General features: G+C 45.6%; 1 protein-coding gene across 1 annotated transcript; it reads right to left on the reverse strand.

The window, feature by feature from the left end:
• Positions 1-27,669: 27,669 nt before the first annotated feature.
• On the reverse strand, positions 27,670-120,859 carry VIPR1 (vasoactive intestinal peptide receptor 1; the record flags this gene model as incomplete). Its single annotated transcript, XM_082295513.1, has 13 exons — positions 120,794-120,859; positions 84,587-84,683; positions 70,462-70,569; positions 62,703-62,806; positions 57,143-57,240; positions 55,019-55,151; positions 42,337-42,490; positions 39,906-39,966; positions 37,514-37,583; positions 34,551-34,642; positions 29,675-29,804; positions 28,981-29,022; positions 27,670-27,861 (listed from the first exon to the last, which is right to left on the reverse strand). Exons 1-13 carry the CDS (start codon positions 120,848-120,850, stop codon positions 27,670-27,672), a joined length of 1,338 nt encoding a protein of 445 aa, XP_082151639.1. The 5' UTR covers positions 120,851-120,859.
• Positions 120,860-144,179: the final 23,320 nt, after the last annotated feature.

Below are 144,179 nucleotides of genomic sequence, written 5' to 3' on the forward strand. Positions count from 1 at the left end.
TGGGGCTTGGAGCACCCTGGGATAGTGGAAGGTGTCCCTGCCCATGGCAGGAGGTGGGAATGAGGTGATTTTTAAGGTCTCTTCCCACCCAAACCATTCTGGGATTCTGTGATTAATCCAGGATTTCTGTCCAGCTTGGGTGACCCACAGTGGAGGAGCTGGAAGTTCTGCATTTGCAGGGGCTGTGGTAGTTACTAGTGGCCTCCCTGGAGAGATCAAAAAAGACAAGCACAGAGCACAGAGCATAGACCAGCAGAAATTCTTCCTCTCAGAGCAGACACCACTACACATCTTTGATTTCTAACAGCCATTGCCACCAAAAAGCCACTTCTCAGAAGGAAAATGAGCATTTAACTGAGTTCTCCCTCAAAAAAAATTACACTAAGGACCATGAGAGCCTTGACACAGACTGCTGGCTGCTGCAACATTTGCTGCAGTTTGGAAATTCTCACTGCTAAATAGAGATAATATTGAAAACACTTGTTCGTGGAAATGTCAAGATTTTGGTGATTTATTTCTGTGGAGTGCATTTGTGCTCCGTTTCCAGTTCTGAATCATCCAGTTTGCTCAGAAAAACTCTTCTCCTGCAGCTCTAGATGCTGGGTGCTTAGCAAAATGTGTCTTTGCAAATATTCCTAGGCAGTGAAGAGTGTAATGAAAAACTGGGCAACATTTTACAGCTAAAACTTCTTTTCTCCATGGGAGACATTCAGATTTAGAGGCCAGAAGGTTTATTCTTCTGGTTTAGTAAAAAAACAGAATGTTTATTACTGGTATTGTCAATTCATTTGTGTAGAAATGAGACAAACAAGCAATTTTGAAAAGCGCTTGTATTGCCCCTTTTCCTGCTTTTCAGAATTAAATCTTTCACCTCATGGATTTGAATGGAATTTTGAATTTCAATGGTGCCATTTGAGCAAAAAGCCCTCTACTAAAGAATCCCTTAAAGAAAACATTTGAAGCCGAGACTGAGAGTATTATTTACCTCCAAATGATGCTTTGCACCATCTATTACTTTGTGGTTTGTTTTTTTTTTAAAAGAATGGGATTTGTTTTATCCTGAAATTATTTTTTTCTGTCTGAATTATGCACAAGCTGAGAAAGCAAAACTCTTGGAGCTCTATTAATAAGTGTTGTGAGAGGCCGTGGGCTGCAGCTGATGAAAAGCTACTGCATAAGTAGAACTCCAGATTATTCTATATATTTATTAAATGAAAGGGGTGTTTCTTCCCCTCCTTTCACATGTGCTGCTGCGTTTCTATGGGAAAGTGGCGTATCTTTCTTTAGGTGCTAGAAACTTCTATTTGAAGATGCAACTATAAACTTGCTTTTCCTTATTGAAAACTGAATTTCCTCCTGCTGAAATTAGGAGGAAAAACAAGTCTGGCAGGGGTTTTGCCTGCCAGAGATAGATGCAAACCTTTTTTAAGGCTCTGCATTCCCTGGAGTTTCCAGGGTGAAGGGACTTTAGACCTTAAAATGGAATTTTGCTGGTATCAGTGTGTTTTTAATCGGGTCTGGAATGTTGTTTTTTTTTTTTAGCCATGATGCCAACATGGAGATAACCCTAATTTGGGCAGCTGGGGGGTCTTAATTTTCCAGATGGGCAAAAGTGACATCCTTTAAGGGAACAGGAAATGGTCCCTGACCCATGGTGGCTTCTAAAGACACCTGGACAAGGACTGGGAAGATGCTGGTGGCAGATTGCTCTGGGCCAAAGCTGTAACAAAAGCCCTTCTGAGGGTTTAAAGAGTTTGGGTGAGCCTGTGACAATGTTTGGTTGCTGCTGAAGATGTTTCTGGAGAGTTTACCCTGTTTTTTCTCAGGTCAGACTTCTCCAGTGCACCAACCTGCTCTGGAGGGCTTTGTAGCTTGGAAGAGAAAGATTTGCTTCTAGTGACAGCACAGAACCCGTTTTGGAGACATCTGGTGTTGACCCCTTTTTCAGGGTGTACAGTTATTGTAATTACCAAATTAAATAAGTAATCATTTCTTCTGTAAATTAAATATAATCAAACAAGAAGTTTTGTTTTCCCATCTTCTTTGAGACCTTCAGAACAATTATTTGGAGGCATCCAAAACACCCAAGAGAGGATGGAAGTTATGATGAAGATTCAGTGAGAGCCTGTAGGCTTCTGGAGCAATATTTGGAGCCTGGTGAGGTACCTGGGAGCCTCTCAAAGGACAACAGACACCTTCTGTGTGGTCACCTGAAATCAGTTGTTCCTCAAAAGTCTCTCCTTGTGGGGAACAAGGGACAGGGTAAGACAAAATGGCCTCAAGGTGTGCCTGGGAAGGTTTAGATTGGATATTAAAGAAAAGTTCCTCACTGAAAGGGTTGCCAGGCTTTAGAAGAGGTTGCCCAGGGAACTCGTGGAGTCACCATCCCTGGAGGGATTTTGAAGATTCATAAATGTGGAAGTTGAGGATGTGATTTAGGGGTGAACACGGTGATGGTTCTGGGTTGATTGTTGGACTTGATAAGGTCTTTTCCAGCCTTAAGGATTCCATGATTCCCAAGTGGTGGCCATGCCCATGAGGATGCTGCCTGCAGGCGAGAATCAGGTGTGAATTAAAACACTTCCAGGTTCTCCAAGGCTTGGAAGGCTGGGCTGTCAAACCATCAGTGGATTAGCTCAGAGGATTATTTCCAATTGGGCTGATTCCCTGAATCCAAGGAGCAAGAGTTTGCTCTACACCCTTTTCCCTAACAAAAAATCACTTGCAAAATTCAGCTCAATTCCAGAGCAGCTGGATTGGTTATTTCATCACAAAAGAGTCATGACAATGCATAATCATGGGCAGCAGGATATTTACAAAGGCAAAGAAGATGAGACCTTTTCCAGGGAATAATAGAGGGCAGGGATACATTGGAAATTATTCTGCCTTTCTTTAGACATGTACTTAAAAGAATCAGCTTTGTCCCAGCTCCTTCAGCATTCTTTTTTTTTTTTTTCCCTGGGGATAATCAGGGTTTTGCTCGGGTTTCTTGAATACAGAACCGTTCCTAGCACTTGCATATTGGTGCCTGCAGCATTGCAAATGTAATAGATGCACCTCATTTGCATAAATCATTTAAGAGCACAGCTCCACAGGGGAACAGAGGGGAATTAGCCTCTATATTTGATCCAAATCCTAATGAGGCAAATGGAGAGACTTATCAGGTCCTTCCCAGACCATTCCTGCCTTACAGCTGGGAAGCCCAGTGGCTGCTGTGGTTGGACCAGGGTGGCAAAGGTGCAGATTTTATCTCCACCTTTGACATCTGCATAACCTTTAACTACTTGTGCTGTTTCTTTATGGCTCCAATTCCTCTGTCTGACAAAAAACTGCTAAGAGATTCTTGAGAAATGATTTGGGGTTGGTCCCCAACACAGCAGATTTGTTAATTTATCCTGAAACAGGGGTCTTCAAAATTAATGCTTAACCCCTGCTGGCTACAGTCAGGTGCTGATCAAACCCCAGACTGTTCCAGGCAGAGGTGGTTTAGCTGCCTCATTCCAAATTTACTTTGATGCCTGCAGGGCTCAGTAATTTGCCATAGAAACTTGCTCCAAATTGCATGGAGAAGGTCTTTGTAAAGTATTTTGTTCTGCTGATGGCAACGTGTTCAACCTACAAGACAAACACGGATCTTCTGGATTTGATCCTTGAGGTCTTTTCCGAAACTTTGTGATTCTATGAAGATTTCCAATTTGCTCCCATCCTTGCCCAGCCTGGTAAGTTTGCCATGCTGGGAAACTGTCTGCAGGCTTGGGGTTCATGTGAAAATACAGCCAGGAAGGAATCTGGAAAGTGTTTCTGTGGGAAAAGCCCTCATGAGGTTAAAATCTTGATCCCAGTCTAAAGCCTTGATCCCAGTTTAAAACATGCAGGCAGCAACCTGAAAGCCCTGGTGTGACTTAACTACCAGGCTTGGAGCTTGACAGTCTGATGGGAGTTGATTAATTATTATAAATATTGGAGAAAAAAAAAATCAGGGGAGGTTTTAGACTTTGTTTTTTTTTTTTGAGCGAGCACTTTTCTGGGGTATCTCCTGCTGAGAACTCACTCAAAGAAAAATGAATGTCCTTAATTCAATGAATGAAACCATGAATAGAGCAAGAAATGTCACTGCTAAATTTGATATCTGTATTATCTTCCAGAGAATGACAGCAAAAAGGAGAAAATTTTCTCCAGTGACTTTGGACTAGATCCTCACACCTGAGAAGGAAAAGCTTCTTGTGCCTTAGAAATCATCCCCTTGGGACAGGCTGAAGGTCACTGTTAGAGAAGAGTCCAGAGCTGTGACTAGCACTGGTTTAGTGGGTTTTGGTTAAATCCATGGATTTCTGAGGTGCTCTGTCAGAGTAACAGAGGATTTTCCCGCACAGAAGGAACAGAGAGAGAGTTCATGAAGACCCTTCTCATTTCCTGTGCCACTGGTGTGAGTGTTGTCTCCATTTGTGCCAGACTTCACCTCATCCAGCTTTCCCCACCTCCTCCTGAGCTCAAAACGAGTCTTTCCATTTATTTCCCTGACTCTGGATGAAGCCCTTGCTGTGCTGACACAACTTTTAGGGTGTATACAAGAGGGAAGTGTGGTTTCATGAAAACCCCTTGCTGGAGTTACAAGTAACTGGATGAGGCTTCGTTATGGATTAATTCTCCTTCATTATTGATTAGCACCTAATCCACCTGAAAAATCTCATTTATAGATCCATTCACAGAACACAGAGGATTTATCTGGAGTAAAGACACTCAACTGACTGGTTTTAAAGCACAGGAGAAAATAAACCTTCCCAGTCTCTTTCTCCAAGCACCCAGTATTCCACTTTCACCATCACAGTGAAAATCCCATTTCTTCCCCTCTGCCAAAAATTGTTTCGGCCATGAAAGGCTGAGAACAGAAAAGGGGCAGTACCAGGAAACGCTGTGGAAATCCCAAGTTATTCCTGTTCTGAACCACTGCCTGGGCATGGATCACTTTTTCTCCCCTGAGTGGAGGTAAGAAACTGGCCCTACAAAGCTGCCTTAAATGTAAGCCTACAATATGCCCCAAATATTTTAATAAATATAAAAAAATATTGCTACTTACACTAGGCTCACCTCATTTTCCTGTTTTCCACACAAACTGAACAATTTGGGCTAGACATGCTTTTCCATCCTATTTTTCCTCTTGGGACTGTTTTTATAGGGAATGTGTTTCTGGAATGGTTGAACAAATTCCAATGGCAGGGGCAGTTTTCCTTTCCTTAATCCTGCAATCTGTTTCTCTGAGGGATTCCAGCCCTGCTGCAGAAGAAGGATAAGAGCCTGAGGGGTGATTGATGCCACGGGATGGTGTTTCTGCTTTTTCCATCCCCTCTTTACGAGATATTACCTACGGAAGCTGCATTTCAAAAGCACGTTTGAAAAACCACGAAGCCAAACCTGCAAAAGTTGGGCAGCACCAATGGGACTTGGGCAATCTTAAAGAGAAGGATAAGGGAAAAATACTCTCACATCTGCCTGCTCACGCTGCCCCCGAGGTGAAATCCCAATAAACAAGTTACAAACCAGACCAATTCATTTATGTGCCTTGCCTGCCTTGAGGAGAGGCTCACAGAAAAGAGGAATTACAGAGGACTGGAATGAGTCACTGCACTGCCTGCAAGGCTGAATGGAGCTGGGATCACTGGGCCTGTGAAATATTTGCTGCTAAAAGTAGATAATAGGAATATAAATATCTAAGCATCCATTTAAATATAAATATAAAATAAGCATAAATATAGATATATTTCTTATAAATAAAACATAGAAATAGAAATATCCTATAAATTTAAAGCTGTACCAGGAGGAGAACATCCATGGTCACCTCATCAATCCTACATGGAACAATGAATGCATTTTAATGCCCATTTCTGAAAAGTTTGGGGAGAGGAAAAAGAATCATAATCCGTGGAGAGCAGGGGTTGCCCTGAGGTCAGGTTTCTTCCTCACGACTGATTTTGGTGGCACTGCAGGCACCCTAAAGCCAGCTCAGGGATGCTGTTCGTGCCATCCCACTGCCCAAGCAATGTCCTTATGACCTGTAAGATCTGACACTGCAAAGGGACCCAGAAAAAATTTGGATTAAACACTAAGGATACAGCTATTGCAGTAGGTGAAAGAGGTTTGGGATCCTTCTCTGGTATTGAGGCCTGCTGGAAAGGTCCACTGCTATTTGATTAAACTCTGAGTTTCAAAATATGATGTTCCATCCAAAATGTTCATCAGGAATGACCCACACTAAGTTGCCCCGGAGTCACTCCCAGAAATTCTTTGGGAAGGTGCTATTTATCCCTGGCACAAGACACACCAAGGGGTATTGGAGCAATATCACTACAGGGATTATCAATTTGAGTGTCTGGAATTGTTCCTGGCATTTGTGGACATAATTTTAATTGTTAACAGGACTGTCTAGGGGGTTAAATCCAATCTGCAAACCTGAGTTTATGGTAGCAGGGTCATAGGGCAATGCACCAACGTCATTGGGGTCTTTCATGGAGTCACAGAATGGTTTGGGTTGGAAAAGATCTTAAAGATCATCCAGTGCCACCCCTGCCATGGGCAGAGACACCTTCCACTATCCCAGGTGGATCCAAGCCCCATCCAACCTGGCCTTGGACACTTTCAGGGATCCAGGGACAGCCACAGCTGCTCTGGGCACCCTGTGCCAGGGCCTCCCCACCCTCACAGGGAGGAATTTCTTCCAAATATCTCATCTAAACCTGACCCCCTCAAATTAAAGCCATTTCCCCTTGTAAATGTGACAAAAGTCCAGAAAATTATCCTTGAACAAAAAGAGAATCTTTGCCAGAATAGCAGAAGTTTTGGAGAATGAGCTGCAGGACTTGGGTGAAAACCCTTGTTTTTCTATTTATTTCTTCTCTAGCAATGCTCAGCTGCTCCTCAGGTTTAGTGCAGGGGTGCAGCAGAGCTTCCAGACCAGAAATCACACAGGGAGGGCAGGAATGCAGCCCCTCCTCTTACACAGAGGGAAACAGGCTGGTGCAGAGACATGGAAAAAGTCATCTGAGCCACATCCAAACCTGCTCCTCGTACTGTGTGTCCATCATGGCAAAGCACAGAGAGAAAGAGCAACTCAGAATCACAGAGTGGTTTGTCTTGGAAGGATCATTCCTGCAGTGAGGAACAGCTGCTTGAGGTGTAGTTCACAGGCAAGAAAAAGAAAGTCTTTTCTTCGTGCTGTGGAAATAGGGAATGGGAGAAGGACAATGAGTTAATGTGCTTTGATCTCTTTTTCAAGGGCCTCCAACAGCTGCCAGGCCCTCCTCCCTCCTCCTCTTGGGCTCCCTGCCAGTGCACTGCACCTCTTGAGCAGGGAGAGAGCAGCTCCTCTGCATATTAATGTCTTACAGCTCCTACACGGCCAGGCTGGGCAAGGAGACACCTCTCACAGTGTGGTTTTAACTCCTAGGATGCAGAAAGGGCAACGTGCTGTGCAACCCCCAGGACATCCCCGTGGTGCATCCCCCGAGCACAAAGGCTCCAACACAGCCTGCAGGAGGGTGCAAAGCTGCAGCACACACAGCACACACCAGAGGATGTGTTTGCTGCTTTTCCCTGGCAAGAAAATCCTCCAGGTGCCACGTCTGCAGTGGAAAAATGGTCCATGAGGGGAATGAAAGCAGCTGGTTCTTACCTCTGTCTCACCAGTCATGGCTTCATCACAGATGTGGCACCTGAGCTGTCACTGCAGGAGTTCAGCTCATGCTATTTGGTAAACAAGTACTTTTGGTAAAAGGCAAAAGTTGTCTGAGGTTATATACTAAATCAGAGGGAGATCTAGGGACTCCTGGCTTGATCCCACCACTTGGGATTTTGCTCCTTCTCTGATTCCGACTGAGGAGCTCACTCTGGAAAAGCCATGGACAATTTGGCTGTGCAGCCTGTCCTTGTGCTAAGCAGGATTAAGATGAGCTTAACCAAGAAGCAAATAATCTTCTGTACCAGAGAATTTCATTTAGGAGAGGACAGAGTTCTTCAGTCCCAAGGCACACACACAGAAGGATTGTGTGCAGTTACTCCAGCATCCCAAAATCCCACCTGACCATCCTAGAATCATAGATTCCTAGAATGGTTTGGGTTGGAAAGGACCTTAAGGGTCATTTAGTTCCAACCTCGTGCCCATGGAGGGGTTGGAATTAGTTGATCTTTATGGTCTTTTCCAAACTGAAACCATTCTGTGACTCTATGAAAAACCACAATGACTTTGGTGCACTGCCCTGTGACCCTGCTACCATATAATCAGGTTTGCAGATTGGATTTAACCCCGTACACAGCCCTGTGAACGACTGAAATTATGTCCACAAAGTACGAGGGAACATTTTCAGACACTCAGCTGATCACCTGTGTAGTGAAATTGTTGTAACTGGTGTTTCTTGGGTTTGTTTTTCTGTTGCTGCTGCTGCCTGTATAAAAATGTGGTTACTAAAGTAAGATAAATGAGCCACAGACCTATCATCAGTTTAATGAATTTCTCTCACAGCTATGCCAAGTAAAACAAAGCTGTTTTAGGACAAGAAAAGTTCAGAAGGAGCAAGTTTGAGAGTCCTCACTCCTGAGGCCTTGCAAATTCAGGGCAAAACTTAAGGCCTTTTAGTAGCAGTGGCAGTACTGTCTTGCATGATATGGACCAAGTATCTTTTTTCTTTAATTTCCCTGCTGGAAGCCTTCCAAATGGCTTATCATTGATGATTTTTAATCAAAACAGACAGTTCACTGAGGTCAGCTGCAGGGGTGGCACTAACTGGAGCTCTGGCTGAACTTGGCAGTGATGGCACTGGCAGCTCAAAAGAATATTTTGGCCAAGTGGAAGCTTGAAAGCTCTCAGCAGGCTCCTCATGCTTGGTTTTGATCCAAGAATGGTCACGACACGGAAGCTTGTCACAAAGTATTAACCACAGACCTGTCTGGATGGAGAGGTGACAGCAGGCAGAGAGGTCTCCCTGGTGTGACCCACACAAGGAAATGTGGAGCTCTCAATCCAAGGCCGAATTCCTCCTCTCGAACATGCTGTTTTAACAGAGAACTCCCCATCCCTGGAAGTGTTCAAGGCCAGGCAGGGTTTGGAACAACCTGGGATAGTGGAAGGTGTCCTGCCCATGGGAGGGGGTGGAATGGATGATTTTTAAGGTCCCTTCCAACCCAAACCATTCTGGGATTCTCGGAACGAGTCTGTGTGGCCAACAGTGTAATTCAGCATATTTTGGTCAGTCTTTGTGGTGCTGCAAAGTCCTCCTTGGGCATTTTGTCTTGGATGCACCCCTAATTTCAATTCTCATCTTGCTCAATTAGCACAAGTCATTCTCTGGAGGATAATTCTGTGATTCTATGGCAGGATTTCTTCAATACAGATCCTCCTCTGCTTGTCAAGCTCTTCTTTCTCCACCTTAATTCGCCTTCTAGGCAAAGTTCACTATTGAATGCTTTTATTTCAACAAAACGTGTCAATTAAGCTCATTTCAGTGAACTGAAAAAGTGTGGCTTTGCCTGTTTCCACATGCTGAGATCATCCCAGTGTCCATGGATCAGAAGGCTTCATTATTAATAGATGTAAATTAATTAATAAAGAAGCCTTCAAATGCACCTTTGCAGCTGTTCCAGGGCTAAGAGCGCTGTGTTTCTCAGAGTAAGCCAGCTATTCCCCAGACCTCAGAAAAACTAAAAAAAAAAACATTCACAAAATCAAAACCTGCCCAATAAAAAGCTGTCTGATATGTTTGCACATGAGATCATATTAAGCAAGCTGCCATGACTTAGACAAATGGTCTCATTTGTTCAGATTTTACACAGAAAACTGGTCTGGCCAGCTAGCAGAAATGTTCCTCTATGATGGTGTCTGGAACAGGACAAATAAAAATAGCTTTTTGCCTCAAACACAGACCCACTCATGGTTATTTCAGGGGTGAATGGAGATCTGTGAATGCCTCTTCAACATCCTTGTTTTTCTGTGGTTTTTGCTTGGTAGGCAAATATCAAACATTCCCAAAAGGTGTTGTGAGAGGGTGCCCTGGGATAAAGGAGATAATTGCAGCAAGAGCCCAGAACAAGGTCAGGGAGATGAGTGAGAACAGGGACAAAAAGAGGTGAAACATGTTTGTCCTTTTTTAACTTTGATTGCAAATTTGCTCTGTACTTGGAATGTCCTGTAATTATTTTTTACACTGGATTTCTGGCTTAGCTGTACCAGCAGCCGTGAGTCAGCCACTGCTTCCTACCACTGGGTCAAGCCTTTGCCAACTCTCCTCGAATTTCCATGTGATCTAGAAGTTGCTCTAAATCCCACCAGTGACTGGGAAACTAAATCTCAGTTGTCTGACTTCCAGTTGGTTTTTTGGGAGGAAGTGTTTGTGGAAACGCTTTTGGAAGCCAATATGGAAAATTAACTTTTTCCTCCAGAATCAGAAAGTTTATCTGTAAGGACACAAGCTGTCCTAGGCCATTCCTCTTAGGGGCAGAGAGAATGAGTCTTTCACCCTTCTATTTAGGGCACTGGTGAGGTTGCACAGTCAGCTTCTTCCACAGCAAGACCACCTTTCTGTGGTGGCCAGTTAGCCTGTGGTACAAGGGACAAAGAGTTCTCTGGTAAGACAGTCCTTGGTACCAGACATTTATGCCTCGGTCACGGTGAGAAAAGAAGCCTCTCCCAGAATGCTTTGTTCTGTTATGGTAATTACCCCAGGTCTGTGTTCGTGGCTGGCTGTTGGCCGTTCAGCCCCCTTGCTACCTTACATGTTTCATGTACTAGAAACTTCTCCACTCCAGGTTGCCCCCATTGGCCTTTGCCCCTCGCCGCTCCCCCAGAGCTTCCCATTGGCTCCCATCCCCTGGTCCCGCCTGTGCACCGCCCCCGTGCCCTCAGATCGTTGGTCTCTGGCGCTCCTTCTGCTCCTGTACTTAAACCTGAGCTCTCCATTGTTCTTGGTCTTCGCCCCAGTCTCCTTCATGGGGTAGCTGCATTAAAGAGCTCCTGTGGAACTCCACGATGTCAGAGACTGAAATATTGTAATTTATGACAAACATTTTCTTGAAGGACTTTTAAAACTGCATTACAAAAGCTGAAATAAAAGACTATCGAACCCTGAATGGGGACCTGAGTGAGGCCTTACACTGATCGCTGATGAAGATAAGATAAAGTAACAACTCAGGGCTGGGGACATTCACAAAGCACAGGCTTAACATCTCCAAGGTGGAGACCACATCCCCAGGGCTATCAGCTGCCAGGCTCGAACAGACCCTGGAACCAAAGGGCGGGGGGAGGAGAGGCTTTGGGTATCTTGGAAAGCCTCTGGTCAGAGGCGCAGTGAGCGCCCATCCTCCACTGTGCAGAGGAGCCCAGCTGAGGGATCCTCACCAGGAGAGGGAAGCTTATCCACAGCAGGAGGGGGTGACATGGCCCATCACAGGGGCTCCCCTCAAAAGGGTCCCCAGACCCTGCACAGAGCACCAGAGATGATGCAACAGACCCTCAGTGTTGCAAGGGACAGTGTCAAGCCAGCCCCTGCAAGGGAGGCACGTGGGCATTCCCACCTGGCCCACACCATATATTAATCCACGGGATTCTGCACTCTGGCGTGTGGCAGCGTGTGGTGGCGTGTGACAGCACAGCCACGGCGGTGATGGGGGACCCTCACCACGAGCAGACCAGATGGAGGGGAGCAACGAGACATCGTTGGGTCATCGGATGGGTGATGTGCTTCCACCTAACCCCTGTCACCTCTCCCTGTTCCCCACACCCCCCACGCACACTTCTTTTTCTATTTCTTTCTTTCTTTTCTCTTTTCTTCTCTTTGCCTCTCTACTATTAAATAAAATACATCCATTTTTTGGCAGCAATATTTAATCTCGTTTGGTTTTAATCTCGTTTCTGGGAATATTTAGAACCTTCTAAGTTCTTTCCGGTTTATGCTAAGACACTTAGCTTGATTTGCTTTTCTGAGTTTAAACCGGATCGTAACACACGCGGGGACCCTTCCTGCCTCTTTGCCGTCGACCCCAATTACTGAAGCCATCCGTGCGCTTGTGCGAGCACACGCGTGTGACTGTGTGTGGCTGATCCTGCTGAGCGGCTTCGCTTTGGAGACGCTCTTGGAAGATCATAGCACCTCACACTCTGGCAGTGAGCACGGGTTAGCGATACCTCCCCCCATTTTTGCTTCCTTCTTTGACACCCTACAACTCTGTGGACAACTTGCAGTTACTGTGATGTATTTTTGGAGCCAATTTGGAGAAGCATCATCAGCACCAACACAGGCCGCTGTGAGGAGGAGGAGGAGCAGGGAAAGGCAAAGGAGGATTCTGGCCATTTTTTTTAATCTAAAGGCATTGGGGTGGATGACCTTTTTGCATACCATATTCCTAGACTGTGTGAGGAACTGAGCCAGGAGAAAAACTCCCAGCAACAAACCCTTCTTCTTGCATGAAGTTCTTGGTGGTTTATGACTCGTGTTTGCAAGGTCACCCTGTCTGGGACCAGTCTCTTCCATCCCCCTCGCACCGTCTCTCGCAGTCATAGGCAGTGACATAACTGCACAAGTGTTTACATCCTCCTGGAGAGCAAGGAACTGGAAATAAAACATGGGAAAAATGTAATTCCTGCTCAGTCACTGAAGTGCTTTGATAAAAATAAGCAAAGATATCAAATAAATACATTCCTAAGTTACCAGGGAGGGATGAGGCGCTCTGAAAACCACATTGAAAATGCAATAACTTTAATAAACTTTCCCTGTGACAGTGGTTATCCATTCCATTGCTGGCAGTTGACTTTTCTGGACATTTAGAAAGGACAGGAAAACGGTTTTGAACCTTCTTGAAGAAGATGATAGCAGAACCTTCATTTCCAGGAAGATGGAGGCAGTGAAGGTAGAGGAAAGCAGAAGCTGTGTGAACATCCTGAAAGCCACAGATCTTGGCTCTGTCTTCAGCTACATCCCTGTTTCTCTCACTTTATCCAGAGTTTGATGTAAGTTTTTTTCTGTTTGGGATCTTGGAAACCATAGTGTTGCCCTTGGACTGTACTGGTTTGTCCAAAACTGTCCCAAACAATAAATTAAAATTCAGATCAATCTATTTTGTACCCTAAGAAAGAAACACTCCTTGTTTTGTAGCACTTACAGTCAAAATAAATCACAATATGCAACAGTGGGTGAATTGTCCTGGCTAGGCATCAGACACTGCCACTGCTGACATATCCAGCTGAGACGGTCCCAGGGAGTCCTTTATGCAAGGAAAGAAATGGGTATTTTGGGTGAGGTTTTCAACTGCCTAAACTTAGGATTTAAGAGTCAAAGCAGATGCTGTGGGGCTTGAAAAGCCAGTAGGTTTAGATTGGATATCATGAAGAAATTCTTCCCTGTGAGGGTGGGCAGGCCCTGGCACAGGGTGCCCAGAGAAGCTGTGGCTGCCCCTGGATCCCTGGAAGTGTCCAAGGCCAGGCTGGACGGGACTTGGAGCAACCTGGGACAGTGGGAGGTGTCCCTGCCCACGGCAGGGGGTGGAATGGGATGAGCTTTGAGGTCCCTTCCAACTCAGACCATTCTGTGATTCCATGGTATTGACAAAGTCTTCTGTGATTATAACGAGATTCACTATGAAAGTGCAACCCAGGAAATGAAAACATTATTTCAGCTTCAATAGACTCATGGCAAAGCTGAAAATTTGGCCTGACAAGTTTGTCTGAGCCGGTTTCATGGACGCTGAGCTGCGTTTTTCCTGGCCACAAAATGAATCTGTGAAAAAATGCCCCGATATAATCGCGCATTTGAGAACAGCCAGAGTCAGCAGAGAGCAACACACACATCTCTTGTCACACGTGCAGCAGAATAAATGGAACAAGCAAAGGTCTGATTTGTTATTGCTCCCATCTGGAGGGTAAACCTGACATTTCTATCTGCCAATAGCAATTTATTGTGAAACAGAGCTGCAGGGAAGGTTTCCTCATGCTAAATCAACCAGCAGAAGAAATGAACCTTGTGGTACAACCAAATAAGAAGCTTAATCACAGCCTACATGTCTGGCTGCATAAATAATTCAAATACATGCAGCTGCAATTTCAATATATTAAACGCAAACCTCCCAAACAGCCCCGTGAAAAACAAAAATTAATATTCCATTAGTAAAGAAATGGAATAAATTGAAGTTCAGGTTTGTTCTCATTTTGTCTTTGGGGAAAAAAGAACTTTTTATGACCCACAAGGAAAATACCTGTATTAATGATCATCTGGGGGTTATTCTATCCCAGTTAATCTCTCTTTGCTGGAGCCATGGCCAAATTCACTCTCTGCTGAACCCACACTTCCCCAAAAAATTATTACTGTCACTAAGCCAAGGTCATGAGTTTTAGGTGTATTACTGGAGGTAGAAAATGTTTTCTCTATTTTTCTTAAAAGCTCTGAATTTATATTTTTCTTACAAATGGGGACATTCACTAAGTGCTAATGTAGTAAAGATAATTATGTTCTTAACAACAGCAGTGTCCTTTTTGGTGACAAGTATTTTTTAATACTGTAATATTCAAGGTTTCCACGTGCGTTGCTCACAAAAAAACTCTTATGATAAGAATTTGTATTTAATATTAACATAGGGAAGAAGCAAAACTCAATTAATTGTATAAGGAGAGAGTACTGGATGTCCTGTGAGGTGTGCAGATGTGTATTTCAAGCAAAACTATAATTGTTGTCACTTTCCTCCCCCAGCTTTGAATTGAAATGGGTTTGTGTAACATCTTCTTCATCACACCTTTTTAACTGGTTGTGTTTCCCATGATACACATCTTTCTTCACAAGAACTTGTCAATTTTTGTATTCACTAATCTGACAGCAGCCAGAGTAGCTGTGTCTCAGAAGGCTGAGGACAGCTGTCGATGCTGGTGATCCATCCATATCCAGGTTCTCCTTGGCAGAACCTCTGTAGTCACCACCTTAGACCTTTGCAGAGGAGTTCACATCCATCAGAAATCTCTAAATCCCTCCTTTACAGTTTCCACATAATACATTCAGTGAGAGGAGGTCTTTGTGTGGTGCACATTTTGCCCCTTTCAAAGGGGAAAAATTGGGAATTTCAGTGTCTTCTCTGTCTTTTAGTTTCCAAAGTCCTAAGTCAGACAACCCGGGGTTGAGTACATTTGAATTGAGCCTCAGTTAATCTGCTGCTCCTGGACAGATGAATTTCCCCCTAAACTGAATTAACTACGTTGACAAGAACTCTCTAGAAGGGAGTTCCAACGAGTGGCTCTGGCATTAACAGCTGCTTAACAGACACCTCAAACCAGGTGAGAGGATTTTCCCCCAGAAAGTCAATACTACATTAACAATTCTCTTTGCTGTGTGTTTACAAAGCTGACAATAGTTTTTCACACCCTGTCCCACTTAGCAGAGGGAAACCAGCATTGCTCTAAGTGCAATGAAATGAAATGTAGTTTCTCAGCTTCTCTCTGTAGAGACACATTGTTTTTCTGGAGAGAAACATTGGGTGGAAGGTTTGCTCATGTTCTGTGTCTGAATTCAGCCTGAGGTTGAATGGGATCTATCCGCAATGTGAGGAATTTGTACTCACCCTGTTAAGATTGTGTGAGGAAAGCAAACCTATTTAACTGAAGTGCTCACACCTGAGAAGATCAGAACAGCTTTAAATCGGGGTTCAGAATTAACAGGAATTCAGAAAAAAAGTAAATTTTCATTGTCCGCCTCACCAAGCTACACTGTTTGAATTTGTTTTTCTTTTGGTTCCTGAAAAGTAAAAACTTTCTTAATGAGCTTCGGCAGCCAGAAGACAACAGTGAGGGCTCGCATTTATCTTCATCGCTGAAGTGCTTCAAACCCGTGTGTCAGCCTGCACTTCTCCAACACTTTACCAGCCCTTGGCTTCTCAAGGACTTGTTTACCTCCTGACAAGAGATGTGTTGTAGCTGTGTGTGTGGGATCCCATCTCAAAAGCTCCCTGGAAGTTTCTCCCTTGTTGCTTTACACTTTGCCTTAATAACACCTAAAATGCTTTTTCCCTGTGAATAGACCACAGCACTCGATGTTGAATCTGAAGAATTTCACTCTTGTTCAAGGCTTGGGCAACTTCCAGAGCTGGAATATTACTATGGATATGAGCAGCTCTCCAAAGAATGTTGAGTTAATTTACATTTTGCACTGTAATTAGATTGGATTTGAGTGATGCGAGTTGCTGAACTCTATATATCTTTTGTTGATGTTAGAAAAGGTGCTCATTGACTCTTGCCACTCCTTAGCTCCACAGGTGCAACCCTTGGGTTTCCAATCTGCCACGAGAATGATGTGTATTATAACTACAGACAAACAAATCATCATGGACATAGAAGTTGGTACATGATGCAGTTGGATATTAAATCCCAGAATCTCAGAATGGTTTAGGTTGAAAGGGGCCTTAAAGCCCACCTTGTTCCACCCTCCTGTCATGGGCAGGGACACCTTCCACTAGAGCAGGTTGTCCAAAGCAAGGACTCAGTCTTGAAGATCTGAATTGTCACTCTCACTTTATTTAGTTATTCTGACTAAGATGAGTCAGTGGAAGGGAGGCAGTGCCGTCCTTTTTTGCAAGTCCTTTTGAGTTTACATTGACTTTTTCTCTTTTATTTTATTTCCTTTTATTTTTAAGTATTTTCAAATGGCTGAAGCTAAATGTTCCATTTCATAGCACAGCAAAATTCCTTTTCAAATGGTAATTTTACGTTTCTCTTTTCAGGGGAAAAAAACCCCCCATATTTTAACATTTTGTTCAAAATAAAGCACAGTTGGTTTTGTTTAGTTTTTTCCTTCCTTTTCCTTCCCTTTTTCCTTTTTTCTCCATTTTCTCCTTTTTTCTCCTTTTTTCTCCTTTTTTCTCCTTTTTTCTCCTTTTTTCTCCTTTTTTCTCCTTTTTTCTCCTTTTTCCCTTTCCCCTTCCTTTTCCCCTTCCCCTTCTCCTTCCCAGCAGCCAAACAAATGCATTCAGTTGTTCACACAAACCCTAATCACTGATCCAGCTGACGAATTCCAAAGCTTTCCTCAGAGATGGGGGAGCTGGTGAGAGCCCAGAATTGAGTTGTACTCTGTAATTTTGATTTCAAGCTTTATCCTTGCCCAGTTCTGGCCAAAATTACAGTAATTGTCTCAGAAACTGCTGGTTCCTGGCCAGTAATGGAAGCAGGGGTGGATAAAACCATCCAGTCTTCTTTTCCAGGTCAGGTAATTTGCAAAGAAATCCATGGAAATGTGACCATCAGAAACTGGGAAAGGGCTGAGTTCAGACTCAGCCAAGAGCGACCCTCTCCCATTGTGGACCAACATGTTTGGAATTTTCTCAAAAGCCAGAGACTTCCTGGAACCCTCTGTTTAGACTCATATCTGTGAACTAAGCAGGGCTCAAAGAGGGCTGGAATTTAGTGGCAAACTAGATTCCACTTGATGGGAAATACTTGATGGGATGGAGTGAAAACCTGCACGCATTCCGACCCAAAAATCACATTACATGCATAAGTTTATGACATGTAATGAATTCATTCATCACTGCCAACTGAGGTCATATTTCTATCACATCCCCATATTTTTTTAGCTGGGAGCAGATAGGACATAATGAAATATTATGGATTCTAACGGCTTTATGCCAAAGAGCTCAGAGTTGAGTGGCTGATAAGAAACAGACATTGATTAGGTACCCCAGAGCAGTAAATCTGTAAGAGCTGGGGGAGGCAGATTCTTGGCAGCAGTGCCCAACTCAGTATTGGGGTGTTACTGCTGGTAATTTACTTCCTTTGTGAAATAAGTTTCACAAGTGGATTCAGGGAAAAAGTGGCGATAGGGTGCAGCCATTTTTCACAAGAGAAAAATATGTGGGTGCTGGTTCAACCCTGGTTTATTCCACATCAAATATTGGCACCCCTGTGCTTTAAAAGCCACTTCCTTGATTTGGTGCTGATATTAAGGGACAGGACTCCTGTTTGTCACCCAGGACACTTAATTGTCAGTGTATTGAAGTTCTGAGTTGAATTAATTGTCCCATCCCTGTAAATGTTCAAGACCGGGTTGGATGGGGCTTGGAGCAACTTGGTCTATGGAAGGTGTCCCTGCCCATTGTAGGGGGTGGAACAAAATGAACTTTGGGGTTCTTCCAACCCAAACCATTCTGTGATTTTATGATTCCTCTTAGTGCTTGGACAACAAAATGTGCTTTAGAGTGTCCTGTCTTCCCCAACAAGCACATCAAATCACAGGCTTACAAGTCAGGTGTTTTCCTTTCTTTTCCTCCCTCTGTCCCAGTCACAGTCCAATAATTGTGTAGATTTGCTCTGAAAACCAAGGGCAGGGGTGATGTTGGCTGGTTTCAGCATTCCAGGTTACCTCTGGTACCCTCAGGCTGTGTGTGGGAAGGATTCGAGGTATTGATCTAGACTGGGAGGAGTGGAGAGGTTTCCAAGGAGAGAGGTTTGATCAGCAGTGATGGGTGGGGATGGGCTCTCGGAGAAAGTTCCTCACTGAGCACCATGAAAAGGGCTCTACTGCCATGTACATGAAACTTTTGTACCTCTGGTCTTTGGATGCAAGGCCAGTTTAGTTCTGAGCTTTCCACACCTGTACCAGTGCCTGACAGGAATATTACTGTGGAGGTGGTGGAGTCCACACCCCTGGAGGTGTCCAAGGGAGGGCTGGGTGTGGCACTCAGTGCTCTGGGCTGGTGACAAGGTGGGGATCAATCACAGGTTGGGCTCGATGGTCTTGGAGGGCTTTCCCAGCCTCAGGGATTCTGTGACTCTGTCAGCTGGGAAATGGCTACTTTGAGATGATGTTGCCGCTCACCTGCCTTTGTTCTTATGATCCAACAAAGGAGTAAATGCATAAGGAGTTCTACAGTAGGAATGATTTCTCTGTGAGCACTGTCAGTGTCAGAAGAGGTTTTTAGGCTTTCAGAAAGTATGGTGTTACAGCTGTGACACTGTGCCTAGGCTCTTTGTGCCACACTTCCTTGGGATCCTTGGACAATCCAGCATCTTTCTGAGCTGAGGACAGCCACATTCCCTCTGTGGATTGTACTGAGTCACAGACTTGATATCCCCAGTGTGAGGGTGTAGATGCAAATGGTTTCTTGTGGAGTGAAGATGATTTAACCACTGGGATTGATTCATTACATGGGAAATTGCTTTAATGTCATGGAGATCACAAAATTCCTCATCCTGGAATTTTGCCATGGAAACCACAGGGGACCAAAGGAAGGGGATGTTATTTGCCACCTTTGAGCATGACTTTTTCTAATAGAGGAAGATGCTTCTGCAGTCATGAAAACTGCACTTATACAGAGAAGTCCTAAAAGCCAAGCTCAAAACCTTCCAGAGATATGTGATGGCATGTTCCATCAAATTCAGAATAGTGGTGTGTGCCTAAGGAAAGCCATGCTCTGTTCTTTGCCAGTCAGGAAGGACACACAGCTGGGATCAAAGAGGGTTGGGCTGATTTTTCTTCCAGACTTCTCAGGCGATCCTCATCAAACCCACTTACATTCATTTCTGGGCAGTGATTGGAGTTCCTCATGTGGAAGGTGTTTTTTGGCAGGATGGGATTATCCTTGCCTCTACAGACACAGAACAAATGTAATTGGCTGCTTCTCCCTTTCCCCAGCCCTCACAACCTGTTTTTCTGATTTCTGGTTTAACCCACAGAGAGATCCAGTGAAGTCAGTACAAACAGCTTTGCTTCTCAGAGCGGACCAGAGCATCAGACCCTTTGCTTTTAAATGAAAATGGATAATCCATGCAGAAAGAGGAACAAATATAGCCAAAACTCATCATTTCAAGTTGTAGATGTGGCCTTTATCAGCAGTGTGAACACTGGGTGTAAATCAGTTTAAGGAGGGGGTGAGTGGCCAAACTGGCCCTATGGACATGGAAGAGCTCACTGTCTGTGGTGGCTGACTGACCAGTGGAACAAGAGACAGAGAGGGCTCTTGGTAAGACAGTCTGTGGTGCCAAAGGCCTATTGGTTATGGTGAGGGAAAGGAGCCTCTCCCAGGCTGCTGTGCTCGGTTATGGCAACGTTCCCCAGTTCTGATTCCCCAGTTGGCTCCTGGTGTTGGCCACACTGCTGTACTTAAGCCTGAGCTGTCACTGTTTGGGGTCCTTTGCCTCTGGAAACCTTCACAAGTTGTAGCAATAAACTGCTTTCTGTGGAACTCTATGCAAGGACCCTTCTCAGCTCCTTGCCATTGGCTAGATATTACTGGAGCCATCCTGTGTCTGTGTGCTCAGGCACGAGAGCCACGGAGCCACTGAGGACTCAGTAATAACTGAACTCTTGTCAAGATCTATTTTCACTGCCCGATATTCGTGTGCATCAAATAATGTGTCTTTTATATGAACAATTCTTGTTCACTTGTGGTTGCCTGCCAGGCTTTTCTCCAGCACAGAGGAAGGCTCGTGCTTTGTTCTGAGCAATAAAGACCTCTGTTGGAGGATATTCCAGCACCCAATCCTCCACTTGCACCACATCTGTATTTGTGTGGGGAGTTGTACCTTCCTATAAATGCAGGAATCATTTCAGACCTGTTGATTGTGCCAAGACAATGGAAATTTTTGTAATTTGGAATTGTTTGTAATTTCATGGCTATCACCTCCATGCACAGTCCTGCCCCCAAAGGACCGTCCATGCGCCCAGCTCATGCAGTGGTGGAGGTTTTTGGGGTCATTCATGTTGGACTTGGTACTGGTTCTTCAGCTGGCACAGATATTCTGAAAGAAGGTCTCCTCAGAACCCCCATCTGCTTGAAGATGTCCCTGCTCACTGCAAGGATTAAATGGCCTTTAAAGGTCACTTCCAAGCCAAATATTTCTATGATTCTCTGACTTTAAGAGTGATTTGGTCTATCTGGTTAACCTTTCAAAGTATGAGGTAATTATGTTGTACTCTAAGCAAGAGCCTCCCCAGCTCACAACTTCCTTCTTAGTTTTCCTTCTCTGTGTCTCCTCCAGGACTGTGAGGAATAAATTTAAATATCAGGTGGAACACCTCAGACACAATGTCTTCACGATGGTTTTATTGCTTGTTTTCAGCAGTGTCAACCACAGAGAAGAACCCCCTCTGAAGCAAGGAGGTGAACCAAATACAAAGGAAAAAAAAAGAAAAATAGCCATTTCATTGCATATGTACAGAGTCAGACCAAAAATAAATAACATCAGGCAAAAGGCCATGGAACAAGGCAGAGATTTCACCTGTGCTGAGCAAGCAGGCCCGTTCTCGCTGGCATGAAGGAGACATCACAAGCACCTGGTGCAGAAAAGTCCACAGAGACAGAGATTCTCTGCTCACAGCCAGTGTCCATCACCCTCTGCTGTCAAAGCCTATTTACAGGAGGGCAGAGCAGAGGTGTTTACAGCTTGAGTGCAAAGGGTCAGTTGGCACCAGCTGGAGGTGTTTGAAACACGCTCTGAAAAATGCACTTTTGAGTTCAAAAATGCAATTTCGAACTTGATTTATCATCATCATCATCTGAGTATCAAAAATGTGGGGGGGTATAGTGGTTTTTTGTAATTTTTATTTTTAATGTGCTCTTCAGATTTCCTCTGTGTACAAATGTACAATATCCACAAAACTTGGGTATAAAACACTGGTGCTCTGGTGCTGCCGACGTGTGTGTCCTCAGGGTGTGGCCCTCAGAACACAAGTGGGCATTACTTTCCTTACAGACCCGTCGTCTCCAGTCCCAATGTTTGTTTTCTCCCCTGGGATTTCACAGTATTCTAGAAATAACCAGAGTTTCGAACCCAGCGCTCTTCAGGATGTAGCACAACATCATGCAAGTTAGGACACTCAGGAAGAGGTGGAAAAGATTGTCTGTGGTCCCAAAAAAACTCCTGATTAAAAGCCATGGTTTACGGCTGCACAAGTCTCCAGGGGCAATAAGAAGGTCAGTCACTGCAACGCTACCTCATCAGACTGCTCTGCAAATACTGGCTTTGGAGAGAGGGTGAAAAGTTGACTGACTGAAAGGAAATGAGTTGAAATCCACGTTTTGGGACATCTGACTCCATGTGCCGATCTGGGACTTGAATCTTTCCCTTATTACAGCAGTTTAGTGCCTGAGTGATGCCAGCAGAGTCATTCTGGATGGATGTGGGTGTGTGTGACCCTCTGCTCTTTGAGGTTCATCTCCAATGAAGCAGCTTTATGGTGCTGGCTCCTTCAGCATTGGGGTGGGAAAAGTGCAAAGTTGCATTGTGAGCCAAGGAATTCAGGATTGCAATCCCTGTCCCCAGGAGTTTGGCACATTCATGGGTGCAGAGATGCTGTGGAGGGAAGAAAAAGGCTGGGAGGGAACCTGGGCTGTGCCAACACCCCAGACAAATACCCAACCTGAAAGCAGGAGCTGGGACACAAATGTCACACAGGAATGTTTTATGTTTTCCTGTTACAGCTGGATTCACCTTCCAGGGAAGGGACATTGCTTCTGCTCCACCTGTATTTCCACGGGCTGTTTACCAAATCAAGGTGTACCAGTGTGGTCAGAATAAAATAAGCTTCATGAAGACACACATTGGCATTTCCCAGTTTGAGAGATTCCCTTTTAGTCTGAAAAGATTTCATATTTCCTTTCCCCATATTTCCTTTCCCCTTGTTTAAACCCTGGGGTGAAGCTGGAAGGGACGGAGACAATCCCACCAAGCCCCTTTAATCCCTGCCGTGGAGCCAAGTGATGCTCATTCACTCCTGAGCTTTCTTTGGAACTTCATTTTGCTTTTGAAAAATTACTGACAATCCTTCATTAATCAGCAGGTGCATCTCTCTCTGAAAGCGTTTCCATCAGATTGGAGCAGAGAACTGGGTTTAATCCCTCAGCCCTGTGGCACAGACATGACCCTCACTGCTTTTGAGATGAGTGGGAACCCAGCGGGATATTGAGAAAGAAGGAAATCTGATGATTAGTTCATGTACAAAGCATCTTTTCTCCAGTAATACCTTCCTTGAGAAAAATATAACTTGTTTCCTAGCAAAAAACCCCAAACAAACCAAAAATAAAACAAAATGCTCAGGTGTTTCATCTCCTGGGCTTTTCCCTTTTTCATTCCACAACTGCAGCAATGCTGCTGCTGCTGCACACACAACTCTGATTTTAAAAACTTGGTACATTTTAGTGCCCCTAAAATTCTGCAACTGAATTTCTATTCTAAACCCTAAACCATGTCATATTCTCATTTCTTGCTTCTTGTGAGAGGGTCACTAAGCAACACAGGTCCCAGCTGAACAGAAATATCTACAGTCTAATGTTAGCATTGAACCTTGTGTCTTAGACCTTGAGACAATAATTTGCTGTTTATAATGTAGTTGTTCCATATTTATTAATAATTTTTAATAATAAAATTACTGAAGCATAAAACAGGAGGGGCTTGCTCTCTCACTGATAGAAAAAGGGAGTAAACAGCTCCAGAATGAAGGAAAAGGAATTATTTTGAAGGCATATCCCAAATGAATGCTGGTGTAATTCAGGAGTCACTGCAGCGAACTGATTGGTGCAAGCAGGATCAGAATTTGGCTCTATTTCTATGCAGAGTCCAAATTCATGATCCTCAAACACATCTGTGCCTTTTAATAGAGGCAGAAGAAGTTTTAATACCTCCTAAGAGGTACACCTCGTATCTTATTTGCAGCAAATGGATGCAGTTGCCCTACTGGAGTCAGTCTTGTGTTATGCTGGGGTCAGGGGGGTCAGGCTGGTGCTGGGGGAGCAGCAAAAGTGCTGAGCTCTGTTGTGTGCTCTGTGTGGGGCCAGGACATGGGGCCAGGCCACGGGGCCAGGACAGCTTGCTCCACGTTGTCATCTGCAGTGAAGTCATTGAACTCCATTTCATTGATGAGTTGGATGAAAAACAGAGTAGACAAGGCCAAGTTATGGAGCCAAGTTCCTGCACTAAGCCAGTTAAACAGGGCCTGATCCCAGGGTCATCATTCACTCAGTTGCTCACGTCCCCAGAGTGAAAAGCTCTGATTTCACCCCCCAGCTCCTCTGTTTTCCTGGAACATGAGGCCAAGGCAGCTGGGCTGGCAGCTCTGCATCACTGACATTGCCATGCCTGTCACAGCAGGTATATCCAGCACACTCATTTAATCTCTCAACCACCCCTGACAGCAGAAAGGGGACGTGGCTGGATGTTCAGTAATGAAATAATTGTGAGGGGGATGCCTGGGGGCACAGTTCTGGCATGCTGATGTACTCCACACTTCTTGAAGGATCCCCTCAGCTTAGGAAACATCCCATCTTCAGGCTCCCATGCAGAATAGCCTGGTGGTGAATCTGCCAGGCTGCAGAGGAGCCTGTGGTGAGGGTAAATAACCAGCTGGGGTTTTCCCTGTCACGTCTCCAAAAAGCAAACCTTTCCTGGCTGTCCTCGGCATATGGCTGGTGCTGGCACGGGTTAGCACAGGGCTGGAACACGAGAGAAGCTGCAAACACACAGCAGAGAGTCCTGCACGTGGGGAGGAAAAGGGAGTGCAGGGAGAGGGGAAGGAAGGTGAGGACCAGAGGGAAAATGCACAATGTGACTCAGTGCTGATGGCTCGTGGGCCTTCCCCCAGCAAGGCTGCCCGGAACAGATGGGAAGGGATTCCCTCACATCCCACAAAGGAGGCTGCTGGCAGTGGTGCTTCACTTCTGCTCTACAGCTCTGTGCTCCAGCTTCTCTGCTGCTTGTCTGGGACCTGAAATTCCAGTTCACACCTGAGGCACCTCAGTGGATGCATTCCCAAGACTGGGCAGGTCTCCTCTGCAGCCCATCAGTTTTGCTGGGCATAAATAGTTACCCGATGAAGAGAGGGAGTGGTTTTGCAGCCTGATGAATCCAATCTTTCCCAGACTGACACTGCTTCAAACTCTGAACCAGTGAGACAAAGCATTTTACACCAAGTGGAACAACTTAGAAGCTGAGACAGAGTTTTCCCTTGCTGCTTCTGGGCTTCCTTGAAGTCAGCCATTCAGCTGGAAAAATCCGGGTCAAATCCTTGCTTTGAACCAGGCACAGGAGAAGAACTGGTGGTACTGGTGGGATTTCTCCAGTATTTCCTGGGTGAATCCCAATCCAGGTCTGAAAATTCTCAGCAGAGCAACACAAGCACCAAAGACAAAGAGAATCACAGAATATCTGGAGTTAGAAGGGACCCACAAAGACCATCGAGTCCAACTCCTGGCCCAGCACAGGACAACCCCAAAAATCACACCAAGTGCCTGAGAGCATTGTCCAAACTCTTCTTGGAACTCTGGCCATGACCACTTGAAAAAAAAAGGTTCTTGCCTCTGAGAACCTCACGGATTTCAGTGGGATATTGTTTCAGGGGTGCCAAGGCATAACGGATTCAATGCAAGAAAAGTAGGGAAATTTCAAATGCCCTCTTGCTTTCTCTGCATTTTGGGAATCAGGGGGACGCATTTTGATGATCGTAGGGAATGTCAGAGTTGGATCCTCACTGCTGTTATGGGCTCAGTGTAAAATAGCCATAACAAAGCTGGCTCACACCTGGCCAGCCTGGAGTCACCAGCACTGTAATTCCAAGAATTTTCACATCTTCCTATCCTCTTAGGACCTACAGGCTGGGTAGCCACAGCTACACTGTGACAGGACCTGAGCAAGCTCCCTAAAAACTCACAACTGCAAGTTTGCCCTTGGTGCATCACAGTTTCTCATGCCCCTTTCTGACTCCAGCCCCTGGCGCTGTTCTCAGTCCCACACCCAGAGAAATCCTTTGGAAGCATCCAGCTCAACTGCTAACAGGCTCTGGGAATGGCTATGGCATGGAATACTGCCCTGTCAGGACTCAAAGGAACTGGACGTCCTGATCTGCACGTCTCCTCCTGGGCTCAACGTGGTTTGTTGGCATCACAGGTGCTTAAGGCAAGCAAAGAAGTGAGAAGAACAACCCCCAGAATCCCCCCAGGCTGCAGATGCTCCCCTCCAATGAGATGCATTTCATTGTGGAGAAATAAAGGTGGGTAAGCTGAGACCTCTGAACTCTAAAAGTGGAGCCCACCTTCCTCTCCAGGTGCTGGTGCTGGTGACCCAGGCCTCCTCCACAAGGACATGTTTTAGTAGGATGGCAGCAGCCCAGTTACTGAGGGTACATGTGAGCTGGGCTGGGATTTCCCACCCTCAGCATTAAATGTTTTCAACCCCGCTTGATGCAGTTGGGTGGGACACAAACGTGAGCGTCTGTATCTGTGTGTTTTCTGTCTTCTGACTGAGTTTGGGACTGTGGGGTTGCCTCTAATGAGCAGGACTGGACTTAACATCTCTCCTTTGCCTCTCCACCATGAAAACAAGAATTAAAAAACCCCTACTTCCTTGTTTTTAATGGGATCCATGTGCGTTCTTCAAGTAGGCTCCTAGAAGGAAACTAGCAGGCCTTCAGAAAAGAGGTAAAATGCACACACGTCCTAAAGATCTAACAATGCCTTCATGTAGGATGAAAGCTCCCCACAAAACCTGAAGGAGAAACCAATTTAATAGCTCCTTCACTCCTTCCTCCCTCCTGGAGTTCCAGTTGTGTGCTGAGACAACCTTGTTCTGATGAAAGCAATTTTACCCGCTGCTGTGACGCTAATTTTTTCATCTGGAGAGTGGCTCCTTATGGCAGCTCTGATTCAATTAGGGATTACAGGGCCCTCTATCTCCCTTTCCTGGCAGTGTGCGCTAAGCAAGTGCAAATGAATTACAGCCCAATTATTTCCCCCTGGTCCCTGACGATCCTGGGTGCATCCATGCACCGAGATCTAAGGGAGAACTTAGGGAGAGAATAAAAAAACACAGCCGTGCTCCGCTTTTGGCATCTGGTCCTGGTTTTTATACATGCAAATCGAGTTTCCTGTTCATGGAACACAACCAAGCAAAACACCATGTCACGAACACAGTGCAGAGAGGGGCGTCCTCACGCCGGTCCTTCTCAGGGATCTGCTCTTCCTGAGGGCCCCCAAGGGTGTCTGGAAAGCTTCTGCTCCCCCAGGGATGGAGGGGAATTAGCAGAACACACCGGGGCATCCTCTGAGGGGCTTTCCTGGTCCTGCAGCTTCATCTCCACCTGTGTAAAATGCAGGGGCCATGTGCTGGCCTCTCCCTTTGTGCTCACGTTCCTCCTGTCCCTTCTCCCCGTGTCCCCAACACCATCTTTGGTGCTGTATCATCACCTCTTATCCACAGGAATTTTGGCACATCCATACATTTGGCTTTTTTTTCCCCCTGCTTCCTGTCTCTCCTTTACTGGCTCATTTTTGTTTTTTTTAAAAGTGCAATTTATCTTTTTCAGAGATGCCAGTTCTGATAAAGCCACTGAGGACTGAGGCTCTCCCTCCCTTACCCCCTGTACTTCATTATTTATGACACGTCAGCATCTCCCAGGCTGTCCTCAAGGAACTGGGACCATTCCTCAGAGTTATCAACCCCCAAGGGCTTGAAACTGAAGAGTGAAAGGCCTGAAAAGAGGCAGAGCAAAAGTGTTCCTCTGCCTCTTGGCTTGTCCGATCTCGTTCTGGATGCCAGCGGCTTTTCCAGTTGTGTGTCCTCTGTTGGCTCATGTGGAGCAGGTCATTTCACAGGGATTTGTCATGGGATCACTGATTCCCGGGGATCCTTGTGTCTCAGTTTTGGATGCTCAGTGCCTGGGGAGCCTCTCCCCATCACACCAGAGAGAACTCGGCCTGGAACCCGGAGCAGCGGCGCGTCTTTGGCGAGCACTTGGTCAGCATGGAGATCTGAGTGCTGAAGTTGGTGCCGTTGCTGCCCAGGGAAGGGTGGTGGTACTTCATGTCCGAGCCCAGGAACCGCTCCAGGTGCCACCTCCGCCACTTCCTCTTGAGCTCAGCCTGGACCTGGGCACGGGAAAGACACAAAAGGCAGCACAGAACATCACTTGGTGGTGTTCTGACCTGATGATGCGAGCAGCTGTGGGCAACCCACCCACCACGGGGCCAAGAATTACTTTATAAAGGCCACTAAACTCAGCCTGGCCAGAACTTTTAACCACATAGGACAAAAGGGGACACTTCAGTCAGTAAATTATTAGAGCAGAAATCCCTGAGCTTCATCAGAAAGGAATTTCGTATTGATACAGTCAAGGTGCCAGACTACTTAACTTCAATGACAACACTTTGTGAGTATAATTAAGACGCTTTCTTCTCCACTGCCCTGTTTTTGGTCCAAATAGAAATGATTTACCTACAGCTTGTTTGTGAAGCTGTCAATACAGCTGTGCTTTTTTTGTTGTTTTTTTCGGACAGAAACTGCTTGTTCCTGCTGAAAGAGTTTACAGAAATAACCTGGTTTACGCTGTCCCAGTTCAAATCCTGAACAAACTTGGCCACTGTCCTTGTCCCCTCCTGCAGCCCTCTGGTCCAAATTTTTAGATAACAGCATGAATTAGATAAAACAGCTGTGTCTGAGGGGCTCTGGGATGAGGAAGGGCACAATCCCAGGATGAGAATCCCAGGACTAGAAATGTGGGGAAGGCAAGATTAATGCCTTCCAGAAACACGTTCACCTGCTGCTCTGTGCCTAACAAGTCACACCAATGCCTGTGCTGGTTTTGGCAGTGGGTGTGATCCTGGGGAGGATTCCTGGAGGCACTAAGTGTGAAACTAAGGGATTTATCCTGCCCTGCTGAAGGTGGTCCTTTGGGATCAGGGTTTGTGCACGTTCCCACAGGAGTTCTGCTGATGGTGTCTCGTGAGGAAAGGATGGGATTGGCAGCAATGCTACAGTGCACACACGAGTCCTGACGTGTTTAATAATTGTTTTTATTAACTGTGCTGAAAAGTGTCAGGTAAACAGTTGAATTGTTTTCCTGGAGTGAGAGATTTGATTTGGACACTTCCCCCCAGTATTGTAACAACAGGATCAGGATCAGAACACTTCTCAATCCACTCTCCACACACACTCATTTTGTCCTAGCTGCAAACAGAACCCAAACAATACTGGTGGGCTGGTCTTACCTCTCCGTTGAGAAAGCAGTACAGAACAGCCACCACAAATCCCTGGGGAAAGGAGAGAACAGGCTTTTAGCACTACAGAGAAGGAGAGAGTGTAGATCCAGTCAGCTCTCAATGGAGAGATCACACAGTCACAGAATTGTTCAGGTTGGAAAGGACCTCTAAGGTCATCAAGCCCAACTGTTCCCCCAGCACAGCCAGGCCCACCCCTAACCCATGTCCCCAAGTGCCACATCTGCACATTTTTTGAACACTTCCAGATGCCAGATGTGCAGTGATGATGATGGAGGCAGGGATGTTAATCATTCACCACTGAATGAAACTTGCTGCTCAAAACCCCATCCACCCTAGCCTTGGACATGCCAATAATATATAAACTGAACTGAGGTGCTCATTTTTCTCTCTTAAGTATGAAAAAACCAGAGAGACCAATGTACAGAGGAACATTTTCTTTTCATTTCCTAGAATGAGGAGAGAGAATCTCCTTCTGGGACTCCAGAGGGCAAAATATAAATTTATCTTCCATCCTGGCCAGGCTGGAGTGAGTGGCTTTTCCACAAAGGTACAGGAGCAGTATGAGGCATGTCCAGGAAAAACCAGCTCATTCCCATGTTTGCTGATTGCCATGTCAAACTCATTGTGCTTCTCCCTCCTGACAGACCTGGTGACAGACCTGGTGGCCCAAAGGGTGGCTTACCTGGAACGACCCAACCACAAGCTCAAAGACCAGCTTCACTTCTGCTTTGAAATTGTCAGGGAAGAAAGCAAACATGATGTAGTGAATGCCAAAGAGAGGGATCAGCAGCAGAGTGGACTTGGCCAGCCTCCTGTAGGAAAGACAAACATGAGCCAAGAGGGGAGAGGGAAGAGGGTAAGATGCTGAGGAATCTTGCAGCTGAGCCCTGTGCAACCCCAAACATTTATTATTTCTCCTTGTCCCACAGACTGCAGATAGCTGGTGATTTCAGATGTGGTGGCACCATAAAATGTGACGTCTTTATTCCCAGTAGCTCCACTGGAGGTATTTCTCTCTCCCTCCTCTCTTCTTCCCCTCCCACCAGCGATCTTTTTTTCATCTCCACAAGCTAAATCATCATCTAGCAATGTCTTTGTTTGCCTGGGATTTCTGAAAATTACAGCTTCTGGGAGAGAGATGGTATGTTTAGCTCAGAATAATGACAGGCTACTGTACAATGAATGTCTCCAAAGGAGGGGGATGAACGGTATTAGTGCTTAATGGCATCACGCTGGGTAATCAGGGGTCTAATTAGGCAGAGATGATAATGTATTAAATATAATCATTATTAAAAAATAGCTGGCAGAAAGAAAATGAAATCAAGGGTCTAAGGATGCTTGTGGGGGTTTTGTCTCCCTTGGTCACTCACATCCTGTGGCATCTCCCCCTCTCTCAGAGGCTTCTGAAGAAAATTAAGCTAAGGCTGGGATATTGGAAATATTCATTCTTCCACCTGCAATCCCTTCACCTCCAAAGCCTCATCAGGCTCAGTCCTCTCAGACCATCTTCATTTGTTTGCCACCTGCACAAGCCCACGGGGGAGGCTGATGTTGCAGCTTTGTGCAGAGGCACATCCCTGTGTCTCCCAGCAGAGCTCTTCCAGCTTTTCCTGGGCCTGGCCCAAAGGCAGCTCGACATTAAAGCTGTGATTGGAGGCTGTGGCTCATCCTGGGCAAAATGAGAGCCTGCAAGAAGCTGAGGGACTTTACAGGAGTTTGCCTTTCCCACATGCTTCACTAGCAGGCACATCCCTGCTCATGGGGAACCAAAATCTGAGTTCTCTTAGATGCCTTGCTCTGCCACGGGACTGTCACCATCTCTGGTGATCATCCATGTTCCCTGTTCTTCACTCTCAGGAGCAGCTCTGGCCAGTGGGAGCCACACTGGTGTGACCAAGCCCTAATTCCCCCAGCTCCTGACATATGAGAAAGTCGCTCATTTTCCAAGCAGTTCAGTGAATATCAACAATGGCTTTACTGAGATCCCTCCTCTCTCCCCAGTCTCAGAGGAACATCAGCCTAGAGGAGAAGATGTGATGCCACCTTTGTGTACCACGTTCACAGAAATGTTGTTTGCAACCTCTAATGGATTAGAAAATTTTTATCTTATCATTGCAGACAGCATTGGGGCCTTAATTACAATATTTTCCCTCCTGTGGTAATGAAAAGGACAAAAATGACAAACCTTGAGCCCTGTTCTCTGATTTGCACAGCTCCTCACACCAGTCCTTGGCTCCCAACACTGAGCTTAACCAGGTGTTGAGTTTTAGATTTTATTTTGGCATCAAGGCAAGGGCTCTGTGATATTTAAAGGACTCCACCCCACTGCAATCCTGTTAAAGGAAAATCATTTTCCCCAGTCACAGCGTAATTTCTTCCAGGAAGCTCAACCCTGGCTATGCAGGAGGCAGAACTGCCTGGGAGATTGTCTAAAGCTGGTTAAATCTGCTGGAAGCCATGGATTCTCAAAAACCCTCGTTACTCTCATTCCCAGCACATCCTAGACCTCCCCTCTCTGACAGGTAACTTAGGGAACACATGTCCAGTAACCTGCATGGGACCTGCTCCTGTCCTTGGGAGGGGGCAAGAGTGAACCAACATTTCCATCACTTTCCTTGAAATCATAGTGGGAAAATTACTCAGAGAACTTTGATGACAACACTGATCCACAGACAGGAACAGAATGGAGAGAGATGAATTTTTCTCAAGTTTTCTGTTGCAGAAGACAAATTCTATTTGCCTGGAATATTGGTGTCCTATTCTTGCACATGTCCCCGTCATTTCCAGAAAACTGTTTTGGGAGACTCATTTTTGCAGTTTCCAGTACTTGAAAGGCCAGTTCCCTGTGTGCAGCATTAATGAGGGAGTCAGCAGCACACCTGAACTTCCAGCCTGCAGCTAAGCTCAAACCTTTTGGAACTGAACAACGCTGTCAGCATGTCAGCAGGCCATGTTTGTGGAAGATAAACAGTACAAAATACACATGAGAAGCAGAGAGAAATGCAAGTGAGATATCCAGGATGCTGTTAGTTTAAAACAGCTTTGACTAAGATTTGGCAGGTGGAACCCACACAGAATCACAGAGTCGTTTGGGTTGGGAAAGACCTCCAAGACCATCGAGTCCAAGCTGTGCCTGATCCCCACCTTGTCACCAGCCCAGAGCACCAAGTGCCACCTTCAGGCCTTCCTTGGACACCTCCATGGATGGAGGCTCCAAACCCCCGTGGACAGCCCATTCCAATGCTTCACAATCCTTTTAGTAAAGAAATTCCTCCTGATGTCCAACCAGAACCTCTCCCATCACAACTTGAGGCCATTTCCTCTCATCCTGTCACTCGTTGCCTGGGAGCAGAGCCTGACCCCCACCTGGTTCCAACCTCCTTTCAGGGAGTTGTGGAGAGCAATAGAGTCACCCTGAGCCTCCTCTTCTCCAGGCTAAACACCCCCAGCTCCCTCAACATTTCATAAGCAGCAGTTTTTTGCTGAGAACGGTTGGGTCCTGCTGGCAAACCCCATGCTCTGGACCCCAGAAGTCTCCACAGATTGCTGTCTAAAAGTAAAAATCTTAGGACCACACTGAGAACTCACCTTGGTGGGATTCAGCCTTCAGTTTCAGGCAATTGATATGTGTTTCCATAGGAAAGTGTGGTGTCTTGTACCTACTACAGTCAACACAGCCAACAGAGATTTCCAGCCGCCCCAGGGAATATGGCTGGTGGCCAGGTGCCACTGTACAAGGGGACAAATCCCCCACAGGTCCTGGGTCCTCTGTGCCAGGTCCAAGCAAGTATTGGAGGTGTCCTAAAGCACCTCGTATGGCTTGGAAACCTAAAACTTTGTCAGTTTGGAAGGAGCTCTGAGCAACCTGGGATAGTGGAAGATGTGCCTGCCCATGGCAGGGGGTTGGAACCGGATGAGCTTTAAGGTCCCTCCCAACCCAAAACCTTGTGGGACTCCATGATTTCTGTGCAGTGAGCAACTGATTCATTCCCTAATGGAACTGAGCTGCCTTTCCAGGTGGTGAAGGAAGGTGAGGAGCTGTAGATGTGAGGATCAGTTGTCCTTCAGCACAACCCCCTGTTGGGCAGGTCAGTGAGGGGAACTGTGTTTTACCAACTGCTGCACTACATTTGTTTACAAGGCAAAAAGAGCTTTCCTGGCAGCTCCCACCTCACAGGAAAATGTGTCCTGAACCCAAAGCCCAGCATGACCTCCAAGATAATCTGGGCATAACTCTTCTGATGCACGTTGGCAGCACTTTTGCTGAGGTGAACAGGAGCCAGCAGTGCCAGGACACTGCCCAATACTAGAACATATCTAAATATGCTGATTTAATCTATGCACCTGCTGCAAACCTGGGGTCCAAAGATAAAATTCCCAGCTGGAAATCCAGAAGGGGAGGTGACAGAAAGCACAGGGTCTGGTAATGTCGGTGTGTTGTAATGACAGAAAAAGAGGTAAATTGGCTTTGGCTGCTGCCAGGAAAATTAAGGTCAAAAACCTGGCATTTCCTTTCATAAATCTGAGAATCTCTTGAGGCAGATGAAATGAATAATTCACCATCACTAGAGAGAAAGGCTCAGTGCTGTGGCTGGGCAGGACTTAAGGAACATATTGTTACTGTTTTCCATCCTGCAGGAAGATGAACTGAGCTCAGATTTTTCAGGATACCCAAAAGCGCAACTCCCTCCGAAGACAAAGATTTGTGAACAGTGACCATGCAGACACTGGACTTTTGCACTTAATTCTTTTCTAGGAAACATTTAATAACTATCCAGGATAGCTGAAAAGCGGAGCCAGAACAGTGGGAAGAGTCAAAAATAATCTGGTCTGGACTTTTATTTCATTTGCATTGGAGCCAGAATAAATCCTTTCAGACAGACATTTCTTTCACTCTTAAAATACTGCAGCGGAGACCAGCCTTGGCCACTGAGAGATGTTGATCTCTCTTGCCTGTTGTTCATTATATAAAGCCTCATTAAGGTCAACCTCATATCCCTGGAATAAAAGCATTAAGTCAAGCAAAACTTCTGAGACAGTGATCCTTCTCAACAAGGAAAAGAAATGTATTGAATTAATCCAATCTAGTTTAGAGATCTGCTTTAGGATAAGGAAAACTTGTCATAGATTCTATTGAGTGTGCTAATTTTCTAGATCTCTTCTTCTTTAAAACTGAGGGTCATGAAAGAAAAAGCCCATACACTGTGGACAGCAACTTTTTGTTTTCTATCAGGGTCCCTCTGCCTTCAGAACCCAATAAATATTAAATATTCAAAGAAAAAAGTATATTTTGCTTCATGATCATTATCGTTAGTCTTATTTCTTCATCGTTAATCCCAGGAGAAATCCTTCTCACCTGCCACAAATTGACGTAAAACCTGCTCAGCTGTTCTAGCAAATGCTCCATTTCCTAAATTCTAATCTGTTTTAAGCAATTAAAATTAACTGATCCTGATCAGTGCAGACAGACATGAACTAAGAAGCAATAACGAACTATCAAGCAGCCAAGCAGGTTTCTCAAAAACCACAGGATAGGGCTGCAAAAGTCTGGGACTTACGAATATTGGCTGGTTTCATTGTGCCCAACATCTGGGGAATGCAGCTTCTGGACCAAGATACGGATGATGCAGATGAAGAGGATGAAGTTCACCTGTGGGGATGGGAAGAGAGGAGTAAACCATCAGCATGTTTCCCCAGGAAGAAGAGCCCGTTACTAGAGGGCAATTCCTTTCACTGGAATGTTTTGGCCATGGAACGAGCTGCAGTTTAACAAGCCATGAGCAGAGAGCCCCGCTCGGGGGGAGCACATAGAAAACCGACACAGGATGGCATCTTGGGCCTGACATCAGCCTGCTTGGGACTTCGTGTCATACATCCCAAGTATGATGATGTCAAGCCCATAGAGCACAGCTCCGCACGACGTCCTGCTGCGCGCGGGAGTGCCGACGGCGGGGCGGGGAAAGAGCCTTGGGACGCGGCAGGGCGGCGGAGGCAAAGTTGTAGGATATCCCAGGCCATGGGACCGGCTGCTGAGCGTGGCAAACGCTGAGGTGCTGAGCCAGGGAAAGCAAACCAAAACACGAAGCAGAATCCACTCCAGCAGGCCTCTACTCAATCCTACTGGCCATGTCCTGTCTGGAGACCTTGTGCAGCAAGGGATAGACCTCACCAAGGTAGCGGGAAACATTCCCTCCTGGAGCAGTCTGGCTGATACCCAGATTTTAGGTGGTTCTTTTCAACCCTGAAATCTCACAGTGCTCCGCCAAAGTACTCAAGCAATTTAATAGCAAAGGTGTAGAGCTAGGAATGGGAATGTCCTGGTGGCATGAATTGAATGCAAATCTACTTCTTTCAAGGTCCTATCCATTGAGTCACCCTGTTACTCATGCAACACAGACAGCAGAAAAGCAATGACATTTCTGGGGACTTAGTTCAGTTTTAGTTTGGCACACAGCCCCTTTCTTATCCTTTCATGGTCAGTGGATGTGCAAATGATTCTGATTTTTAGAGGCTCAGTGGATGGAAGAGATTGTGTTAAACCAGCCAATCTGATTCCCTGAAAAAATAGATTTAAGATTTCTTCCAGCAATTCCTACATTTATCTCAACAAAAGGTGAATAAAACAGACTGAAGCCCATCTCTCAAATAGACACTCTTTTTTCAAAGCCTATGAGTGATTGGATATTAATTGCATTTCTTGATTGTGATGCATTGCTTAATCACTTTTTACCTATCCTGAGCCATTTATCATAGTTTCTGTTTGTACTTATTTCCTCATAAAAATGGTTTGTGTGTCTGATTTGGTGGCAAGTGAAATTTATTAGTTCAAACCAGTATTATCTAGATCAATTACACTAATGAGCGTTGATAACACACAAGCTGCTGCAATGAAGGCAAGAATGGAGCAATTAAATACTGACTGTGTTGGCTTGGAGTGGTCAAGAGCAAACATGGAGTGGAATGTGACATATGGGCTTAGTATAACCTTGGCATTCCATGGTAGAAGATACAGCAACCAGGATATTGGAGAAGTTGTTTAGATTATTTTTTCAACCCAGAGTATAATCAAAGGTACTCGATGTGTCCCAGTGCTTAACACCTTGTATGTACAATATATCTTGTGTATCTTAAAGATCTTATAGATCTTGTAGATGTATTTCTTCCTTACACTGAGATATCAGCTGTATCTCCACAGATTTGGAGGAAATGCTGCATTACCCCCCAGAGAAACCTGCTGTTCATCAGCTGGTGGTTATCATGCCCTTCCTTTAGGACAGATTTATAGGGTATCTGCTGAAGGAAAATCAGGAACTGCTGGGTAAATTCTGCTGGGCAATGAGGAAAAGATTTACTGGCCAAAAGAAAATACAGACTCATTGATCCAAGGAGAATAATGGGGTGTATTTTTTGACTGAAAGCTTATCTCAGGAAAGGGAAAGTACTATCTACAGCTTTCTAGGATGACATAAATATTTGGAGATATGCCATCTAAGTACTGTATTTCTTTTCAGTGAAGTAAACAGAGCAAGATGTCATTATTAAAACTTTCAGTTTGGAATCCCTGCATGACAAATGCTACAGAAAAAAAAAAAAAAAGGTCTTCTTTTAAAGGTCACAGTGTACAAGGAATAAGAAGAATGTCTAAGGAAAGATTTCTTTTAAAAATAGATATATTTGATTTGATTTCTGTTGCATTTTTTTTTGCTTCCCTTCCCACATCCTTTCCTTCATTTAAGAAAAGTCAAAGCTAAGTTTAACTCCAGTTCATTTGGTTTTAAGGTTTGAATCCATGCCCAACAGAGCAATGTTCAACAAGGATGGAAGGACCCAGAGTTCCTCAGAAGTGTCCTGGTTTCTATGGTCAGGACTGATCATATCCAGAGAATTAAAATCAAACACTTATGTTGATTTTTCTGGAAATTGGCCAAGCTCCTCTAGAATTTACACTAAAAATACACAGCTGGAATGCAGCTCTGTACTGGATGCAAGAGGCAGATTCCTGAGGGAATTCATCCACTTCCTTTTTATCTAAGCAGAAATTGGTGGTAGACTCATCTCATGTTACTTTGTAGTATTGACATCTACAACAGGACAAGTCTTCCTAGTCAGCTCAGAGAAACAAAACCACTCCTGGCACTGGTCACTGGATGGAATTCAGACATCCACTGATTCCTTAGGCAAAACAAGCCTTTCCTGGATCTCTCAGGAACATTCCTCAGCCTCATCTGGCTGCACACTCCCATGGCCACTCCACCAAAGAGATGGAGGTGGCCAAAGCTACCTCAAAGGGAGCTCCACCTTGGTGGCCTGGTCACTCAAACTCCCGTGGTGCTACAGGTGAAGGTGTTTTTCTGGAGGAAGAACTTCCTCATCCTAAGGCAAGTGTTCAGTGTACAGTGGGATTTTACCTGGCAGTGCATTTTCCATGGACATTTACAGGACACTTCTCAACACCCCTTCACCCCTCCCCACTTAGGACTAAAGGTGGCTTTGCAGCCAGCAGAATGTGCTGATACTTTACCAAAATAGACACCAAAATAGGAGTTTTAATGATCCACCAGAATGGGGATTCCACTACTTCCTCCCAGCACCTGAAAAGAAACAAAGCCAGACTTAAAACATCAAGCACAGCAAGCAAGCAGGTCTGTAACCTTCTCAGCTCTCCCTAAAAGCTAAGTTTTGCTAGGCTGGGTTGTGCAAAGAGGACTAAACCTCATGTGTATGGACTGGGAATGGCCAAAACTTGCTTTGCAGTGGCTGTGAGCGCTGGTAGGTACCAGATATCCCAGACGTAATGCCAAGATTATCCCCTTGGCCATGGAATGGGCTGGAGGATGTTAGGCAGCATGAATGTGGGCGAGGTGGTGATTTTCTTAATTTCTCCTACACTGAGCTCTGCTGCAGGGAAATTCTGTCAAAACCATGAAAATCAATCAAAATCTATGAACAGATTCATCAGGGCTCCAGCACTCTCCACCATCCTGGGTGGAGGAGGTTTGGTAAGCACAGAGAAATTGGCACCATCAGAAAAAAAACAACCCATCGTGTCCTTCTGAAAAAGATAACAGCCTGTGGTGGGATTGGCCTCACTAAATCCAGAGAGCTGCACCTGAGCTATGGATTGAATTAGAAAAGTCCACAGGGTCCAGGGTGGGATTTATTTCCTCCTGAAGCCAGAACTGTCTGCACACACCACCACTCACCTGGGACTGCATTTTAAAGCCAACGAGGAAATGAGAGGAAAGGACTGATGTGGAAATGACTGATACTGCTCGGGACATGTTTATCTGCAGAGTCAGGTGAGAGAAGGTGCATTTTTAGGAAAACATTCATGGAAATTGGGCAGCTTTCATGTTAGGAATAGATTAGGGGAGCCTGCTGTAGACAATTTCACACGGATTCAGCTCCTCTAATTCCAAGTGTTGGCAGTGCAGGCAGCAGGAGATGAAGAGAGGCACTTTTAGGGCACAGTTCCTGAGACCTATTTTAAGCACCAACTTTAGGGTGATAAAAATTGCACTCCGTGGACTACACTGACTAAATCTCCACTAACTCTAAAGGGAGATGGAGCAAATTGCTCACATCCAGATGCTTCCAGTTAGGTGTATGCAGCCCTCTCATTTAGAATTAAAGTGGCCCTCATTATGTCTAGTGCACTTCATTTTTGAAATAAATTGAGACAATCTGAATGAAGGTCACTTTCATTTGGAGTTAGAATGTTTAAATAGAGGCTTAGTGTTGTTTAACCAATCTTCCATAATTAGGGTTTATTTAATCTGGATTAATTTCCTGCTATTTTTTTCTCTGCAGGTAATGAAAAAAAAAATCTATGTTAAGTATTAATATATTCTGTAAATTCAGGCTCTGTTTTACTCAGCACAAAAATGTAGGGCTTTAAAGCCCCCAGAAAATGCAAAGAAGTCTGTATTTTTATTAAGAACTGTTGGAGCTGAGTGGGAATATATAGTAAGGAATACTGGTGTCCAGAATGGTTAAATCCTCCTGTCTCTGTCTCATTGTAGAGGCTATTTATTAACAGAGTAAATAAGGTCAGTTTTATGCAGATAGAGTGAAACCATAAAGGAAGTGAGTAGCCCTCAGGAAATGTGCAGGCGTGTCTATAAATCAAAAATGCAATGAGAAATCTGAGCTGCTTCTTGTACTGAAAAAAGGGCAACTCAGGACACATTTGGGGGGGAAGAGCACACGGGAGAAAATGGAGTTAACTCCAGGATGCAAATGCAAGAAGTAAGGGAATGCACACTGAGGAGAGAATAAACACTTGATTCTGCATCTCTTTGGGGTGTTTTCTTTTAAACCCATTCCAATTACTGCAGTCTGACTGCTTGAATAAAAGCAAGAATGAGGATTTCAGGATCAAATCCTCTTTACTTGCACATATCCTTGGATAACTGGTATCTGCCTGATTTCTTAGCTGCATTCTGTCTGCTTCTCATACAAAATATCAAAGGCTGCTGCTAGGTTAAAGAGGATGAAGAATAGAGACTATAATCTGCCTGAGGAAAAAAAAAACCCACAGAATTTTTAGCCTTTTTCTGTGAGAGAGAATTGGGTGTGTTTATCAATTCCTTGCTGCATGAGCATGTTTAGTGTCAATTCTGCAGGGTGCAAAGTTCTGCTCTGAGCAGGGGGTCAAATGCAACCATCAAGGTCTGCTCACAAATTCCCTGCAAATATCCTGACCAAGGCATTGGGAAGAAAACAGGGAGAGTGTCGCTGGCCTAAAGTGACATTTCAGGGAGATCTTGGAGCATTTCCTGGTTCCTGGTTACAGGGGAGAGGGGAGAGGTTCCACTGCTGCTGGGTTGTGGGTTCCTAAGGCTGCAGGGCTTTCCTTGACCATAAAGGTGAGCAGAATTATAAAGGAAAGATAATTGAGGGCACAGGCTTACCCAACATCGAAAAAGTAAATCCTGACAATAGTCCAGGCAGTGATGAAAACGGAGGGGGCACCTGAGCAGAGAAGAGATGGTGTTGCTGTCAGAAATCATGATCAAATGGTTATCTGATTTCACTACCAGATTATTTAAATTCTGCCTAATTTCTCAGGGCTGCTCTCCCTCGCTCTCCATCTCTCCTGAGTGACTGAGGGGATGCCTTCCCTCAGGAGTGGGAAAACGCTTCACGTTGTCAGCCCAAACAGGTAACATTGCCTTTCCCTCCCTCTGGCCATGCAAGATCAGCTCCCTGTAACTGATCCCAGCACGTTGATATTCCTGTTGCAGTGCCTAGAAAAAACTTCCAGTGGTGAAATTCAGGGAATAGGGATCACCTGAGAGTCCTACCGTGCGGACACCCGTACCTGAGGAGGTCACCACAGGCTCTCTTTAGCATCAAGGGGCAGAATTATGTGCTTCTCACACACAGGTCATCCAGCTACGTTAAATGTTTGATTTAATACAATAAATGTGAAATATCCCTGGACTCTTTTGCCCTGTAAGGGAGCCTGGAGTGCCAAGTTCACATGCAGCTGTCTGTAGTTGGCCAGGTGAAGCTGCTTCTGCTCCTCACTCCATGATCTGCCAGACTAAGGTGGTCTTGTTCCATCCTTGCGCTGGCTCTTTTCTCTGTCTCTTGTCTTTGACTGGATTTAGGTTGGAAATACTCCAGGAAGGACACGTCTCTTTGCTCTGTGTTACTCACAGACTGTCTATAGTTTATTACCAGTCATTTCCAAGTGCAACCCTACTAAAGTCAGTAGGAACTGTAATTAGCACATCCAAATTATTAATTCATGCATAATCCATTCCAGATCCATCCCTGATGCCCTTGCAAATGATGGATGACTGGAAGGCCAAAAATTCCCTCAACCACCTGCCGTGTTCTGGAATTGCCCTTCTGCTCCCAAGCAACCTCAGGACACGTTAGGAGTGCAAGAAATTTCCTGTGATTTAAATTGTTACCTTCGTGCATTTTTCTTTAAAACCTTCCAGCTCCCCAGTGCTGAAATAAAGAATATCTAGAGCACAAGGTGAGTTTAACGAAGGTCTGACCTGATTAACTGAACAAGACCTGCTCCCATCATCCCTCCTTCTGCTCAGAGCACGGAGAATCATCTCTCTTTTGCGGTGTGAACCTGAGTGTAGCTCCTGTCAGTTTTGATGGAAGTTACTCCATGGGTAACTGATCAAATCCCGAGCCCAGGTGGATCCCTGGACAAGGCACAATTTTATTTTATCTTTTCTTCTCAAGATTCTTCCCCACTCTAATTATTTCTCAGTTTCTGCTATCAGGAGCAGGCAGTAGAAAATTATCTTCTTAGTTAAATATAAATCTTCAACTAAATGGCATAAAAGGGAAAAAGATCTCGGTTCCCTTTTTGAAGAAATAAAAGAAGTTGATCTGGTAGGATTAATTTGCATAAGTCAGCAATTCAGTTGTGAGTTACTTTGTGAAGAGCTTAATTCTTTCTTCCTTGCCATTTTTCTTATTTTATTTTGTTCTGCACATTTTATATTATTTTATTTTATTTTAATTTATTTATGATTTTGTTTCTATTTTATTTGATGTGTTTGAGACCAGATTTGTGTTAAAGCTGGAAAAATCATCAATGCAGTGAGCAGAAGGTTATCAGCATTAGCACACAGGTGATGGGATCTCAAGGCAGCTTGCTGGCCTGAATTCAGTGTCTGGTTCAGTCCAGGAGTTCTGCCTTGCTGGGATCCATCCTTACAATTTAAGGCCAATGCATGATATCAACTTCGGGATCCCAGTCAGGATCGAAGAATTCCTCCCCAATATCTAATCTAAATCTACTCGCTTTCAGTTCAAAGCCATTCCCTGTGTCCTGTCCCTCCATCCCTCGTCCTAAGTCCCTCTCCAGCTCTCCTGGAGCCCCTTTAGGCCCTGCAAGGGTCTCTGAGGCCCCCTGGAGCCTTCTCTTCTCCAGGTGAACACCCCCAGTTCTCCCAGCCTGGCTCCAGAGCAGAGGGGCTCCAGCCCTTGGAGCAGCTCTGTGACCTCCTCTGGAGTTGCTCCAACAGCTCCACATCCTTCCGATTTTGGTGACCCCAGAGCTGGATGCATCTCTCCAGGTGGGGTCTCAGATGAGGAGAGTAGAGGGACAGAATCACCTCCCTCAACCTGCTGGTCACGTTTCTTTTGATGCAGCCCAGGACACAGCTGGTTTTCTGGGTATGTTTTGGCATCATGCCCAACCTCTCATCCAGCAGCAACCCTCAAATCCTTCTCAGGATTTAGGGGGGCTGGGTGCTGTATTCTACATCTCTGCCCCACCTGAGTGTTCAGGTATCTGTGCTAAATTCCTGCTAAAAATGCCACTCAGGATCCCCTCCTGGCATCCCTCGGGGAGGAGATGCATACCCCAGCCGATTAAGATGTACCACCAGAAGTACTTCCTCTCCGAGAAGAAAGAGATGACCAGCAGGGTGTGAAGGTACAACCCCTCCACCAGCAGCCAGAAGAAGTTGGCCATGACACAGTACTGGAAGAAAACCATCATGGCCTTGCAGCCTACCTGGAAGAGAAGAAATGAACAGTGGTGAAGTGCAGGAAAGACACCAAATTACCAGGAAACCTTGCTCTGGGTGTATCTTTGGGATTGCTTTGTGCAGCACCTGAACTCCTTATGGAATCAACTCTATGGTGAAAAGCCAAGTCTAAAAAAAAGTTGCTCCTCTTTAGGAAAAGAAGGACTGGGATACGTATTTTTAAAATAAAGTACAGGCAGGAGAAGCAGGGTAAGCACACAAAAGCATGCACAGCTTTTATTGCACTGGAAGAGCAGAGATTTGAAAAGGGAAGGTGAATTGTTTACCTTCAGGGAATGAGTAATTAAACACAGTGACTTGCTGTGTGGAGATTTCACTGCAGCACAGGTAATGGCAACAGTTCCCTTAGCAAAGAAATAAATAAAAAATGGAAATTTCTGACACTTTGCACCCAGTGCGTCATTGCACATCCTTGAGATGTTGACTCAGAAACTGCCCTGTTGCCTTCAGTGAGTTTGCCTGGCTGATACCCTGCACGTTCTGGGGCAAGTGTTTGCTCTCACTCCCTGGTTAGTGGCCCTTCCCTGGTGTCCTGCACATGTAGAATGCTGAATTTAGAGCCATAATTTGCACCAGTGACAAGACCCCATTTCCCTCCGTGCTCCTGCTGAAAACAGTTGCTATGAAACACTGGTTAAAAGAAGAAGTGTGGAAAGTGTTTTTTCAATGCCACATGTTTTGGGAGTGTCTTTCCCCACCCTCAGCCCTCCCCTAAACCCATCAGTGTGTGACACTGGGGATGCTCATGGACTCCTGACAAACAACTTCCGTGCACCTCAGCTCCCTCCTGTGAGGCAGAGCATAAACACAGACTTGCTGGGGGGTGGTGATGGGGGAAGGTGGAGGCAGAGCAGGCAGTGAACTCCCTTCCAACTCGGAATATTCTGAAGTGTGTGACTTCAGGGACCGCTGGGGAGGGAAGGTGGCACAGGGCTGAGCTGGCAAAGGCTGGGGATGCAGCAGCCTCATCCCGATGGCATCATCACACATTTGGTCTCTCCCTGATTTTGTGTGCACATGGCTCTGTGACATTGCCACCGCTCCTTCCTTTCCCCCAAAGCCTGAGTGCCTGCTTGGTGTGTCTGCAGCCAGCTGGGATCTGTGTGTGTCCCCTCAGCCCTACTGGGGCTACTGAATTCTTTCATGGTTTCACTCTTGGCCCTAATTCAGCAGCTCCCAGGTGAGACACGAGGTTTAAGGGGGAAGATTTGATGCATCTCAACCACCTGCCTGTAAAACAAGGATTTCCTTTGGAGATTGCACATCACTTCTGGGTGGCTGCACTGAACTTAGGGCAGAGGCAGGAGGCTGGAGCACAGCACAAGGGACTGCAAGGCTTCACAGGACAAGGGAAGGCTGCTCACAAACAGGGCACGTGCTTTCTGCCCAGCAGAGACTCTCAGGAAGGGACTTGCAGCCTGACTTTGCAGACTATTGCTGTACAGAGAGAAAGCTGTGCTGAACCCAGGCTGTGGCAGCAGAAACTGCAGATGCAAATCCATCCCTTCTTCTCCCAGTGCTGGCAAACATTGCTTTTGTGGCAGCCTCTGGCCCTAATTCCTCCCTTAAGGTGGTGGTGGCTTGTCACAAAGCTGAGGTGGATCAGGTTAGCAGTTGGATCCGATCATTTCTGAGGTCTTTCCAACCTTAATGATTCTATGGTTTTATTACTCCATGCACATGGGCAGCAGCTGGGATTTGGCAACTTCTTCTCTGAGGGACCTGTAACAGATCAATTCTTTTCTCCCTGCTGAGGGATATTTGCTTATTTGAGCAGTTCCCCACCCCTGGAATTTCCGGTTTTACCTGGAGAAAGGACATTTTTGTGCACCATTTTGAGCACACGGCAGTAACATCTTGCTGCCAGGGATCTCCTGTGGCACGGGGATGTTCTGCACTGGAACAGAGTTGGATGCACCGTCCTGTCCTTAAAATTAAATAATGGCATTTTCCCACTGCCTGGGCTTGCTGCTATTGCCTAAGTGGGTAAGTTTAAAGCAGATATTTCTATGAGAGGTGCAGTTTGATTGTTGAGGATTCCACTGAATCCTCTTCAAAGACCAACTCAGCGGCACATTTGGAAAACAGCCCTTCCTGCCTTTTGGGATACCTTATTCCGTGCAGGACTTGGTAATGGGTCTCCACCTTCCTGATTGATTAAATTCAGCCTCAGAGTGGCTGTTACAATGCTGGGAAACAAAATCCTCATGTATGTAAGATATCTTATCCTTTAGATGACAGACACGGGGCAGAGATGAGCCATTGCATCTCTAGAATTTATTTTTTTCATAAAGAGCAGATCTCATGGTGTGTCACTGTTGAAAGACTAACACAGGCTATTTTTAGGACAGACATTTTAACCAGGAGAAGCTGAATTACATCACTGCTTTTTCGACTCTTCTTCCACAGGCTCATTTACAGCTTATTTCCCTGTCTTTCCTCAGTGATCTTGCCCTGCTCATGTCCACATGAGATGTGGCATGAGATGGTTTTTCCCTTGGCTTTGTGGATGGCACATCTACCCGAGGGGCTCCTCTCTTTGGAGCTGCATCAGACATTGGCCTTTTGCTTTTCCCACAAGGATCCCCTCTCTTTCCACATGTGCTTCCAATGGCTGAACACTGGGAAGGACTCTGCCTCCAGCCAACGAGGCATTGAACTCTTGACCCCTCTTGAGAAACTCTTTGACCCAAGACATTTGTGCTTCTCTTCGAATTCCTCGTAGTCAATAAGAAAATTTAATCTTGATTATTGGAGAAGTTTGCTTGAGGATGGGGCATTCCTTAGACCTGCTCGAGGGCTTTCAAGAGAAAGAGGCAAAGACAAGGGACACAAGGGTGGGAACAAGAAGACTGAGAAACAACCCTGCCAGGCTTTTTCCTTGTGCCCAGTAGCAGTTTGTACTTTCAAGTAATGTTAGCCCTGAGAAAAACACCTTCCTCTTCATTTTTTAGGTGGATCAGCTGGTTACTACATCAATTTTTTGACCCACCTAGAAAAACACAGTTCAGATGCTGGAGGCAGTAATTAGCTCAGAGCTGAACTGCACTAAATATACATTTATCATTCTCCTCCGTGGCAAGAACTCTGCTCATTCATAACTCCTAAAGTTTGGCAGTCTGGACCAGCTGATTAATTTCTTGAGCTCAGTATGAGCGGCTTAGTTGGACAGGAATTGGTCTGAGTTTTTGAGGTTTGTACACACCCAACCATGATTTATTCCTGTGAATGGAATAAAACTCTACAAAAAAAGTCAGTCAGCTCCACAGAAATGCCAACACAAGTCTCCCTTGCCTTCTTTAGTAGGGATATGGTGTGTTACAGGTTTAGGACTTGGGTTCAGGAAGGATTTAGACAAAAGAAGTACAAAGGGGCCTTTGAGTGATTGACATCTCACCTGTCACAGCTGGACTGGGAATACTGGAGTCACAACAATCCCCACCACAAGACTTGGCCTATCCCTCCCCCTGTATAGAATCATGGAATAGTTTGAGCTGGACCTTTTAAAGGTCCTACCCCTGTATCACCTGTCCTGTGCATGGACACAACCCCTGTGCAGACCCCGTGTTCCTCCCTCGTACCCGTGAGTTCTGCAGCTTCCTGTGGGGTGGAAGGTTTGGGGCAGGGCACCAAGACATACTTAAGTCAGCTTAAAGATATATTTAAGACATCCCATGCAATCCAGGGCAGTGATGCAGCTCCTGGCTTTATTTATGAAGTTGGGACCGTGCCTCCAGCAAAAATGTGGGCTCAGATTTACCTCAATCAACCAGTCAGGAAACCTGGAGACCTCAAAATCCCCTTTAAGGTGGGGTTGTTACCTGGCCTACAACCAGCACTGCAGGAGGAAGAGATTTACACCGAGATTCCTGCAGAAGACTGATGGAAACTCATTTTCCCAGTGACAGATTTATCTGGCACTTTTGTTTTATGTTGCCCAGAAGACACGAGCTGTGGGAAGGGCTGCTGGCTGACTCGTGCTGCATTTGCCCACAGCAAGAGCTGATCTTCACCCAGGCCTGGTCAAAGAGGCTTCCTTGATCTTATTTAAAAGCTTTTTGTAGATCCCACTCAGGACCTGGAGAATGGGATAGCACAGGGCAGGCATCGCCTACTGTGGAGATGCTGAAATTAAGGACTTCCAGCACAGGGACTGCCCCAACCCTACATCTCCATAACTATAGTTCCACTTTAGACACTCATAATCATAATTAAATTCAGGAATCCATCAATTTTGAGCTGTTCCCACCTCAGCCCTTCTGTTGAGACATCCACTTTAACCAAAGTATAATGAAATCTGTACTGATGATCCAATAACCTAATAATTTCTCTGCTTGTAAGGTTACACAACATAATTAATTCCCCATCTCGCTATCATGGCACTGGAATTCAGGTAAGTGTCAAATTCCCAATAATTTTGTAATCTAACTGCTCTGGCCATGGCTAAACAAGGCCCATTAATTTCTGTGCATGTGGCATGGAGATGTCAGCATGGACTCGGTTTCTAAACAGGTGTTTTGAGTTTTCACTGGGTATTTCTCTCTGCCTTTAACTTTTATTTCACAGAATCACAGAATCATTTGGTTTGGAAAAGACTTTTATTGTCATTGAGCCCAACTGTAAATCCAGCACTGTCGAGGCCACCACTAAACCACATCCCCAAATGCCACATCTGCATCTCTTTTAAATCCCTCCAGGGATGGGGACTCCACCATCTCTCTGGGCAGCCTGTTCCAATTCTTGAGAACCCTTTTGGAGAAGAGCTTTTTAACTTATATCCAATCTAAACCTCTTCTGGTGCAACTTGAGGCCATTCCCTCTCCTCCTGTCCCTGTTCCCTGGGAGCAGAGCCCGACCCCCCCGGCTGCCCCCTCCTGTCAGGGACTTGTGCAGAGCCACAAGGTCCCCCCTGAGCCTCCTTTGCTCCAGCCTGAGCCCCTTCCCCAGCTCCCTCAGCTGCTCCTGGGGCTCCAGACCCATCCCCAGCTCCGTTCCCTTCTCTGGCCACGCTCCAGCCCCTCAACGTCCTTCTTGTCCTGTCAAGTAGGGATTTTTATTGTCCTGAGCAAACTTTCACCCTACACAAGCCGAGGACAAAGCCCCTGCTGACTTCAAGTTTCATGCTGGAGGCTAAATTTGTAGTAATTTGCCATGATGGCAAAGGAAATTGTTGGCAGAAATAGAAGAGTTCCCTAGTGGGTGACTCTGTTCCTCCCAAAATGAGCTCTTGGGTCAAACCAATTTGCTGAGCCAGGAAAAAAAAGAAAGGAGAAAAGACAGTAGGAAGGGAAAGAATAAAAAAATAATTTAAAAAAGGGAAAAAAAAAGAAAAAAGAAGGGAAAAAAAGAAGAAAAAGAAGAAAAGACAGAGAGGGAAAAGGGAAAAAAAGGAAAAAAAAGAAAAAAGAAAAAGAAAAAGGGAAAAAGAGAGAAAGAGAAAGAGAAAGAGAAAGAGAAAGAGAAAGAGAAAGAGAAAGAGAGAGAGAAAGAGAAAAAGAAAAAGAAAGAGAAAGAGAAAAAAGAAAAAGCAAAAAGAAAAAGAAAAGGAAAAAGAAAAGAAAAAGTGCTACCTTAGGCTTAGCACACTCAACCTTTTCTGTAACAACAGCAAAAAAGCAAATTAAAAACAAACAAGCCAGACTGCCTGGCAAAAAGCCATGGCTTTCCTTTCTTCTCTCAGTTTAATTGCAGTTGCACAGATTCAAACAGGTGGGCAATAAAAAAGCCCCACAAAGTTTATGTGCTGTCATGAAAATGAATTGTCTTCAAATACTCAAACGAGACAACTCCTCCTAAATCACTTGGGTGCCTTTGACTCCTTTCCTCCCTCCCTCCCTATTGTGGAGTGTGAGAAGCAGGAAATTTCAAACAATAAATTGCTGCACTAGTGGGTGGCTCTGCTGGTTTTCCTGGAAGATGCGCAGAAATTTAGGATGTTAAGGACTTAACAATATTTATGAATATTCAAGAAATTCTTAAAAGGCCATCCTGACAGAAGCGAAGTGGCTCATGATGGAAGCACGTAGACTTCAGTTTGAAAGTCTCTGTTAAAGCAATTTCTCATCTATCAGGACTTATGACAAATAAAAGCTTCATGGGAATAATAATTTTATGTCTTGATGATGGACCCTTCAGAAGCTTCAGCTCTAAGTATAAGAATATACTTTTAAAAGTACAGACAGATCAGTTTAACTGGATTTATGGCCATTGTCTGTCTCAGGCACAGGGAGAAGAGGTCCCAAACCCACATTTTCCCTGTTAACTTCCTGCTCTGCACTAATAGCACCCCAGAAACATTATGCAAGTGAACTCTAAAGCCTTGGCAGTGGCAAATTAATTCAATTTATCTTAACCTGCTTTCCTCCAGGTCCCAATCCATTACATTTTCATGCACCCCTCATTGCCCCAAGAGCATGCCCTGGAATACTTGCTCCATGTCAGCTGTCACGGGGCAGTTTATGAAGCCATTATAACCTGGATTTGTGTCTGGGCTCGTGGGTTTGTTACCACTTCATAAAACAGAAATGCCATTCCCAGATGGATGAGCTGGGCTGTGCAGCCTGACCCAGGTACACACACTGTGCCTCAGACAGGTAAGGTTTTCCTGCTGCCATCAATACTGTGGAACAATGGACACATCAGGAAGAAGCTTTTGGATCAATTTCTATCTCTTTCCTGTGCCTCTTCCACCTGCAACAAGGCTGGGCCATTAACAAACCTGGATGGAATATTATTTCCCTGGTTAGAGAATTATTTCTGCAGAAACAGCTCAATACATATGAAATCCAAAGTCCCAAGAGATAAACTTGGCTTTTCTCTGTGCTTTCACCTCCTCAGTGCCAGCTGAAAGCCAGCTGAAAATGACAAGGCACTTATTGAAACAGAATCCCAGAATGGTTTGGGTTGGAAAGGACCTTAGAGCTCACCCAGTTCCACCCCCTGCCATGGGCAGGGACACCTTCCACTATCCCAGGCTTCTCCAAGCCCCATCCAACCTGGCCTTGGACACTTCCAGGGATGAGGTGAGGATTTGCAAGGAGGTTATATGAGACAGCCTCTATTTCATGTGCAAAGCACGGCAGGGGCAGATCCTGCACTGATTAAAATAAATGGAGTTGCAGCAGTGAATTTTGTATGAAAATAAATGGAGCTGCACCATTAAATTCTGCATTAAAATAAATGGAGCTGCACCAATTTACACCAACAAAAAATGTGGTGCATATAACTGCACTTCATGCCTTGCCCACTTCCCATGCAGGCTTCCTCAAATCCAGCACTGTTCTGTTGGATTCAGGAAGAAACTCTTAGGTCTGCTTTCCCTCACATGAGAAGCAACTTTAAGCCCCATGACTGTGATCCTCAAGGCTATTTAAGAATTTCTCTTTGCTGCTTTTAACAGGGGTTATGTACCTGTCAGTCTTTGAAGGACTCAGCCTTTCTATTTTGTCTCTTAGGAATTCTTGTTTGACTTTTGGGACCCATCCTGTGAGTATTTCTGAGATGCTGATTAGCTCTGGCTGGTCTAACCTGGTTGTCAGATGACTCAGAGTTGAGTTTAGACTTAAAAATAGAATTATCTTGGTAAATGGGTTAAACTGTGCCTATTTTGTGCTCATCAATCACAGGATAATGGCACTTCTGAGCACATCTTCAGTGATAAGCCAAGCCAACCACAAGGCAGAAACTAAAAAGAGAAGGTGATTGGAGTTTTAATAAAGCCCATCCTCACACTTTTCCCATTTTCCCTCTTTTTTGGCAACTGCTGTGTGTTAAGGTGCCAGCCCATGATGGTGGCACTGCTGTGTCCAGGATTCTAGAGTCACTCAAGTAAAGAAAATTCCTGCTCCAGAGCTCTGCCAGAGTCTGACTTTCTGCCTTCATTCCTGGGTTATTTCCAGGATGCCTCCATTCCTTCCCCCTGCTTTCTTCCTGTTGTTTTGTGTGATTTACAGGAGCTTTCTCTAGGGCTTGTTTTGTGTTTTTTTTTCCTTTTTTTCTTCCTTTGCTTTTTTCCCTTTCCTTCTGTTTTGCTGTAAACTTTAGATTGTAGCAGTGATCATCAGATATCACCCAAGGAAACAACTGACTCCCTAATATTTGTTTTGCTTTAACACAAGTGCATAAAAAGGCTTCTACTCTTTCATTTCTCCATCATCCTGCGTATCGTGGTGCTCCCACACAGATCTGAGCAGCCTCACTGCTGGAAATGAAAATGTATCTGTCATTAACTTCCATAAATAAAGTTCATTTAGGGGCCTGTCGCCTGTTATCAGTTTGTCCTGAGGGAATTAACGTGAAATAAACCATAATTTTCCACTCTGAAAATATGAGATATGTGTGTAAATTCTCAACTGCTGAACTCCCACTCTCCTTTGCAAAGAATAAATTTTTTGTTGGAATTTTTTGTCTTACTGGAATAATACTAAAGGAAAAAGATAAATGTGATCTCCCTTGGCTGAATCTTCAGCAAGGGCAAATTTGAAGAGCTCAGAAAAAAAGCCAGCCTGAATTTAATCTGATCTTTGTTTACAGCAAACTGTTGGCTTTGTCTTCAGCGAGGCTGGAAATGTAAGTGGTTCATCATTATTATGCCATCCAGATATGGCAGTAATGAAACTATATCAAAACCTATCCATAAACCCACAAAAAAATTAAATGAAATGACAACTGAAGTGTTCAGTTCGATCCTTCTACCACATTTGTTGTTTTGACTGTTGTTTTTTACAGGGTGTTCCCCAGGGAGAGAAGAAAGGGGAAGAAAAAATTGTGGGAATGCCAAGAGGGAAGGGCACTAAATCTATGGAAACCAGTGTGAAAAACTAAAACTCCTAAGGAGGCCTCTTGAGTCTGGAAGTGAAAAAAAACCAAAAACAAACCAGAAAAAATGAAAGCAAATCCAGGCTGGAAAATGGTGCGATTTTTCACACACCACGAACAATTTGCAGAGGTAACAAAGGCACGTGCAGAGAGTTTTCTGTCAGAAGTGATCGATTAGTGAGGCAGAACACAACCTGAATGAGCCAAACCCAACAGATATTGAAGGAGTCTGAGTGGGTGGTTCCACAGAGCCCTCTGAGCCTGATCATCTCGACACCCAAGTGCTTAAAGCCCCGACTGACAAACACACTCGAGCAGGTGCCTGTTTTTAATCAATATAAGCCAATAGGATGATTCAGTTACACATAATTACAATAAAAAAGCTACATAAATACTTTATGAGAGAGAGGGAGAAAGTGGATTTGGTCTACTCATGGTAGCTCGAGCAATAGGCTGCTTCTGTGCGTGGCCATCCCACCCTCTGCTGTTTGTATCCCTCTAGAAAATTCAAGGTCCCTGCGGTGTTTTCTTTCTTACTGGAAAATCCCACAAAAAATCCACTTTTGGAAGAGGTCAGTCTAATGATTGTCCATGAGCCAAGTGACCCACATTGTGCCCAGAAACCAGTCTGATAGATTTGGACACCTGGGAAGAGGAGAGGGAGTGAGGGACATTTGCAAAGCCACCGGTGCTGAGTTTCCTTGGTGTGGGACAAGGGGCCTTGTGCAGGTCCTGGGTTTAAAGATCATTTAAACCTGGTGCATTTAGCCATAAAAACAAGCCCTGCTTGTCAGCTCAGGGTTTCTGCCCAGTGAAAACAGGCTGATTTTTTCCCCCAAGCAACAAGATTTTTCTTTTCCCCCAGGAATGAGTTTATCTATAAAGTAGGACGAAGGAACTCAAGGAGGCTATGGATGTCTGTCACACATCACTCTGCAAACATCCCCAGTGCTGGCTCACACCATGACTCAGTGATGCTCATCACATATATTTTAGCTGCACTGGCCCTGAAATGCTTACTGCCACATTCTCAGGCACGGTGGCCCATAGAAATAATCAATAAATTAATTTTTCTGGGTGTTTGTTCGAGTTGAACTCAATGGCAATCCAAAACTATAAAATGCTGCAGAGCTAACACCATACCTGAAGTGTCCCAAACCAGGTAAAATGAAGTAAAAATGCAGTAAAGCGTATTAAAAAGTGTTTTTGTTTTTGTTTTTTTTTTTTAATAACATATACATTTTCATGTCTTGGAGTTCCTACTTGATTGAAGCATTGACACATTTGTTGGTGGAGAGCTTAACGTATTTTTGTGTGGCTGGAGCACAAAACATAACTTAAAGTCTTCTTACTGCAGCAGGTAATATCAAATTGGGGAGTTTGGTGCCTTCATCAGAAATGCTGGGAGAGGTTTCTATTCATTTGGATTTTATAGCCCTAAATGTGTTCTGGAAGGTGGGTGTCTTTATCCTTTCATTCCCTAAAGGAACCAAGTGTGGTACTTTTTCTTCTAATGAAACACTTTTATTGCTTTGGGTTTGCCGTGATCTAAACCAGCCCAGCAGTGAGAGCATTGAACAAATTGTTTGTTCAAATCTCTCCTCAGACCGAATGAGCTCAAGGCCACATCCAGCCATTACACACAGAACCCTCAGTGAATTGTGTATAAAATCCTCAGTATATGAATTAGTACCAGGTCTCCCAAGTCAAGCTTTATCCTGCAAGTTCAAAGCACAATCTTAACTTAAGCCAAGCTCACCCAACCCAATCAATGCCACAGGAACACAACGGATTTTACAACAATTTCTCCTAATGGATGAATGTTAGCAGAGGCATTTCTGTCATTATTTATAGACTGTGACCTGAAAGGTTGTCCAAAATGCTGGCTCAAAACTGGTGCAGATTTTGCAAAGGGTATGCTCAGCGTAATGTGCTGGAGACAGATTTGTTCCACACAATTTTGTAGCCATTATGTATCATCCAGCCATTCACCCTCAGCTGGCAATTAACTCAAAAATCTTCTGATGGGGAGAAACTGTTTTAAATGTTTTAGCCATGTAGCGTGATGGCTTCTGGGAGCTGTGGCTTCTGCAGGAAAACTCCTGTATTTACACCCAGAAGTGTTTCTGGATGGATGAGAAGCAAACACTTCTCACTCAGCTCTCTGCAACCGTGCCTCAGTCCTGACCCACTGCAAACTCCCACAGGGATGAGAGGCTGGTTCAAACTCCACAGCCTGTCCTGTCTTGGCTCATCTGCCAACTGGCATTGACAATTGTCGCTGGCAATTTTTCATTCCAGTTTCCATGGCTTTTTACCCATTCATGGACCTTCACAAGAAAATCCCATTCCAAGAATACCGATCCTGGTAAATCAGGGAGAGGAAGAAGCAGGCAGGGACATTCCAAAGGGAACGGATCATGCTGCACACAGTTCTTGGGAAAAGCTGAGAGTAGGCTGCTCTGTGTTTCAACCGGGAAATGCTCAAGCAGAAAGGTCCTTTGAACAGCAGGGACAGAACTCAGGATACAAGAAAGCCAGCAAGCAAGGAAGAAATTGGGTGGATGGAAAAGGGAATCTTTTTTCTGGTGCTGTATGACATAAAAAACAGGTCCAGAGGGATCTGCTGGAGTGCCGTGCCCAGTCCCCTGCTATTATCAACAAGCAGCTCATCTGATGTTCTGAATTTACTATGGAGGGTTCCTGTTTTTCTTTTTTTTTTCCTGGATAACTTCTGATCACATCTCTTCATTTTGGTGATTTCAATTTCCTGCCTAAATTTATTAATGACTGGTGTCTTCTTACGTCAATGTGGCCTTTAGATAAACAGCCCTTCTCCCTCCTTAATGTTTGCTCCAGCTGATAACACTGAGTTTGAAAGGGAAAAAAATAACCCAACTCCTTTATTCCCTTTATTTATCATCCCAGTAGGGAAATCTCACAGTTGCAGACAGCGAGCGTGGGATACTGATTCAGATGAAAAATGGATGACGATGTCTGCACACGGCTTTGCTGCCTGAACTCCTGCAGGGATCTGGTCACTGGAGCCCAGAGAGTCACCCACATGCAGGTGCCTTCTCCCAAAGGATTGAACAGCCCTCCAGACTCCAGGGAACAGATTAATTAGAGCCCCACTGACTATGGACACACTTTACACACATAACTCTTGGGGGTATTTACCCCATAGATAATGAAAATTAGTTATGTGAATTTGGGTCTAACTCCCGTCCTCACTGAAGGAAAAGGTTTTACTGAATCCCTAAACACAAGTCTCCTTTGACCAGGATATCCAAGAAACTAGCACATGGCTGGGAGATGGACACGGGACTGAGAGGAACCCCAAAATCATGTAGAATTGTGAGTTTCACCTGATAAAACCCTTAAGGTTTAAAAAGACCTGTACGACCATCAAGTCCAACCCCAGAAGGGACCAGATATAAAATATAACTATAACTATAAATATAAATATACACATTTTGGACTCTGATAATCAAATTATTCCTTCTCCATATAAATCAAATGGCAGCAATCATGGATTTTTTTTCCTTCCAAACTAGAAAAGGATTTGAAATCCTCCCAAAGTACTGCCTCACACGCACTTGCAAGATAATTTTTGGTGCATTGCTTAAGAGGTGCCACAAAGTGAGGTGGAAATTTCAGTGTGCAAGGCTACTTACTGAACTCACAAAGCAGTGCTCGGACTCCCCACTTTCAAACAGGATGACATCCTTTATGAAGACTGCGATGGCTCTCATGATGAAGGACATGAAGAGATGCATGTGAATGTAATTTCGAGTACAGTGTAGTTTTCTGTTGGGAAGAAATGAAACACTTCTGAATAGAAAATCTTCTCAAAAGCATTTTTATATTTACGCGTTTCTTCTGCCATGATATAGAGTCACAATTAAACATTAGAACTCCTGAGACAGGCTCTGGTCTGGTGAACATCGCCACAAATCCACTTAAGCCTCTTTAAATCCACATAACGTGGCAATCCACATATCTGCAGCAGTGCTGCTGCTTTTTCAATCCTCAGAAAAACAGGGCAAAATACAGAATGACAGAAAACAAGTCCATCCTGCTGCTCTCCACTGGAAAAGAAATGTTTTTGACTGAGCAGACTGTGCTCGTGATAAAGGGCTGTTTTCTACAGAATGTTTCTGCTGCAATAATTCTTTTCAAAGTGAAACGTCTCTTCAAGGAGGCAAAAAAATTCTTAGCATCTGTTGCCAGGATTAACACATATTACAGGATTTCTGGAGCAATATGAACTATATTTTCACTTAAAAATTACTGGTTGTTAATGATACTGAGAACTACACCAGGGTTTTTCTATCCCTTGCCTGCTCATATTTTAAAGACGAGTTCTCATCAAGTAGGAGCTTTTTTTTTCCAAGTGAAACTTTACATCAGCTAAAGTGAAAGGCTTAATAGTCTGGAAATGGGTACTTTGTACAGACACCAGAACCACGCCAGACCTCACTCAGACACGTAATCAAATTACCACCTCTTAACGAGTCAGGGTGCACTGGCAGAGGTTGTGCTCCTAATCTCTGATGATGGCAAGATAATGGGGCTGAGCCGAGTCCTCTGTGCTTGCAGGAAAAGGCAAGTCAAGTTAAGCTGCTTCCCATGAAGGAAGAGCAGGATTCCCAAGGGTTTCACCAGCTTGGCTGGCACCTTGCACCTTGTGGACGTCATTTGCACGTGTGTCTGATTGCCTCCTCCCTTGTGAGAGGAGCGGAGAGAGCACGTGGGAGGAGAAGTGCAAAGTTCCTGAAGGGTGAGGCCAGAATTGGTGTGAGAGTTATCCTAGAAAATGTTCTCTGTCCTACATGAGGAGATGGAACCACATCCAAAGGATTTTTCCATCTCACAGAGGTCTGCTTTTTGCTGTTCTCCCTTTACATATATGAATTTATAATACGAGATTGCACATATGCAGACTTCTTCATGGGAGGCACCCAAATTTAGATGCCTGAATCTATTACAAACAATAGAGAGCAAAAATTAATCCATTTGCTGCAATCTGGGATTCTAAGGCCATTTGATGAGCTGTAGAGCATCTGCCCACCCATCCATGAGGGCCTAGGTCTCCTGAAGGCTCTGCATCATATCTGCCACCCTTGTGCTCATCTCAAGGACACCAGCAAGTCTCAAATGGCTCTGGGTGTCTCTGTCTTGCCATAGAGCAGCAGCAGGAAGTGTTTTTGGAAAAGACTTTGGGAGGAAACAGGTTGCCCAGAGAAACTGTGATGTCCCATCCCTGGAAGTGTCCAAATCCAGGCTGGATGGGATTTGGAGCCACCTGGGATAGCAGAAGTTGTCCCTGCCCATGGCAAGGGGTGGAACTGGATGGACTTTAAGGTCCCTTCCAAACCAAACCATTCTGGGATTTTGTGATCCTGGATATTTTTGGATGCAATTTTGGGTACCATTTTGAATGCCTACTTTAAGTAGAAGTTCCATGGTATCCATACACACCATTCTGACTAGGACTGACTGGACTGTAGCAGATTTATGGGGTAAATGGCCTTTAACAGAGATCCATCATGCAACAATCTACCTTTAGTGAGATGAATCCACCTAAATAATTGCATTTGGGTTACAATTCTCACACAAAGGCCACAAATCACACACCAAAGCACAGTGACACTGAAAGATGGAGGAACTTTCCTATCCAACGCAGACTGACAGAAATCTTGGGCATTTTCCTGTAACACTCACGGCCTGTACAGGCTGTAAGTTACCAGCCTTTGAGCCACCCTCTTCCCTGTGCCTTTTTCTGCTTGTGGTCTTACCTGAAGAGACACAGAATGATCATGGCAGCCGTGAGGGCAATGAGGGATAAGGTGTGTCCGATGGTGTAGCCGGTCTTGACTGTTCCGTAGAACGTTTGCTGGTGTGAAAGAAAGAAAACAGGACTTTCAAAAAGGTCTAAAATGCACTCCTAAACACAGCATCACTGACTGCTGGGACAAGGAAATCTCTTCTCTGTTCTCTTAAAACACCTCCAACTCCTTCACCCTTTAAAATCCCATCCAGTAGCACACGTGACTCAGACACCGCCGGTGTGAGTGAGGAGAACGCGTCTGGATGCAGCAGAGCTTGGACCACTCCAGACCCAGGTTACAGCTACTCAGGGGAAAGACTCCTGCTGGAAGGAGGCTGATTTGACACCTGCAGAGACAGCTACAGCCCAAAGCCTCGTGGAACAGGAGTGATTGGTGTTCAGCTTAAGAGGGCACGACACTGCGTCTGACGTGGCGAATACTGTGAGACTCATTTTATTGAGGAGGTGTGAGGGCAGAACTGTCTGGGAAATTGTTTTGCTTTTGTGGAATTTACACTGTGTTTAGGCAAGTAAAAACTTGAGACGTTCTCACTGTTAACTCAGAAATATGTGTTGAGTTGGATATTGGTTCATGGTTTTTCTCTTTGACAGCACACAGAGGGAATCTGAGCGTGGGGCACCACAGGGCTTGGATTCAACTTGGAATCCTAGTCTAAATAAAACAGGCAAAGAAGCTCTCCAAGGCTCTCTAGCAACACTCTAAATCTATAGATTTTGATTTTCAGCTTTAAAAAAAAGGACAAAAAACCCAAAAGGTAAAAAAAGTATTTAGACATTTATCTAATCAATTAAAAAAACCCTAAGTTTTTATGAGAATCTAAACTCAGTTTATGGAATTTTTTTTCCCCAGCTCTTGATTGGCCCTCCTCTGCCTTCCTTGTCACCATCTTCTATAAACAACCCAAACAACCAAAACCACAAAGAGCAGGCTAGACAGAAAATCTAAACCAAACCTTGTTTGGAGAAATACTTTTCCATAACATTGAGAGTTGACATTTTAATGTGCTATTTTCACAGGCTTTGACAAGTATTTGGTTCTTTACAAAACCAGTGAGGCTGGGATGAGCTGCAATCCTTTAGCATTTGCACAAGCCAGGTTGGAGGGGTGTTAAAACAAGAGAGTTTTCAGAGATAACACTGATCATATCTTCAACCACACATCTCAGAGGTGTTTAAAGCACCATATCTTTAAAGCCCCACTCAGTGAACCCACATGACTGAGAGCTTTGGGTCACTCTGAATAGATAATTCAAGGGTTTCAGGACATTTCATCTGCCTGGTCTTGCCCAGATAAAGCCAGGAGGCTGCTGTGGTGATGAACTCACCCTGTTTGGTGTGGTCACAGCTGAGCCTTGCTCACCTGCACGGCAGGGAGGGACTTGCACTGCAGTAGGGAATAGGAGAGGTTGCTCCTTTCCGCCCCACCGGCTTGCAGATTCCACCCAAAACTACCAAATATAGAATCCTAGAATCCTAGAACAGTTTGGGTTGGAAGGGACCCTCTGCCATGGACAGGGACACCTTCCACTATCCCAGGCTGCTCCAAGCCCCATCCAACCTGGTCTTGGACATTTCCAGGCATCCAGGGGCAGCCACAGCTTCTCTGGGTGCTCTGTGCCAGGGCCTCCCCATCCTCACAGCAAAAAACTTCCTCCTAATATCCCATCTAAATCTGCTCTCTGTCAGTTTGAAGCTATTTCCCCTTGTCCTGTCAACTCCAGACCCTTGTAAAAAGCCCCTCCCTGTCTCCCTTGTCAGCTCCCTTCAGGTCCTGCAAGGCCACAATGAGGTCACCCCTAAGCCTTCTCTTCTTCAAGCTGAACATTCCCAGCTCTCCCAGCCTTTCCTCCCAGCAGAGTTGCTCCATCTCTCGGATCATCCTGATGCCTCCTCTGGGCTCTCTCCAGCAGCTCCAGGTCCTCCCATGCTGGGCCCCAGGGCTGGGCAGCTCTGCAGGTGGGGCCTCACCTGAGGGGTGCAGAGGGGCAGAATCCCCCCTTTCCCTGCTGCTCAGGCCATGGGATCAGCCCAAGATACAATTGGATTTCTGGGCTGCACGTGAACATGGTCAGTGCACGTCCAGCCTCTAATCCACCAGCACCCCCAAGATGAAGTCTTCTTTCCGACTTTCCTGGAGTTTGGGATCCCAAAGGCAGCTCTGGCTTTTCTAACAAGAGCAGTCAACCTCCCTCATGTTGATTTCATCTTTCTCTATTATCTCTATTTTTGATGGCACCAGAGCAGGAATGTTCCAGGAAAGACCTGGCCAGCAGAAGGAGGGAGCTCGTGATAGGGGACTGTGGGAGGAAGAGGTTGTCCCACACTTTATTTAGGAGAGCAGAGAAAAGCAGGTCTTATACTTCTTTGAGTTATTCCCAGGAGCAAGTTATGCACAGAAAGTTCCTGGTGTTATTCAACAACCAATTCCCTGTGTTTTTCCCCCATATTTTGTGGTGACTAATCCTTGTGTAGACAGAGAGAGGGTTCTGCATTCAGCTTTAATGCAGGATGTGGGGTCACCTCTGTTCTGGAAACAGCACATAATGACTTCTCACTCTTCATTGCACTTGCTAATGACAGTTGGTTCCTATTTTAGAGATATCAAAGCAGAGAATTTGACCCAAGATCATAAATGGAATTGAAATTTCACTCAGGGTCCAGATTATAAAATATTCTTATTAGAAAAGAGAGGGGTGTAGATAAGTGAAGGCAATGCATGCCAGCATGCCTGGATTCTAACTGCAGACCCTGACTGATTTACAGGATGAAATCAGGCAACTTCATCATTGTCTCTCTGACTTCTTAAAGCTTCTGCTTAATTTCACAGGAGTGTGATAATAACAATTATTTGAGGTAGGTGCTAAACCAAGATTAACTGAGTTTTATTTTCCCTGGTTTCTCTTCAGTAGCCTCAGCATTTGTCCCTTGGTGTCTTGGTTGACAGTGGGAAACATTTACACTTTTGAGAGAAAAAGAAGAGAAATACTGATATAAAGTCTTTCAGAAACCAAATGTGTTTGGGGTTCATGTCATCCAGCCCAAAGTCATTGGGGTTCGCTCAAGAGTAAATGAAAAGAGATCCCTTTGGAGAGAAGACTGGGCTGAACTGACCTCTGGAGGTGTCTCTTTATTTCACCATTTCAGGCAGAACCTACAGAGACACTGGGGTGGCTCCTCTGAGCAGGTGGAAGCACACCAGGGAGAAGAGCATCACATCTGATGGGGGATCAGCAAAATAACCCCACTCCCCATTTGCTGATGCACCACTTGTAAAGGTCAGCTTGGAGAAGGGCTCATCATCACTGCATGGATCCCAAGAGCAGCACTTTGGTGCCTGCATCATCAGCTGCTTAGGGACCGCCAGAATTCACAGCTAAAACCTTACACACTGCCTTTATATATTTTTCATATTTTTCTTCTTGTTCCTGACTTGAGACCAAAAGTTCATGAAGTGTTTTGCTCCTGGAAGCTTATCAGTCTTTCCTGGACCTTGTGTCCTGTACAGCCTGCTGGTTTTTTTTACTTCTTGCTCCCCACACTCACAGCCAATTCAACAACAAAAAAACAAAAATCTTTTCTTTTTCACGGGCTACTACTGCATGTTCCCCCCCCTCAGCCACCTTTCCCGCAAATTGGACTTTAACAGCAGGACAAAACTGTGGAAATCAGGGGAAAATAATTAAGAAAGAATTAAAAGAACACAATACAGGTTCTCCTGGTAACGCGGCACTCTGGCAACGCTGCAATCCATTGGGTGGCCGGAACAAGTCCCAGGAATTCCCAAATCCCCTGTGCAGCAGGTACACAAACCAGAGCTCTGGATGGGGGTCCTTCCAGAGCAGAGCTGGAACAATGGCTTTTGCAACCCCACAGCTCAGCCTGAGGAATGGACACTTGAGGATGTGAAGTGCTGGCTGACCTTGAAGGCAGACTAGGGCTCTCTTCAGCAGAGCCCTGAAATTCTTTGTGCACCTCTCCCTTTGCTATTTTCTGTTTTCTTTCACACTTAGAGCTGGCTCAGTTCTGCTCTGATCCCGTTAACTCTTTGAGTGCCTTGGCAGTGCGTGACCATGCACAGAGACCTCTCAGCATATCAAGTCACAGAGTCCCAGAATGGATTGAGTTGGAAGGGACCCAAAAGATCACTTCATTCCAACCCCTGCCATGGGCAGGGACACCTTCCACTGTCCCAGGTTGCTCCAAGCCCCATCCAGCCTGGCCTGGACACTGTCAGGGATCCAGGGGCAGCCACAGCTTCTCTGGGCACCCTGTGCCAGGGTTTCCCCATCCTCACAGGAGGAATTTCTTTCCAATATCCTATCTAACCCTGCCCTTCTTCAGCTTAATACCATTCCCTTGTCCCATTACTCCATGCCCTTGTGAAAAATCCCTCTCCAGCCTTTTTGTAAGTCCCCTCTAAATACTGGAAATAAATATTGATTCATTATTTAGATTCCAATGTCCAACTTTCAGTAACACTGATGTATGTCTTAAACAACAGTAACAACAAAAAGGACGGGCAGAGGTTTAATATAAACACAGTGACCTATTATATAAAAATATGAGCACTGCAACATGTGACTGTAGTGAAATAAAATTCTTTTCTAGCATAAGCTTTTTCTTGTTGACTGTGGGACTGCTGCAGGTGATTAGTTTAGATTAGATGCTGAACTTTGAGTTAGGTGAGGTGAATCTTGCTTCTAACATTTGTCATCCTTTTTAGACTTTACCCTTCATATCTCAGCATGCAGCAAACCAGTAACAGATTCCTTCCTGTGTAATGACAACACTCTGTAAAGCTAATTAGCTAATTATACGTTGCTCAGCGATTGCTAATTTATACACAAACAAAATCCCAGAGAGCTTGCGGATTTCCTTCCAAAATTCAGCAAAATTTCACGAAAATGTGTGTTCCCTACAGTGGTCTAGATATTTAGCTGGTTGGGATCTGCAGAGCAGCACTGATGGCAAGTAGGTCATATAATCTTTATGCCTTTAGAGCTTTTGATGCTTATGTTGCCATAGAAAGACTGGAATCACCATATCTACTTAAGGACAAATATAAATGTGGAGGGCTTGTTTCAAAGTGTACCGTGGAAAATCAAACACCTGAAGTTATGTGTGGGCATCACACAGGCAATGGTCTGATCTTCTCAGTTCCTGACATCCTGGAAATTTTGCATGTCCCATCCCTGGAAGTGTTCAAGGCCAGTTTTGGAACAACCTGGGATAGTGGAAGGTGTCCCTGCCCATGGCAGAGGTGGAATGAGATGATCCTTAAGGTCCCCTCCATCCCAAGTCATTCCATAATTCTATGATCTGTGACACCAAAGGGAAGATTGTTTCCTTGACCAAACATTTGAACTCTGCTTCCAAGGATCCTCAGGAGGACTTTTCCCTCTTGAGGAATCAGAGTGGAAATGGAAAAAATTGGGCATGGGGAGATGCTATGATTCTGGTGTTGATCCCTGTTAAATCTTGATGTTCACCCATGCAGGTTTACAAACCTCCTCCCCTGGAGTGCTGTTGGAATCGTATCCACAAGCTACGGCATAGGGTGCAGGGTACACATCCGACCAGCCCTGGCTTGTACAATTCCTGGTCACATTCCCTGCAGGAAAAGAGGAAACAATGACTTAAAAAGAAACCTGCAGCTTGCTGTTAAACCAACTTCTGCTTTTTGGGGTACAAATGCCAGAGCACAATTCTTGTAACATTTAGAGTAAAACTCTCAGACTTTTCCCCTGTCATTAATTTTTCGTATTACACACAACTCATAAATGGGAGGCACCCATTGTGTTCTAAAGTCCAGGCTTCAATAAAAAAGTACATTTTAATACAGAGGTGCACACAAAACATCTCTTCTAGTGGTACCATAACACCAGTTGCATGCAGACTTTTGGTTGCTAGCACTGCACCAATATAGTTTGAGTGTTTTGTTGCCACATTGCCTTTGGCTCTGGAAAATTTTTGCCTGACCAGAGCAGTGAAGTATTTATGCTTTTCACTCTGCCTGTGAGCAGCCAGGACAGGAATAGATAAAATGCTCCTTTCACAGTATACAGATAAGGTTGGAGGTCTGGGAACTAAATCCAGTTCTCCACACCCAGACCTTGCTTACAACTGAGCCCTGATCAGATGTGATTCCTGGGAAATGTACTGCTCTTGTTTGAGAATAAAGCACTTCAACATTTGGCTGTAAAGGGAGAAAAACCACACACTGACAACCTGTATTGCCTGTTTTGACTTGTATACTCCAGGGCAAGAAGATTTCCTGGACTGTCCAGCTCACTGAGTGCCTGGGGCCTCTGACCAGCTAAAAAGAGCTTTAATTAACCCAAGGACATCTCCCTCCTTCAGCCAAAGCTGTCAAAACTGAAGTGCATGTGGCTCTTTGGTCCTCAGAACTGCCTGATCCATCCAGGACTGTAAGTGCAAAGCACTTCTCACTTGGTAAAATACCTCTGCTTCCTGTCCCAGCTGGACCTCAAACCCACATTGGCTTAATCCAACAAAAGGAGGAGACACCGGCACTCAGGATAGGCCTTACCCCAAGAGGTTTGTGGCCTAAAAGACCAAGATATGGGTTTGTCAAGGCATAACAAAGCAGAAATACACCCAACAGCACACTGTGAATTCCCCCAGCACCTTCTGTGACCACAAATCCCTGCCATGCCCACCTCACACAGATCCCATTATTGGGGCATTCCACTGGTGCCATTCATTGCACAAAACTGGAAAACTGCTCAATACACCTGAATGAACAAACAGCAGCCAAACCTCGCTTCTAATGGTGAAAAATGACACCAGTGAAACTCAAAGAGCTTTGCAAACCGTTCCAACAATGGAGTTCTTTGCACACAAGAGCACGAAAACTCTGGCAAACCAGAGCAAATCAGTTATGCAGCGGTGAGTCACGAAAATATTCGAGTATCACCTCCAGCAATTTCTGACACCTGAGTCACCTGAACACCTTCCCAGCCATGGGCCTGCTCTGCACTGGAATCAGCAGCACACAATCCCCTGCCTGAAGTCACTTCTTGAATCCCTGTGACAGATGGCTTTCGACCCTAAAGCTTGCTCCTTTAATCTGTCTTTGCAACAGATCTGAATCCAGGAGGGGTCTCGAAGGTGCCTTTGTTCAGCACGGCTCCGTGGGCTGCTGCTCCCAGGCTTTCCCTGCATGGCCACTGTTTGCAGTTCTGTTCACCAGGGATCATATTGGGATCATAAGGGATCTTGTGCAAACAAATCAAGGACACGACTGCTCAGCGCTTTCAGGTTTTTGGAGGTGTTATGCAATTTCTGTTAGTTCTTCTTCGTTACAATGGATCCCATTATCTGGACTTCATTGCTTCCCATTTCCTGCTCAAAACTCCTCCTCTCTGTTTGGGCCTGGCTTTAGATTTCACTGCGGTTTTGATTCTTTGTTTCTTATTCTCAGTGAGCTAAGGTGTGCTTCTTGCAGCTTAATTTTCTCCTATTTCTTCTTTTTAATTGCACTTTCTTCCAATTTTATGATTATTTTATAATTCTCACCACTCTCAATACTTTCAAAAATTTTCCCAATGCTTTAGCAGATGTGGAGACCAAGGTAGAGGGAAAAACAATGACAAAGCATCAATGGGATTAAAAAATAATAATGAAAATGATTCTGATTTTAGGGAAACTCTCTTCCCAAAGAAGTTTTTCTACCGTTCTTTGCTCCTTGTGTCCAAATTCACACACATGGTGTGATACAAGACACTTTTCTAACAACTCACATATTCACCTGATGTCTGAGAGGTACAAAAAGTACAAGGTTAGACAACAAAGATTTTATCACACCACAATTTTGACTCGAATGATGGATGATGTCTGTCCTGAGACCACACAACATTTCTATTTTCTACTATTTAAAATATTAATTTCTATACTGAAAATGAGCATAAAATTTGGGAAAGTACCCCACAAGCTTAGTTCTTCCTCTGAGGTTTACGGGCTCAGGTTAGACCGAAGCATTACACAGATTTTTATGTTCCAAGGTCAAATCCCAGCTCTGCCACAAATCCCTATGAAAATGAGCCAGTTCTCGTGGTCTTCCTGGCTCTCAGTTTTTCCACAGACTGGTAATAAAGTCTGATCATTTGTCAATGGAAAGGCAAATTTTTCAAAGCACCAGAAGTTGCATTTGCCATTTCCCAGAGCTGTTTCTCACTTTTTTGTGTAACACAAGTTCTCCCTAAAATGAGCACCAATGGAGTACATTGAAAATCTAAGTGACAGTATCAGAAAACACAAAATTTCTGCACTTGGAAATTGTCTCCAGCCTTTCAAAGTTCACTAGGTTTCCCAAACTTTCCCATTTCCTATCAGACTGGAGCTAAAACTTTTCAAGTTGTACTCCTGGAGATTTAATGAGAAAGGAGACCAGGGGTTTATTACTCAGTTACATGTAATTAGCAATGTAGAGTGAAGGAGATTCACTGAGAGGTGGAAGCATCCCAGTGCCAGTAGGTTTGTGCTCCAGGCTCTCCTCTATGTTGTGGAAGAAGCTGAGGTGAGGACAGAGTGCCCTCCTTCACATGGTATTAGTTAGAGCCAGGAATTAATCTAGGTTTTTTTTGTGGGGTTTGTATTTAATTTTGATCGATGTTACCACTGTCAAACTGGTGTGCCTGTTCCTAAAAGCAACGAGATGAGGTTTCCCTTAAAAAAAACCCCAAATATTTTCACTTGAAAAAGCCACAACTAACTCTCAATTACTATAACAATAACCTCATAATGTCTTGCAAGAGCTCAGTGTTCTGCTTTCACAATGTCCCAGAATGGTTCAGGTTGGAAGGGACCTCTGAAGGTCATCTGGACCAAAACCCCTGCTCAGGTAGGGTCACCTAAAATGGAAGCATGACCAGATGCCTTTTGGGTATTCTTGGAATCGTTCAAGGATGGAGACTGAGCAAGCAAAACTTGTCTCAGAATTTAGAATCACAGAATCATCATAGAATGGTTTGGGTTGGAAGGGACTTTAAATTCCAGTTCTAACCTCCCTGCCATGGGCAGGGAACTTTCCACGAGACCTCCTTGTTGTCACTGAGAGGAATTTCCTTCCCTTTGACATGATTTATTCATGACACAGCAGAAGAGGAGGGAGGAGTTTGTGGAACAAAGATAAAACCAGAACATTTTCTTTGTCAGAGGTGTTTCATCTGGGTAGGAGTTAAACACTGAACAGATGAACTGAATAAATGCACAGAGCTGTTGTCTATGCCTCGTTCTTCAGGCTTTTTCTCTTAATTTCTTTCTGCCTCTCATCTGTTTCAAAAACGCCCTTCAAACTCAGAGACATGTCTGAAAGTTCCTGTTACAGGTAGGGTTTTACATCTTTGATCTTCTTGGAAAAAAACCCTCTTCCTGGCTTTTAATGGGAGTTTGAATTCATACAAAGAGATTTGGGGTCAATCACGGCTCGGGGGTGTTGGCTTTTGCCCCCTCTTGCTTCCCTTGCCCTTTTCTGCAATAGCTTCTAAAGCAATCAGTCCTGCTTCTCTAGCATCATATTCCACAGACATAAATCGATTTTTTCAAACAGAAGTTATTAAAACAGTAGCACTTCTATTATTTACCCTTCTTGAGATGCTGCTGAGCCCACTGGCACCTCTCTACTTTCATTTTTATTATTGATCTGCCCCACTGTTCCTGGGAAACACTTGAAACTTGCAGAGAGCTTGCACTAGGCTGGGTGCTGAAGTGCTTAGGCCTGGGAAAAACTTGTGGGCAAGATATTTTCCCAATTTGCTTTCTCTGCCTCAGTCATGATCTCACAAGAGTGCAACTTCTGCTCAGAGTTTCATGTTGTTTCACAGTTTTGTATCCCATAACTTCGTGTCATAGTAGAACCTGTGGCATGGGGTCAGCACCTCAAACGAGACACACTTAATTTTCCTCCTTTCTTGTTTTTCACATCACTTGGCCTGCAGTTATTACTGCCACGTGTCCAGTGCCCTGAAACTTCCTGCGCCCCATTTGTGGGGCAATACTCAATTTTCCCTTATTTTCCTTTTCCCTTCCTGCACATTTCATTTCTAAGTGTGAAGATCCTGATCCTTAATAAATACAGATAATTCCCCCCTTCTTAACAACTACAATGTTCCCCTTGATTAAGCACCTTTTGTAAACCATTTGTTTTCTCATCCTAAAAGCAGAGCTGTCAAACTTTAGGATAAATTTCTCACTAGATCTTCTGATCCTGCAATCATAGGATTCCAGGCAACATTTACAAGAAAAAGATGCACATTTCTGGGTAGAGGTGGAGGTGTAGCTCCAGTCCTTCAGAGGAGTGGGGCACAAGCATTGTGACACCTCAGGTGCAAATAAATCACAGAATCATAGAACGGTTTAGGCTGGAAAAACCCTCTAAGATCATCGAGTTCAACCATTAACCCTGCACTGCCAAGGCCACCATCAAACCATGACCCCAAGTGCCACATCCACATGTTTTTGAGCACTTCCAGGGATGGTGATGCCCTCTATGAGCCTCCTTTTTTCCAGGTAATTCTGCCTTTTTGATGTGAAAGTACACTTGGACAGCAGAGCACCTGAGCAGGTCCAGGGCTCTCAGTGAAGAGACCTCCATAAAAAACACACCCAACTTCTTGGGATTTTTTAATGACCATTGTAGAAAAAACCAATGGGTATGGTTCATTTTGGGGTTCTTTAGAGAAGTGGTGATACCTTCTCCTTATCTGCTGCTGTCTGCTCATCCCTATCCTCATTTTATTCAATTTTTGTTCCAGTTTCAGAAGCAATGCAGAATAAAAAGTGTTCATCAAGGAGGGGAAAGGAGAGGGGAAATAAATTTAGAGCAGCTGAGGAAAAAAATGAGTTTGGCAAGCCCAAAACTCAGATGGATCTCAAATCACTGAGTGGGATTCCAGAGCTTGGTTATGCCCACCCCCTTAGGTCAATTAATCTCACAGCTGAAGTTTAAAAACTGTCAGTGCTAATTTAACTTGTGCAGGGTGGACAATTTGCTTTTAGAGAAACTGTGAGACATAAATCCCTATTACAAATGTCATCCTCCACGTATCGAAAGAGAGCTGGAACACTCTGGTCAAGGGGTGGAAAGCAATGCACTTTCATAATGAAAGGTGCCAAAAATATTTTCATCCATCTCCCTCACATGGCACTGACGAACATCATGAAATAATGAAAATTTTCTGGATCTGTGAATGCCATAAAAAATTAATGTCAAATGACATCAGGACGGTGTTAGGCATTTTAAGGTTTTTAAATGCCATGAGGTATTTTATCCGTTATTAACCATGAGATGGGATATTAGTCATTTGAAGAGCTTATTCTCCACGAGGCATAAAAATCACATTAACTCTTTTTTTCCTGGTACTTCACCCTTTTCCTGCTGTAAATACACAAAAAGATTTTCTCTGGCTGACAACTTGATAAAAGCTTTCATGCTCCTGCAAAGGGATCGAAGATTACGACACAAACATTAACCAGATGATTGAGTTCCTTGAAAGCTGTTCAATGACGCTCACTGCTACAAAGGAGGAGCTGCTTCACAACCTTAATTTTGCAACAAATCCTATAAAACAGGAGGCAATTTTCCCCTGCCTTAATTTAAGACCATCTCTGCTTTCCCTGCTTGGTAATGGTGGTACAAAGTGGCTGCCTCAGAGAAAATCAAAGCTGCAGCTTCTGCTTTGGGAATGGCGTTGGTTGTTCTGCTTGTGCTCTGCTGGGGTGGGATTCACCCCCATTGGAAGACATTCCTGTCTGCCAGTACCACTCCACAATCTTTTGATTGGAAATGGGGAGAAATATGTGATTTATAGATGCTATTAAACTCATCCTGGAGTGGGAATCTAAAAACCAGCTGAACTGAACCTCTAAGGAACCTGCTTCTCATCTCTGACTGTAACACCAACTCAGAGAGAGATTTACTTAGGGAAAACTCTAAAATCAGTTGATACAAATGCCATTTCAGATTGGAAATTTGGTTTCCTGAATACAGGTATCTTAACACCAGCTGAGGAATCCTCAGGGATTTCAGATCGCCCAGAATTTATCAAATCCTACCAGATGTTTATGGTTAAAAATATGAATGGAGCTCTCAGTGTCTGTGCTGCGGGCGCCTTGCTGTGAGCTCAGCTCTGGTGGGATGATGCATTAGAACGAGTTTTTGAGAGATTTTCCTTCCTGTTTCACTAACTCTGCTGGTATATAACCCCCAGTGAGCGAATGCTGCGCTGGGGAGAGGGCACAGAGCAGGAACAGCAGGTAATTATTCCACATGGCTGATCCAATGCACAGGGGTCTTGTCCTGCAAGATGTGATATCACAGCAGCTTCTGCCTCTTTTCCCTGGCTGTTGACACAGGAGTGATGAGCTACCAGGGAATTTTGGAAATGGGGAAGTCAGCACTAGGATGGGACTCCAGGGATTTTGAATTTCCCTTCTGTGTCTGCAAAGAATTTTGGTGTGGCCTTGGCCAAGTCGTGTAATCAGCATGTGCTGGTTAATGAGTGCAGTGCTCTGGCCTGTTGAACAGGGATGATATTGTGTCCCTACCCCCATTCCTCATCTGTTCTGTGTGTTTGTACTGCAAGGCTCTAAATATGGGGGATCAGCTCGATACAAGATCTGCAGCGCAAAAAAACGTAATTTTCTGCGAAGGCCTGCAGGGCTTCTATAATAAAAATGGTGAAAAATGACTACAGATGACCAGGAGACACCATCAGCCCTGTTGCTTCATGGCCCCTTGAGACCTGAGTTTTAAACTAAAGCTTCTCAAAACACCCCGACCGGTGAGTTAAGCTACTTCCTCCATTAACCTCTCCTGCCCATTCTTTGTCAGGTTAATTCTTTAGCCTGTGGCCAAATTTGTCATTCCAGCAGAAAAAAAATTTACTTTATTACGTACAGTTCCAGCTTGTTTCTTTTCTGTCAGAGACTTAATTAATGATTGTGCTAAGCTGCTCGTTTTGCACAACAAACACAACTTTTGCACAGGTTGATTCAATTTTCACTGCACAACATCCATATTATTGGATTTCCCCAGGAGCCATTTTTGCATCCCTGTGATCCACAGTAGTGGTGCTGCAAGTGCAGGGAGGATGTTTTAATGTTTGGGAATTCATAGATGGCTTGGAAACCTCCTTTACCTTGGGCTAAGAGCTGGTTTCTTCCTCTTTATTGAGATGTTCCCCCTGTGGAATGATGAGAAACCCCTGGGAGTGAAGCCATGGAGCTGTTTTGGGATTTGCTTACCCAGGAAGGAGGTCAGGAACCTGAAGTACTTGGGACATGGCCGTACCACGACTTCTCCCACCTCTGCTTCAGGCCAGCACGTGATGTTGTCCCACTGCCTCCTGCAGCCTGGGGAAGAGAGAAAAGCAGATGGTGGAACACTCACGAGTGGGACCTGCTAGGTGCAGCAGAGCAGCTCTGCAAAGGTTTGTGGAGCCCCTCACCCCAGCCCAGGCACATTTTGGAATGAAACCCACAGAAATATTCTCTTTAAACATGCAGTTTTCAGCTCCACCAGTCCCTGAAATTCAGCACTGTAATTTTCCAGAAATCAGTATGGAAAGAATGGCAGATAAGTGCAAGAACCAGGCAAATCAGGCTTGATAAAGAACAGTTCCTTCTCCTGGATTAAAAAGGCAGAAATGCCTAATTAAATATCTCTCTTGCTTGCCCTTGTCACTCGCTGTTGCACTAAAACACCTGATCTGAACCTGTGAGACACTCTCCCCTTCCTCCTCTGCTTCCCTCAAATGTCATCACCTTTTTCTTCCCATTGCGGTGGTTGTGCAGCTCTCACAGCAGGAAGGGGACATGGATGACAATCAAGGGATCAGGGGCCAAATCCCTTCACCAGAAGCTGACTTTGCTTCTTAAAAAGGGAGAAGTCACAAAACACTGCTGGAGGCTGAGCAGGGACAGTGCTGTGGCCAGGATCCCCATGGAAGGGTGGGGGAAGGTGGCACATCCTCAGCTATCCAAGCTAGGAATGAAGGAATAACCAACACAGGCAGAAAACACAAGGTTTTGTCAAAATGAGGCGTTGCTGGAGTTTTTCTGGGTAGAATTAAGGCTTTCTTGGAAAGAAAAAGTGGCACGTCCTTTCCACAGAGTTGTAATGTTCTGATTTTGCCCTTTTATTTCTCAAAAGGCATTAATAATACCCCTGCATGCTGCACTGTTGGATCATGTAACATTAACCCTGAGGCCAGAAGGAGTTGGCGGATCTGAATTAAAAAAAAAAAAAAAAAAAAAAAAAAAAAAAAAAAAAAATCAAACACATTTCTACATCGATGTGTTACCATTTTAGAGTTCTGAGAAGAATTTTGACAACCTTTCCCCCCCTGCTTTATATTTCCAACAGACAGGCATTTCAGTTGCTGCCTGGGTGAGATGGATGGGTTGTCAGCTGAGCTCCCTTTTCCCAGCACCTGTGCTCTCCGTTATTTTTCACACCCCATTAGATGGCAACGCTCCCCCAAATGTGACTCACGCGCTGTTAAGGTCAACAGCCCCACACGAGAGAGACTGGGATGTGAAGAACAGAGTGGGGAGGAAATGTGGAGGAAATATTTCTCACGTGCTAGCAAAGGGAGCTGTGAAACCCCTGTCAGGCTGCACTTGTTGGTAATCACACCTTGCTCTGAAATTCCTCCTTTAAATCATCTTTTACTACTTGAGCTAAGGAGAGGGCTGGTGCCATCACCAGCCCGTGCAGAGCGAGGCAGAGCTGTCTCAGATCAATAGAGAGAACGCAGAAAGGCTTTGAAGCTGAAAAAGAACCCTTAGCTCACTTTCAAAGTGATTGTACAGGCTTTTTCCCCCCTCTTCTTTCATGAACAAACTCAAATGAAGTCCTGAGCTGAGTTTATCGGAGCCTGCAAAATGGAATAACTGATGGTATCTCCTTCGTGCATCTCTCCTGCAGAGTTCATTAACATTCAGGTTTCAGGGTCCTTATATCAGGTGCCCAGCTCAGTTCCCACAGCCTCTTACTTATCTCCCAGCAAACAGCCAGCAGCTCCAAAAGTATCAGGATATTAAAGATTCCATGGAAAATGATTCCATGGCGGGATTTTTCACGTCCTACAATCATTTCCTCCGCTGACTGCAATAATTTAGAGTGCACCCACTACCTCAGGATAGGTTATAATGGAAACTAAAATACAAGGTGATAGCAGCAGATGGCTTTTTAAATGCCCTGAATTATGCACTCGAAGAGTTTTGGTGATCTGTATCTTTGTTGATATTTTTCAGCACCAGCTGTGATGCATATAGAAAGCTTTTAGGTGTTCACTTTTGAAAGTAAAAGCTTTTTATCCGATTAAAAGGAAGTGAAACTGGCTTTGCAAGACACATGAAGTGTATTTTTACAAATTATTGCCTCTGTAAACACACCTTGTACTTGCCCATTAGTTCTTATGACAACAATCTTCCTCATTGCTGCCCCAGACACACTGAAAATATTTCTGCAATAAATAAAGAAGGCAATGGAAAGCAGAACTCTGCATGATAGTGCCTGTCACCACAGGATCAGAGAATCTTGGAATGGTTTGGGTTGGAATGGTCCCTAAAGATCCTCTCATTCCATCTCCCTGCCACTATTCCAGGTTGTTCCAAGCCGTGTCCAACCTGGCCTTGGACAAGTCCAGGGATGGGGCAGCCACAGCTCCTCTAACAGGTCTGTGTCTTTCTTGTGCTAATTATCTACAGTTCAGGAAAATGAATAATTTTAGTGGAGAGAATAACTGGAGTTTAAAGAATTGGAACAACTGAAGATTGATACCTGCAGGATGCTGCACATGCACAGTCCAACGCTGCAGTCATCCCATCACAACATCAGGTAAAAATCTGTGCCCTTTCATCTGACCCAGCACACAGACAATCTTTATCAAGGAACCTTCCAGAAAATGCTTTTTTTTTCTCCCAAGATGATAGACTTTACCCTGGAAAACTGCTGGGATCAGGGGGCTGGCAGGCAAAAAACTATTTGAGGGCAGGAACAGCTGCAATGTGCCTTGGAAGAAGGAAACCGGTCTCTTCCCTGTGGTGTCACTTGGATATAGCAAAGATGACAATTTTGGCCTGATCACGTCATGTTTGGGAATCGATAAGTGCTTCTCCATTAATTAATTATAAATGTTGTCTTCTACCTTGCCCTCAGTCTCTGCAGGAAGGATGCAAAGGTATTTATCAACCCTCACCCAGTGCAGCAAACGAGTCAAAAATACACCTACTCTTCGTTTCCATCAAAAGAACTGCTCTGCTCGTGTGCTTGTCACCAAAAGGCCACGGGATGCACACTGCCAGGGGCGGTGCTTTGCCTTGGCAAGGATCACAGGTGAATCTGGAGAAGCTGTACAAAAGTAAGTGTGAGGCCTTTCCTAGTCAGCAGCACTTACCACATCTCTGGGTATCCAGATACAGTCTTTAAACTCTGATCATTATAAATAATAAAAAAATAAATAGAATTCTTTTTTAAAAAAGAGAGGGGTTTTTTTCCATTTTAATTATTTTAACTGTGACTTCCACACACTCAGCTTTGCCCTGCCCTTCCTTGCCAGACCATGAAGTGCTCTCTGGAGCTGAATATCTTCTTCCAGAGGGCTGCAGGGAGAAATCCTTCATGCCTCTAAAGAAGCTGGAGCTCAGATCCCGATATCCAGCAGCTCAGCCTTCCTCTTTGCAAGCCAAATGCCCCACAAACAAGCCAAGGGCTGCATCAGCCTCACTTAGAGCCCTCCTCTAAGAGGTTCTGGCTCAGAAGAAGCTGAAGACCAGTGACACAGTGCTGGCTGCAGGGAGTTAGGAGGCCCCAGCACAGCTGCAGGATGTTCACCTTTCCCACTGTCTCTGCCAAAAGTTCACCAGAGCTCAGGCCCTCATTTCCTCTCCCTTTAAAAGGTTAATAAACAGAAAACAGGTCAATTCTCACGAGGCAGAGTGGTTTGCAGAACTGGCAGACTGGAGTGTAAAAACCCATTTATTGGAGTCATATCTACACTTACAGCAAATCACGGTCGAAGCTTATCTAGGAAGCAGCAGAGAATAACTTTCCCTCATGAATAAACATGAATTCCAGGGCTTTGGCACAGCCCTGAGATGGGACTCAGTTTGGCTGAGGAAAGAAATGAATGGCAGCAGGCTGGTGTCAGGCACTCTCTGAACACAGGTGAACTCCCACTTCAGGAAAAAAACCCTTTCAGCACATCAGTCTTTCAGTGAATCATGGAATTATTAAGGTTGGAAAAGATCTCCAAGAACATCAAGTCCAACCTTTGACCGCACACCACCCACCAAACCCTCACACCAAATTCTCCCTTAGGCATGGGGTCACTCCAGGTCTCTTCTGAATGACATTCCCACACATTTTGCTCTTGGAATCCCTGCTCAGATGCAGAGATGCCCATTTGATGCCTGGGGTGTCTCGGGAGCTCTCAGTACCCACAGGGATAACAGCAAGGCAAAGGCGCAGCTTAGTTAAGCCCGGCTGAGCTATCCCAGGGCACCATCACAGCCTGGTGTGCTGCAATAAAATCTCATTTTCTCTCCCATTCCATATCAGCAGGCAGTTTGCAAGCTCCCAGGAGTCAGGACTGTAAACAGCCATGGGGTGACATTTATTGTCCCCCTGAGGAGCCCAGCCTTGGTGCTCACCCGTGGCTTGCCCGGCTTGGTCTTGTTACAACCATCTCATTACAGCCAATTATCACTGCATCAATCTCCCTGTCCCAGCTGAGCACTGATCTCCGGCCTGACTGAAGGAAATGGACTCCAAAAGTTGGTGCCTGCAACTCTCCATAACTTAGTTCCACCCAGGCAGCTTGGATTTAATCACAGTGGAGGAAAACCCATCTTCAGCCTTGGGTCACTACTGCCAGCACAGACTCCAGTGAGAAGAGACCTCCCAAACGAGGGACAATTTTCTATTTAAAAGTTGCATGAAATAATAAAAAGTTCCATAGGTAGATTCTTTTTCTCCCATAAATCTCTTAAATGCAATTTGATTTTGCTTCTGAACCCAGGGAAAATTTTTAGAACTCACAACCTCCTGCACCAAGGCATTGCACGGTTTAAGTGCCCACTGACAGAAAAATTATATCCCTTTCTGAACTCACTTTGAACCTGCTCATTGCTGGTTTCACTAGGAATTGCTCAGTTCTTTTACAAAGAAGAAATATTCACAGCCTAACCACAATATCCCTTTTCCTGGTGAGAAAAACCATAAAATCCTCTTTAATGTCCCTTCTTGGGCATCTCTTTTTCAAGCTGAAGTGTATTTAGTAGCTCCCAGGATGGAAACAGCTCCCTATCATTTCTCCCTTGTATCTTTGGTGGGTTTAATTCTACCCCATCGTGCCCTGGGCTTGCAGAATAGGGGTTTGTCTTGGGGTGACTTTATGATTTGTATTCCCTATCATTGCTCTATGCACAGAAATTAATTTTGTGCCTGTTTTTCCACAACAGATTGGGTTTGGCTGGGGTTAGCTTGGCTCTGAGGCTTCACTAAATGCATCCTCCCTCTCTTCCCTGAAAGAGTCACTGCCATGCCCTCCTGTCCTCAGTGCCACTCACACTCCAGCATCCCTTGGGCATCTCTCCTCCTCCAGCTCCATCTCCATTTGTACCACCACTGACAGCCTGCTCTGCAGCAAACCCATCCCCTCAGAGCTCCCCTTTCAGCTTCCCACAGCTTTGTGCTGAATTTGGATATTTTTTGCCCGTTGTGCTGCCTGCTCTCACTGCAGCACTGCAGGCAGGATGTGACAGAGGAACCAGCCAGCTGAAGGAAAGCCACAATCCTGCCAGGGCATGTGACCCCTGACACGGTGGCATTTCCTTCCCACCACTGATGAGCTCTGCTGGTGCTCTGATGCTCCTTTGCTCATCGCTCACTGAGGGACTTGCAGCTCCAGTTCAGCAGAGAAGGGACCTGGGCCATCACAGAAAGCCAAAAGGATCCCAAAATTCAGGATAAGTGAAAAGAGTTTGTTTTGGACTTTGCCTCAATATCTGTGTCAAGAGAGAGACTGTGATTTCATTTTCCCCACTCAGTCCAAGCTGGACTTGATGATCTTAAAGGTCTTTTCCAACCTTAACAGCTCCATGATTCTATCACAAGAGCACCATTAGTTACTACAAAACCTGGTTTGCACTTCTGCAGTGGCTGCCGGTAGAAGCTGTTCGAGCACTCAATGGGAATATATTAAAAAATAACTTTCTTCCTAAATATTTGCAGGAATTTGACTCAAAGATGTATGAAGGAAATCTCACCTTAAAACCCCCAAACTGAGTCATTCTAATCAGTGTGAAAAAAAATCACCAGTGTCTGCTGCTGGAGGATGATTTTTAAGCATGAAAATCCTACGATATTTTCCACCATCAACATCTATTAGGAAACAATTTTTTAAAAACAAAAGTTTGTACTCTTTCAGCCTTTTTTAACCAACAAACTAAACAAACACTTGACTTTTTTCTTCCCTTCAGAACACCCTTTTCATAAATCAAACCAGTGAGCTGAGCCCTTCTGCCTAACTACAGAACATGTGAACTGAAAGATTCAAGATTTAAGACAAAGATTTACAAAGGCCGTTGCCAAAAACATGACTTATCTCCTGAGCAGCCTCTAAACAAGATCTCCAGTGCTCTGACACTGAGCATGCTTAAAGGATTATTCCAGGGTTTCCTCACTCAAATCAACTCTTTTCCAGGAGATGTAGACAACTGGATTTACAGAGAATCAGACTTTGAATTTAGGTACCTTCTTAGATGGTTTTTCGCATACTAGCATCTCCAGAAAGAAATTCATAGTGGCTTGACCTCTAGGACTGCTCTTCCCAACATAACTTACAGTGTATGCAATATTCCCCAGAGTACTTATCCCAGGTAAAAAGGGTGGATACCATCATGAGGGTGCTCTGATACAGTCAATAACAACAGAAAAACAAAAAGAAAAGATGAGGAAGGAGAGATTTTTTTTTAACCAGAAATCTCACGGGATGTGAGAGGGACAAACACAAGCTGCTGTCAGAAGCAAAACCTTTGCATAGATGGATTTAATCTGAAATGTTATCCAGAGCTTTCAAAATACTTTAAATTTATTTTCGACTGCATCAATGTCACTTTTCCCTTATTTCTATAACCTTTGCACATCTAAGGCTGTGTGCATTTATCTATTATCTCATGTTTAAAAAAAAAAGGAACCAAAACTCCTGCTGGCATTTAAAAGTGTGACACATTCTCCAAACTAAAATGCCTTTTCCAACACAAATTTGTGCTCACTAAGTGGCTGCTAATCCCGACAAGCCCCAGGACAGCTGTTCCTGAGTCAAACAAACACTGCTGCTTGTTAGAGAGCTTCCAGCCAGGACGAGTCAGCAACGGGCAAAACCAAAGCAAAGCCTCCACGCCTGTTGTGTTTTAAGGCAGAAAACAGATGTTGGAATGTCTAAATGTCTGTGGAGAGGTGAGGTCAAGGCACAGATCAGCTCTCAGCTCCACAGGGAGGAGTGCTGAGGTGCTGTGTGGGCCTGTGTTGGAATTTCACCCTGTTGCTGGTGGGTGTCTGCACTTCAGGGGGTTGGATGGGCTCAGACAAGCAACTGAGGGACTGCTGTTAGAAACATGGAATTGGTAAGGCTGGAAAAACATTTTAAGGCCATTGAGGCCAAGAGTTAACCCAGCATCACCATGTTCTTGGCTAAACCGTGTCCCTGAAACCCAAATGGGAATTAGCAGTGCTCACTGGAGAGGTGGGCAGTGGGTCACAGGGCAAGGATGGACAGAAAAAGAGCCATCTTTAGGGAAAACTTTGCTGATTATTGCGTCCTCAGAAAGAGACTCCTGGTCTGGAAGAACAGCATCAGCTTCAGGCTGGATCAAAGCAGCCAACACTAAAGCCTGGGGGTGGTTCTCAGGGTTCAGGTTGGGTTTACCACTGTGACAAGACTGTTCCCTCTTCCTCTTTCAGGGGCCAGATTTTGTGGCAGAGTCCACAAAGGTTCTCCTCTGAGAAATCCACAGCAGATTTCTTCATTTTGAACTTGCAGCGAGTGGGTTCCACCTCTGTAAGAACTGCAGCGTGGAAGTGTTTGGGAAGAGTCCCAGGGAGATGAGGGAAAGGTGAAGGAAGACCATTTGGAAGTACCTGTCCTACTGCGTATCGTGGCCATTGCCAAAGAACTGGGAGAAAAATTTCTGTTAAATAAAAGGAAGCTTGAATTTGGTACTGATCCTAAAAGAGAGTCTGGGGTTTAAGGTCCGAATGTCCCATGGCTGAACCTTCTGCTGTTGTAGGAGAGACCACCCTGTCAAGGAATGGCAGGGACTGATGTCATATGTGGGAGTTCCCCAGTGCTGCTGCTCAGAGCAAGAATGAAATTAAGGGGTTCTTTGTATCACCTGGGTCAGAGTAATAGGAAAAAAGTAAATTAAAAATTAATAAAAGAGAACATGGCAAAAAATCCAGCAGGTCCTTTTGCCTTTAGAGAGACCATCAAGATCAAACATATTTTAGACTGAGCTAAACTGTTCTCCAGGTTTCTTTGAGTGTGTTTTCTGGATCCTCAGGGTTTGATTTAGCTGGACAGGAGTTGTCCTTTAATGCCATTCTTGATGCCCCAGGATTTTTTAAGAGGTTGATGAAGACGGTAGAAGACCTCTGAGAGTTCTACACCGCTCTGAAATAACAGAATCACAGAATCTTTGGTGACCCCTAAGGTCACCAAATCCAACCACCAACCCAACACCACCACGTTCCCCACTGATCCACATCCTCAAGTGCCACATCCACAGTTTTTCCCTGCCCTACTTTGGGCACTCTCTTGACCATATCACTCTCTACAGCTCCCTGAAGGGTGGTTGTAGTCAGGTGGGGCTTGGTCTCTTTCTCCAGGCAGCAACTGACAGAACAAGAGGACACAGTCCTAAACTGCAGTAGGGGAAATATAGGTTGGGTATCAGGAGAAATTTTTTCGTGGAAAGAGTGGTGAAATACTGGAATTGTCTGCCCAGGGAGGTGGTGGAATCACCATCCCTGGATGTGTTTAAACAAGATTGGACGTGGCACTCGGTGCCATGGTTTAGTTGAGGTGTTAGGGCATGGGCTGGACTCAATGATCTTGGAGGTCTCTTCCAACCTGGTGATTCTGTGATTCTGTGAGTTCTTGAGCTGGATCAGCTATGTGGTGCCTGCTCCAGCACCTGGAGAGCTGCTGATAACAGGATTGTCCCACAGATCCCACTGACACCTCGTCTGCCCCAGCAGGGCTTACGCAACTGGGAGGTGAGAATTCACTTGAACTTTCCCAAGCAAGGAGCTATTAATTATTTCTTATCTTGCTGCACTATAAACAGATGGTGATGAATAAACAGGCTCCTAATTTAAACTTCATCAGTGTTTTTTTCCAGCTTGATTTTTAATTTCCATATGTTCACTGCTTCTCCTCCCATCAAACTTGTTTTGACTTCTTCAGGGGGGACTGATAGAGACCCCCCCCAGGCTCCAAATTTGGCTTTTCAAGCCAGCCTCCACTCTAAGCCTATGGAACAGAAAAATATTCAGAGTTTAAACAGCATGAGCCATTTCCCACCTGGATTTTTTTCCATGGTGATGATGAGGTTGTAAAACTCACCTCTATTGCCCACAACAAGTGTGAGGCATGTGCAAGTTAAGCAGATGTGGACAGGCAGTGGGAGAGGGAATGGCACTATTTTTTTCCATGTTTTCCACTTTTCAGACTTTGTAATTGGGTTTTATTCTGCTTCCAAGACAGACAGGGCTAGAGAGCAAATAAAAAGTGCAGTGCTGAAGGACTGGATGTATCAGGACAGGTTGGACAGGCCTTGAAGCAGCCTGGGATAGTAGAAGGTATCCCTGCCCATGGCAGGGACTGGAATGAGATGACCTTTAAGGTCTCTTCCAACCCAAACCATTCCATGACTCACCCCACCCAGACACGAGTCACAGCTCCTTATTCAGCTACCATCCCTAAATGACTCTCCTGCTTCTGAAAGAGTATCTGATTGCAGAGCAAATTAATTAGCAATAATAGTATAAACAGATAATGAGCTGAGCCAGCCAACCTAGACCTGATTGATTTTCCTGCCTTTTAAACAAAGAGAGGGCTACTTTTTAAATTTATTATAATTTTATTTCTGTGCTTCAGTTTAAGCTGAAGTGTTTGTAAATTACAGCCATGGAGAAGAGAAGCTTTCTTGAAAACAAACCCAAAAATACTCCTCTGTGCTCTGGGACCATTACATAAAAGAGGCAAGAGGAAATCAGCAGGAAGCAGTGCAGTGGTGATTCCTGCCTTGCAGCCTTCAGGAGCTCAGCCACACTTCATAGAGAGGGATTTGCCTCCATCTGTGAGTCTGGGAAGCAAAACCCCCATATCCCAACCCTTGGAGAGCTTCTCTACTGCTGCTCAGTGCGTTATCAGCTGAGCAGCCACTGTGTTGCATACAGATGTCCTGACTGGAAAAGCATCTGGAGCTAAATCCTGATTTTCAGTGGGGCTGGGATTGCATTCCTCACTTCTGAAATACAGAATCATGGAATAGTCTGGTTGAAAGGGACCTTTAATGATCATCTTGTCCAACCCCCCTGCCATGATTTCACCTCATCTGGCCAAGTCCCCTCTGGCTAGTGAACACCAGGACAGAGATCATCTGTGAAATGTGGTTTTTTCCTACACACCTGAGCTGCTCACTAAGATTCCCCTCATTTTAAGTATATTGACATCAAGTAAGACAATCTGAACGGGATTCATCACATCCTGAAAGAGATGCCTACACCTGGCCAGAACACACCAGAGATACCCAAAACCACGTGAAAATCCCTCACCAAAAGTCATTCCCATGCCAGGGCTATTTGCTCATGTAAAACTGGTCTCAGCCTACCTATCCTTGATTTTAATGGCAAAGAATCCACTCCTGTGTTGAATCACATGTGTCATTTAATGTCTTTGCAAGTTATTCCAGCATGGAGTTAAAAAACACCAGGGAAGAGGAGTGCAAGGCCAGTCCTGCTCATGAAATCCAGCCCTGTGCTGCAACACACCTGCATCCCACACACCCTTCCAGAAACTGGGCAAGCTCTGCCACGAAGTCCATAAAATTCCCCTTCCTGCAGACCTGCAGAGAGGCTGTTGGGTGTCCTCTGATGGTTATAAACTTCCTGAAAAGCCCAGACTTTGCTCTCACAGCTGTTTGGTTCTCCTCTGTACACACTGCCAGCTTGAACGGCTTTCCTTGTGGGTTTCTCCCTCACTGCATCCTCTGCAGTCTTTCCTGTGCTGGAAAATGAACTTCTCCTCATCAGAGGTGGGCAATATTTAGTGACCCCTTGGCTGTAGAATCACAGAATCACCAGGGTTGGAAGAGACCTTTAAAATTGTCAAATCCCATTGTCAAATTTCCTCAAATATGGGTAACTCCACAGGTACTGAATCACACTCCTAACAGGGAATAGAGGGATTCACATGGATCATCTCCTTCAAACCCCCTGCCATGGGCAGGGACACCTCCCACTACCCCAGGTTGCTCCATGCCATGCCCAACCTGGCCTTGGACACTTCCAGGGATGGAAGATCTGAAAAGAAAACTTGGATTTCATGCATGTACAGCCCCTGTGAGGAAGGGGGGGGGGGTGTTTGAGGACAAAAGAGGGTTAAGGAGGACTTCATTGTTTATCAGTGCAAATCTAAGGGCTTATCCCGAGCCAGTGATCAACCTCAGCACCACCATCAAGTGCTCTTAACAAGTGACTAATCTGTCTGACACATCAAATTACAGCTGTGATGAAGCCCCTATGATCAATACAATTGATAATGGCTCCCAAACAAAGCTTTCTTTCCAGAATGTACCGAAACACTGTGTTTATTTCCACTCATTTAATAAGAAAGGATAATGAACCACTCGTTAAACCTCAAGTGATTTTCTTTTTGCTGAAAAGGCGTGGAAAGTGCAGAAGGCAGCACAAGTACGTGGCCATAAATCAAAGTTTTACACTGCAGATCTCAAGGAGACTCAATTTCTTTTCACCCTCCTGTTGGGGGGATGGGTTAAGATTACATTTTTCCTAAGAGTTTTACTAGGCTTTTTCTTTCCAGCAACACTCAGATGAAACAGTCATCACCTTCATGAGATTTCTCCACAAACTTCCCGCTCACCCCCAACCGTCAAAGTTCAAAGTTTGATTTTACAGCTCAGCTTTATTTATTGAATTACAGAGCCCCACTCCAGAAAAACATCTTCTTTGACCTCCTTGTGCTCACATGCTGTGAACACTCCCCTAAAGGGGGAGCACACCCTGTGTAGGCACTTGGAAATTACCTGTCCACACCAATTTCAAAACAGAGTTCTCCATACACTGATCCACCCACAGCCACCCATTTAAGAGATTCAGAGATTCGGGTTTTTTATGTTGGTTCCGGGGGGGGGGGGGGTGGGCAGTGAGTGTCTGGATGATAAAATCAGGTACTGAGCTCCTAAAAACCTGCTGATGTTTTGGGGTAAATGGATGCCAACTGCTTTCCACAAAGGAAGGGACCTTAAAATCATCTCCTTCCAACTCCTGCCATGGGCAGGGACACCTGCCACTATCCCAGGTTGCTCCAAGCCCCATCCAACCTGGCCTTGGACACTTCCAGGGATCCAGGGGCAGCCACAGCTTCTCTGGGCACCCTGTGCCAGGGCCTGCCCACCCTCACAGGGAAGGATTTCTTCCCAATATCCCATCTAAACCACTCTCTTTCAGTTTGAAGTCATTCCCCCTTGTCCTCTCACTCCAGTTCCACTACTGTCTCCATGGACAAAACCATTTTCCTGTGCTCAAAACTGCACAGGAATCAGTCCAATTTGTTCTGAATCAGTCCAATTTGTGAGTAGTGACTGGTGAAAATGTAGATTTATCCCAGCCCAATATTTCAGCATTCCATCAGGGAAAAAACCCTCCAAAGGATTTCTATATACTTGCTAATGCTTGGGTGTTAATGACTTGCAATATGGCTGCGTGTCTTTATTTCAGAATTGGGAAAAATACTTTCATTGGTTTAATTCTGCTGTTAGAGAGAAGAAAAAGCTGTTCTCAATTAAACTTCCCAATGAGAAAAATAATTTTGGAAAAGCAGGAAAACTATTTTCACTTCAACTATTTCTTCTTCTCCTTGTAATGTACTGTATTTAATTGAATTTCTTTAAATATCCATGAAAACAAAATGAAGCATTTAGCTGGCTTTCAGATGAATGTTTTTATCAACCCTGAGTTCTCCCCTTGCTGGATTGCAGAAGAACATTTCTTCAAACGTCTCCATTTAACTGTACAGGGGCACTTGAAACAGCATCCAAATCAAGGAAAACCATCCCTTAGTAGATAAAAGCAGGGGCCAAAAGCCTTCCTGGCATCCAGTGAAGCTCCTCCTGGGATCAGCTTGTCCCAGGATTCTGTTCCAACATTGCCAATGGAGACTTTTCTCTTCCGCTTCTCCCTCTTTAGGGAGGAGGGGTGCAAATCTCAAGCAGGATATGCATTTTCCCATCCCTTTCCCCAGCAAAATAGTCCCTTCTTTTTGGGTCCTGGCAGTCTAACCTGGGTCCCTACACACCTTTTACTTTCAGAGACGGGACTGGCAACTGGAGAGAGGCATTTGGAGGGCGAGAGATCCAACTGGATGCTTTCACTTGGGGTTTTGCAGCTCTGCTGCAGGACAGGGTGAGATGGGATGAGATGGGATGGGATGGGATGGGATGGGATGGGATGGGATGGGATGGGGCAGCACCAGAATCTTATTCCTTTCCTGATCATTGAAGGAGGGAGTGGCTTAAGGAGACTGGAGACCCTTCCAGGGGGATTTCTCAGTGTGGTGAGCGCTCCATGAACAAGGAGAGGATCTTGGCTGCCTGTCCCAGTCCCAGAGATACTTCACAGCCTTGGAGCACCCTCTGCTTCACCACCAGGACAGGAGCAATTTTGGCATAGGGAAGGGAGGGCAGTTCAATCAAAGGAGATGGTCACAATGACTTCCCTTGGAGCGATCCAAGCCCTGGGAGAACTTCAGGCTTTGAGTTCCCAGGGAAAAATTGGAAAAATTCCACTTCAGAGAGGTGGACAACTGAGTTTAAACCCACTGAGACACCTCAGTTAGGCTTTTCCAGCTGGGAGGCTGCAAGGGAACCCCGGAGAGCTGCTGGAACTCTTGGTTGACTGAACTGTACTCTGGAAGCACCTATTCCTCTCCCTTGTGAAGAGTGTCAGCTGGAGGAGGCCCTGGCCAGCAGCAGAAGGGCTGGGAAATGGCCAGGACAAGGCAGATGTGGCTGGGAGATGTGGGTTTGCTGGCCAGGGAGGGACTGAGCGTTGCCATACCTGAGGTCTGGTTGTCCCAGGTCAGCTCTGCCAAGCACTGGCTGCGCTCCTCCTCAATCTCCTGCATGATGCTGCACTCCGGCCGGGTGCTGGATGCCTGCAGGGAGGGCACAGAAGGAGACAGTGAGCAAAGGCCACCCTCAGAGAGGCATTCCTGTGGCTTCATGGCCTCGTGGAGTGAGATGGAGCTCTCCAGGACCACTGCACAGATGTGCACTCAGCCTTATTTTATGTTCTCTCGAGAGAAAGGAGAGAAACCCAGAGCCTGCTGAAAAATCAACATTTCCCTCCATTTCCTTAGGAAAAAACCCCACAACCTATTTTTTTTTCTGATGATCAGGAGCAATTCTGCTGCTTGATGCTCCTGAAACCCTGCCTGGCTAACCAACAGCACCAACTATGTAGGGCAGGAAGACGGCAGCTTTAATATTCATGCCAGGAGCTGTGGGATCTGTGCTTCATGGTTTATTCCCCATCTCCTGGCTCTCATGCTAATTCAAACCACAACAAAACCCCAAATCAAATAAGAACAGAATCTCTGATGAAGATTAGGAGATCAAGGAGCTAAAAAGCAGAAAATTCCCAGTGACAAGACTTTCTCCTCAAGTGGCTTCTCCTCAGTCAGCCCTAATCGAATTGTGTTTGTAATACAACAGTGGCCACTAAATGTTCAGGTAATTAATCATGGACTCCTCATAATGTGGAATTCATGAATTGCATCAATCATAAAACGTGGAAATAGTGATTTTTACTCCAAAAAAAGGAACTGGGAGCTCACAGTTATCTCAGTGTCCCCTTGTCACCAACACGCTCTCAGCTTGGAGGTGACACCTTGACCATTGCTATGACCAGAAACTGAGGCTGCTCCAAGCCCCATCTCTTTTAAAGGGTTTGGAAAGGGCATTCAACAGGGAGAAAACTTCTCAGAAACCCAGCATCAAAGAGGTGGAGAGAGGGGAAAGAGAGCAGAAGTCTTGGCTTGAGTTTATACTGTCACTGTCAAATGTGATGAGGGAGAGAACATCGGCAGGGTGAACTTCAGGAACAGATCATGAGCACACAGGAGAAACCTCTGCCTGTAAAAGGGACTGATTCACTGCTCACCCCTGAGTTTTGGGATAATCATATATATTCATCAGAAATAGGCAGAGAAAATATATATTTTTTAAAAAAGATCATTTCCTGTCTCGTTTCAAAATGTGTGAGTTACTGCTCTGTTCACATATTTGCCAGTCAAGGTTTTAAGACAAAAAATCCAGAAATCCTCTGAAGGAACAGTTGTTTGATGTAAATTTGGGTTAAAATTATAAAATAACTTAGCACACTAAATTTATCTCACCATTTCCTATTAACCTACCCTGCTCTCTTCCCTGTTTCATGCCATGCCTGGTTCAGATTTTAATTTCCTTTAGGTTGGGAATGGGCCTTGACTAGCAGTGTATAAACAATTAATTGTGTGGTTTTCTAGTCAAATTAAAAATAAATAAAACAACAAACACAAGAAGAAGGGGATTCATTTGGAGTTGTCTTTGTTCTCAAATATTTCTTTTTCCCAAAGGGAAACAGATCTTTGGAAATTTCATCTTGGCTCATCCGAAATACCATAGATTCATTTTGTTTTGATTTACAGTGCTTCTTGCCATTTTATTTTAACCTTAAAAATGCATGAGGGCAAGCGTGAGAGATTTGCAGAACACTTGCTGGAAAAATAAAGACTGAAATGTTTTCAAAACATTCTGACTTTTTCAAAGGGGAGTTTTAACTCTCTGGACTTAAACCATTGCCAAATTCATCTCACATCTATAAATACCCCTGGTTTTCACTTTATAAATTAATTCCTATGACTTTTACTTTGATCAGGGCTGGCAAAGTACTCTGTATTTTACAATATTAATTTATTTTTTTTTTTTTACTATTAATCTTAATTTTTTTTAGGCAGCAGATTTTATACCAAGCCCATTAGGAAGTACTTCACTGCCACTTCTTCCCTTCACTAAAATCTTATGCCTCAATTGGTTGATTGCATATTCACCTCAATGGCCCAATATTTACTTTTGAGTAACTGGTTTTCTCATCTTAACAAAACAAATGAGGCTCTGTTTTGAAAAGTGGGTTTGTGACAGGCTCAGGTAAACTTGATTATACATATTATTTTTTAAAATCTCATCTTTTTTTTTTTTCCCCCATACAGTCTAGGAGGAAATATATCTATGTTAGGCAGAACACTGAAAAAAGAGTGTCCAGTCGCTAAAATAACAAAATCCAGGTGATCTTGGATTTTGTAGTGCTGGTGCTGACTTCTTGTGAGCTTTTAGGGAAGGTGGGTGCTCACAACAACCCCAAGCAGGGTTCCAGGCTGGGGGCACAGAGGTTGGAAAAGGACTTGAGGGTGCTGGTGAGGGAAGCTGAACATGAGCCCAGATATGCCCAGGTGGGCAGGAAGGGCGATGGCACCTGGACTGGACCAGGAACAGGGTGTCCAGCAGGACCAGGGTGGGGATTGTCCCCTGTGCTGGGCACTGGTGAAGCCACACCTCGAATCCTGGTGTCAGTTTTGGGGTCCTCACTACAAGAAGGACATTGAGGGGCTGGAGCGTGGCCAGAGAAGGGAACGGAGCTGGGGAAGGGTCTGGAGCCCCAGGAGCAGCTGAGGGAGCTGGGAAAGGGGCTCAGGCTGGAGCAAAGGAGGCTCAGGGGGGACCTTGTGGCTCTGCACAACTCCCTGACAGGAGGGGGCCACCAGGTGTGGCTCTGCTCGCAGGGAACAGGGACAGGACAAGAGGAAATTGCCTCAAGGTGCACCGGTGAAGGTTTAGCTTGGATATTAAGGAAAATTTCTTCACTGAAAGGGTTAACACTGGCACAGGCTGCCCAGGGCCGTGGTTGAGTCACCGTCCTCTGGAGGTTCTTAGCAGCCATGTAGATGTGGCACTTGGGGACATGGGTTAGTGGTGGCCTTGGCAGTGCTGGAGTAATGACTCCTCTTGATGACCTTGGAGATCTTTTCCAACCTTAATGATTTTATGATTCCATAAACAAGGAGTGGGATGTATCTCAGCTCATCTGTCAGTGGGACACATCATCCTCAATTTTAGCTGAGTCAGAGCTCTGTGTTTAGTCTGACCTGATTTTTTGCCATTCCTTCCAGTCCACAGGGAGCAAGCAAACACCAGCTCTGAAGGTTTTCATCCCACTTCACTGCCCGTAGTTGGATGGGTTCAAACCTAAACAGCCAGCATTTAGCTGGAGAAGGTCAGTGATGTATGGATTTAACATCCACAGACCTTTCACTCAATGAAGGTCAACAAACAGATTCACACTGGAGGACTTTGAGTTTGTGGCTCATTTTGCACATTAACTAAAGAAGTAAATAAACAACTCGATGACAGCAGCCCTCCTTCAACCTCCTCAGTGATAACAGCAATAACCCTCACATGTCGCAGCTGTCACTGATACAGGTCAAACAAGGCAGGTGGAATACAAATAATCCAAAAATACCAGGGTTTTGGGCAACACCAGGAAACAGAAAGTGTGTCTTTCTTGTGTTGGGGGCTCAACAGGGTATCTGGTGAGCAAGGGAACAAGTTCAGCTGCCTTAATTCACCTCCCAGGTGACAAAATGTTCATGGCTGGAAAGAGCCCTCAAGAGCTGCAAGTCCTGCCTGTCAAAGGGGAGATTCCCTGGATGAGTGGCTAAATAATTATCTTTCCTTGGTCTATTCCTGCTAGAAAAGTTGAATGAGATTTTATAGACAGCTGTGTACAAACTCACTTTATTGCTTCTCCATTCTAGGGTTTTTTTTGCTATGTTCTGTTGTTTTGGTCGGGTTTTTTTCTATGGAAAAGGCAGAGATTTGGGGCTTTGGCCTCTTCCACTGCAGTGGGCAACTGGCCACGCAGACAAAGGGCTGAGGAACACTTGAATTCCCATTTCCCATCCAAAAAGTAAATATAAAGCAAAAAGCATGACAAGCTCTGGTTAGCTCATGGTAACATCAGACAGCGAACTATAATCCAGTTTCTTGGGAATATCCATTATGGGTGAAGCTGAAACGTGGTAACCACCCCTCACTAATCCCTCCTGGCATGCCCAAAACACCATGTAGAGGTGTGGTGAGTTTGTCAGGGGTTTTCCCACTCACACTCTGATCCCTGAGCAGAAAGATGAAGGGAATGTTTTGCTGGATGTGATTTCTTGCAGCTCTGAGTTCTGCAGCTACTCTCACATAACAAGGAGTTGTAACCAGAGTCTTTGTTAACAAGACTTTTCCTTCCTGACTGATCCCAGGAATTGTTAGGGGATTACTGCGCAGTCTGCTGCTGCAAATAAAGCCTTTGTGTACACTCTTTAATTAAATACAATTCCAAGAGTTGTCACGGACTGAAGGAGCTGCAGAAATGTTTAGTCTCATCTCTGCTGTCTGCCATCAGCAGGGCCAGAATATCCACGGGACACGTGGCAGCTCATCAGAGACAGGTGGGATTCACAGCAGGGCACGGAAGGAGGGATGTGAGCCTCGAAACGTCCCTTTGTCCTGATCCCAGAGTGTTCCTGGCTCACCTGGAGCTCACTGCATGGAGACTCCAGAGATGGGGACAGGGGTGACTACAGTGATAACAGGATTTGGAGTCAAAGGAGGAGTAGAACTGCAAAGTCTTCAGATGATGAAATCCCGTCCCTCACCCATTTCTGGTCAGCTCAGTGGAAGTGGACATGGGTTCACTTGTGGTTCTCTGAGTGACCATTTCTCACCATCCCCACCTTCGCACAGCTTCTGTGAAAATAGGGATGCAATAAGACAAGAGCAAGGTGCCTTCCTAGAGCTTCTGTAACTTGACTTTAGCCACTGCTCAAGGTGGAGATGAAGTTTCTCAACCCTTTCTCACGTGAACCACAGAGGAAATGAGAGGTTTTAGCAGTCAGGTCTTATTTCAAGCATCAGAAATACGACCTCCCTCTGGCTCTCAGTAATATTTATTATTTGTAGGAACACAGGACTGAAGGAACTTCTTGCACAACAACCCCTGGCTTTGATTTCTTCCACAACCTCATTCAGCTCTGTCTTAAAACTAGATTTTCAGATTCTTTTCTGTTTCTTCTTTTTAAACATCCTCAGGAAAATACAACTTTTTTCCTAAAAACCTTCTTGAGTGGGCCAAAAAATACTGTGTAAAAAGACAAGAATCAGCAAAAGAAGACACCAGCTCAGGTTTTATATCTATTGTGATGGGTGACGCAATTTCCAACAATAAGGCTGTCAAAAGCTGCAAAAGCTCTTGTGATATGGGGGGAAAAAAATAATAAAAAAGGGAGTATTTATGAAATATTATAATTATTTGATCTTCTGAAGGACCTTTGTGTAAGATTCCAAAACTATGTTACAGATGTTGTGACAATGAGGGGATGTAAATTTTAAATACCAATAATATGGACATAGAATGGAAGATAAATCAGAGTTTAAAACTCCCCAGACCTCCTGCGTGCCCTCTGTAGGATCAATACAGGAGGATTTGCAAACCCAGTGATTTTTAAACAGAGAAAAGTTATATTCTCCAGTGACTTCTCTCATGATGTGAATAAATTCTCTGTGACCAACCACCAGTGAGGGACTCTGGGATCACTTGTAGCAGCATGTGTCCCTGGGAGACTTTTCCAAATAAAAGAGGTCCAGGCAAATGCCCAACTCTCCTGACTCCCACTTAGCTGTTCCAACCACTCCACTTTCTGCTCCTGCCAAACAGAATCCTGCCAATGACAGATCCATCATTTGACGAGGAAAGCAGATGTCTTTTCCCAGCTCATCCAGGCAGGCCCTGTCAAACAAAGGCAACTTGGCCAAATCAATCCAGCAGCTTGGAGGCTCGGAGCCCTCTTTTAGTCTGATTGTCCCGTTTCTGTGGGAGCCGTCGGGAGATCAAGGAAAAAGAGTGTTTTGCAAAGGGCTTGGAGAGCCGGAGGGAAAGGGAAGCTGAGCAGCTGTTAAGCTGCTCCTTAACTCCTTAGGGACAAGCTTGAAAACGTCTCTGCTGCAAAACAGAGCTGAATTAGGGTTTTAAGGAAGAAGCGACACCCTGGAATTGGAGTCATGACACACAACAATTAAAAGAGGCAGCACCTAAGTAAATTCTCACAAGTGAGTGGGAGACTGCTCTGATGGCTGGGTAAGCACTTTCTGATCCTTGCTCTAAATTATCAGCTGAAGTAGCCAGGGGTGAATTTCCTCTCCAGGAAGCTCAGACCGAGGATCTGAATCCAGGCTGCTGCAGGAATGGAGGGATGCTGCAACACTGAGATCAGCGGTGCTTAGATCTGCAATTACAGGATACAGAGCAAAGTGCTAAAGTATCCCTCATATGGCTGAGGCAAAACAAGAGAGGAACAACAGTGATTGTCCCAAAAGGAATGGGGACAGGGACAGGAAAGGAGGGAAAGAAGTGGACCCCTCTACCTGACTTCTCTAGAAATTGGAGGGCAGCAAAGTACCTTGCAGTTTTCCCTGAGCTGCTGATCATTGACTGCTTTTAATTTCCTTTTCCCTCAGGTCTAAGAAACCTGGTTGAGGGAAGTCTGTTCTTTTTAATAAAGACTGTTCCAAAATTTACCTACTTAACTATTTAAACCTTCTGAATGAAATTCAACGGCAAAGCATCTGCTCAGTCAATGACAGGAACAGCAGAAATACAAAGGAAATGCAGATCCCGACCTGCCTGACCCCCAGGGCTCAGGAACAGGATTTGGGGATCCATGGGCAAAAATTATGAGTCTGTAATGTAAACATCTACATCTGTCTTCACATTGATTGTCCATCCTCACCTGAAGAGAGAAGCAGGGACTTTCAGGGCACGAGCCACTCCAAACTGAAGGAACTGTCTAAAACAGGCAAAAGGAAACTTGCCCTCTTCTGCTCCATCCAGGGACCCTGAGGCAGCTGGCTGAGGGGTGGATGCCTACTCTGCCAATATCTAAAGTTAAGTGAGCCAGACCCCCACTGCCTGGGATTTGTGTACACACCTCACAAACACAAAACCTTCTCAAAGCAGGACCCCACAGGCCTCCTGCAAGGCTGGCTATTGGGTGTTATTTATACCCAGGGATCTGGAAAGAGCAAACTGGGTGTTCTCCAGTTCTCAGAAAAGCTGTGGTGCTTTGGTTTGAGGAACAACAGTTTTGGTTACCAACATGGGCAGCTCCTGTTAACTTTTAGGGGAACTGAAAGGCCTGAGAGTGTCTAGAAATCCAGTGTGAGCCCAGGGTTACCAGGAGAGGAAGGGCTGGAGTGACAGACACCAGGCTCACCCTGCATTCCTGCTGGAAACCCTCAGAGCTGGAATAAGCACCAGCTTCACCTGGAGCTCTGGGGCTGTTTGGAGAGGAGGCAATTCCTGTCCACAGCTTCTCACTGCTTTTTTTTCCCATGCGCTCAGGGAAGAACAGCAAAGAGAAGTATTACACAACAGCTTTAAACTGAAAGGTTCAGATTGGATATTAGGAAGGAAATTATTCACTGGTGAGGCCCTGGCACAGGTTGCCCAGGGAATTTGTGGCTGCCCCTGATCCCTGGAAGTGTTCAAGGCCAGGTTGGACAGGGCTTGGAGCAACCTGGGATAGTGGGAGGTTTAGTGTTGGTATCACATCCCAAAGAGCAACCAGGAGGAGGTAAAGAAACAAAAAAGAGAAAATAAGAAAAAAGAAATGCATAAAATAATCCTTCCTATGGGATTATGTTATCCAGCAGTCACCACAGTGCCCTTCTATAACACAGTTTGGGATAAAGTTTTAACCTTCTTGGCTATCAATTCCTTCCACATCTTTTATCAAACCAACCTAAGTGAAATTCCAGGATGATTTCACTATTCATACATCACTTCCATTCTAAGAAAGTGGCCCTAACAGGGCTTGTTTGTGCCACTATTCAGATCTTTCCGTGAAAATCCAGGTATGTTCCTGGAACAATCCATAAACATGTCTCATTTCAAAGAATTCACTCTCTAAGGGCTGCTTCCCTGCAAAGGGGAGCACAAAAATACAAAGATGCTGGCACAAGATGAGTTTGGTTCATTCAGACAGCGGGAAAAAAACGGATGTTCCCTCTCTCAAATGGAGCAGAAGTGGTTCAGTCAAGGCTCTGGATGAGTATATTACTCATGGGCTTGTAAAGCATTTTTATCAGAGCCCTCTAGTGAATGGTTCTTCACAGATGGTTTGAAGCATCCAGGTGTGCCTTCCAGGAAGAAGGACATGCTGGGATGAGCTCCCAACCTCGGGACAAAGGAAAAAGTCATTGTTCCTAAAAATGAGGGAGTCAAGAGTGCCCCAGTAGCTTGGAGCCACTCCAAGCTCAAGAGCTTCTCTGACGAAAATCAGAACAGGGCCACCTCTCCTCCTCTGGCTGAGGGAAGGAAGGAAACAAAAGGACAAGTCATTTATAAAATGTGTGAAGCAGCAAGGTTAGGACAACCACAGGGAGCATTGCTGCCATGGAGAAAAGGGATTCACAAAAATGGGGAAAACCACGCAGAGAGCAAGTGAAGAGATCCTGACCTGAGGCAGCACGGGATGGACACATGGATAAAGCTGGTTTAGAGGAACAGAACATGCTGGAGAACACGGATTGTCCAGGGATCTCCCAGAGGAAAGCTTCTCATGACATTTAAGTTTGCCAGCTCTGGGTTAAGACATTTTTGATAACCTTCCTGTGCCCAGTGGCCAGTGGACATAGAGGACATTGTACATCTGAGCAGCTGCTGAAGAGGGACATTCTCATCAGGACCTAACAGCCTGACTTTAGGAGGAATTTAACAGTCCTGGAGGAGCAAACATTCCTGGACTCAGTAAACAGAACTACCAGCGTTCCCCCTGCACAGTCCTGCGTGAAGGGTCAGTGTGAAGACACAGGAATAGCTCAAAACGTGGTTCTGATCCTGGTGGCTGAAGAGGGAGTTAAAGCCCCAGGTTGAACAAGCTGTAACGTGAGCCTAAGAGCCTTAAACACAGAGGAAAAGGTAACAAATAGGACATGACATGCACTCGCCCACGCTGCCTAAAGCAGGCATGCACGCAGCACTTCCACCTGAGGAGAGCACTGACGTCTCCCCAGGAGCCTGAGGGCCACATCTAATTCTTGTGTCAGCTCCCACCACCCTCCTCATCATGATGCTCATGGAGTGAGCTGTCATGCTGTGACAGGGCTGCATCCCAACCATTGACACTTCTGAGCATGCAGCTGAGTGCCAGGTGGAACTGATGATCCCAGTGAGGTGTCAGATGATAGAAAAGTCCACATTCCAAACTCAAACAACCCATTTTCCATGTTTTAAACACATAACCATGGAACGGTTTGGGTTGGAAGGGACCTTAAAGACCATCTCATTCCAACTCCCTGCCAGGGGCAGGGACACCTTCCACTATTCCAGGTTGCCCCACATCTCATCCAGCCTGGCCTTGGACACTTCCAGGGATGGGCCATAGTGAGGCTTGACCAGGGAAGTGTTTTCCAATGGCTTTAAGGAAGCAAGGATCAAACCCTCTTCACCACCCCAGCTTGCCTGTTGGGTGAGAGCTTTGCTTCCCATCCATCCCTGAACAAAGTCAGCTTCCAGCATCCTCAAACTGGGCACCAGCTTGTGGTGAACCAGATGTTCAGGCAGATAATTAATTCTATTTTATTCCCCCAGGCATTTCCTTTTGTCATTCCTTACCTGCTAACAGCACACATGGGGGAAAAAGATTAGAGGGAAGCTGTTTCTGCTTTGTCTGGCTAAAAGAGAAAATATAAGAGAGCACAAATGACACAGAAACTGAGTACTTTGATGGCAAAACCAAATCTTAGTGGTACAGGACCACCAGACCTCTCTCAGGTGATGCCACTGGCTGTAGATCTCAGAATGATTTACAAAGGTAGTATCTCTAATGCCTTTTGACAGATGGAGAAATGAAGGCAGAAAGCCCGAGATAAAAAAAACCCCTGCATAAAACCAACCAAAATACCCCCCCCCCAACCTCAAAAAAACTTAAGAAAAGCCCAACCCGCAAAAATCCCACAAAAAATCCACAACAAAACTGTCAAGTAGGTCTCTTTGCCTCCAGAAACTCCTTCCTTACAGAAAAAAATAGACAAAGTAGTAACAACCCCCCCTCTAGATACTTCACACTCTCTGTTGCCAGTATTTGAATGTCTCTAAAAAACCTTTCCATGTGCCAGTGTATGCTGATGTCCACGTCAGTCAGAGATATGAAATATTGAAATGCTCTCCTCAAAATACCCTGGTCTGCCAGCAAAGAGCCAGCAGAAAAAGGGAGAATTTGTGTTGAAAAATGAGTGGAAAAGAAAGGAGTTTGGCTCTTGTTCCATGAGAGCAAGAGAAGGACTTCAAATCTCACTTTAGGAATATTGGGTATGAGGAAAACAACAGATTAGGCAATTAGGAAGGTAAAGCCTGAGATGGACATCACTGATCAGGACACCTGGGAAGAGGATCTTGGAAAGAAAACAAAGTTTAGAGCAGCAGAAGGAGCAGAAAATCTCTGAGCATTGCTAGAAGTCTCAGCCTGGCTGTCAGGATCAGCTCAGCTGAGCAGAAAATGCCTTTGAGCAACAGGACTAAAAAGAGAACAACAGGAAAAGAAACCAAGTGAGATTACTATGCAAAGAGCTGAAATTCAAGAGAAAGCTAAAGATAGCACCCAAAAAAGGAGAACTCACATGTAGCCCCACCCCAGCTTCTGTTCACTGGCTTCTCCAAAGAACTGGAGGTGAAAATATAGTTTTACTAATGCAAACTGGAATAGTTGCACATGAAAATGATTTAGCTTGAATAACTGAGAACAACAGGACTGGGTGTGAAGGCACTCAGGGGTATGGAAAGTGATGGGAGGTGGAAGCCACTCAGATGGGAAAATGGGCTCGGATGGGATGGTGGGACTGGCACCATCTGGCTGAAAGTCAACAAAAGTAAAGCTTTTTTATATGTAGGAAGGAGGGGGGAAAAAAGATCCAGACAGCTCTCAGCAGGTTAATCTGAGTTAAATACTCAAGACTTTCGAACACCACTTGAAGGAAAGAGTGATGGGAAGTGGCAGCAAATGGAGGTGGGGACAAAATAGGAAATGTGAATTTTTAAAGTAAATAATGGCATTATGTAACCTATATATAAATTATGTAACCTATAGGGGTTTTTTTTAAGGTAATTGGTTGGTTTGGGGTTTTTTGGGGGGGGGGGGGAGATGAAAGTCAGTGGATCTAAACTTTCCTAACCTCAGTAAATAATCTGGTTCTATGCTGAAAGGAATGACTTCCATAACAATGGATAAAAGGATTAATAAAACTGAAAGCAAACTAAAGGAGATTGCCCAGAGAAGCTGTGGATTCCTCATCCCTAGAAGTGTTCCAGGCCAGGTTGGACTGGGCTTGGAGCAACCTGGGATAGTGGAAGGTGTCCCTGCCCATGGCAGGGGGTAGAACGTGCTTTTTTTTAATCACTTGTGTGAACAGACACCTGAAAGTGGCTAATCCAGATCTACCCACAACTAAAGATGGGGCAAACAGCCTTAAAAAGAGACAGAGAGGGATAATTTAAAGGATGCTGATGGTGCCTTTGGAGTAATCAGCCCTTTACAGCCACCTCCTGCCTGGCACCTTTCCATCAGGAGTTGGATCTTTCCTGGCTCTACCCCAGCATCCCTTGGTTGCATCAAATCAAGACAGCAATAACAGTTGAGAGCTCCCCCAGAAACTGCAGTCCTGTAACATGGCTACAATTTCCCAACTGGAAAGAGAAGGGGGGAAAAAAAAAGAAAATTAAAAAAGCAAAAAAAAATAGAAACTAAATTCAACTTTGGTTTTGGGGAAGAAAGCATGAAACTTAGGCAAAAAATTTTTGCTGACTCTCCAAAACTCCTTCAAGTATGCAAAATCAATTAGGTGAGAGACAGGGAGCAGCATGCTGATGAGCAAGAATATCAGTGAGGAGCACAGGGAACATCTCATTCCACAGCAGTCACCTCCAGAAGGGTGAGAGAAGGGAGGAAAGCAAAACTGCCGGGGAGAAATCAGCCCTACCTATTCATGCCTCTTCTTGTGAGCCTTTCAAACCCTGACTGTGACATGGGACAACAGAGGAGGAGGCTCCCAGGTGTCCCTGTGAGATCACCAGGATTTCAGCACCCAAATGCCTTTCTGAGGTGGGGTGGTTTCACACTGACACTCAGTGCCTCTGTGCACACATGAAAAAATCACAGCCCTGCCCAAAATCTGTAACAAGAGTGGTCATCTTTGCTGATTTGGCTAGGAAACTCCTGACACTCTCTCAGTGGCCTTGAGCAATGATCTGTGGCTCTGACAACACAGTTGTGAGACAGCCAGGTGCTCTGGGCAGCTGAACACAAGAGGCTAAGCTCAGAGAATGCTCAAAATGTATTGGTGACACTGCCATTGTCCCTCCATAAACACAACCATGGCCTGATTAACCAATTCTCCCCATGGAGAGCGGCTGGAAGTTCATCCAACATAACAGCAAAGTCTCTCAGGCGTGAGTTATCCCTTCTCATTATTGTTTTAACAACCTTTCCTGCAGTAAATCTGGCCAAGGGACTACCCCCATTACTGCCAAGGAAAGGATGCCACAGAGGCATTGTGGTGACCCCAGCACAGGCAGTACCTGGTACTATCTAATCACTGAATAACAGGAAAGTTGGCTGGAAGGGGTCTCTGGAAGGCTGGTCCAGCCTTCAGCTTGAAGCTGGACTCACACCAACGTTACTCTTGCTCAGCCACAGATTTCTCTACCCAAAAAACCTCCAAGCATGGAGATTGTACAATCTTTCTGGGTGATTTGTTTTATTTCACAACCCTTATAGTGCAGAAAACTGCATTATTTGTACCTGCTCTTCAAGCACCTTCTGACTACACCCTTGTGTAGAACCTTGAGGTCAAAGAGGAGCCACATCTCCCCCTTTCACACAGTGAATGTTCATCTACACCTTCACAAATAATAACCATGAAGATTTGCATTGGCAGCCTTCTTGCAAGGTAAATTGGAAGACAAAATTAAGTCACAGAGATTTCCAGTGGCTTGGAAATAGGCAGGATTGCACCTCGTTTCCAGGTGGCTGGCACAACGCACAGCCTGCCTCACCGCTGAGAATGGCAATGTGGGAATGATTAAAGGTCTGGATAACCCACTAGGATAAAAAATAATTGTAAAAAAGCCAATTTTAAAAAAGCCCAGCTAAACTTAGGGATAGAGAAAGCAAATGTGTAATCCATCACAAACAGCAAGAGCCTAAACAGTAAGATTTCTTCCCAAGGACATCTATTTAATGTGGGGAAAAAAGGCCTAAATTCCACAGACTGAACTCTCTGATGAGGATTAGAAGCAAAGCTCTGCTTGGGGATGGTTTAACTCTGCCTGGCAGGACTGGCCAGAAGAGCCTTTCAGGAGCGTCTCTTCCAAATCATTCGGGTCTGTTTGTACTGCAGGTCCAAGGAAGGAACTGATGGTTGGAGCTATGCAGATGGTAAAATTAAACTTCATGGAGTCAAACAGGTGAGCTGCAGAGGTGCCTTCCAAATTCAGCTGACCCAATTCTGCATGAAAATGATGTTGAGCTTTCCAAGGGTAAAGGGAGAAGGTGCAATTTTTGGGATTATTCTTTTATCTATCAGAAAAAACCCAACAAAAATTAGAACAGTCCATATGAGTCTGACATCTTATCCCTGTTTAATAAGTAAGAAGTCCCAGTAATGGTTTCTATAACCTTTTGTCCCATCCTTTATCAGTATCCCCAGTGATGAGACTCAACAGTGTCCTTATAGGTCCTAACCCCCTCCTGGGCTTCTCTCTGCTGACCATCAAAAAGATTTTACCTATGTTTTGAAACACTAAATTACAGTGACTGCAACTTAAGGCTCAGATGTGTAGTTCTACCCTACCAAATTTGTGGTTCTACCCAGACTGGTTATGGAGATTTTTTTTTTCTCCTGCTTTTTGTTTGTGGAAGTTTTATCAAATACTTAAAGACAAGTTGTGATTTGTCCCTCAATGTTTCATTTTCTAGAATAAACATCCCCAGTTCTTTCAATTTTTTTTTCACAGCATTTTTCAGACCTTTTATCATTTTTGTAGCCCTGCCTGGACCCCAGCTTCTTCAAGTGTTTTTAGCCCAGAACAGAAACACGTGCTCCAGTTAAAAGTCTGCCAGGGATTATTTGCTTCTTTTCCTTTGACCAAAACAAAAGTTTGGTTCCAGTTTATTGTTTATCTTACTTGCAGCCTAATATAGTCAGCAGCCAAATGTAAAAGGGGTTGTCTATGAGCTCAGCCCAATGTCTGTGGAAAATGAACTAAAACAGGCAAAAAAACCTCTGAGAAATTCTGATTTTGCAGATGGAGAAGTGCATAAATTTGGGGAGGACAAAACCTTCTGTCAGGAGCAGAAATCCAGGGTAATTTTCCAGGTCCTTTATCTAAGTCTTAGTGACATAATCACCTTTCAGCAATTAAAATATCAGTGCACCAGATGAACTTTTTGCTGCAGAGCCACAGCTGACCAGGGAAGATGAACTGCAAGGAACAACATCATCCCCAAGGAAAAGCCGGAAAACTCCCAGAAAAGGGCATCCCCCTCCATCCCCTCCAGCCCCTGAAGTGACGTCACATATTCCAATAGTTTTGTATATGTATTCATGTTGAAACAGAAGGGTGAAAATACAGCCTTGCCCTGCAAAATCAACACCAAATGATAAAAAAAGGATTTCTTAAAAAAACCCGCCAACATTTCCTCATTTTACTTCCTCTCCATTCACACAGCCCAGCAGCTCACACGCACATGGGTGAACCTCACTGAGGACCACCCAGTTTCACAGCATTCCTGGGAATTCCCTTGTTAATCACAAGGATTGTATTGTCTTCAAACATCAGGAAGTCTGGGCATTGAAGGAATGGAGGTAATCAGGGAGATTCTTCTGCAGGGAAATCCTTCCCTGTCCACTGTGGCTTTACTTTTCCCCCAGGGTTTGTACAGCTGACAGGGCCAGTCAAACAAGAGACCTTGACATCACAGAATCCTAAAATCAGGGGAAAGACCTGGAAAAGACCTCTGAGATCTCTGAGTCCAACCAGAGAAATCTACCACTAAACCATGTCCCCATGGTACTTGAAGAGCAACCAGTGTCAGATCTTCTCCTGTAATCCCCAGCCAGTGGCTGTTGGGATTTTAATTCAGGATGCAACTGGAAATAAGGTGACACCTGCTAAGCCACACAATGGATGGCTGACAATGAGTCCAGCTGAGTTTACCCATCCAAGAAGGATAAATCTCATGGCTTCAAGATGCTCTGGACTGGGACATGGTTGAGGGGTGGAGTTGGCAGTGCTGGGTTAAGAGTTGGACTCCATGATCTTTGAGGTCTTCTCCAATCGAAACATTTCTATGATTCTGTGGATGTAGAGGTGAAATTGCACAAGCAGATTAAAAACTGCTTTTAAACTCCTTCTGCAACAGCTTGAGCTACCATCAAATTTCTAGTTACAAAATGTCTTAGAGGAAATAACCACAAAACCCATCCTAAAGGATTAAGGTGCTTCATTAAAGAATAAAAATAATAACAAATTAAAAATCCAGTCCTTCTTCCCTCCAGAGTTTTACCTTGAGCAGAGTTTTCTCAACCACATCACACATTCCTGGAAATCCCAGATTTCCCACAGAAAGCATCCACTGCAGGAACATTTCAAGCATGGACACGCAACAAACATAGCCCAAGAATCCTCTAAAAACATTAACTGACAAAACCCAGCCAAGTTCTTAAGCTGCCATCCACACCCCATGAAGAGGAATATGTTCTATAAACACAGAGATATCTCCACAAACACTGATACCAAACAGGAGATCCCCCTTTGCCTGTGTTCTACTGACTGAAAGCTGAGTTTAATATACAGCACTTTCCTTTTTCCTCTCTGGTTTTATTACTTGTACCAAGTGTAAATCTGTTAATCAACCAGCACTTAAATTGTTCATAATAACATTAAAACCATGCCCCTGTGAAATCAATGAGGTTCCCCTCTCAGGTCCTCTCTGTGGACTGTAGGAAATTTCCCTGTGCTGATTAGAGTGTTTATTAAAGGTGGGTTTTGAGTAAACAACTGTTGTAGGGAATTGATCACTGCTCTTCCGTGCTCTGCTCTGCTGATGCTCTGCACCTTTCCAGGGAACACGACCAGAACGATGCCATTAGGATGACATTATCCTATTCCCACTGCCAAATTGCCATCCCTGTCTTCCAGAAAGCAACACCAGCATGTTGTAGGAGACTATTAAAATATCCTTATTGTCCTCCAAATGATGCTTCTGTAATAAAACCCATCTTCCTCCTGTGATCTCTGCATCCTGACAAAAAACTTCCTCCTCCTGATGACCAGCACCAGCTTGAGCGTGGGGGACCTCCTTCACCATCCCCCCCTGGCTGTCCTGTTTATAAAACCATGGAATCATGGGATGGTTATGGTTGGAAGGGACCTTAAAATCATCTCATTGCAGCCCCTGCCATGGGCAGGGACACCTTCCACCAGACAAGGTTGCTCAGATCTCAGGTTGTTTTCTGCACACTGGTCATGGTTCTCCTGGAAGGAAGGGCCAGGCCACCAAAGACACGATGGTGATCCAAGCCAGGCATGGCTTCCCAAAGGAAATGTTTAACTTGGAGTAAAACTTCTTCTCAGTTTAACCATGAATCAAAAAGAGGGGAATCGGAAGTGAAAATAAATAAGTGAACCGACAACCCAGTGTTTACTAAACTAAGACAAATACACATGAAGAAATACAAATAAAGTATCATGACGCTTAGAAGCATTATATGAGAACCTGAAAGCATCAGGAAAACTCCACAGCTGGTAAAAATAAGAGATTAATGAGAAATTAATATTTGTAGGGTTTTTTTTTTTTATTATTTGATTAGTTTTCAGTTTGATTTCCTTGGAGATTTTTAGGTTTAGATTTTTTTTTTTAACAAAAACATTACAACAAACAAAACTGTATAGACTGTACACTCCAGTAGAGGAAAGTTCAACATGTAATAATTTTGATCTGTATTTGGAAAGCAGCAGGGCAACATGCATGGCTCTGGTGATGATGGAGAAGCTTTTTTCCAGCTCATTAGTAACAAAGGCAGATGTTAAACAGCATCCAGGAGAGATAAACATTTAAAATTAGCAGGCCTGGATAACTTGCACCTAGGAGCATTTGTGAAAGCTGGCTGAGAAGATCTGTTTGAACGCAGCCAAATGCAAAACCTGGACTAGAGAAAGAACTCTCAGCACAGACCTCCTGTGTGGCAGCCCAGATTTTGGAAAAGAAGTGATGTGGCAGAAAATTTGGGGATTAAAAGAGGTAAATAAATCCACACGAGCTCCCAGTGAGCGCCGCTGGGAAAAGGCAAACACAAGTGTTTGCTGGATAAACTGAGCAGAGAGGAAGGACAAGAAGAAAAAACTCCTTTTTTTTCACAGCATTGGGAAGATCTGTCCCGTGACAACACGTCAAGAATTTTAAGAGGCCAATAAAAACCGAAGGAGGGTGTGGAAAGGAAGCACAAAAGGAAGTAGAGGAGCTCTGCATCCTTCTGGATGCCCTCAGGTTATCTCAGGAGCCCCTGGGTGCATGTTCAGGCAACTTAAGCAGGTGTTGAATGTGCTCAGAGGCCCTTTGCTGTCAGAAAATTCAACCTAGCAGAGTAAAGCACAATGGGATAGGACTGAAAACCTATGAAAATCCATAACCCTCTCCAGATTATCTCCAATAATAGCAAGGGCCAGGGGAAATGTGTTGGGCTGCCCATCTCAGCTCCTGAAAAAGGAGAGTTCAGCAGAGCACGAGTTACATTTTATCAGGAGCAGGTTGTTGGACTGGACTTACTGGAGGTAACTGGTGAAAATTAGCTGCTTTTAATAACTTGCCAAATAAAATAATCCATCTTTCCCATCAGGGATTACTCTAATCTTAATATAGCTCCAACTGCACAGACTTCCTGGGTTTTGATGTCAGATTTTGGCCCAGGCACTGAGATGTTACATTTTCCTTGGATTTTCCCAAGTAGCTGCTGGCTTCTGCTCATGAAAGCCCACTTGCTCTTGTTTGGGAAAAAAACACATTTAAATAATGACGTTTCAATGAAATTCTCAACTGCAAGAGGAGGAAATGCTGCACAGAAGCCCTTGACAACTCCACTTTAGGGGCAGTTCTGTTGGATTGACACCTTTGGGTTGGAAAAAGCCTGGTCAAGGTCTAAACATCCATGCCATTAGGCAAGAAGAGGCAAAGAAAAGTCATATTGATCCTGCTGGAGCCACAGGTGCTGTCAGTTCCCAAGGTTTTATCAGGAACTTGCAGTATCTTCCTTTTTTCCATGGTCAGCACATCCTGGTCTGGTGGAAGGTGTCCCTGCTGAGAGCAGGGAGTTGGAATGGGATGAAATTTAAGATTCCTTCCCACCAAAGCCATTCCATGATTCTGTGATCCCAGCCAACAGAGGAGCAGCAGCAGCAGCCCTCAGGTCGCCTTGGTGGCACAGAGAAGAAAGATGCCAAGTATTTGTAATCCAGCTGATAAATAAATGAGAAATTCAATTTTTTTTTTTTTCTGAATAATTTCATGATTTTTTGCTGCTGGTTTTGCTGGGTTTTGGGGTTGCTATTGGTATTTCACCAGTGCAGATCAGTGACAACGAGCTGGTCCCTGTGCATGCAGGAATAGACACTGATATTGCATCCTGAGGCAGAATTCCTTTGCCTGAAGTTTGGTGCCCAGTCCCAGGTGAAATTCTCGAGAGCTGGGAGAGCCCATGGTACAAGAAAAGGTATCTGAGGCACCTGTGCCCTCTGCAGCCCTCGGCTTCCTGAACTGGCACCAGGCCCTACCTGGGGGCAGATAAATCCAACCTCAAAGCTCCAGTGACCACAAAAGCAGAGTTTGACATCTTAATCTGCAATCCAGCCCCACCCTGGGCACGTTTTTACAGGACAAAAGGAGGACCTGATCCTATTCTTGCTAAAAATGAAGGATGCCTGGAGTCTCCCTGTCCCCTGCATAACATCTCCCTCTATTCCATGTGTGGAAGAAAGAAATCCATCTTGAGTGCAGGAGCTGTCCTGCTATTCCAGGGAAGAGACACCACTCCTACTCTTTTTTATTTTGCTGTCTGCTGGTCTTCAAAGCAAGAACACCCATGCCATCAGTTCTGGGCTTGCTGGACCCCACAAGCCCTGCCCGGGGCTGGGGACATGGTGAACTCTGGCTGCATCTGTCCCTTAGGAACATTTGGGTGTTACAAAACCCAGTGGATTGTGCAATCCCTGTGCCTGCAGATGTGCTGTGGGATCCCACTCTAACCCACTTGCTGTTTTAGGTGCCCCATCACATAAAAGAGGATTGAACTGCACATGGTTTATCAGACTCATCTGGGTCTCGGCCTGGGAACAGAGACCTAAAAAGCATCTTCGGGGCTGGGATTTCACAGCTCAGTTGTTTTACTCTTCTGGAAGAGTTCAACGTTTTCCCTGAGGATCCTCAGGGCTGAAAATGCCTCTCAGGGGCACAAGCTCACACTGCCATGACAGAGGTTGCTCCAGCAAGGGAAGATCTTCCAGACAAGAAATTCAGGCTATTGCCAACAGAAAAATCCTGTTTGAGATCAGGAGTCCCCCAGAAATTCTCCCCAGCTCCACAGCCCACCAGCCAGCCCAGTGAAAAATGAGGATTTTCTGTTCCACAGCCTGTGCTTTGCCCACTGCAGTGAACATTGTGTTCACCATCATCTGCTTCCTGCCATTAACTTCCCTTAAATGGGTTTCCTGCCTCCAGGGGTTGCATCCTGCCCAGAACATCCCATTCCCAGCCCGGCACATGTTATTGAGGACCAGTTTTTGTGGATGAGAATTTGTGGCACTTTTAATCACAGCCAAACTGGCACCAGGATCCGGCTGTGCCTTGTGCACCCCTCATAGGTTTATCAGGCTGTGAGTATTTCTGGGAGAAAGTGGCTTCTCCAAGTGTGCAAATGCAGCTTTGCCTCTTAATTTCATTCCTAAATTCCCAGGCTTGAAGAATCACACAGAAGGCACAGCAGCAGCGGCACAGGGTGAGAAAAGAGAAGCAACAAAGCCTAAAATCAAAAGCCTAAAATCATTAGTACCTTTTTACGAGGCGTGTATGCTGATGTAAAGCCTGTTATTGGTGTAATTACAGCTGTGCTTACTGTCACTGGTAATGGATGTGCTTTCCATGCTCACAGGGCTGCAGGCAGGCAAGGAACTTCCTCCTTCCACAGCATTCCCAACCCAGTTATGGAGCCATCCACCCACAGCTCCCAGCGTGGCCAGAACTGAGCCTGGCCAAGAGCTTGAGGAAAATCAGACTTGGTGATCCTACCCCACCGATTTGCAGCAACACTCCAGACCATAATTGTGATTATACAGCCTGGAAATGTTCTTGTGGGTGAATGGAATAAAAGTGAATTAAAAATTTTTAGAAATTAAATATGAGAGAACTTTGAAGGTTCTGGATGGAGTTTATAGCCATCATCTTGCTGTATTTCTGCTCTTTTTCATATATCAGCCTTTGGGGGAGATTTGTGTCATTCGTTTCCTCGGTGACACGAGTTGATATCAGGCAGTTGTTACTGGAGGTATTTGACAGCAGCATCTCATGCCACAGCTAAACCTGAGCAATATAAAGGGCAAAATAACATCTTCATTTTCTCCTAGGTGAGCACACGTTTTCTACTAAGAATGGCCAGAAAACCCCCAGATTTAGCCCAGCACCAGCTGCAGGCTTTGCTCCACTAAATTAAATGCAGGATAGGAAACAGAGGGAAGTGCTTTCCTCAGCATCAGAGCACATCAAAATGTGCAGATCTTCTCTGAAAAGCCCTCATTTAAAAGCAAAAAAAATCAAGGTTGGCTCCCCAGAGCACAGCATCCCCCTGGGATGGCACAAAGAACTCCTTAACACGTGGAGTCAGAGCAGGCATAGCTTAAAGATGGGAGAGAAAAAAAATCACATTTCTTCCGAGAAGCAGGGAAATTATCCCTGACCTGGGACCCAAGCCACTGTGGATTAAAACTCTTTGGAACAAGAAGACAATCACACTTTTTTTCTCCTCATACACAAAGCAATTTGCCTCTTCAATGGCGTAAGAACTAAATCCAGCTGGAATGGCTTTTTAATTAAAATCATACTTTGCTTATCAGAGTGAGAGCACTTAACTGATTACAGAGGGAACGTGGCAGTCTCTGGCATCCTGTTCCCCATTCCCCAAGCCAGGCTGTGCCCCAAACTCCCTGTGCTAAACCCTGGGTACCTCTTTGGAGACTGCCCCATCTGAGCTCTCCTCACCCCATTTATAGCTCAGAAAAAGGCATGTAGGACACACAGAGTCTCTATACAAGTACAGAGAAAAGATCATTCCCTGAATCTGCTGGTGTTCAATTTGCTGAATCCTGAGAATTTCCTAAGCAAAAACTCCATAAATTTAATTTAATCTCCTTGGCTGTGTTGTTACTCATATTTGTAGACAATGGAAAGGTTTCCCTCTGTCCTGGAAGGGCCCAGAGGCCAAAGGCTGAGCCCATTCCTGGCAGATTCACCCCACTCCAATGGTTAAGGAGCCCTTTCTTCCCAAGCACCATCACCCACCCTTGCTGCCAGAGCCCTCTTCCTTTGCCAGATGGGCACCACAAAATCCCCAGCTCAGGATATGGACAAGGTAACACCCTGAGGAACACCCCACATCCCTGGGGTCACTGGGTTGTGCTGCCTGTGCCACGTGTGGCTCTCAGCCTCAACTTTCAGGAGCATTAATCCCACAGTGGGACCCTCCGTGGCTCACGTCAGCCGAGCTAAGCTGATTTATCCTGGGGAGGGTGGTGGCTGCAGGGCAGGATTTTCCCAAGCATAGCCATGAGTTAAATTCCGAGGGCCCAATGAATATGTGACTGAATTCCTGAGGGCTTTTTTCTCCCTGTTTCCAGCGCCAGCTCCTGCAAGGGGAAGGGATGCTGAGGCAGATGCTGGAGCTGAGGTCTCGAACTTGTGCTGTTTGCAGTGATCCTTTGGAAATTCCCGGAGGAATAGCACTGCCACAAGAACTCAGCAGCACTTTCCTTACAGACAGAAAGGAGACCAGATGCTACTTCCATCGGGAAAGACATGATTTTTAGCTCCAGTAAAACTATTTCAGCCACAAGGTGCATATTTAGGCTGAAATAACCACCTCCCAGTCAAACCCAAAAACACATGCGTTGATCTCCATGTGTCTCCCACATAATGAAGAAAAAGCAGCTTTTCCCTTGCTCTCCTCCTTCCCTCTCCCTCCTGACACCCAGGAGTGATGCTTTCCATCACACCACTGAAATGCCACCATAACCCACTGACAAACCCTCCAGGAGACACCCGGTATCAGTGGCCAGAAACTCTTAGATTCTTAAACACTTTTAAACTCCAGACTTAGTCCAATATTATATTTCTAATCTGCCACTGGTGAAGGGAGTTAGAGAACCTCAGACTCCAAGAATATGATTGAAACTGATAGTTGTGATAGAACAACTTCCGAAAGTGAAACTCTTCCACTGTCTGATCTGTGGCACAGGTCATGATCCCTTCTCTCAGTGGGTCAGACTGACAGCCTGTGAATCAGGAAAGTGGCATTTCCCTCCTTCCCAGAAACAGCTCTGCCATCAATTAAAGACGTGGCACATTCTGGCCATTTTCTGGCCTGCAAAGAAAGTTTAAAAACAAAGATTTTTTCTTTCTTTATTCACCCTTCTGTTAAGAAAAATAACTCAGGACTTCTGAACATTTCTAGCTCCTTGATGGGAAGAAAAGGGGGAAAGCTACTCTGTTTTCTCTTCCCTATCAACCAAGAATGAAAATCCCCGGGGATAAATAAATCCCTTCACCCCTTCTCAGCTTTACAAAATAACCCACCTTGCTGAGGTTATTCCTCAAGGGAAAGGTCAGGTTTTTTGCTAGGGAAAATACATTTGGAAGGCAAGGAGTCAGCAAGGTCTAATATGAAGAGACCAGTCAGCAACCTTTATATCTTGGCCTTCAGATCAATTAGATCTCATTTCCCAGTACCCACACGCCCCAGCCTCAGAGGACAGCTCACTGGTGAGCTCTGGAGATGTTTGATGGTGTCCCCACTGCAGACCTCACTGTCGGGGTACAAACCCAATTTTAGATTTCTCTCCCTCTCGCCCCTTGTAAGCAGCTCATGTTCCTGTGCCCATGGGGCTGGAGGTGGTCACTGCATCTTTCCTGGTGGGAAGCACAACTTTTAATTTTGCTATTGTTATTTTAGCACAGTGCGAAGAGCCTGGGTGGGAATCCCTGTTGCTGGTATGAGGACAATCAAAAATATTAATTCTCCTCTCCCTCCCAATTTTCTTACAGGACACAGATCACATCTGCTGGGTGAAACGCCGTGCTGGGTCTGTCACCCAACCCCTGTGTGAGCACTGAGCACACGGCCAGTGCCATCCTGATGGAAACCATTCCCTGGCTCTTCTCCCTAACAAAACCCTCCTTTCCCTTCATGGCCATGATCCCCAGGACACTTGGCTGGCACAGGAAGGCCTGAAGCCACTGTGGATGGATCCCTCAACACAAGGGGTGGTGTTGGCAGAGGGCAGTGAGCCCTGTCACGTGTTCAGCAAAGCTCTCCACGTGGTTTTGAGCTTCTGCCACACAAACACATCCCCAACGTGTCCACACACACTCACACAAACTCCAAAATAAAGAACCAAGAGGAGGACTGATGAAAGAGGAATCATCAGTGGGACCTTTCCACCAGGGATCTGGAAAATCCACAGCACTGGAGGAACTGGACTCCAGGGACTCCCCATTGCAGACTCTCAATGTTTAAGGAGGAGGGAGAGCAATTTTTCACATGGACAGATAAAGACAGGACAAGGGGGAATGGTTCTAAACTAAGAGGAGAGATTTTTGAGAGATTTTTTTAGATGTCAGGAAGAAATTCTCCACCATGAGAACGGTGAAACACTGGCACAGGGTGCCCAGAGCAGCTGTGGCTGCCCCTGGATCCCTGGAAGTGTCCCAGGCCAGGCTGGATGGGGATTGGAGCAGCCTGGGAGAGTGGAAGGTGTCCCTGCCCACGGCAGGGGGTGGAACAAGGTGATTTTAAGGTCTCTTCCAACCCAAGCCCTCCCATGGCTCTGTGATAACCACACAAACCCCTTGAGAGATCCTGCCCATCTCTCAACAAACCACACTGGATTTCCACACTGGATTTTAATTTCTAAACCAGAAGAAATGTTCCTCTCTATGGGATGACCTGTTCCCACCTCCTGCTCTCACCTGGCTGGAAGTCAAACACAGATATGGGTCCAAGCCCTACACAGCTCCCATTCCTGCACTGCTGGGTAGATCCATAACTGCACTAACATCTTGCTCCTGCTTAAGGTGGTTCTGCCTTAGGCAGCTTTTCCTGACAGAAAAGCAGGAGGGTGAGCACAGCACTGGGAACAGGATCACATTTCCCTCCCTCACTGCTACAAACCTTCCCACACCCAGCTAAATCCAATCCCATCCACTGTACAACACTCTTGCACCAGTCCTGGCCCTTTATTTCAGAATCATAAAATCCTTAAAGTCGGGAAAGACCTCTGAGATCATCCAGTCCAATCATAAACTCAACACTGCCACATCCACCACTAAACCATGTCCCCAAGCACCACATTTACACATTTTTTGAACACATTCAGGGAGGGTGATTCCACCACTTTCCTGAGCAGCCTGTTCCAAAGCTTGACAACACCTTCAGAGAAGAAATTTTTCCTAACACTTCCTTTAAGAAAAAGATGTTTCCATTCCCTGATGTTATCACGACTCCACGTGTGTAGGGGGTAACCACATCAGCCCCATGACATAAACTAGCAATGCTAATCTAGCCAAATACTAATTACAAGATCTTTAGAAAAAAAGTGAAAAGAAACAAGGCAAAATTAAGTTTAAACATTTCCAGGTTGGGTTTTATGCATTCAGCCACAAGACCACCCCCAGCAGAAAGTTCATTTTCAGAGTCTGGAAGTGAGCTGAGCTTTCAAGCTTTATCCTGAACTCTCCATCTGTAGCTGAATTTTTTGGTTCATCTCCTCCTCCTGCTGGTTGCCCCAGTGGATGCTGTTCCTTGCCTGCACTTTTCCCCAGGCTACTCTGCAAGGGAAATCAGCATTTATTTTTAGGTCCATTGCTCTCTGACTGCTTGGGCTCTCCTCCCAGGGCTGCAATATATATTTAATACTTGTTTTCAGAGCTGACAGCCCAGGAAGTTTGAGTGGTGAACTGGCACACACAAGAAATCTTTATAAAGGAGATGGGCATCAAGCTGCCAAGCATTTTAACTCCCCTTCTGGAAAGGGAGACTTGACTCCTCAGCAGTGCCATAGTGGGGGAGAAAGCAGGAATCAAAGCCACAGTTGCTGTTTGATGAGGAGGAGGAGGATGATGATGATGATGATGATGGCTTCATTGTGCAGTAACAAATCCTGTCAGATCTGCAGCAGAGAGGAACAGGAGGGGGATACACGATTACAGCAATTTGCAGAGAAAAAAATCTCCACTGGAAAAAGGCAGTACGGGGGAGAGAGAAGTGCACCTGGGCTCCTCAGCATTCCCAGCACAGGGAATGTCCCTGGGAGTGCCACAGCTTTGGGAGGACTCTGAACAGCAGTGATCCAAGTGGGATCAGCAGAGCCAGGGGTCACCCCACACGAGGGATTCAGCTCAGATTTGTGGTCATTCCGCAGTGGATGTCCCCAAAGGCTGTGCTTCCCAACCCCTCTGCTGCTGGAGTTCAGGGCTCTTGCCCATGGTTCACTGCAGCCTCCATCCTGTTCCTCATCCCCATATCCCCAGGCAATCCCGTGCTGGGATCACAGGTCCTGGCCAGAGCCTGAGCTCTCCACCACAGCCTGCAGAAGTCCCATGGATTCTTTTCCCTTGCCATCTCTCTTTCCTAAGAGTATGGACAGTGCTGTTGAGGGCATGAGGGGTCTTCCCTTCAGAAAAACACAGCCTTTCCTCAGCTCTTTACTTTCCTCTTCTTCCACAACTGAATTTAATGTTTTTGGAAGATGTCCCCTCAATAAATCCTGCCTTTGTTTTACCTCCCTGTAACAACAACACACAGCAAACAAATTTGCACAGACAACCAAAGCATCAGCTTTATAGCTGGGTTTAAAAGTATTTCCAGATATTTTCTTGGTCCCTTAAGGCATTTCTGAGGCTCAGGTCAAGTAGACCCAAGGCAGCGAGCTCCAACTCCTAATTTCCTTTTCTGTCTACAAAACCATCAGGGCTTGGCTAAGAGAGTTTAACCACCAGAGATGTCTGGCTCTGGGAGCAGCTTTCCAGTGAAACCAGCATAGCAAAGAGTGGATTTTAAGAAAAGGAAGGTAAATAACTGTATGGTGACAATAGGAGCCCTGTGTTGGCAGACACCTCAAGGAGACAGAAAAGTTGTTCCTGCCTTAAATCCCCAAGTTTGTAAGATCCAAATGAGAACAGCAGCCGTGGTGGAAGGCACAAATATGCACACCAACATCAGGAGTCCCTTCCTCACGGTGTGTAAATTTAATTCTTTAAATAACGTAGATCACACACTTCCAGAGCACCTTCAGCCACTGGCAGACACCAATGAACCATCTCCAAAAGCAGGGATCAAGGCGGGTAGATCTGTAAAAGCAACATCTCGAACCAGAGTTTTATTGAGTGCCCTTAGAGCCGTGATTGACTGCTGATATGTGAGACACGGTATTTTTTTATTAGGCTGACTAGCACAGCTAGAGGCAGAAAAAAAGCTTTTAAAGCTCTTTACCCCTGGAACACAGCGAGGACACTTCCAGCTTCACATTTCATGGGTCTGAAAAAACTGTTCTGAGTTCTGTCAAGTTCGTTAATTACAGAAATAAAAAGAAAAAAAAAAGAGCAATTAGCACCTGCAGAGAGAATAAATCACTCAGGCAGGGAGGAGCTGGTGGGACCATCAGCCCCTCGTGGGGCTGCGGGGATGTGAAGAGTTATCACCTCTGCAGCAGCACGGAGCGAGCAGATGGGAAGGAAACGGTGGCATGGCATAAAAATCCACGTCTCCACGGAGTTGGAGGGGTTTAATGCCCAGAAGAGCCATGAATGTTAATTTGGGAGCTCGGCTGCTGCAGACACACTATGGGTCTGTGGCATGGAAGGATGGGAGCGATGGTTTTGCCACAGGACACTCTCCACAACCAGCACTCTTTGATTTCATGTTATCCCAAACATTTTCCGGTTAAATCCACAGCAAAGGCTACCCAGCTTTTTTAGCTCTTTTATCCCTCAGGAAGTATTGCTATATCTGAAAGCACACATTTTTATAAGCATAAATATATATATATCTATATATATGTAAATACATATTTCAGTCCTTCTGATATAAGCTTTATTTCTCCCGATAAAACCTTTCCTCATCTGCATGGTACACAAACAGCCTAAAGATAAGCCTTTGATACATCGTGTGCTGTGTGAACTCCCAGGAAAGGTAGGAGAGAGAGGGGCAAGGAGGAGCAAAGTTTAATTTTGCTGGAGATGCTGCTGAAAATGGAAACTGGACAACAATTCCTGCGCCCCAACCACAAAGCATCACCTCTGGCAGGTGGAAAAAAAGCTTTGCACAGGGAAACTCTGTGAAAAAAACCCAAACTGTACAAGGAGAGTCAGGGAGTAGAGAAGAGCAGAAAGGGTGGAAAATTTCCTTGAGAGGAATCACTGGAATTGAGTGCGTGGCTGAGACCCACATGGCTCTGCAGCCGTGTTTAATGTCATATCCCCCCCAAAAAAATGCACTCAGCCTTGCAGTCGACACTTGAGCACATCAGGAATTCCTTACGTAGTGCTTGGCCTACTCTTGGTGCCCTGGAAAGCTGGGAACTGTCTCAGCAGCAGCGTTTTTCTCTGCTTCTGAGGATGTCAAGCAAAAAGACAACCTGTTCCTATTGTGAAAACGGGCTGGAAAAGCCTAAATATTCTCAAGAACCAGGATGGAAGTGGAAAACAGCCAAATATGGATGGATGCAGACATGGAGGGAAACAAGGGGCTTGACTCAGTGTTGGCTCTTTTGCACTTTTTTCTTGTTTTGGAATGACCCTGGGGCAACAGGAAAACCCCATGATTCTCAGGGAAGCTCAGCCACCCCTCCATGGAGCTCCCAGCACACGGCAGGGCTCAGCAAGGGGAGCAAAGCAGCCACATCATTCCTTGCTGAATTTTCCCAAATTACATGGGAAAAAAGCAGCCAAGAAACACCAGGTACAGCTCAGGACTGGGCCCAGCCACTGAGGGTGAGGAGGATGAAGTGGCTTTAGCCATTTTAAACCAGGCACAGGTTTAATCTCCACTCAGGAAACTCCTGAGGGCTCTGAAAAGTGATTAAAAAAAAAAAAAAAAAATTTAGGAAAGCAAGTAAACATGTCCTGCATATCTATGAATGGGACAAACGAGTTCCCCTCTCCCCTGACAAACGGATGGGGAAGAAGTTATAAAAATAATCACCACATTAATTTAAAATGAGCTGTGGATGTGGCGATGGCAAAATAAAGGTGGCAGAGGTCTAATTCCCAGAAGGATTTGGATCCTGGCCATTTCCAAGCTGAGTGCACAAAATTGCTGAGGGTCGGCTTTGGTGCTGCTTTTCGTTTTGGCGCAAATGTGCAGAGTTTTTATGGATTCTTTTTTTTGGGGGCTGGTGGTCATCACAACCAGTATTTGTAATTTGATTTCGTTTCCTTCCTGCCTGGCAAGGGGATGTGTTCCTCAAAGTCTGAGCTGCCACTTGGGAGTGATGAAACAGAACCTGCTTTGGGTAAGGAATAAAGCAGGCTGCAGGGAAAAGCTCAGCAGGTGGCAAATTTCCTTCATTTAATTTCACTCTTACACTACACAAGAAACCAGTTTGAGGCTTGAGATCTCTAAAGAGAGGTGTCTGCCTAAGGACTGAAGCGTCACTGTATCTGTGAGGGCTCAGGAAGGTGCAGAATGAGGGAACTCTGCTTTTGGTGTCCACAGCGTCACAGAGTCCCAGAATCCTACAATGGTTTGGGTGCAGAGAGACCTTAAAGATCATCTCCTTCCAACACCTCTGCCACAGAGCACCTGCAGGGCCTTCACTCTCTGCAAAGGGATCATGTGGGGATATTTTCCTACCCCTCCAGTGGCCTGAGTGGTCAGCAGCACTGACCCTGCCTTCACTGCTGACCCCACGGGAGCTCAGACCAACTGGTCACTCAGACACCCAGAGAGAAATGCCAAAACTGGGGTGTCCTGATCTGCCAGGAGAATCCCACATACAAGGAGCTCCCAGGCTGAGCACCTGTGGCAGACAGTGACATTTGTGGGGACCCTGGAGATGCTGCTCAGATGTTGGTTGGGATGTTCCAGATCACCAGGTACTAACTGAAACATCTGTTAAACACAGAATCCAGGCTGGAGCCTCAAAGAAACGTCTTTTCAAAAGACACACAATAGATTTCAGCTTTGAAAAGGAGACACTAAGTATTGATATTTTGCCATCCAGACAAGAATTGTATTTAAATAGGGGTTTTTATCCCCATCTCTCTTGAGGAGATGACAGGGATGAGGATGAAAAAAAAGCTGTGGAGCTCATACAGGAGTAGGAACACCCCTGACAAAAAAAGAACAGGACCATGTGGGTGGTCACTCAGCAAACAGAGTTGGGATCTCTGCATTCAATTCCTCTGGCCTCTTCTCCACTTTAAATCGATGCAAATCAATGGAGCCAAGCCACACCAGCCAGCAGAGTTTATCAAAACCACATCATCCACCCTGTTTGTCCAGCTCGTTTGTGAAATGTATCAGAAAATAATCCCAGTTTGGTTCTGAATTAGAAAATAATCACAATTCCGTGCTAACACTGGAATTTAAATGCCAAGCGGATTTATAGAAGTGTAAATCTCCACCTCCCAGCAATGCAAACAGTGAAATGGAGAGGTAGGGACTGCCCTGGGGGGGAAAAATCCACCTAATGTGACCAAAGGAGGAGTTTAAGGCTGGTAATATCCACTGTTGTAGCTGACTGAAAAAGTGTTAATTTAAAATACATCAGGGTCTCTAAAATTCCTGTACAGGGACAAGCCTTTACATCCTGGAAATCCTCTATAAAATCCTATACATCTATAACAGTCGGTGCTGGAGATAAGATCTGCCCCAGTAAAGTGCCAGGAAAGCAGCACTAATGCGAGCTCTGCAGCCTTAAGCAGCCCACAGCGCACATCCCCGAGCACAAAAACGTCCCTAAATTCACTTCTCAAGCCAACCAGCTCGAAATTACCCAGCTGAGGGCTGATGTCACCCACTCCAGCCTCCAACCAGGGCTGACCTCAGGGCACGGTGTCTGCCTGGCACCCACAGCGCTGGGGGCAAAAAATTGCAGAGGCAAGGGCTGGAAGAGCAAGGAAATGTCACATCTGCTCCCTCCTCTTCACCTCACCTGCTCGCTTCCAGCGGGTCAGGCCTCGTTCACGGGGGTTATTTAGGTTTGTGCAGATTGGCAATTATTAAACATGAGTGCTTGGCTATTATAACTCTTCCCTCGTTAGGGTTTATGCCTGAGGCTGAGCTGGTTCGAAGTGATTTGTGGCAAAGCTGCAGCCAAGGGGATTCTCCTGATAAAGCTGAAGTTTTGGGATGGAAAATATTAGAGCTGTATTAACCACACCGTCATGAGAAGGAAAGTTTGCACCTTTTTTTTACGTGTCCGGAAGATTTAAGGTTTTCTAGCAGTGCTGAAGTAGCACCGCTATTAGTAACTGGAAGTCAGCCTGGTGTTGCCCCTTTTAACAAATAAATGGGTTTTATAAAGACGCGGGGAACATCCGATGGCTCCGGGGAGCTCATCCTCCCCTCCAAACCCTCCTCCTCAAAACCTTCCCGCAGGCACTTCCTGAGCGCTAATGAACGACCTCTCCCCGCATCCCGGGAAAGCTGAAGGCTGTGGCCAGAGAGGTGAATCATCCCCGAGAATCCCCTGGTGCTCAGGCACCGAGGCCAAGCGTGCTGTGGGTTGCTCCAAAAGGGGATGGTGACAAGAAAGGCTGCTCAGCTGGTGAACAGCCTTCCCCAGCCGTGCAGAGGACCTCCCTGCCATGGCAGGAGCTGAGGGAGCTCTGGGTGGATGCCAGTCTGTGGGTTGGCATCACATGCCCGGTCCTCTCATACCCTAACCATAAAGGTTTGGGTTGTCTTCCACTGCAGCCCTGTGAGATCTCATTTTTGAAGGCAAAAGCACCTCCCCTCTTGGCTCAGGTCCCACCCAGCTGAAGCTGTGGGAGCTTGTGACTTCTGGAAAACGTCTGGGAGCTTGGAAGGGAGGGAGCAGTGGAATAGCTGCACTCAGCACTCCCAGAGGGAAACAGGACAGGAGGACAAATCCATGCCATGGCACAGGCAAGGCTGTGTGTCTGTCCATCCTGCTGGGTCAGAACTCCAGCTCCCCCTGCTCTGAGCTCTCCAGTCATCTCCAGCCCATTTTGTCCATGGTTTTGGCCCCTGACTTGGGATTTTTTCTTGGCTGAATTTCCTAGATTTTCTTGCAAATGACTTTCCTCTTCTTTCCAACACAGAAGAGGGGAACTTGATGAGAACAGGGATTATTTAATCCCACAGCCTTTCCCAGGCACTGGAAAACCACATATCCATGTCCCCTGAGGCAGGGTGATGCAGCAGGGACCCCATCTGAGCAGTGAAGTGACACTGCCACGCTGGTGCTGACCTGGTCTGAGGACAGGGCGTGATCTCCTGCGTTCCTAAAACCCAGCTGAGTCCTGCTCCCCACAAAACATGACTTACGGTTTTTATCCTGCACAGATAATCTGACCCCTTTCCCGAATTTGAGCCACACAGGGCGTGACAAACATCCTCCAAGTGCACTCAGGTCTGACTTTAAAAAAGGTCATCAAATCTCGGGTCTCACTGATCTCCACAGTGTCTGGTGCCCTTCCCCAGGCTGCCAATAAATGGGACACTTGATGCTGAACAGGGAGATCTCCCTCCTCTCCCTCTTCCCTCTGTTCCAACAGAAATTTGGGCTAGAATGTAGACAAAAACACCAGAAAATTCCCAGTCCTCCCAGACTATCAACATACCATGTGGAAGATTGATTCTGACAAGTCACCGGTCTCTCCAGTTGTTTCTGCTGGAGACCATCTGGTAAAGGCAAAAAGCGCTCTAATTTTTTTTTTTCTTTTTCCCCTCTGAAAATAAATATAAACTCTGCATGTTTGCCATTTCCGAGGCAGCCTCGCAGCCAGTGCCTCTGGGGAGCTGAAACACCTCTCTCCTGACACAGTCCCACCACTCACTCACGCTCCAGTTGCTCATCTGCCAAACGTGCAGAGCATCCCCCGACCGCCCTGATCCCTCCCTGGAAAGCCAAATGTGAGGAGATCAAAAACCCCTCAGCAAAGTCACTGTGAAACACTGAGAACGACAACAAAACGTTTTGTCAGCCTCACGAGGCACCACAGGACAGACCCAGCACAAAACGCAGCTCACCTGAGTTTGCGTTTCTATGTGGAGCAGCCCCGTGGCTCTCACACCTCTCACTGCTGACACAACAGGGAAGGCTTGGAACCGCAATGTTTCTAAAGTGCTGTGAAATGCACTTCCACACCCAAAATTCACAACCCAGGCGGCTTTCCCTGTCCATGGTCCCACCTGCCTCCTGATGCTGAATGTCTGGTAAAAATCCCTCTTTTTAAATAACACCCTGGTGGACTTGTCTGCTCTCACAGCCCATCACAATTCCCATCCTGGCTGGTTGTCCGGAGCTGCCCTGCTGGAGACAAACCTTTGGGCTGCGGGAGGATGTGATAATGATGGTGTGAATGCTCCTGCTGACATGCTGGTGAGCTGGAGTAAAACGAAGCTTGAAACAGCTTTAAATATTCCACCTAGCACGGTTTTTCCCCCCTCAGATACTGTTTTTGCCCCCCTATTTTTAAACTCTGGCTTTTTATGCCATAAATAAGAGCTTCCACAATATTATTATTGCTGATTATGTGTCCTCTGAAAACTTTCAGCTTTAGAGAGAGGCAGAGAGACTTTCAGAGCTACCCAGATACAGGGTTGGGCAACTGGTTCTCCTGAATAAAATCAGTCATGCATTTATACAAGCTTAAATGGAATAAATCATACACCCAGTGATACACTGAGGGTTTGTGGCAAGGCCTTTGTTAAACACAGGTTGTTATTACTGAAGGATCTTTGTGCTGCATGCAGGAACTAGGCTGGAGGATTCCAGTACCTTGTCTTTTGGCCAAAACCAGTGATTGTTTGGTTTAAAAGATATTTATCTCACTTCACAGCTTCTCAATCAATGACAGTAGGAAAGAGGTACAGACACAGCTGAAGCAGTTGTCCCGTGAGCTCAGATTTCACTGATTTTCCACACTGATCACATTTCCAGCATTTGCACTCAGACTGACGAAGAATCAGATCTGAGGGTTTTATTCTTTTCCATCACAAACCTACTTCAAGGCTGGAATAGAGCAAAGCTCCGAAGAAAAGCACAAATTACACCAGCTGGGCAGATCTGGCTAATTCAAGGAGCTTGTAGTCTGAAGGCACGTGGAATCCACCAACTGCTTCAAATTATCCGCATCTCATGTTCTAGACACACACTGGGGGAAAAAAAAGTGTCTAATTTGTAGCTCTTCAGGCCAAATTATCTTAATTACACCCCTAAAACTAACACAGAAGGACCTAAAAGGGATTATTGTGCATTTACACCATGTCCCCAGCGCCGACTTCAACACTTCTCTTCCAGCTTTTCAAAGCTGCCCCTGGCAGGAGGGCAGGACTTTGGTGAGCGTGGCCTGATGAACTGCAGCAAATGAGATCTGCCCAATTCCCTTTTCTCCAAAGCGTGGATGATGAGAGGTGAAAGTTTATAACAGCAATTAGAAACCACATGGCTGCAACAGTTTTATGGCACTGAACTTGTTGATCAGCCACTTGTTCAGAATTTTTTTCCCAAGGACGTACCCCTAAAAACTATCACAATAAATTATATGAAAGAAACCCAAACTAACCAAACTCTGCTGAGCCATCACAGGTCCCAGAGCCAGCTTATGGTTGCAGAGCTACTTTTGCTTCAAAAATCAGCACCAAATCCCAGGTTTGAGCTGAGAAACAAACCAGGGATTTTCTCCAGCACTGAGGCACTTCAGTATTAGTCACCTTGCAGATCAGTGCTGATAAGGAGCATGTGAATCTTTTTAACCCAGCAGCATGATCCAGATCCCAGGAACATGAACAACAACAGAATAATAAAAGGCTTGGAAAGGAAGCAGTCACAGGATTGCACCCAGTCTGTGCCTTGTGCTGCCCCAAAATTTTAGGGGTTGGTGCTTATTGATGGCAACCCAAGAGCATCACCCACGGCCCAATGCTGGCGCCCCTTTGCAGGGTGGCAGCTGTGTGACCTCACCCTCTGCAGGATCTGGCCTCAGAGGAACTCTTCATGCCAACAATCTTTAAAGAAATGGGAATTTTGCCACGGGCTTCAGTGGAAGCAAGAGTTGGAACAGCTCCAGCAGCTGATGAAAACGCTGTCCCCCTCTCCTTTCCTCTGCTCCAGCCCTGGACACACGGGCTATTTTGGATCTTCCCTAAAGCAAACTCTGTAGAATTCCAAGAACAGATTGCCTGCGCAATTTAAAAAAAAATATTTTAATCCATTTTCCCAACCTGTTCATCCTCACAGAAAGACTTTGGCAATGCAGGTGGGTGGGCGGCTCATGGTGACAGCCAAAAAAATTGCAATTAAATCCATTTGTCTCATTTCTTGAGGGACAAGGAGAGAAGAAAGGGGAGAAGAATACAGCAGTGACACATCTGGGTTAACTTCCACTCTCTGAGGCTCAGCTTGGTTGCTCTGACTTTGCTTTAAGACCAGGCTGGATGATGCTCTGAGCAACTGGTCTAGTGAAAGCTGTCCTGTCCATAGGGCTTTGGAATCAGATGATATTTAAGGTCCTTTCCAACCATTCTACAATTCTGTGATGATTCTGTGACCACAGCCACCATCACCAGCCCAGCAGAGCAACCAAGAACCGATGGCACAACCCAGTTCAGGTGGGCAACCTCACCCAGCCTTACAGGATGCTGGGGAGGCAGCCTCACCTTCCAGAGAGAAAACAGCTGGGGAACAAGGTTACAAGTGAGAGGGAAAACTCAGCCCCAGCCCCAGCCTGCTAAATTAAACCCAGTCTCGTTATAAATCAAACACTGCGAGGAAACGAGCTGCAAGAACAAAGCTTCAGCAAAACCGGAGAACCGCAGACTCCCAGAATGGTCTGGGTTGGAAGGAACCTTAAAGATCATCCAGTTCCAACCCCTGCCATGGGCAGGGACACCTTCCCCTGGAGCAGGGAGCTCAGATAAGCGTGCAGAAGCCCTGCCCTGTGCCTGCGCTGCGGGCACGGAGGATCAGCTCTGCTCGCACGTGTGACTCTGTGTGTGTGTGCACAGGCTGACACAGCGCCAGGAGACACAAAGCCCCTTCGCTCAGCCTGCCCCGAGCCACCCGCGGCGGGGAGGACGCGGCACTGACCCGATCGCGGACCCGACCGCGGGGAAATCACACCCGGGAGGGACACGGCACCCAGACACATCCCCTGCTCCCGGCTCCTGCTCTGCAGTGTTGCAAAGCAGCGCTTCGTCCAACTTCTCGTGGGCAGCTGCAGGGAGACCCCATCCCAGAGCCCCCTGCCCAGCCGCTGAGTGAAACCTCCTCCCGTTGTACCCAGGTTTGGGGGGAGCATTGCAAGGACCCATCAAGCTCCTGAACAGAAACCAAAGCAAACCGAAAGCCAGCAAACGTGAATGACACCGAAACCCGGAGCCGGTTGCGAAATCAAAGATTAAAATCCCGAAGGGAATTCCTCCAGCTCAAAGGGATCCTCTCACTCGCGAAGGGAACGCACACCTGAATCAAAACGCAAACCAAGCGATCGCTGCTTCCCAGATTATCACGGGACAGGGAAAGAAGCAGATCCACCTGCCTTCACCCGCCAGCGCTCCCAAAGTTGCCCAAAGTTTGCCCGAGGCGGAGCGCGTCCCGCGGTCCCCGGCGGTCACTCACCGCGGCCAGGAGGCAGCCGAGCAGCGGCACCGCGACGCGCAGGACCGAGCCCCGCATCCTGCCCGAGCCCCGCATCCTCCCCGAGCGCGTCCCCCGCGCCGCTCCGGCCGCGCCGAGCCGCGGGCAGCGCTCGGCTCCCGGCGCATCCAGCGGCTGCGGGCACGGCAGCGGCAGCAGCAGCAGGAGGAGGAGGCAGCAGCTCCAAGCTCGCTCCGCTCCGCCGAGCGCCCGCACCGCCCCCGCCGCCTCCTGCGCGGGGCGGCCCCGGCACCGCCCCCGCCCGCCCCAGGTACGGCCGGGCCCGCGGGGAGCAGCGCTGCCCGGGAGCCCCGGCTCCTTCCCCCTCCTTCTCCCGTACTGCACCATTTCCTTCCTCCCCCTTCCTTTTTTCCTCGGCTTCTTTTGACCTTTATTCATTTTCCTTTCCCCCTTTTTTCCCCCTGTCTCTTTTTTCTCTTGTTTTCCCTTCTTTACCCTTCCTTTCTCCTTTATTTCCTTTCTCGTTCCCCTCTTCCGCCCTTTTCATTTTCCCCTTTATCTTTTTCCATTCTCTCCTTTCTTTTTACCTATTTCTTCTTTTCCCCCTCTTCCTCCTCTCTTCCCCCCTTCTCTCCTATTTCCTAAATTTCATTTTCACGATTTTCCCCTTTGCTCTCCCTTTTTTACTTCGTTTCCCTTTTCATCTTTTTCTTTCCCCCCTTCTGTCCCCTTTTTTCTTTTTTTCCCCCCCATTTCCCCCTTGTTCTCTATTTTCCCTACTTATCCCTTTCCCACTATTTATACTTCCTTTTCCTTTTCTCCTTTCCTTTCCTCTTTCCTCTTTCCTTCTTTAATTTCTCCCCTTTCCACTTTTGGGAATGTGACCCAGGCACTACTGGGAAAAGAAAGGAATGATTGATTTAGGCATTTGGCTTCCTCTGCAACAACTGCTTGGTAAGAAGTGGTTAAATGGACCAAAAATCCCAACCCAATTCAGTGATCTCTATGCCCTCTCGCTACCCTCTTCCACAGAAAAAGGCTGAACAACTCCATGCTGTAGGTCACTGACATGGATTTTCTGGATTTCCCAGTTTGAAAGAGCAGCTCAAGATCAGGCTGACCTTCATTTTTAATAAAAATGTGAAAATCTTTCCCCTTTCCAGCACAACGTGCAACATTTAATTCACTATTAAGGGCAGTGCTCCTTTCAACTCCAGACAAACCCCAGGTCTAAGCTCGCTTTAGTGTAGAAAGCCAAACAAGCTCTACAGATAAAGGTAAAAATAAGAAAAACAATACCCTCTTTGCTGTTCTTTTCTCCCCAGTCCCGCTAGATTTTCAAGCTCCAACAGATGGACAGATTTGTTGTCTTATAAACCACCTGCCAAAGAAAGAAAACAAAATCCTCAAGGAAAGAAAACAAAATCCTCGTACTTGGGAGGCCCTGGAGACAGCTCCCTAATTGCAGGCTGGTCAGTTTACTCACACAAGCAAGAAATCTGCCATTTTTAGGGAAAGGGCTTAATGGTTAAAAATCTAAAGTTATATCCAATCTTTAGCTCTTGTTAGCAAATCACTAAACAATCCACTTTTTGAAGACAACCTGCAAAGAGTGGGAAAAAAAAGTTTAATGTATTTTTCTGCCATTTTTATGGAAAGACTTGAGATTTGTTCGTATTGAAACTACTTTTTTCCCCCTTTTTTTTTTTGCACTTGATATGAAAAATCCCAATCCTATCCATTGTTTCTCATCCTAGGCCTGATGGTGGCCTCTAACTGCCAGCGTAAAAAGAGGGACAATGTTGCAGTGACCACTACTGACCACGGCGTAGGCTAGCTCCAGTGGTGTGTGGTGGGAGTGGGGAGCAGCCAGAGGTGCAGAGCTTTGAAGCTGCTCCTCTGAAGCCTCTGCTCTACCTTGGGGAGCGCAGGCTCCAGACACTGTAGCAGTCAGCAGCCTGGCATGAAGGGAAAGATTAAAAGTAGCAGGGAGGCTTGCCACAACCCAAGATTCATTGAAAAGGATCCATGGTGAACAAGCAACAGTTACAGGGTGACCATACCTTTTAAAGGAGGGTTGAACAGCGGGAGAAACTTGACCAGGGACCAATCAGAGGATTAGGAGGGAGGGGCACCAGAGGGGAGGACCTACACCTGGTCCAATGGTCTTGGTGGGAGGAGGGAGAGGGGTCACATGCCCCAATGGGGCCTGGAGTTTTCGGGGATTTCCAAGAGGGGAGGTACCGAGGGGGATCGACAGCGACCATATAAGGGTAATTAGGGAGGGCTTTGGTGACAGACACAGAATAATCCAGACCTCCGGGAGGGGTTTGGGCTATTGGCAGGGAAGGAGCCAGAACAAAGGGAGGGGATAACCATATTGGGAGCACCGGGGGAGTGGCTTGAATCTGGGGCAAACCAACTGGGAATCGAAGTGAGGGAGATAGGGATGAACCATTGGGGTACAAAGAACATACAAAAATACAATAAAACATTGCACCACATCTCCCCCTTTTTGTGTTTAAAATTTTTAAAAATTATTTTCTCGTTCACATAGCCAGTCTGGTAGAGACATCTCAGCTTCTTTAGTTAGTTCTGTGTGGTTGACTTGGGGAAGTGCAGCAGTGGTAACAGAAAGGCAGAATTTTTTCAACAAACTGAACAGAAACAAAACTAATACGATAATGAAAATACTCCAAAGAAAGTCTTTGATAATTGAGGAAGCCCAACCAGAAAGTCCCCACTGGTCCAACCAGCTCTTGAGCCATCCCTTGGACTCCTGCTTGATTTGCCGGACCATATCCTGCACCTTCCTCAGTGTCGTGCACACGTCTGGGGCTCGCGATGACAAGTTCATGCAGCAAAGACCCTCAAACAGATAGTCAATGGCAGCCTGATTTTGCAGTGTCGCCTTTCTGGTGATTTCCTCATCTTCAAGGAGGTCACTGATGGTGGCTGAGGTTAAATTGGCTTGTTTAGCCACCCAACACTCTAGGGTGCCCAGTTCCCCTGGCGCCTTCGCTGCGGCTACACAAGGTAAAAAAAGGGACATGGCAGATCTCTTTAGGTGAGACCAATGAAAAATTTTGGAGTCGCAACTTTCGTCCAAATTTTCAAAGCTTCTCTTTTCGTGAGCCAATCCAGTTTTGTTTTGCCAATTCTTAATTTGAAACACGTTGGGGATAAACAGCGACAGCCGCCCAAATATGCATGGCACTCCAAGAAGGTGAGAGGGGATGCCTGCTCAAGCACAATCACCACAAATAAGGAACACCCCCTTTGGTAACTGCCGGGGTGTTCCATCCAGGGTGGAGGCCATTTTGACATGGGCAATGCCTCTACACCACTGGGCGGCCCAATATTTCCTATCATGCTGGACAACCGAAATATAAGACTCTTTCTGAGTCTGGGGGTTAAACATAAATTGAACACAAAATGGGGCGGATGAAGAGCTAACGATGTCAAACCTGGCAGGCTCCTCGGGTAGCTTCAGAAGATCCCCAACCCAGTCCTGCCAGAGGACCAGGGGGTTCCTCACTGGGGTTTTCATGGTCCTGATGGTGAAGGACCGGGCTACCCGATGGGCCTGCTGGTTCCAATCCTCTTGGGTAGAAAGCAAACGGGGAGGGTACTCAGAAACATTTAGGGGGATCCCCACCAGGCAGCTTGACACAGGGTCATCCGCGGCTGCCATACTCAGGCAGATGTGATCTTGCCCAAGGGTCTTTGCTAAGAGCGCCCAGACGTTGGTCTTTGGTTGCGGGATGATCCATGGCGATGCTGGGAAGGTTAGGGCGAGCAGGACAAAGAGGTGGAGGACATCTTGCATGTTTTCTGGGTAGCAACTCTTTAACTGAAACAAGATCAAAAATCATTTGCAAAGAAATCAAGATATAAGCATGAGAACTCAGGAACAACAGGGATCTGGGGAAATGATGGTGATGCCACTTCCTCCTCCTGGTGCATACATCTCCCTGGGGGCCTGGGGGGTCTCACTGGATGTTTTGGGGTATATGGCTTCACCCACTTTTGTGGGATCCACCTTACTCCTAGGGGCGTGGATACACAGGGGTACCCAAGACCCCATGTGACCAATTTGTACGGCCCCTCAACCTTACCACTTTCCGGATCTCTTATGAGGACTGGTGGATGTTCACGCAGAGGGTAGTTGCTGCGTGGTCCGAAGTGTTGTGCCACTGGTGGGTTCATGTTGTTGAAACAGCAGTTTAAAAAATTGATCACAAAAAGAGCCTTGCTTAAACGATCTTGAGGGGAAAGCTCTCTACTGCTCGCCCATTGGTGCCTCAAGGTGATTTTGAGCGTTTGGTGAGCCCGCTCAATCACTGCTTGGCCAGTCGGGGAGTAAGGGATGCCCTTTTTATGTCTTACTCCCCACTCGTCCAGGAACTCCTTGAAGGCCTCGGATCTATATGCGGGGCCATTATCAGTTTTGATTTCTTTGGGGACCCCCAAGACTGCAAATGCCTGCAGAAGGTGTTTTCTGGTGTGTTCACCCTTTTCTCTGGCATGGGCAGAGGCACAGACTTTTCTCCGGAAAAGGTAGCTATACTTACATGGACATACTTTAGTCAGCCAAATTTGGGGAAGCGCGTGACATCAGTCTGCCACACCTCACAGCTAGCCAACCCTCTGGGGTTCACCCCAGTGCCTAATGAGGGGAGGGCTGACTGCTGGCAATGTGGGCACATATCCACGATGGCCTTTGCCTGGCTATGCGTCAGGTGGAACTAACGGACCAGCCCGGGTATGCTCTGGTGGAACATTTGATGGCTCAGTTTCGCCTGCTTGAAAACTTTTGGCGTCTTGGCCATCTCTGCGGGGGTGGCGAGGGCATCCGCTCTCTCATTGCCCTCAGCTATCGGGCCTGGCAGGTCATGTGTGACCTCACATACATTACAAAAAATGGGTGCTCTCGGTGGGAGACGAGATATACTAACTTCGAGAGCAACCGGAAGAGATGTTCGTTTGAAGCCTCCTTCAGAATAGCATTCTCTGCTCTTGCTACCGCTCCTGCGACATAGGCCGAATCTGTTACCAGATCGAATGGCTCAGGGAACCTCTCAAAGGCTCTGACGACAGCAGCCAACTCAGCAATTTGAGGGGAGCCCTCGATGCACTGAATGTCTGTCTCCCACTGCTGAGTTTGAGGATCCTTCCAGGTGATCACTGAGCTATGGGATGCTCCGGACGCAAATTGTCACAGCTTCTAGAGGTTGCCTGCTTCTGATGTCTTTTGGGAACAGAACAAACTGTTCTTGGAATAATTTGTGAGCAGGAGCGTGGACTGAAATCTGTCCCGTGTAGCTATCTAAAGCTATTTGAAGGGTCTCATTCTCAGTTAATAGCTGTTCGAACATCTCTTTGGTCAGTTTGGTGGAGGAGAATTTGTCCCACTCCAAACGGACCGGCAAGTGAATGCATGAGAAGTCACACCCAGCCAGTTCCCAAAGCCTCGCCCGAGCTTTCCAAATTAACTGGGCCATCAGTTCCTGGCCTTTAGTGATGGTTTCCGACCTCGTGTTGCTCAGAAACACCCACTCAATGATTAGGAGAGGGTCTTTCTGGCCCCAGTCCCATTGGAATATGAACCCATCAAGGTGGGGCAACTTTCCCATCACAATGAATTTGAAGGGCAGTTCCAATTTGCAACTATGCGCCTGCCTCTCACGCATCTTCTACCTTTTCCAAGGCAGCCCTTGCCTCTGGGGTCAAGGTCCTAGGAGAACTCAGCTCCTTCTTCCCTTTCAACAAATTGAAAAGGGGGCCTAAGTCTTCGGTGGTAAGCCCTAGCCAGGGCCTGATCCATCCTAAAGTGCCACACAGTGAGTGGAGGTCCGCCAATGTTTGGGGATCACTTTTAATGGCCAATTTTTGAGGAACAATGGTCCTCTTAGTGATCTCCAACCCCAGATATCTCCAAGGGGGCATCTTTTGAACTTTGTCTTCCTGGAGCGTGAATCCAGCGGATGTCAAAACATTGACGACTTGGTCAAGGGTGTCTTGAAGCACATGGTCATCGGGGGCGCACACTAGCACATCATCCATATAATGTAGGATGATGGCTTCCCTCATGGTGGCATGGATCGGGGACAGCACTGAGGCGATATACCACTGGCAGATGGTAGGGGAGTTCTTCATGCCCTGGGGAAGAACTCACCAGTGGTACCGCTTCACTGGGGCTTCTCGGTTGGTGGTGGGAACCGAGAAGGCAAACCGTGGAGCATCGGCAGGGTCAAGAGGAATTTTGAAAAACAGTCTTTGATGTCAATAACCACCAGATACCAGTTTTGGGGGAGCACTGCTGGGAAAGGCATCCCTGGTTGAAGGGGTCCCATGTCCACAATGACTTTATTGATTTCCCAAAGCTCGTGGGCCACTTGTCTTTCCCCAGGCTTTTTGATGACGAAAATTGGAAAATACCAAGGGCTGAATGTTGGCTCAATGTTTCCTAGCGCAAACTGCTCCTCAACGAATTCAGTGAGTGCCTTCAATTTCTTTTTTTCTAGCAGCCACTGATCCACCCGAACAGGCGAATCAGTTGTCCAATCTAGTTCTTGAGTGGGGCGCTCCACAGTGGCTGCAACTAAAAATCCCGAGGGGTTTTTGGGATCTCAAGTCTTACCCCCCATTGGGACATGGCGTCCCGTCCCCACAGGGGTGCCTGGTAATCTGTCACGAACGGGTGTAAAGTGGCCAATTTCCCATCTGGACCCTCAATTTGTACAATGCTCTTGGAAATTTGAACCAATTTTGTCCCTCCAATTCCCTGAATTCTTCCGGCCATGGGTTGCAATTCCCAATGCGACAGCCATTCCCCACGGGGAATGATCGTGACATCTGCCCCCGTGTCCAGCAGGCCCTCCAAACAGATGGAATCATTGCCTTGCCAGACATTACAATATATAATTGGCTTACTTTCTCCCACTACTTCTGCCCAGTAGACATCTGGTGTCTTGCTGTCTACAGGGACTCCTGATGGTATAGGGATAGCCTGGGCGATAACTGGTCCCTTGGCCAGGTAGAAGGGTGGGTTGATGCACCGTGCCACCAGCAGAAGTCTTGCCAGGTCATTCGTGAGAATGGCTGGGCACACTTCTAGCTCTTGAGGTGTGTGCTTTGTGTCTCCGATGGCCATGTACTTACAGCTTTCCCCTGAAGGCACCAATCCTCCTTCCAGTGGTTCCACTGCAACTACTGCCCATTGATCTGATTGCAGAATGTGGTCTGTCATGGTCTTCAGTTATAGTGGTGGTTGAGGGCGCCAGGTCTCCTTTGCTGTAGAAGGAAGCTCCAAACAATAGGCGTATTTGATATAAAGGTCACATCCAGTGAGTGTCACTTTGTTTGATTCCCCCCCATTCCCCGCAGGTCCTGCCTCATTTTTATCTTCACATGAGGCAGGACCGCGCTGTATGCCTAGGTTTTTTTTTGGCGCAGCCCCGGGCGCCGATGGCGTTGGTGCTCTTCCCCACCTTTCCCCTGCTGCATCTGTCGCCCTTACGGGGCAGAACTTGGCAATGTGCCCCACCCCCTGACAATAAAAACAGGTAATTTCCCCTCCTGACTTTTGTGACGTCATTGTTTGTGAGGGAGCTTGTGGATGGACTGCCATGGCTGTTGGTGGAATGGGCCGTCGAGGTGGTGGTCTGGCGTCCATTGTGGTGGCCTTCTTCATACAGGCTTCCACAAGTGCAGGGAGTGTTGGCTCAGGGTAGACTGGTAGCCCAGCGATCACCCTCTTGCATGACTCGTTGGCATTTTCTTTGGCCACCTCGAGGATGATCATCGGGTGCGTGGCCAGGTCTTCTACTTGTCTCTCCACCTGCGCTTGGATCTTGTCCACAAACACTATAAATGACTTGCTGGGGGCTTGCCGAATACTTAGATAACTTTTGGGGGTGTGGGAAGGGAAAGGAAAGCCTTTTCTGCTGCTGCCATAATTTTTTCTAGGGCGGCCTTGGGTAGAACTCAGTCCTGTTCCCTAGGTTCTTTGGATGCGATCCCTCTGGAGCTGAGGGCTTGCTGCCTCCTGCCCCGGGAGCACCACCCGGCAAAAACGGGTCTGCTCCCACCAGGGCTGCTGACGCACCAACGGATTCCCAAAATAATCCTCTGCGTGGGGTCTCGGACCTTCAGGGAGGCCCCACATTGGGCACCAGCTGTTGCAGTGACCGCTACTGACCACGGCGTAGGCTAGCTCCAGTGGTGTGTGGCGGGAGTGGGGAGCAGCCAGAGGTGCAGAGCTTTGAAGCTGCTCCTCTGAAGCCTCTGCTCTACCTTGGGGAGCGCAGGCTCCAGACACTGTAGCAGTCAGCAGCCTGGGATGAAGGGAAAGATTAAAAGTAGCAGGGAGGCTTGCCACAACCCAAGATTCATTGAAAAGGATCCATGGTGAACAAGCAACAGTTACAGGGTGACCATACCTTTTAAAGGAGGGTTGAACAGCGGGAGTAACTCGACCAGGGACCAATCGGAGGATTAGGAGGGAGGGGCACCAGAGGGGAGGACCTACACCTGGTCCAATGGTCTTGGTGGGAGGAGGGAGAGGGGTCACATGCCCCAATGGGGCATCGAGGTTTAGGGGATTTCCAAGAGGGGAGGTATCCGAGGGGGCAGGGTCTCGGGGGATTGATGGGGACCATATAAGGGTAATTAGGGAGGGCTTTGGTGATAGGCACAGAACAATCCAGACCTCCAGGAGGGGTTTGGGCGATTGGCAGGGAAGGAGCCAGAACAAAGGGAGGGGATAACCATATTGGGAGCACCGGGGGAGTGGCTTGAATCTGGGGCAAACCAACTGGGAATCGAAGTGAGGGAGATAGGGATGAACCATTGGGGTACAAAGAACATACAAAAATATAATAAAACATTGCACCACCACAGGACAAGATGTTAATTATCTCAGTTAGTTGTACAAGGGTTTGAACACCCAGCAAAGCTGTATAAAGCTCAGTTTGGATCCTAAAATGAGAGGGGCAGGGCTGATTAGCTGGTCACTGCATCTCCCCACTGATTATAGCCACTCTGGCTTTCCTTATTTCATTTATTAATGCTTTCAAGTAGCCTGTTAAGGACAGATTTTGGGGAGGAAGGAGAAGGGCAGCAAGGTATTGGCAGCTGCTGCTTTTTTGGGTTCTTCACAGAGAGCAAATCTGAAGGATTTGTGTCTGGTGACGGTGATTTTACAGGAAAAGTCTGAACCACATTTTGCCCTGTGGACTGTGCTGGATCAAGGTCCAGCTCATCGAGTGTCCTGTGGATTCGTTCGTTGAGGGTATGGAAATTTGGCAGAAAATAAAGCCCCTTGTGATCCCACTGGTCCTCAGAGATCAGAGGGGCTGGGTGCAGCTGGGTTTAATTCTTGATTAAAACCAATTCAGCTCTCAAGCCTGGTCCTGTTCAACGAGAACTTCCACAGATCCACAAATAGTTTGTTTTCAACACCGTAAATCTGGTTGCATTCAATGAACGGGGAGAGACACAACCCACTGACTGATCCTGAGCAAATAGAGCTGTTTTCCCCTTCTCTGTTTATCTTTCTTCTTCATCTTTTATTTTATCCAAACTCCTTTTATACAATAATTTTTGGCCTTGCCAAAGAGGTGGAACAATCACGTGTTACAGGTGGGTTTCTTTGTCTGCAGTCTACATGTGAGGCATGTTCTGTCTCCATTTGCATCCTTAGGGGTGTGGAAGTTAATATGCAAATGAGCATTAATGAGGGGCTTGGCTGCTTTCAGTTAGAATTTATCGTGGATACAACAGGTAAAATAAACACTTTGGTTCTCCTCCACCCTTCTGTGCCTCACCGAAACAACATCAGGCTGTGGGACCTCTGCCTTCCTCCAGACACCATCCTGTTGTTAGTCCTTGCTCAGCCCAGGTGAGAGGGCCCAGCTCATGTTTTTCCCAACCAGCCTCATCAATTCTTCACCAAATTCAGACAACTCTAAAAAATCTGATCATTTTTTATAAGGCAGAAAGTGAACGCCACAGCACGGGGAGAAACCTTGTTTGATTTGAGCCCACCTCCTGCTCATTTCCTCCCATGTCCCTGAATCTTACACTGCCAGTGTCAGTGAAATCACATTCCCTTCTCCATGTGGCTAAAGGCTTTGTGTCAGAGCAGACTGAAAAACCCCAAACTCTCTGGAGCCCCATGCTTGGAGGCTGTGCCATGCCTTTGGCATCGTTTTTTTTGCCCTCTTCTTATCCCTGTGTATCCTCTTTAAAACAAAAATGAGTGCCTGAAGAATTGAAAATGTTGGTGCACAGTGGTTTTATGGCGTGGCCTAATGCTGGTCATGGTTTAAACCTTAATTTTTGCCTTGGGTGGGTGGGAATAGGCACATTCCCAGGTATTAAACTGAATTACTCACGTATTACCAGTCCAAGATGTGTTTCCTCCAAAGCGTGGTTCTGTTTTGAGCCTGTCCCTATGCAAATCATTGAGATACATTGTGGGAGATTTTGTGAATTTGTTTCACTTTCCGCTAACCTGTGCTGCAGTTCAGCTTCCATTTTGCGGTGCTGGTGGGAGCTCGGTGCTTGCCCCACTGTGATTCCATCCAACACCTCCCAGCAAAAGTCTTTTCTAAGCTTCAGGACTGTGATGGGAGGCTGGGAAGGTGGCAGCTGCTTGGTGTTGAACAGGCTCTCAGCTAATAAATTGATAGAAGGTGATTTTTCCCTAATCTCAGTCATGAACAGTTCGAGAAAGCCATGATCTAATTCCTGTTCACAACACTAGCAGCACAGTTACCTCAGTGATCACCGTCTTGGGCTGAAGCACCACCTCTGTGCCTGCCTTTCCTCATTACCATTGTTTAACCCTCTTCCTCAAAGGTAATTAACATTTGTGCCATGGCATCCTTCACAAAATGCCTTCTCTCTCTGAGAGCTGCTTGGGGAAATGTCATACAAACGTAACAAACTTTGGTGGATGCTAACGGCAGAGGTAAATAAAAGCAACCCCGTTGTTTCCTGCCCATGTTTTTTTTTCCTCTGTGCCCCTGGCAATCAGAAATACAAAGACTGTCAGCAGTGGTGTCTGGAAGGACAATATTTGAGGGCTGATTCATGCAGCAGTTTGCTGAAGGCTGGATTTGCTGTTCTGTGCTCTTGGGGTTATGTTCCCCATTTAGCTTCCTCTCCAAAGCCAACACAATGCATCTGTTCTGCTTTCCACTCGGAGACCTTATTTGAATACAGGAATAGCATCACATCCCATAAACAAGCTGGGAAATAAATTTCTGTGCATTATTTGCATCGGGGATTAGAGGCAGGCAAACACTGGCTGTGGTGTTTGGCAAACAGGACAATTCCATCCACCTACAGGACTTCATCATTTGCAAAACGAAGCATAAACAACTGGTGCTTTCCTGTGGTTTAAGGCCCCTTATTCAGCGTGGGGTGGCCTTGTGTGCAAACCTAGGGAAAATCTAAAGCAAACTGACCACAATCCAGCACGGCTGAAAGCTCGGACTTTCTTCCCTTTCTGTCCTCAGCTGTTCCCAAAAGTTTTCCAGTGAAGTTCTCCCAGAAATCTCCACCTGCTTAACGACTAAAGCTGTGAGAGCAGCAGAGGTGGATATGGCAGCTCAGAACAGGAAACATCTGAAGAGCAGGAGTGGGATATTTCAATTAAAAGGATCTACCTGATCCAAGCAGGCTAAAATCTTGCCCTTGATCTCTGGGGCAAGGGCAAATTATCCAGTTCCTGACGCTCACCTCACTCTGTAAGCTAAAGATAGCAATAATTACCTATCCAGCTCCCAGGAGAGCTGAGGTTTAATTGCTTCATAGTACTCAACATTTATTTTCACACAATCAAAGCCACTGGGAGCAGAAAAAATAAGCTTTGCAATTACTATTACATATCCACAGGGGATTATCCACTCACAAAGTGCTTGGATAAACCAGTTTTTAGAAATAATAGAAAGTAGAAATAATTAAAATAATTTGAAATATTAGAAATAATTAAATATTAGAAATATTTAATTATTAGAAATAATTAAAAGAAATTATAATCTTGCTTGCGTTTGGGCAGAAAAAGAGAAAATCTTTGTCCTCAGGAAGAACAAACCAAATAAAAAAACTATGCAAACAAACTAACAAGCAAGAACTTTCTCCACACTCAGGACGACAGGGATGGAATGAATTCAGGTGAGGAGCAAACCATGCATTATTAAACCAGAGCTGTTTACACTGGGAACATTGTAAAACTGCTCCAGGGAACGTGACGTGCCAAAGGCACAGAGGAAACAGGAGACCTCTCCCTCCCTTCTCCTTGGGGCTCTGCAGAGCCAAGGAGGACAGAAGAGGTGGTCAGGGCAGTGTTGTGAGGGCAGAAAGCTGCTCAGCACAGTTCTCAGCATGGCTACAGCCACATTTCTTAAAATAAGAGTGCCCAGGGGTGGCAGGTTCTGTCCCAGGTTGTGTGCACCACGAAAAAACATTTTACCCTCCCTACTGAGAGATTTTTATCTCCTCTAACACTCACTGAGAGTCCTTTGGTAGCAGAAGGCACAAGAAGCAGGGAAACCAACACAGTGATTGACACCAGAGATTACGCAAGCTAAATAAAAGCTTGGGCTAAAACATGCTCTAGAGAGGGAGATAAAGCCTCCACCTTATCATTAGAGGATGTGACACAGCTGATGCTTTTGTGGAGGAGGCAGGAAACAGAACATTTTACACAGCCTGGCCAAATGCAGCCCAGAGCTGCTCTGCACAGGGAGGATTTGCTGCTGGTGTCCACAGAACAAGCCCCAGCTTCTTCTGGCTGGGTGATGAGAATCTCTGGTGTTAAAATACTGAACTGTGTTTAAGACAGTTTTCAGCAGCTGAAAAGAGGAACTTCTAGAATCTCCCTAATTTTTGTGATAAATGCTGTAAGGCTTGGTATAAACTGACAAGTGCAAGAATCAGTGAATAGGGAATTCAGGGCTCTTCCCAAGGTGTCTGCTTGGACTTGCTGGTGGCACTCAGGGACCTGGTTTGTTGGTGGACTTGGTAGTGCTGGGTTAATGGTTGGACTCGATCTTAGAGGTCTTTGCCAAGCTAAAAAATTCCATGATTCTATAATTCTATGGTCTCCAAGATCCTTTTATCCACCTTTGGCCTCACCAGCCATGGACAAAACCTCCAGAACCTCTGAGACTGCATGTGCCTGAGTTTACTGGAACCAGTTTTGAGAAGCCTGAACTGCCACATTCACTTCAGGAAGGACTGAAGAGGAAAGCCAGCATTTCAGAAGGCAGCATGTCCATTGCCTTCGTGCTGCTAAAGAGGATCTGCCTGATCCATCCAGCTGGTTTATGTGAGTGCTGGAGTAACACAGTTCAGTGCTCACTGCATGAGCTCTGGCGTGCCCTCGGTCAGAGAGAGTCCGGCTGCGTTACTTCTGTGCATCGCAGAAGCGACTTTGGCATCAGGAAAAGAGCTGCTGGCTGAGCTCGCTGGCTTCTTTGCAGAGGAAACACGGCAGGAGCTGATGGTATCGGCTCACGTTAGTTTGGAGATAAAGGAAGGTTCTGGTCTGGCTCCCAACAGGTTTATTGTCAGAAGTTTAGCAACCAGAACATGGCAATGATCTTAATCGGGGATCCCCCAAGAGGCTTTCCCTCAGTTTTATAGGGGGTTTGAAAACGGCGGGGAAAGGGGAAAACAACCAATGAGTTACAAGCCAGGGGGAGGATACAATTCAACAAGAACCACTGGGGGAAACCGAGAGGTGGGAGTTATAACAGAGAACCAGTGAACAACAGAGTAACTGAGAATTTTCCCGAACAGGGGGAGGCTTGGACCCGGGCACCACCGAGGGGGGATGTGGCTTAGGCTTCTGAGCTGCTTCTCGACCCACCCTCCGAGTCTGTGTCTTCCACGGGACGGTCCGGGGTTGATTGGCATCTCGCTGCCCCAGCCCCGCAGTGGGCTGGGTCATAGCAACACTGGAATCCTGAGGGATGGGAAGAGCCCTGGGGACAGTGGGCTCTGATCGATGGAGAGCCAGACACTGGGAAGAGGGTGGAGTACTGGAGACAATGCCCAGCAGAGCATTGTTGGCCACACTGTGGAGCATGTTCCCGTTTTTCACCCCTGCTGGGCTGAGCTACTACTTTCTCTTTTTGAAGCCCAATGAAAGGTCCAGCTGAGATCCAAAGCACTGGACGTACACCAGGACACTCTTTGGGATTTATCAGTCACAAGAGCTCCTGTGAGTTTTTCCTTTTTATTTTCCACTCTTCTTCCCAAATGAACAGCAAGCTCAGACTGCCTCCTTTCCTCTCTGGGAAAGAGGGAGATCTTTCATCAACAGCCTCGGTCTGTTCAGCTCTGTCCAAGCCAGTTGCTCTCACATAGGGCTGGGCAGCCCTGCCCCATGCCTGGACTATGCCAGATTATCCCAGCAGTGCTGAGGTTCCTGCAGGCTTCAGTCAGGAAAACAACAGAAAAATCACATGGCCAGGGCTCAGACATGGTGATAGAGATCAGGGAGAAAGGAATAAAATGCCCTCTTCCCCCAAATTGAGGTGGTTTTTTGGAGCTCGGTAGGAAACTACCTGAGCCTGAAGCTTGCTGGTTTTCTATCACACATCTCTGAAATCCGGTTGTGTCCAAAGGAAAAAAATTAACTCAGAGACTCTGTGTGTGGCTAGTATGAAGGCATCTGCCTGTCTGAGGGCTCCTCTGCGAGCTCAGTCTCTCACACCCCAAACAAACCAGTGTCATTGGAAAGAATTAATTTCTGCCACTGCCTGCTTTTGCTTTTGGCAGGCAGTGAACACTCCTTGTGAGATTATTGATTTTCCTCCTGTTTTTTTAGCTGGGATATCCCTTGTTTCCAGCTCAAACCTGCTCTTCAAAATCCTCCTTGCACAAAGAAATGAGAGCAGCCCTGCTTTTCACTTTTCACTCAGCTCTAATCTCTTGGAGAGAAAGAACCCAACCAGGTATTAAGGTTGGGAGTTCTTCCTCCAGCCCTCCTTACTGTGAATCAGATTTAAAGGAAGCCTTTTTGGCTGCTGCAGTTCATTTCTCCTGGTTGAGCTGATGAATATCCCAGGGTTTATGCTGCTCATTTGATTCCCTTGCCTGATGCATTCCTTCCATATCTGCTGCCTCCAGGACATATTTGTGCAAGCAAATTAAGCATCCTCACTATATGTCAGCAAAACATTACATCCACTAATGGAGAGAAGTGTTATGTTCTAAGTCCTTTCAACACACGTGAAAAATAAAACTCCATTTCTTGGGGGGAATAAGAAATGACAGTACATTCTCCTGAATTAATGCTGGCTGGGGAGAATTTGTCTCACATAAATGTAATTTTCCAGATAATTTTGGTGTGTTTTTTTTTTTTTCTTTTTTTCCCTGACAGCTCTTCTTCCTTTGTAGGCAAAAGACAGTTTCATGCCCACGATCTGCCAGACTGACTGTATGAAACAGGGAAACCCTCTCCTAATCCACACTAAATCGTGTTAGATTTAACTGGATTGACAACAACTCATTTTCCATGGTTCCCATCTATTTGTGACAGTGCAAATGGCAATGACATAATGATATCCCAAAAAGCCCCATTCTCTTTTTCTGTGTCAAGAGGTGAATGAGTGAAGGAGTTGAAGTGTGTGGCATTCCTTTGATAGCTGTGAATTGTGACCCTCTCTGGGAAGTTTGGTGCTGGATTTTTCAAGGGAAAAAAGGGACTTTTAAACCTTGAGTGCTGCTGTAGTCACCTGAAAAAAAAAGGCATATAAAGACATGCTTCCCATGGAGAGCTAAACATTATCCAAGGACATGACATAATACAGGGAATAATTGAGGGAAGTGAAGCATCAGGCTCCAGTGCTTTTGAGTTAAGATAATTGAATTTATGAAGCTTTCCTGTCAGGCTCTGTGCTGGTGCCTCCTGTGTTACCTGGTGCCTCTGAAAGGGATTTCACAGAGAGGTGAGTGACCTTTCTGAAGGGCACGAGAGTTTGGGTCTGGATTTTGCCTCCAAGGTGCTGCGTTGAACTCGCTTCTCGCCTATCAAAGGCTTGGCACGGCCCCAGTGAAGTTCACCAAGGCTCAGTGAAGCTTTATTTGTTTTAACAGAAAATATGACCCTTGGCATTTGTAACATTAATCTTCTCCCTGAACGCTACCTTATCTCTCTGTTTACACTCGGCCCTCTGTGTTTTTACAGTGTCTTCTCCCCTGTGCTCACCCCTTGGCTCGCAATCCCTTCAGAACAGGGCAGTTTCTCTTGTTTGTGTTGCTGCCCTCACGCACTTTTGGGTCAGCAAACAAGAACTTTGGCTGGGGATGGCAAAGAGCAGCAGCTCCTGCTCCATAGCTCCATGCAGGGTGGGACTGGCATCTGTGGACTGGTTTATCTCCAGTTAGAGATAACCTGAAAACGGGGCTGTGTGCGGCTGGCAAAGGGAAAAATATTCCAGTGCCAACGCTGAGGACAGCATCAAGCACTTGTGGATGTCCTTATGAGGATTTTTGCTCTCAGGCAACCAATTTTTTTGGTGGCAGGTGAGACATTTTAAAGCAAACACCTCTGCTGACCGCAGGTCCTGCCACCTTCAGACACTCACAGCACGATTCCCAGGAGAAACCGGGGGTGATGGAGGTGTTCTCATGGTAAAACATTGCCAAGAGCAGCTGGGCTAGAAAACTGAGAGTGTCTTCCCCCTCTTTAATGGGAAGAGTTCTCTGAGGGGGAATTTAAGGCAGCTGTGCCACATGTCCCTGTGTTTGGGGAGGTGAGTGGGTTGGACTCTGCAGTGAGTCATCCCCATCTTGTTTAACTGCAGCTTCCCCAATTTTCATTTGTTTATTTGTGTGTCCCAGGCATATCTGATCAATGATGTGGCTCTGGAATCTCACTGCAGCAAGGCTCTACACTTCCCATCAAAGTTTTCCAGCAGAAAGGGTGGAGACCACAGGACACAGCATCAGATGCACAGATGCAATTTGCAAAACTAGAGATGTTGTGGTTTTACCATTTATCCATGCCCAGGCTGAACCAAGGCTCTCTGTTACTGGGAATATCAAGGATGACTATAAAATATGAGACTGTAATCAAGTCCAAGATGAAATTCAGTCTTGCAGTTTGCTTACAAGTGAGAAAACAATAACAATAATTTTACATGGTGCCAAGCTAACAAGGAGTCTCTGAATTGGGAGTTATAATCAGCTAAGGCTTCACTTTAAGAAATCATCCACAATCAAGGGGAAAATCACCATAGACTTGGTCTAGATTTCAGTTTACTCAAATCCTGTTGAAGTTGGGGACATTATCTAAATTTCACTTTAGTCAAATCCTGTTGAAGTTGGGGAGGTTATAGTTAGTGCTGAAAGCTAAATGTCTATCAAAACTATTTCCTCTCTGGGGACTAATTCAGGGCTTTCCTGAGCTGGGTCAGAAGTGTTCCAGAGCAGATAATTAGGATTGTGTATTAGAGCAACCAGTTGGGCCCAGAGTCAACCACCACACTAAGAATAAGCAGGATGAGTTTCCCTGCAAGACAATCTCAGTGCCACCCACCACGTTGATTTCCAGGGAAATTAATCACAGTGGAGATCTTTTGGGGTGGTGAAGATAACAAAACTCAGCGCTGCCCAATGCACCACCTATGCCTCTCGTGCTGTTCAAGGCTTGCTCTATTCCTGGACAGCAAAAGAGCCCTGTAATAAAATCCAGTATTTACATGTGTTTCTGTAGCTGTGGCCCCAAAAGCAAACACACTCCCTCTCAGGAGCCAGTCTGTAAATAGTGAAGTGTTATCACAGTGCACCCAGTTTGCATCTTCAGATAATCTTCTGACTTCACTGGAGCCGTTGTGTCTTCTGCACATAAAACGAGAGCACTGCTCCCTTATACAACCTCTTTGTTGGGCTTTCTGGGTGGGAGTTGTTTGCTTAAACACAGGCAAAAGACAGTGTTATTTGAGATTCTCCCTCACAGCCCTGTGAGCGTGGCAAACACAGGGCAGGATCTGCAAGATCTGCAACACATCTGTGCTTTACAGGGTGGGAAGATGAGGCTGGGCAAGATGTGGGTACTGTGTCAAAAGTGTTCTTTCAAACTGTGGTTGTAGTTTTGAGCTATGGAGCCTCATGTTACAGGTGTTAATTTGTGTCCTAAGACTTTCTACAGTCATTGGGAGCTGAATCACTTCCAGCCTTTTAAAGATGGAGATAATCCTGATGAAAAGATCAGAAAGAAGTCAGACAAACCTGTTTCTAAAACAACTTATTTCTGTCCTTCAGCAGCAACATGACTCAGGGCTGACAAGTTCAGGTGTGGAAGCCCAGACTGTAAATAACTGTGTGGCAGATTTCACTGGGGTTCAGGGGTTCGTTGTATCCAGCTGTAACGGGTCAGCAGAAAATGCATGTGGGACCTGCTTGTCCTGGCCCCTTTCTCCTGGGAAATGCTCTGATCTGGGAGTGCTCGGTCAGGGCTGGTGATGTCTCCCCAGACATGCCCTGTGCTCTGGGTTTGGTCAGGTTCCAGGTCACTCCAGGCTTTAAAATCATGGAATGAATGGAAATGTTGATGCTGGAATGCTCCCAGACATTGTGCTGTTGAGAATTTCAGAGACAACCTGAGAACCAGGACCCTGAACTCAAACCTGGTGCAGCTCTTCAGCTCTTTCAGCAGCTGACACTTCCGTTTTCCCTTCTGTTTGGTTGGATTTTGGGTTATTTGTTCAATCTGTAAAACCTGTAAGTGCAGTGGTGATACAAACAATAACAACCTGAGCTGAAGTTATTTGCTTGGACTGAATTCTGTTTTGAGTTGGAAAGGGGAGCAGTGAGCTGTGGGCTCCTGGAAAGGATGGTTATCAGTGTGAGAGCCAATGCTGCTTTGATTTTGGTACAGAATTAAAAATGATAAACTATCCTAAATGTTTAACCCTTTACATTCCATTCATCTCTAAAGCTTATCAAGACTTGTATATTCATCTACTGTTAAAAAAGTGGGCAAAACAAAGCCAGATAGCTTTGGAAAAAACCATAGATTTCATTAGAAGGATTAAAAAAATCATTTTCCTACCTAGCCAGGGTTCTATTAACAATCACATTATGGAGACAACCTGAAGAATATTTATAGAGGCTAAGCCATAAAAGCTTTACATGCTCTGTACCCATGATCCCCTTTCACATGTATCTCATATCAGTGATAACATTTGCATGGATATGCTATGGAGAACTTGAGGCAGCTTTTCAGTCATGTCCTCTGCATGTGTTTTACTGACTTCTATGTGGCAAAATATTTTGAATATCCCTGAGTGACTTCCAGGTGTCTTGTTCAACATAGTCACAAGGAGTGTCTGCTCAGGGCTGGCTAAAAAAATTGTTCATACGGCACATCTGGGAAAACCAGGAGTGTGCTGGCCAGGGAATCCTGCCAGGCTGGGCTCCAGCACTGCAGGAAAGCTTCAAATCCTTTGGATTTGCACAGAAGGTGGTTTGAGGAAGGGACTGTCTGGAGCTGAAGGGAAAGCTAAGCTATAGTGAAGGCACTGCCAGCATTCCAATGCTGGCTCTAATCAGCTCACTATTTATATCCCCAGGCGATTATTCACGAGGCTGTCACATCAGGAGCTGCATCAGCAGACAAAAGGGTTGATTGCAGTAGAGGTACCAGGGAAACCTCACACCAGCAGCACGAGAAAGGAATCCAAAGCAGAGCCCAGCCTCCAAATCTTCTCCAAATCGCCAGACTTTAGGGAACGCAGATTTGCATCCTCAGAAGTGGAGGTGTTTTAACACAATGAGCCTGTTTTGATTTGAGCACCTGAGTCCATGATCTTCCTAGGCTGACAAACACCCCCAAAGTTGTGTCTCTCCTTGGAAGGGCAGTGTTGTGTAGAGTCTCCAGAATTTGGGAGGTTGTGAGTAGATCAGGCCTCCGGAATGGCATGAAACCGTGAAGGAAACATGCAGCTCCTGGCAGTTAATTAATTAATAAACTAATTGCCAGGTTAACTTGGGCACATCGCCACGATGATGTGATTAGTTTTCTTCTTATACCATATCTTGTCTGCCAGTGTTTTAGATATCTCTGTTTGGGTTTGAGGTGTATTTTTTGCCATTTCAAACCAGCTGTGAGCATAGAATCCTAGAATGGTTTGGGATGGAAGAGACCTTAAAGATCATCTCATTCCAACCTGCCATGGGCAGGAACACCTTCCAATATCCCAGGCTGCTCCATGCCCTGTCCAACCTGGCCTTGGACACTTCCAGGGATGGGGTAATTTGTGCCAGGGCCTCACCACCCTCACAGGGAAGAATTTCTTCCTAATGCCCAGTGCTGGATGCAGTAGAGAAGAGGGGACAATCTCCTCCACCAGCTTGCTGGTCACTCTTCTTTTGCTGCAGCCCAGAATTCAGTCTGTGAGCACAGATTTCTGAGCCATGTCCATCAACAGTCACAGATGCATTTCTTCAGGGCTGCTCTCGATACATTCTGATAAATGCCTTGTGGTTGGGGTTGTGTTACCATCTGCAAACCCCCACTGCCATGGTGTGTTCTCTAACAGTGAACTGTCAGCCTGCAATCTCTCTGGATGTAGATATATCCAAAGCCATGGGTTCTGTGACTGTGCAGAACCACTTATTTCATGGGTAACTGGAAATTTATGAGGCACCACTAATCATGTTTAATTCACATCAATCCCCAGTGAAACCATTGGAATCATAAGGGGGATGAATCTCGCTCAGACGTAGTCCAGAAATGGAATGAATTTCAAAAATATAGCCACTTTTTTATCAAAACCCCTATAAAAATCAATCTTCCACTTCAGAATATAGCCCTAAGGCTCAAAGCTGACTGAAATTACTAAAATGCAAAAAGAATCTGTAATCACATGCTCATTAGAGAGGAGGAATGTAAGACTACGTCCCTGGATTCATTTTTCAGAGTAATTTAGTAGTCATCATGTTGAACATTCTCCTCTGATGGTGGACTTGAAAAATATATCCAATATGGGAATTTGCCTTGTGAAGAGACTCCATTTCAATTAGAGCTGTCTGAGTAAAATTGAAATGATATGTTACTGTACTGGATGAAATCATGGTCTATCTGGTCCCTTGGGCTGCCTGGGATAGTGACAAGCTTGTGACAGACCTTTCCAGTTGGGAAAGACTGATGGAAGATACACACTGGGCTGTCCCATGGAGAGGGACATGTGAGCCATGTGACGGATGTGGTCTCAGGTCAGATTTTCAACGTCACAGGAAATTTTAAAACCATGCCCTATGATTCCAGCATAAAATGGGATAGGTCTGGTTTGGTTGTCAGCAGGAGTCTTGAAGCTGTCAGCCCTGGGATAATTTAATCACATGGGTGTTTTCTTCCCAATCCCCATTTCTTGGTTGTTTTATCTTTAGACCAGAGAATGTAAATCCTTCCCCCCAAACCCTCCAGTATTTTTAAACCATAATATTTAACTCTGCATGTGCTTTTTAAATCTTGGCTGGCTTCAATTTTTTGCAGAGATTGGTTGGTTACCTTGGCTGTGTGGGAAAGGAGTCCCTGGAATCAGCTCATATTTCAGTGATTTTCATGGATTTAAGGGCCAGACGGGATCATTAGCTCACTCACCTTGTTCTTTTACACAGCGTGTGGGATGGGATTCACCTCACAGTAATTCAAGGAATGAAGTTAGAGATAGAATACCTGGGCTAAAATGACCTGTTTTCCCTCTGCTCCTTTTGCAGTCAATGGAGAAGGATCATTTCTTTCACAGGGTAATTCACTCTCCCCTGTGACAGATTGGAGTCTAGGATGTATAAATTACTGGGGCTGTGGCCTTCTCACAGTGAGCTCATTACCCAATCTTTGGCTGAGGCACAGCTCCCTGGAATGTCGGCAGTTTGGGCCTGAAAATGTCAAGAAGCAGAGAATCCACTTATTTTCTTTCTTGTGCTACTCATTTATCACCCTTGTTATCAGAAACTGAACTCCAAAGGTGTGACTGGCCGGGTTGATATTGGTTATAAGGGAACCTTGTGTAAGTAGCTCAAGGGAAGATGCACAGCTTGCACTGTGGTGAATCCACCTCCATTCCCTGTTACTGCCTGCCTCACATCCCAAAAGACTGAGTAAACAGCAAAATCTCCATTATTAGGTGATAGCAATGACTGCGGACAGGGAGAAGTTTCTGCAAGGGGCAGAGGGAGGGAGGATGGACGTGGAGGGATGTGATAGATGAAGAGAAAATGAGTGTTCAGAAAAGGTTTGTTCAGAGAAATCAGGCTGTGGTGGGCTGACCACAGCTGGACACCAGGTTCCCTCCAAAGCCACTCCGTCATTCCCCTCCTCAGCTGGACAGGAGAGAGAAAATATAAGGAAAGGCTTTTGGCTCGATGTGAGCACAGGGGAGATCACTCAGCAGTTGCTGTCACGGGCAAAGCAGGCTTGACATAGGAAAAAAGAATAATTTAATGTATTACCAATAAAATCAGAGCAGGATAATGAGAAATGAAAACCAAATCATGAAACACCTTCCCTTCTTCCCGGGATCAACCTCACTCCTGAATTTTCTGGAGCTGGATTGAATTGCCTCCTGTGGACATGGGGGAAGCTTCTCACAGAAGCCACCCCTGAAATCCCCTGTTACCAAAACTGGGCCACCCAAACCCAACACACAGAAACACTCTGGTACTAAACCAAAAAGACTGATAAAAGTGAATGACGACTAATTTAAAATCAGTAAAAGCAAGCTTGTTTAATTACAGACCCAATAAATAACCTGAATAATTAATTCTGACGAGATAAACTCAAAGCCAAGCGTATGGTATGGAGGGATAGTGCTTATCTGCAGGTGGCATTTGGGGATGGCCATGTTCCCCTGAAAACCAGTGGATAATAGGATACATCTGCAGCAGTGTTAAACAGAACAAATAACTCTTGTTCAGAGTAAAACTAACGACGATGACAGGGTACAGACCAACAAAAAGGTAGAAGGATCTGTGCTTTCACTGGCAGCTTCTAAAAAATGCAGTGTTCTTCTCTGCCACATTACAGTGCCAATGAAGATGTCTTTATGACACTTTTTTGGGCTAGAAAATAATTACATGAATGGGGAATAGCCATGGAAAAGGTAAGGAATATACCTGCATATCCTGATATACATTAATTCAGACACCACCTCTAACCCTCTTCATTGACTACACAGTTAAATGGAAATAGAAACCCTAAACTCTGAGTCATGGGCTTCTCTCGCTCGATCAAAAGGTCCGTGGGATTTGTAACTCAGATGTTGAGTACCTGTAAGAGGTGGTCTGCTTAGATCCTTTCAGGATTCGTCTGAAATAATCCAAGTAGTTTGTAAAGGATCGTGTAGTTAAATCCTGGTCCCTCACCCTAATCACCAGT

Source organism: Coloeus monedula, assembly GCF_965178545.1.
Source record: "Coloeus monedula genome assembly, chromosome: 1".
Taxonomy (NCBI): Eukaryota; Metazoa; Chordata; class Aves; order Passeriformes; family Corvidae; genus Coloeus; species Coloeus monedula.